General features: G+C 40.0%; 3 protein-coding genes, 1 long non-coding RNA gene and 2 pseudogenes across 5 annotated transcripts; 2 read left to right on the top strand and 4 right to left on the bottom strand.

Annotated features, from left to right (window-relative positions):
• The first annotated feature begins 23,084 nt into the window (after positions 1-23,084).
• Positions 23,085-26,824, top strand: LOC149816297 (heat stress transcription factor A-1-like). Its single transcript, XM_089986802.1, has 3 exons — positions 23,085-23,433; positions 24,323-24,556; positions 25,175-26,824. Exons 2-3 carry the CDS (start codon positions 24,341-24,343, stop codon positions 26,396-26,398), a joined length of 1,440 nt encoding a protein of 479 aa, XP_089842928.1. The 5' UTR covers positions 23,085-23,433; positions 24,323-24,340; the 3' UTR covers positions 26,399-26,824.
• A 17,031-nt stretch (positions 26,825-43,855) lies between these two features.
• Positions 43,856-45,171, bottom strand: LOC149816296 (mitogen-activated protein kinase kinase 9 pseudogene; annotated as a pseudogene). Its single transcript, XR_016427646.1, has one exon. The product of XR_016427646.1 is annotated as a mitogen-activated protein kinase kinase 9 pseudogene (transcript).
• Positions 45,172-53,589: 8,418 nt separating this feature from the next.
• LOC149816295 (tRNA threonylcarbamoyladenosine dehydratase-like) lies at positions 53,590-69,520 on the bottom strand. Its single transcript, XM_089986867.1, is given in 7 exon segments — positions 53,590-54,221; positions 59,226-59,350; positions 60,427-60,642; positions 60,901-61,035; positions 62,118-62,246; positions 63,094-63,203; positions 69,472-69,520. Coding segments are annotated over 7 exon segments (768 nt in total). The 3' UTR covers positions 53,590-54,217.
• A 1,261-nt stretch (positions 69,521-70,781) lies between these two features.
• LOC149816294 (protein ROOT HAIR DEFECTIVE 3 homolog 1 pseudogene) lies at positions 70,782-72,071 on the top strand (annotated as a pseudogene).
• A 7,259-nt stretch (positions 72,072-79,330) lies between these two features.
• Positions 79,331-80,795, bottom strand: LOC149816293 (uncharacterized). Its single transcript, XR_016427665.1, has 3 exons — positions 80,667-80,795; positions 80,325-80,401; positions 79,331-80,200 (listed from the first exon to the last, which is right to left on the bottom strand). It is a non-coding gene; the product is annotated as an uncharacterized LOC149816293 (long non-coding RNA).
• A 16,527-nt stretch (positions 80,796-97,322) lies between these two features.
• On the bottom strand, positions 97,323-131,282 carry LOC149816292 (potassium channel SKOR-like). The gene is made up of 15 exons (XM_089986866.1): positions 131,160-131,282; positions 124,159-124,354; positions 119,721-120,042; positions 107,662-107,886; positions 107,444-107,507; positions 105,951-106,290; positions 105,127-105,422; positions 104,469-104,549; positions 103,398-103,496; positions 102,703-102,924; positions 102,249-102,437; positions 100,543-100,618; positions 100,128-100,422; positions 99,442-99,563; positions 97,323-97,573 (listed from the first exon to the last, which is right to left on the bottom strand). The coding sequence occupies exons 1-15, from the start codon at positions 131,280-131,282 to the stop codon at positions 97,323-97,325; spliced, it is 2,901 nt and encodes a 966-aa protein (XP_089842992.1).
• Between the last annotated feature and the right edge of the window lie 7,949 nt (positions 131,283-139,231).

The raw sequence follows: 139,231 nt of genomic DNA, 5'->3' as shown, positions 1-139,231 counted from the left end.
GCTGTCTTTCTGTCATAAAGGCTTTCTAGTTTGGTCTAAAGACTATGCGCCAAAGTTTCTGTAGATACATGATGAAAGACGCTATCATCAATCCACTGTCGAATAAAACCGATCGCCTTTCGATATAGCTTTCTCCATTCAGCGTCTTTCATCTCTTCTGGTTTGTTGTTGATACTCTCTATGAGTCCATCCAGATATTTACAAACTAAGAGGTCTTCCATCTTAGTTTTTCATGTCATCCAGTTTGTGCCATTCAAACTGATCATACGCCCAACAATGTTGTTCTCCATGACTTCACACACAAATACAAGAACCAATGCTCTGATACCATATGTTGGGAATCAAGCGCGGAAACAAACAGACGAATCGAGTCTTCCCCACAAGTGTGAATCGATGGAAACAATGCAACGATGGCAGTGGAAGAAATAAAATTAAACCAACAGCGAAAACAAATGCAACACACAATGATTTACGTGGTTCCTTCTCAACTGAGGTACATCCACGACGACCGATAGGTCAGCACCTTCCACTATCTTGAACGAAGATTACAAAAGGCATAAGCCTTACAAACACACGAGGTGTAACAAATGAATATACCTCACTGAAGAACATGGAACAAAGTATCTAAAGAACCAGCTTGACGAAGTTGTCCTGAAAAAAGTGTAGCAGCACTTCTTACCCTTGCTCTCTTTGCACCCTTTTTGGTGCCCTAAAAGTGTTTCTCAGACTTTCTACCTTTTTTGCGCTCTGCAAAGCTCTCACTGAAAAGTCATATCTCATTTCTCATCCATCCTATATTTATAAGGGATAAAACCCGTATTAAATGCAAAAAGACTGAACGTCTTTCACAACTTACGAAGCGTCAGAGCGCTGATTGCTTTTCCAGCAATACCCGCGAATCACCATGCTACGATACCATAAATCGCTATCTAGCGATGACCACAAATCGCCATGTGGTGATGTCACGAACTGACTTTCTACAGAAGCCACAAATCACTATCCAGCGATGCTCACAAATCGTTGTCCTACTGACAACACAAATCGCTCTCCAGTGATAACCACAAGTCGTTGTCTTGCTGACAGCACAAATCGCTCTTCAGCGATAACTACAAATCACTATGCAACGAATACGAAGTTGACTTATGCAGTTCCAAGCGATAACCATAAATCGTTGATCCACAAACTTCTGAACAACTGAATCGTCATTCAGCTGATGAGGACTACTATAAATTATTGTCCAGCGAATACGAAAGACATCCTTGACAAGATCAGGCGACGTGCTTGGAGTTTTGCTGCGGCGGTGAATAAGGAGAGAAACCCAACACCTACCATTTATACAACTATACCATTGGGATTTGAACTTGTGACGTCCCAACACTAGGTGACCTGCACTAGCTGCTCTTGCCAGACAAGCGGAGCCTCCATTGGTTTGGTTAAAGTCTTTTTAATATCTTATTTCAGCATTTTTATTGGATAACCCCAAATAAATGGCCTTGCTCACAAAATTCATCGGAGTAAAAATGTATATTAAGCAAAGAATCAATAAAACACAAATAAAAAACAACAAGGAGAAGAGAGAAGACAAAAGAGAAGTGAGCAGCGAGAAGAGAGGAGAGAGAAGAACACATAGGGAGAAAAAGATTTACTTCATTCATAAAAATAAAGGAGCTATAGCAAAGGGCTTTATAGGCCCGACACTTGAGTGGTTCCCACAGATGGGGCACACTCAACAAAAAGCAAAAAGGAAGGATGGCCCTAACGGCCACCTTGGCAGACGTACCCCTGCAGGCCTCAGGGGTCGTGCACTGGCCCAGAGATCGTGCGCCAGTCCAGTAACTAACCTCTGCGGCATGCCTGCCGCAGGGAGGTGTTCTGACAAGAGTACGGGTGTGGCCTCTTGCCACGTCTAGAAGGTTCTTCATGCCGGTCGTGCATTGAGGTGCGCGACGTGGGAGTGCATCAGCCCACCATGCTTTCGCCATGTGCTTTCCCTCAGGACAAGAATCCCAGATAGTCCCTCCAAAGCTCATTCTCCCAGATCCAACTTGCTAACTTGGTGCCTCTGTTGTCCCATTCGATCAAGTGTTTCTTTACCAATATTCCTTCTTTGCATCGTAGCCTTCTAGTCTTGAGGATCTTTGTGGGTATGAGGGCGTCATCCTCTGGTGGAATCTTGATGGTTGATGGTGGTGTTTTGAAAAAAGGCTTCAACCTTGAGACATGAAAAACTGGGTAGATTTTAACCTCTAGAAGCAACTCAAGAAGGTAGGCCACCTTGCCAATTCTTCTTGCAATATGGAACGACCCATAATACCTGGGGAGCAACTTCATATAGGGATGACCGAAAATCGTTTTCTGATTTTTTTGAGCTCGTTTTAGCCAAACCAAATTCCCTTTGAATTTTTGATCGAGGCACCCTTTATTGTAGATCTTCTTCATCCGCTGCTGGGCTTGCGTGATGTTCCTCTTGAGGATGACTCTAATTTCATTATGGCTTTAGAGCTCGCGATCCACGTCTAGTGAATGGGCATTTCCATGCTCGTAGGAGATAATGGAAGGCGAGGGTACCCATACAACGCTTCGAATTGAGTGATGTCGATGGCGAACTGAAAACTTGTGTTGTATGCATATTCCGCCCAAGGTAGATAGGCGGCCCATTGCGATGGTTGGTCCCTAGTAAAACACCGCAAGTATGTGGCAAGGATCCAGTTTACCACCTTCGTTTGGGAGTGGTTGGACGTTATAAACCAAAGATAAGTCTTATTCCTTTGAAAATATTCCTCTCATAGTTGACTCAAGAAGAGCGGGTCTCGGTTGCTCACTATGCTCTTGGGCAGTCCATGTAATTTTACTATATTCTTAAAGAATGCATCTAACACCTTGTGTGTGGCATGGTCCTTTGGAAGAGCTACAAAATGTGAATACTTGGTGAACCGGTTCACAATGACAAAGATTGATCCTTTTTGAAGGAGGTAGGGCTTCAATGAAGTCCATGGAAATATCTTGTCACGCCCCCTCCGGGATCGACAATGGTTGAAGCAACCCGGGAGGTTTGATCCTCTCATACTTGTTGGTTTGGCGCATAGGGCTTTTCCTTACATGCATTTTGATTTCTTTTTTCATGCCCTTCCAAAAGAATAGCTTTTTGAGCTTTTGGTAGGTCTTGGAAACTCCCCCATGTCCCGCTTGAAGAGTGTCATGGCACTCTCGGATGAGCCCCTTTGTGAGTTCATCACCACTTGGGAGGTAGATCCTCCCTTTGTAGTAAAGAATGCCCCCTTTGACTTGGAAGTGGGGGTTGGCTTGGGGGTCCTCTTAGACCGCCTGAATTTTTCTTTGGGTTTTACTATCTCCTTCTTGAGACTTACATATTTTGCTTTTTGCATCATAAGGGAAAGTAGTGAGTGTGTGCAATACATGTGAGTCTTCTTCAAACCTTCTTGAGAGTGCATCTACCGTTTTGTTTTCCAGACCATTCTTGTATTCAATGCCAAAATCGTACCCCAACACTTTGGCTATCCATTTTTGATGATTTGGGGTAGTGATCCATTGTTCTAGTAAAAACTTCAAGCTCTGGCGGTCTGTTCTCACGCGGAACCTTCTTCCAAGGATATATGACCTCCACTTATCGATAACCAACATAATGGCCAGCATCTTCTTATCATGTGTGGATATGATCTTGCTTCAGTTTGGCATCGTCTTGCTCATGAACACTAGGGGATGGCCCTCTTGAGTCAGGACTGCTCCTACCCCAGAATCACATGCGTCTGTCTTCACCACAAATACTTTAGAAAAATCAGGAATCGCTAGGATTGGTGCTCGTGTCATAGTCATCTTCAACTTCTCAAAAGCTTCTGTGCTTTTGGCTACCCACTGAAAGTTGTCCTTCTTGAGAAGACTGGTAAGGGGCTCGGCAAGATACCCATAGCCTCTCACAAATCGTTGGTAGTAGTCGGTCAAGCCAAGAAAGCCACGGAGCCCGAATGGTGCAGAGTAGTGGCCAATCAACCATGGCTTGGATCTTCTCCAGGTCAGCTCGTATTCCATGTTTGGTCACGATGTGCCCTAAGTAACTGACTTCTTGCTGTCCAAATAGACATTTGGACATTTTTGCATGCAGGCGATTGCTTCTCAAGATGCCTGACACCTCTTTGATATGTTGCAAATGTTTTTTCCATGATTTACTGTAAATGAGTATGCCATCAAGAAAGACTATCACATACTTTCTTAGAGAGCCCCGAAATACATCATTCATGATGCCTTAGAAGGTGGCTGGGGCATTGGTGAGCCCAAAGGGCATAACCAGAAATTCATAGTGCCCTTCATGTGTTCAGAATACTATTTTGGAGATATCTTCTTCTTTTATTCGCACCTGGTGGTAACCGGACCTTAAGTCCAACTTTGTGAAGTACAGGGTGCCATGGAGCTCATCCAACAATTCATCGATGATGGGAATGAAGAATTTGTCTTTCATGGTGATGTCATTTAAGGTGCGGTAGTCTGTGCAAAATCGTCATCCATCATCTTTCTTCTTCACTAAGAGCACCGGTGATAACTAGGGGCTTGTACTCGGTCGAATGATCTTCTGATCCACCATCTCTTGCACCAGATGCTCTATCTCCCCCTCCTGAAAATGGGCATACCGGTAAGGTCTTACCGACACGGGCCCACTTTCTAACTTTAGAGGAATTCGATGGTCTTGGAACCTGGGGGAGGTAATCTGATATGATCTTCAAACACATTAGTGAAGTGCTTTAACACCCTCGCTAGCTCCGACAAGACTGTTGGGGATGGGGTTTTTCTCCTTCGTCGTGCTCATGGCCTGGGCAATGAGGAGGTAGGCAGTGTGACTACCTCGTAAGAGCTTGAGTGTCGTTGTGAATTCAATGGTGGTGGTCGTGGGAGCCTTGGCACCCGATAATTTGGCTTCCTTCCCTTCGTTTTTGAACTTCATCTCCATGGAAGATAAGTCTCAAGCGACTTGCTCGAGACCCTTTAGCCACTGCATTCCCAAAACTATGTTTGTCCCTTTCATGGAAATTACATAGAGGTCCACCACAAGCCCACTGTCTTGCAGTCTTAGTAGAACATCGATGCAGACCTCTCTGCATTTGAGGCGAAAGCCGTCTCCCACCATTACATCGAACGCTGAGTGTTCCTTGAACTTGCACCCTAAAGATAACACCAGGCGCTCACAGATGAAATTGTGCGTACTCCCAGTGTCGATCAGAACGTCCACTTTATGAGAGCACACATTTCTATGAATTCTCATGGACTGGGAACTAGGTAAGCCAGAGAGGGCATGGTAGGAGATCCCACACATAAGGTCTTTGTCATCTTCCTCCTCTTCTCCACCGCTCAACTCAATGGAGCTTAGTTCTTCTTCACTTCCATCTCTTACTAGGTAAACGTAGAACTTCTTGCACTGATGGTCTCTCGACCATTTCTCATTACAGTTGAATCAAAGTCCTTGATTCTTTCTTCTCTCTAAGCTTGTGCGATGAATTCTACCTTTGGGGTGGTTGGCGAGGCGACTCTAGCAAATCACATGATCAGTTTGCTCGGTTTTTCTTTTGCATGTGACTCGAATAGGCAGCGGGGTTTCTTCAAAGCCCACAATCATTTCTACTTTTCGTCATGCAAGTGGGTTACCTTGTAAGCCTCTTCGAGGGTCCTGACATTGGCGACCAACACCTCAATTTGAAGCTCTTCGCGCAGCCCACTCGTGTAGGAACCTAATAGGGTCTCTCTGTCCACGTATGGGAGCAATATGCAAAGCTCCTTAAACTCATTTTGATAGTCCTCTGGGCTGCCCTTTTGCCTTAAATTTTTTAAGTCCACATGGTAATAGACCAGGGTCGTAGGGCAAAAGTGCTACATGATCCCGATCATGAACTATTCCCATGTGGGCTTTCCCCGAATAGTGACCATCCACTGGTACCACCAAAGGGCGCTGCCCTTGAGGAGGGTGACGGCTTCGTCGACCTTGATGTCGTGGGGAGTGTCGTGATAAGTAAAAAAATGGGCCACCTTATACATCCATTTGCGGACATTTTCGCCAAAAAATGCAAGAATCTCAAATCTTACCTTGCGGCTATGCCTGGTCTCATAGCCATAGTGGGGTCTACCGTACACATGCCTCGACAGTTCGCCGATAAGGGATCCTACTGTATCATCCATTCTGTCGAACAAACTGGCTTGGTCGGCCATGCCAAGGCCAGTTGCACCCTAGTTGCGTGGGGGGTTGGTGCAACCACTGCCCGTGCCTTGCCCCGTGCGCACGGAGGTACTCAGCGCCTCAAGACATTCTGTCAACAGGGCCAACACCCGAAGGATACTCTGGAAATTCTCGACATTGGCTTGTTGATCCTTCACTAACTCTACTTGGGTTTGCTCGGCTAGGGACCGAGCCTGCTCGCTATGGCGGAGGGAATCGTTGGTGCATCTCTGTAAAGACTCAGAGATGTCCATGGGCAAAAATTCACTTTGATACCAATGTGATAACTCTGACTGTTCCGGGTTGTCAAAAACTTCAGACATGGTCGACTCGGCAAGTAGCGTTGGTGCTACGCTGGGGTGCACCAACTTTAGATTGAACGATCGCAGGTCTTGGATGGGATGCACTTCTGAACGACACCCTCTTGGAACAAAAGGGAAGCCCCAACCTCGCTGAGGAAAGCCTCCCTTGGGTGCAATATTTGCAAAAAAGAAGGTTTACCAGAAAAGGTCACTCGTGCGTTGATGCGCCCGACACCGATGAAATCAGGGCATGAAGAGTCCATGCATCGAGAAAGTAGTACGTCTGCGAGAGTTGCGCGAGTGAGCTTGCAAGAGTTGCATGAGCGAGCCTGCGAGATGAGTGTGTGGCGACAACTGCGAGATATCGGGGAAGGCCCGCACATGGCACCAGTTGGGGCGTACTGAGGTTCGAGATGGCAGAAGGAAGTTAGAGTGCAACGATCCTGCGCATTAAGGCACGGGGTACAAGAAGGGGCCAATACATGAGGCATGCAACGATGGCCTGCAGCTGCAGAGAGACTGGTGCGCTACGATGCGTGGAGGCATGCGGTGCGCAGAGGCAGTGCGAAGACAGGGAGGAGCATGCGAAGGACTCCTGCTTGAGCAGAGAGACCCCAGGGTGCACAGATGTGACTAAAGGCCAGAATGGGTTTTTGGTTGCTTGAGGGGGATGGAACGGGGGCACCTGAGCACGATGATGAGGTGCACAATTATGCTGAGGCTATCTAGGTTGAAGCCCATGGGCAGTCAAGCGAAGAACCATGTCGCTCGATGGTCTTCCTAGGGTAGGCGCCGGCTGGGCTTGCAGAACAGTGAAAAAGAGAGCAGAGAAGGCAAAAGGGGAGAGAGGACAAAAGAGAAGTGAGCAACGAAAAGAGAGCAGAGAGAAGAACACAGAGGGAGAAAAAGATTTACCTCATTCATAAAAACAAAGGAGCTATAGCAAAGGGCTTTATAGGCTTGACACTTAGTGGTTCCCACAGACGGGGCACACTCAACAAAAAGAAAAAAGGAAGGGTGACCCTAACGGCCACCCTGGCAGACATACCCCTACAGGCCTCAGGGGTGGTGCACTGGCGCAGAGATCATGCGCCAATCTAGTAACTAACCCATGCGGCCTGCCTGCCCCAGAGAGGTGTTCTGACAAGAGTATGTGTGTGGCCTCCTGCCACGCCTAGAAGGTTCTTTATGCTGGCCGCGCGCTGAGGTGCGCAGCATGGGAGTGTTTCACCTACAGAGGTCATGCACTGGCGCAGAGATCGTGCACCAATCCAGTAACTAACCCCTGCGGCATACCTGCCGCAAGGAGGTGAATAGACAAGAGTACGGGCATGACCTCCTGCCATGCCTAGAAGGTTCTTCATGTCGGCCGCACACTGAGGTGCGTGGCGTGGGAGTGTATCAGGTTACAAGCTCAAGCATGAAACAAATTCTCACAACATTCAAGCCTCAACATACTTCCCTATTATAAGAGAGGTTGCAATCAACTAGGCTACACACAACCCTTACACAAACACTGCCTCACATAGGCATATTACAAGTATGCAAATTAAGGAAGGTTTGCAGCTACATTGCGTTGCAGTTCTTCTGCAGGTGTAGATGATGCGGCAACAACATATTATATGCAGTTGCTTGCGCTGGGCGCACTCAGCAGAGGTGCGACTAGGAAGCTTGCTGTGGCGCAGAATAGGTGCGGCACTAAGGTGCATAGCAGAGAGTTGCGTTGAGGTGAACACTTGTTACAAGAGGTGCGTAGAGATGTGTGTGCACTATAAAGGTGATGCACGAGCGGGAGAGGATGTTGCACGTGCTACGGTATGAGGAGGTTGTGGCACATATGGAGAATGAGTGATGCAACGTGTGTGGTGCACTAAGCGATGTGCGTGCTATGATGCAGGATGCTGCAGTGCATGCAATGCAAAGAGGCTGCAGTGCGTGCCGTGCGCGGATGCTACAGCAAGATGCATCACTCTGTTGTTGCGCAATCAGTGAAGCGCAAGAGCGACGACAGATCGTTGCTCAACAAGGATGGTAGATGATGTTGCTTGAGCAATGAAGAGGTGTGGTGTTGCAGCTGTGCAGCTCAGCAGGAATTGCAGTTGCTATCGCGACACGAATGCTTGGATGCACAGTGATGCATCTGCATTTCATTCGAACCACCGTGGACTGCATCAGACGTCGCCACACACCCCTTCGAACTGGAGCAGCCCCTTCTTGTTGCGTCGGATTTAGATTCGCCACGTCGGGATCACTATCTACCCTTGCACGCGCCTATACTGCGATACTTAACACCGCAATGGACAACTGGAGCATAACCTCCAGAACAGACTGCACACGTGGTGCGACCACTGGGGGGGCAACTGACTGGACACCTCCAGCTCATGCCTGAAGCACCCACGTTGGCCTCGACTTGCCACGCGGGCATTGTGCGCAATAGCAGTTACGCAGCCACGCACACGCGGTGCACAGCAGTAGCACCACATGCACAAGCCGCGCGCGGCAGTGGTTACACCGCTGCACACGCGGGCCATGCGCGGCGACAGTTAGTGCGCATGTGCATGCAAACTTCGTGCAACAACGATTGCTGCGCTGCACGCATGAGCCATGTAGTGCGCACGGGCCTTGCGTGATAACCACGTGCATTTGAAATTCAAATGCAACGCCATGCGCAAAGGTTGCGCGCGGCAACGGTTATACCGCTGCACACGCGTGCCTTGTGTAGACACTGCGGCAATTCAAAATTTAAACGCAGCTCGCGTTTTGCACGATGTGATGCACCACGCGTCGCACATGGTGCGACAACGACGTCGCATGACCGCATGCGCCTCTGCTATGTGCAGCATGCGCCTCTGCTACGTGCAGCATGTGCCCCTATAGCGTGCGGCGACGATTGCCACATCAGTGGGGTGTGCTTTTCTAGTTGGCACCCATTTTCTGTTTTATGCATTTGATTTTCCCTAAGGCATATATATGCCAAGAATGTAATGTGTTAAGCACTTTTTGTCAAATATATGAATTTAGCCACTGGCTTTGGTCTTGCGAGACTTGTTTCTTTTCCCTTCCACTGAAAAGAGGTTTTCAGCACAAGGCCATGAGATCCTTCTCACTTTGCCATTTTGGCTCACGCAAGTGTTGCGAAACACTTGGGTCTGCTTGGGCTATCAGCGACGCGTGATCGGCGACGTTGGTGGAGTAGGCGCACACCCAACGAGCCACGGGATCGACCGACGGTCTAGGGGCTTTCTTCTTCCTCCTTCATCTAAGGAGGTTTCCAACAACGGGCTGATCAACTACGCGGTAGGAACTTCTGAAGCTCATCATTCAACCGTGCTCGAGTGCTTGCCTCCGGTAAGCATCTCTCTTCGTTGGGTTCGCATTTTTTCTTGGCTAGGTCTTCGCCTCCACGAAACCTACTTTGCAAGAACCCTGCGTTTTAAGTGCTTTGCACTAATTGACCTATTTCTTAGGTCACCCATTGAGTGCCTAAGTCCTTGGTGTGTTGTGGTTGTTCAAACAACTCACACACGGCTGCAGGTTGCATGAGCGTGCTGCTGCACTCCTGTGCGCACGCTCGTATGCCCGGGCCTCTGTTCCTGCATGCGCATCCCTATATGCGCATGCCTTTTCTTGCGTAAGCATCCTGCGCCACACCCTTGTGTCGCGCCCTATGCATGTGCCCCACGCATGCGCTTTTGTGCCGCACCCCTGTGTCGTGCCCTTTGCATATGCCCCGCGCACGCGCTCCTGCGCCGCACGCTTGTGCCTGGTGCACGTACCTCTGCAGCCACACTGCAGCTAGGCCACTATGCACAACAACCTCCCTTACTCTTGGCTGTTTTTGACAAACATCTGCATCTTTGAGTGTGCACCTGCGTGTGCTTTGGGTGGCTTATTAGAGCTTGTAATCCAGGTCTGCGTGCTTAAACCTGTAATCCTAGCTCCGACTAGACAAAGCCCATCCTCAAGCCTTTTCCCTCTTCTTGTGTGAGTACATTCCTGCATTGTGGTTTGGCCGTTGCACACACTCACACTGGCACCGACTACACGAGCCCAACGCCGCGAGTTGCGAGACTTGATCGACATTGAGTTGGAGTATCACTCTGTTGCCCGTCCAAACAAAATTTTTCTGAACCTCAATCATCGATCATTGGATCCTAGGAAAAGGGCTGCACCAATTGGTATCAGAGCGATGGATGATCTAGAGGTTCCTCATGAGAGTGAACGGGTCTCGACGAACCTGTTTGGTGCTTGTCAAGTAGACGTGATGGGTCATTTGGTTCGTTCGAACCAAGAAGTAAATGACCGCATCGATCGGCTTGAAGAATTAATTGCCAATCTTGCCACCAATCATTTAGATAATGAATCCGTGAGAGAGAGTCACCTCGATATCGTCAAACTCCTCATATGTGATCCCCTACACACGAATATGATAACGAATCCGTTATAAGCCAATCGTCGTGGGGGCGCACATGGGAAGATAGGCATGACACCTATAGGCGCAAAATCAAAGTAGACTTGCCTATGTTTGATGGACGAAATGCTAGGGAGTGGCTCTACAAAGCCAACCATTATTTTTTATGTGCCAACACTCCATGGAATGCACGTGTAGATGAGGCAATTTCTAAAATGGAAGGAAGTGCTCTATGTTGGTTCCATTGAGAGGAACTTACTCATGGACGCCCCGCTTGGGATCAACTCCAAAATGCTATCATTGAAAAGTTTGGTCCATCTTCCTTGGTTAATCATGCCGTTGCTCCTAAGCAACTACGGCAAAAAGGAACCTTGGAAGAGTTTCAAACCAAATTCAAAGATGTTTGTTCCTTGGTACCACACGCAGATCCTCACACCTTGTTCGGATCTTACGTAGGGGGGCTTAAGGATGAACTTCGTTTGGAGGTTTTAGCCTCAGGGGATCATTCAACATCCGAGGCATATCGGGTAACGAAGGTGTACGAGGGGAGACAAAAGTTGAGATGGTCGACCCCGAGACCTAACATCATGAAGGACACTTCCAAAGGTCCTAAGAATGTTACAAAGCCCATATCCCACAGGCCCAAGATCGAACAAATCTCACAAAAAGAGATTAATGATAGAAGGGAACGAGGATAATGCTTTAAATGTGGGAAGCCATGGACTCCGGGACATAAATGTCAAAGCCTTCGAACCCTCCAAATCATTGATGATGATGATGAGGAGCTAGGCCCTCAATTGAAGGAAGACGAGGGCGATAATGAAGAAAGCAGCCTGGTCAAGTATCATTCCTTGACAGGGGTTACAGGACCTCAGTCTATGAGACTTGAAGCTAAACTTGAAGGGCAGTTTGTGGATGTGCTCGTTGACATGGGTGCAAATCACAACTTCATCAAGGAAGAAGTAGCCCATAGATTGAATAAAGAGGTCTCAAAACACTCAGGCTTCGAGGTTACCATGGGCAATGGTGATAAATTGTTATGTACCTTGGTAATACATGATAGTCACCTTTGCATATAAGGCAAGGAATTTCGAGAATGTTTTTACTCCCTATAACCGGTTCAGACATTATCATGGGAATGGAGTGGTTAAAGTCACTCTAAACCATCACTTGGGACTTCACCAAAATGGTCATGTTCTTTAGTGATGATCAAAGAAACTTTATTTCCAAAAGTGGCGGGACTTTGTTAGACCCTATGACAGAACCAAGGGGGTCGAGCGTCCATACACTCACGACAATTTCATGCGAGTGGGGAAAAGAGGTGCTTGAAGCACAAGGAAGTGATCCTAATATCCGTGAGTTGCTTGAAGAGCTCCGCAAGGATCCCACATTCAAACAAGAGTATGAATTAAAAAGAGATGTCCTTTTTCATAAGGGTCGAGTGGTGATACCCATTGGGAGTGATCTCATTCCAAAGTTGCTTCATGAGTATCACGACTCTTTGGGAGCTGAACACATGGGGGTATCCAAAACTTATTAAAGGCTCAAGCGGCTGTTTTATTGGAAGGGACTAAAGAAGACAGTCCAAGAATACATTCACAAATGTCAGATGTGTCAGGAAAATAAATATGAAGCTATCAAAACACCTGGGCATTTAACACTACTCCCGATACCCGAAGACGTTTGGCAAGAGATAAGTATGGATTTTATTGAAGCCATGTCTCCTTCCAACTATATGGCAGTCATCTATGTGGTAGTAGATCGACTCTCGAAGTATGCACATTTCATGCCACTTCCACATAATTACACTACGATCCAAGTCGTTCAGAGCTTCCAAGATCATGTGGGTAAATTGCATAGATTGCCTAAATCCATAGTATGCGATAGGGATTTCATATTCCTAAGTACATTCTGGAAGACTTACTTTGAGATGAGTGGAACAAAGATGAAATACAATTCAACCTATCATCCACAAACTGACGGCCAAACCGAGGTAGTGAACCGCACAGTCGAAACATATCTAAGATGTTTTGCAAGATCCAAACCCAAAAGTTGGACTCAACACTTATCATGGGCGGAATACGCTTATAATACAAGTCACCACTCTTCCATTGAGATGACTCCATTCGAAGCACTATATGGCTATGCCCCGTCGGAGTTGATCACATATGAACATGAAAGTAGCCCTATTTTTGAGATTGATCATGCCTTGAAATCACGTGATGAAATCTTGCAGACTCTTAAGAGTAATATGGCCTGTGCCCAAGCGAGAATGAAGAATTAGTTTGATAAAGGGAGAATGGATCGTGTCTTTCAAGAAAATGATTGGGTATGGCTCAAAAAGACATGGGCTCATAAACAGCGCAACATGCATTCACAAAAACATTCTAAATTGGTGTCGTGTTATTATGGACCATTTCAAATTGAAGCAAAGATCGGGACAACAGCCTATCGGCTAAGGTTACCGAAATGATCAAAGATACACACCGTCTTTCATATATTTTAGCTAAAACAACATGTTGGGGATCTGCCCAAAGAGGTTGTACCTCTAGAAGAAGGAGCACAACCAATTCAAATCATTCGTCGAATGGTGAGAAGAAAAGGTGGACGATTGGCCAACCGACTCAAGATTGAATGGGACATCGATGGAGAAACCTCCATTTCGTGGATGAAAGAAGAAGAATTTCGGAACAAGCATCCAGACTTTCCCTTTGAGAACAAAGGATAGCGGAAGCATGTGTTACGACAATGAAGCCTTACATGATACTTCAAGTACAAGGTTTTGATGATGAGCAAGTGAAATCAACTGCATTTCAGCTAAGGCAATGAAGAAATTGAAGAATTCGATTAAGAATCTTTGAAGACTAGTGTGCAAATGTTAAATTCATTAAAAGTCTTAGATTCTTGTAAGAGCCTTACTTAGAGTGCATATTTAGGTTGCATTTTACCTAAAAAGTCTTTAGAAAAACTTTTCTAAAAGAACCCTTATTGAAAATCTTTTTAGAAAACTCTTTTCTTAAATTTTCGTGTTTATTAGTCAACCAATAGACTCACCAGTCGACTAATCCTTTTGCGCCATATTTTCTAAAAAGTCATTTTTGTCAAATTAGTCGACCGAAGGTTTTATCAGTCGACTGGACAGAACATGTGTTTTCTGAAAATTTAGCAGCAGTCGACTAATGCTTTTATCAGTCGACCGGACAAAATGTATGTTTTTCAGAAGATTTTAGCAGCAGTCGACTGAAAGGTTTTTCAGTCTACTGATGATATTATCAGTCGACTAATTTTATCTCTAGTCGACTAAGTTTCAAAAGTTTAGATTTTCAAATGGCTCAATTAGCAGATCAGTCGACCGACGATAACTGTCAGTCTACTAATAACTAATTATTAGTCAACTAACTATTGTTCCAATCGACTAATTTTGCCGTTTTTCCTGAAACTTCAAAAAGGCGTGTCTTTTCATTTTTCAAACATTTTGATCGTTCAAAATTGACTGTTTTGACACCCTTTCATACCCTCAACGTATGGAAACTTTCAACTATAAATATGAGTGCATTTTACACTCAAAATAAACTATAATTCAATCAATTTGAATCAATTACTCTTTACTTTTCACTCATATTCATTTTCTCACTCACGTGATATTTTTCACTTCAGTTTTTCACTCAAATTCCTTTGAACGATAGTGAATTCGTGAGTAGAGTATTTCAACAACCTCAAAAGTCAATTGCATCTCATTTGCATTCAAAAGAAGGGCTCATAGGTTGTATTGTAAGTTGTTACTTATTTTCTGTAAAAGAAAGGACTCCTTGGTTTAAAGGAGTTGTTTGCTTTCAGTAGGTGTGTTACTGAAAGTGTGACCGGATTTGGTCTGTATGATCTTGTAGTTACACAAGGTTGATAGTGGAAATCTCAAGCAGGTTTTGCTTGGGGACTGAATATAGGTCGGGAAAGACCGAACCAGGATAAATTATTGTGTTCTTTGTGTGTTTGCTTTATGTATTGCAAAATACGTCAATATTCCGCAGACAATTCTTAAAAGCACTATTCACCCCCCCTCTACTGCTCATTGCCTCGATCCTACTGCACTTTCAGCATGGTGGATTGATGCGTCCATAATTCATTCGGACCACCGCGGACTCCATCAGACGTCGCCACACCCCCCTTTAAACTGAGGCAACCCTTTCTTGTTGCGTCGAAATCGGATTCGCCATGTCGGGATCACTGTCTACCCTTGCGTGCGCCTATACTGCGGTACTTAACACCGCAATGGGCAACCGAAGCGTAACCTTCAGAACAAACTGCACACATGGTGCGACCACTGGGGGGCAACTGACTGGACACCTCCAGCTCACGCTTGAAGCATCCACGTTGGCCACGACTTGCCACACGCGCATTGTGCGCAATAGCAGTTACGCTGCCATGCACACACAATGCACAACAGTAGCGCCATGCACACAAGCTGCGCCCAACGACAGTTAGTGCACATGTGTGTGCAAACTTCGCACGACAACGGTTGTTGTGTTACGCGTGCGAGCCACGTAGTGCGCGCGGGCCTTGCGTGATAGCCGCATGCATTTGAAATTCAAATGCAGCGCCATGCACAAAGGTCGCGCGCGACAGCGGTTATACCACTGCATGTGCGTGCCTTGTGCAGACGTTGCGACAGTTTAAAATTTGAACGCAACGCGCATTTTGCGCGCTGCGATATGCCACGCGCCGCACATGGTGCGACAATGGCACCGCACGACCGCATGCGCCCCTGCAGCATGCGGTGGCGGTTGCCACATCAGTGGGGCGTGCTTTTCTAGTTGGCGCCCCATTTTCTGTTTTATGCATTTGATTTTCCCTAAGGCATATATATGCCAAGAATGTAATGTGTTAAGCACTTTTTGTCAAATATATGAATTTAGCCACTGGCTTTGGTCTTGTGAGGCTTGTTTCTTTTCCCTTTTGCTAAAAAAGAGGTTTTCAGCACAAGGTTGTAAGATCCTTCTCACTGTGACATTTCGGCTCACGCAAGTGTTGCGAAAAACTTGGGTCTGCTTGGGCTATCAGCGACGCATGATCGGCGATGTTGGTGGAGTAGGCGCACGCCCGACGAGCCACGGGATCGACCGACGGTCTAGGGGCTTTCTTCTTCCCCCTTCATTTAAGGAGGTTTCCAGCAACAGGCTGATCAACTACGCGGTAGGAACTTCCAATGCTTATCATTCAATCATGCTCGAGTGCTTGGCTTCGGTAAGCATCTCTCTTCGTTGGGTTCACATTTTTGCTTGGCTAGGTCTTCGCCTCCGCGAAACCCACTTTGCAAGAACCCTGCTTTTTGAGTGCTTTGCACTCATTGACCTATTTCTTAGGTTGCCCATTGGGTGCCTAAGTCCTTGGTGTGTTGCGACTGTTCAAACAGCTCACACACGGCCACAGGTTGCATGAGCGTGCTGCTGCACTCCTGTGCGCACACTCTTGTGCCCGCACCTCTGCTCCTGCATGCGCGTCCCTATACGCGCGTGCCTCTTCTTGCGCAAGTGTCTTGCGCCACACCCCTGTGCCGCACGCATGCACTTCTGCGCCACACCCCTGTGTCGCGCCCTGCGCCTGTGCCCCGCGCATATGCTTTTGCGTCGCACCCCTGTGTCGCGCCCTTCGCCTGTGCCCCACGCACGCTCTCCTGCGTCGCATGCCTGTGCACCGCCCTACGCCTGTGCCCTGCACATGTGCTTCTGCGCCGCACCCTTCGCCTGTGCCCCTCGCACGCTCTCCTGCATCGCACGTCTGTGCAGCGCCCTGCGCCTGTGCTTGGTGCATGTACCCCTGCAGCCACACTGCAGCTAGGCCACTATGCACAACAACCTCCCTTACTCTTGGCCATTTTTGACAAACATCCGCATCTTTGAGTGTGCACTTGCGTGTGCTTTGGGTGGCTCATTAGAGCTTGTAATCCAGGCCTGCGTGCATGCACATTTAAACTTGTAACCCTAGCTCCGGCTAGACGAAGCCCGTCCTCAAGTCTTTTCCCTCTTCTTGTGTGAGTACGTTCTTGCGTTGTGGTTTGGCCATTACACACACTCACACTGACACCGACTACACGAGCCCAATGCCGCGAGTTGCGAGACTTGATCAACATTGAGTTGGAGTATCACTCTGCTGCTTGTCCAAACAAATTTTTTTCGAACCTCAATCATTGATCATCGGATCCTAGGAAAAGGGTTGCACCAACAGGCAGAGTGCGCCAAATGAAAAAGGATCTCGTGATCCTGAGCCTGTGGATGAAGCCTCCACAGCTGCGACACTTTGACTCAGAGGTGATTAGTCTTCTCTGTTTCTGGCAGTAGGCATTCACTGGCCGGAAAGCCTTCATACGCCTGGAAGTGTTTATGAAAGGCCTTCTGCGGTGGCAGAAGTGTCCTCGCGTGTAGCAGTTGCAGTCGCTCGATCCGATAAATGCAGCACAAAAAAATGAACAAGTAGTGAATGCTCATGCCAGATCAAACTGAAAATTAAAGGAAGAAAGTCAAGCACTCACCGATTAATCAAAGTGAGAGCTGCCATCTTGACATCTTTGTTGCAACGTAATGATCCAAAAAAATCTGCAATATCGTAGAATGTGCAATGAATCCAATCTAAGCCCGAAGCACTGGATCAAGATCAATTCTAACTCCACTAGCTTAAAACCAGCGAGAATTGGCTCAAGAAATGATGCAATGCGTCACTCTCGAATTTTCCTATGCAAAGGGAACCAAATGCCCTAAGACACCAAAGAAAAGAACTCGTTTCTCAAGACCGAAGTCCAATTTTCATTCAATATTTCTCAAAAGATACAATATGTTGAACAATAGCCTTATTTATAGGCTGCGGAATACCAAAAACCGAGAAAGAAAACCACAACGGTATTCCAACTGCCCAAGTGATTCCAACCAATTCAAAGGCGCACATGCAATGAATCCAGACATGCTGAAGTGGCGCTCTCACAACCACACAATTGACTAGCTGAGTTGGCACAAAAGCTTTCATACACTGAATGTAGTTCGATTGAGGTGGCAATTCTGTTATGCGCACTGCCCAAGCCGTTTGCCGCTGCTGACTAAGGTGCTGCAGTGGCAAGGTGATGACATTCAAGTGCGGTGGCCACTTGCGCAGGTGGTCCCCCATACGCAATCCTACATTGCACCTGGTCCTCCCGCTTGACACATCCCGTTGGCAGACCAAGAGCTGAGCAAGAATGCTGCGCTGCATTAACCATCCTCTAAAAGTGTCTTGCCGCCTAGTGATCACGCGACACTTAGCTTCTGCAGATTTAAAAGTCTGTTTTGGTTGCGCCCGATGGTTGGTGCGTCTTTCGTCCAAGGCATTTCACTTTGGGTCGCAACAGAGTGTGCCGCATGAAGAACCCCTCTTGCACAGGCCCTGCCGTGCCTCGTCTCCCGCACCAGCAATGCCCTCTGCACGTGCATCGCGTAGAGAGCCTCCCTTGCGCAAGCCTCACGCCGTCCTCCTCGACATCGCCCATCCCTCTCAACGTCATGCCTTCCGCGCACGAGAGTTGCGTATTGCACGAGCCAACCCCACCTAACCACCTCTACCCTCTCTGCATCTACACCCGTCCCCGCAGCCACCCCAGCAAGCAGCAGGCGATTTTAAGGTCTGGAAAACCCAAGCCTTGTCACGCCAGTGTATGACCCCTGCATGCCTGCAAGGGTCCTTCTGTCAGGAATCCCTAAGGGTTTCCTGTTGGCGCCCCCAAGCTCTGGGGATTGCTGTAACGCTCCCCCCATCGTGGGGGGGTTACGGAAGGAGAAGGGGGCGACGCCCCTTCCTCTCCCATGAATCAGATCGTGGGAGAGGAAGCAGGCTACCCCCATTTATTTCAGAAGGTGGGAGGGGGTAACCGAGCAACCCCCCATGGCTATAAAAGCCATGGGGGGGGGGGGGGGCTCCTCTCATCTCCCCATTCTAAACGAGCAGAGAGAAAGCGTGAAGGGAGAAGAGAGATAGGAGCTTCGCTCGTCACCGACCATCAGGTAAGTTTTTCTCCCTGTCTTTTGATTTTCAACGCAGTGGTCATCGACAACGGAGGTGTCACCAGCGAGTTGCAGAGATGCAGGAGCAGGGAGAACCCTCTCTGTCTGGCTCTATTAGGGGGGGGGTCACAGAAGGGGGGGTTTCCCTCTGCTTTTGCCGTCATCAATGATTGAAAATGAGGAGGTCCGATCACTGCCCTCGTCATTTCAGGAAAAGAAGAAGAAGAAGAAGAAGAAGAAGAAGAAGAAGAAGAAGAAGAAGAAGAAGAAGGAAAGGAGTTTTCCTCTGCTACCGCTGTTGGGTCGGCAACCACTGACTATCAACGAGCGCTGACGGCGCTGCCCTGCTTGCAGGAAGCTGCAACGAGTCCGACGACAGTAAAAGTTGACTATTGCTTGTCGTGATGACAAGCTCGGTCTGCAGTTTCTGCAAGTTGAGTCGGTCATCAGGCAAGATGTGAACCAACCTCAGTTGGTCGACCAGACCAAGTAGGCTTAGGCTGGAAGTGTCCAGACCAAGCCAAACGAAAAAGAAAAGAAAAGAAATGATGTGTGTATATATGTGTTGTGACAGACCATAACAGTCTATACGGACCGAGTCGGGTCCAAAGTAGTTAGCAGACCGAGTCGGGTTTGTAATGGTGGACCGTTTCGGCCCAGACCGAAGGTGGACCCAATATGGGTTAGACCGACTAAGTCTAGACCGAGACAAACCGGATGCGGGTGCGATAGATTTATCGAGTGCGATGGAAAAATTGAAGTAACAAAGACTCAATTTTTCCATTACAAATTAGATTCGGGTTTGGATCTTAGTTTGGACCCAAAACTCAAGTTGGATTCAATTAGACGACCTGATTTAGATCGAGACAAACCCTTTTCAAGTAGGTTTGGATCAAGAATACCGAATCCATGATCCAAATCATAGTTGAGTTGATGACCTAAGTGGTCAAATTCTATTATGGATGTGGATCTTAATATAACATGATGTAAAGAGGACATAGGAGTCATTGAATGAGCAAAAAGACCATTTTGCCCTTGATACGTCTACACAAAATATACAAGGCATAGCTAAGTGCCCGAAGTCAGATCTATGTGATTCTTGAATCCATGGATTCTACTGCTTGGGTAGAGTCTATTAGTAGGGGATGTGTGAACGAACTCTGAAAGAATGGAGTCAGAGTCGACAATTAAGTTTAAGGGTGTTTTGGTAATTTTGATGATATGAGGTATTCGTTGTTTTCAGATCAAGGGTTGCGATTGGAATTTAAGCATTCCAGGTAAGTGAACATTTGCAAATTCCTCCTTAGTTAATTAAAACACATGCTAGCTAGTTTAGGCATTCTTTAATGTGATTCCAATGCTTCAAGTATGCGAGTTCTGTTATTGAGGATAGACACTGTTTTGCATGCTTAGGAATCTATAAAATTCAAGTGTGATGCTTAAACCTGATCATACATATTTTCTGAGTGATGAAATAAATGTGGCATGACATGATTGCATGTATGAGATTGATGTATTAAGTGAAAATTGAGGGTAGAGTTCCGAAGTCTCAAGGTAGGTATTACCTTGGGGATATGTCACGCTTATGCCTTGGGAGGGGCATTGTAAGGGTCGTGAATTAATCTATGGTGGGTTACCATCCTTAACAGTTCAGACATGTAAACATGGGTTAAAAAGTAATTAGTGGATATACATTGAGGATTGTATAACACACAAAATTCAAGGTGTGAATGTCGAGTAAAAGTTGTCTATAGGATGACCACCAAATGTATGATGGGAACTCTACTAGGAGGCATGGTCTGGGGAAATATTGAGGTGTGTACCTCTTAAGCAACCTGGGAATATCTCAGACGTTTCTAGGTAACCCTTAGGGGTTAAAACATTGCCCACTAGACACATGTAGAACGTAGCATGAACCACAAAACCTTGGGGGCAGGTATAGCTCCTTGAGACACCTTGGGGGCAGGTATAGCCACCCTGGCTCTTCGGCTAGCTACCGTTTGAGTCCCTTCGCTCCCGGCTTGCAACCGGCGAGGTGCTGCAGCACCTGTGTCCGTAGTCTGGGCCGGTTTGGACTACGTTGTTTATGAGTGGTTCATAAGTCTGGCCAACATTGTAGACTCTGAGTTGTCTACATGGGTTGCTACGCCCGAGGAGGCTATGTCCGGAATAGCCGATTAGAGTAGAAGAGTTGTCTGAAAATGATAATAGAGATGCGGTAAAGGGGGTAAAACTCATAACTAACATGTGTGCATAAGTAGCAAACTAAACTAAGACTAGGAGCTTAGAGCTCACTACAGTTGCAACGGTCGTGTCTATTTGTAAATGGAATCTTACTGGGTTGTAGACTCACCCCCCTTCTTTTGGTTGCAACTGTAGGTTCAGGGACTGCTGCCACCACTCTCAGGACTTAGTACGATTCTGCCACATCAGCCACATCAGAAGTATGGTTTTCCTTTACTTTTTATTCTGCTTTTGTCTTTAGATGGTTATGCTATTGTAAATGAATGTATGGACCATCAAGTATTGAATAAAAGAAAAAAAAAAAAATTTCTGACACGATTTTTGAGTTGTTTTTGAGATTATGGAGAAATTTCCCTCTGGAAACTAACGTCCACGAACCCGGGCAGTCTGCAATTTCTCCCTCTTTTCTTCTCCCCAACTCTGTTCTGCTCGAGCCCCCAGCCGGTGCCTGCCCTGGGAAGCGGTCGAGTGACGTGGTTCTTTGCCCGACCGACTGAGATGTTCGACCTGGACAGCCTCAGCACAATCTCTCCACCGTGCTAAGGCCCCCTCCGTTCCACTCCTCTCAAAGGAACCAGAGCCCCCTTCCGGCTTGCTGTCGCATCCGCACGCGAGGGATCTCCCTGCTCAAGCAGGAGTCCTCCGCGTGTTCCTCCTTGCCTTCTCACCGCTGTTGCCCGCCGCAAGCCTCCCTTGCTGCGTGTTCCCGACAGCGGTCATCCCCGTGCTCTGCACGACTGCTGCGCGCGGGCTCATCTCGGCACCCGCCTTCGCGCACCGCACCCCACAGCGCGCCAGCCTCCCTGCAGCTGCAGGCCATCGTCACCCGCCTCACGCGTTGGTTCCTTCTCGCACCCTGCGCTCTCAACCGCGTGCCTCAATGCGCAGATCCCTTCCTGAGTCTCGCGCACACGGTCGCGCTCCTCATTCTCACCGCCGCGCACCGCAGTGCGCTGCCCCACTGTGCCTCACGCGCGCGCCTGAAGCGTGGGCATGTTCCTGCATCCGTTTTCCCCCGGTGCCCGCACGTGCCTGGCGCACCAGAAACGCGTCAGTTCGTCATTGCAATCATAGCTCCCAGGAGAGGTTTTCCCCAGTCGTTCAGGGGCTTACCCACCGTTCCCAAGGGTCGTTGTTCAGAGGCTCAACCCATTCAACAGTTGCGCCGCATCGGGTTAGAAATGGTGCACCCCGTGGTGGGAGCTCCACTGCGTGTTGAACACAGTTCGGACGAAGAAGCGAGTGAGATTTTTAAAGACCCCGATCAGTTGGCTTTATCACCATTTTCCACCTCTCTCATAAAAGAGGGGGGAGGGTTGCTCATGGGTTTATATAACCCATGAGTCATCCGTGGGAGCTCTCCTCTTTTCCATTACTCAGGGAAGAGATAGAGGCCTCTCTTTCTCCTTCTCTCTCTCTCACCTAGTTAAGCTAGGTGACTAGAGCCCACCTAGCTAGGCTAGGTAATGGTTTTACATCAGGTTAAAATTTAATAAGTATATTAAAACTTTCACTGAAATATATACTTCTTCGGTAATAAAAAGTTTGGGTTTTCATTATTATTATTATTATTATAAACTCAGTAGCTAAATCAAACAAGAAGGAGTCAAATTATCGTCTAATGAGTGTAACTGTAAGAGGGGGGAGGTTGGGAGGAGAAGGCAGTATTCATTTTCAGTGGGGCTCTTTCCTAAACGTTCAAACCAGTTTGAAATTGATTGCAACTGGGCTGTCCGATCAAGTGAGATGGATGGTTCATTGTGGACTGGTCGGATCATTCCAAAAAGAGGGGACAGGCTGAACGGATTATATATATATATATATATATATATATATATATATATATATATATATATATATATATAGAGAGAGAGAGAGAGAGAGAGAGAGAGAGAGAGAGAGAGAGAGGATTTTTGCGGGGTTTTATTTTTTCTTCCATCGTTCCTGCTCCGTGTGGCAGAAGGGGAGAGGAAAAAAAAGGAAAAAAAATGCATTCGACCTCGTTAGGGCATCGAAGGACTTCCTCCGTTTAGTTGGGTGGCTGTCGATCGATCGGCTCGGTCCCCACTGCCGCGAAATTTTTCCAATCCCTTTTTCTAGCCGTTGCTGCTTCCGCCACCCACTTTCAAACCAGTCGGCGCCGGACCTCCCTCCACACCTCGACCGTTCGAAAATCGCCACCGCTTTGCCGACCAACGGTCTTCCTTCTTCTTCCCTCCTTGTCTTCAAACAGTGAAGGTATATTCCTCTCACACACAAAACCCTCACCGTCAATAATACCTTTTTTTTTCTTTTATTCGTTTCGGAATCCGTCGAAAATTTCGGTATCACGCATCGAATTATCGCTTTTGCACGTTCTCTTATCGCTTTTCGTTCGATGGAAGTGCTGGAAATTATTCTTCGGCCTCTTTTTCCGGCGTTCTTGCTAGGGTTTTACTCGAAACCCAACTCTAGCCCTGGGAAATCGGCGGCGGTCGTTTTCAGTTTTCGTGAACTTGCGATCTTGGATGTTTTTGGGGGCGTTTGGGTTTGAATTTTGGAGCTTTTGATTGGTTTCCGCTTGTCTTCTGTATGGGTTTGATGCTTAATTCGCGGAAACCCTAGCAGAAATCCGTAGGAATTTTCGCGATTTTGATGTGAGACTCATATGTATGTCCATCTTTTTACTTAAGGCTCTGAAATTCTGATTCAAGTCAAGCTCGGAGTCTTGCTTTCTTGCAATGCAAGTTTCAATCAAGATCATGCCCTTTAGAGATTGAGGTTTCTTCCTCTTTGTTTTCATATTTTTTAACATCATTGTTACTTGTATGTTGGATTGGCCTTATAATAAAACCTTGGAGGAATTAAGCATTCAGCTGGCATTCAGATCATGTTTTCTACTGACAATGTTTATGGCAAAATTGTCTTTGATACTATCATTGTCCATCAGATGTTTTTTTTGGTTTCTTGTTGAACACATTCATAGAACTCCGATGCATGCATTGTGCTGCTGCTTGATGTATTTCTTATTGTATTCTTGCTTGTTTAGTTTCTGGATTCATAGAACCAAGTACGGATGATGATGAATCTGGGTGGATGATTGCTAGACCTTTCTTACTAGTTGAGTAACTGTATAACTGGTTCACAGGGGTTCGGTACGTTGAGCATGGAAACTGTGGTTGAGAACAATAATTCTCTTCCTCCTTTTCTTAGCAAGAGTTATGACATGGTTGATGACCCGTCGACGGATTTAATTGTCTCATGGAGCCCTACTAACAACAGCTTTATAGTTTGGGATCAATCTGCATTTTCCCAGGATTTGTTGCCCAAGTACTTCAAACACAACAACTTCTCAAGCTTTGTAAGGCAGCTCAACACATATGTAAGTGAGGTTTGTTTGTTCTTGTTGATAGTTATATCTGTAGTTGTAGCTTGTGATGCTTAGAGTTTTGTTTTGACAGTCAGGAACCTCCTAACTTCTTGGGTTTCTTCATTTGCTTGTTTTGGCTCTATCATTTCATGTCTATGTGACATGGATATGTCTGTGGATACGGGATACAACCATTTTATGACACTTCCAATTTGACCAACACATAAGGAGATAAGGAACGGGAGTCAAAATGGAGAGTATCAGCGTTACATGGTTTTGTGGATTCTTAGCTTTGTTATATAATTGCCATTATAACCATTTTTCTGCTTGCATGCTGATGTGAAGGTTTTCCAATATAATATAACTTTCTTGTATCTTTCTGATGCGACTGTGGTTTCAATTACATGTATGCTTCTTTCACAATGTCCTCTGCAGCCAATGGTTTATGAATGGCTGTGGTTTCGTCTGTTTCTTTGGTATACTGTTAATTGGTAGTTATCCTCATCAAGATTCAACATTGTTATGAATCGAGTGATAATATGTTGCAGTTAAAGCATTGTATTAAATATATGCACAAAAACTAGCACGTTTTTTTTGGGGCCTGTAATCACACTGTTACTGTTGGAACAGGGTTTTCGGAAAATTGATCCTGGTCGCTGGGAATTTGCAAATGAAGGTTTCCTGAAGGGGCAAAAGCATTTGTTAAAGAGTATCAACCGGAGGAAACCAAGCCAAAATCTTGCCCCACCACAGCAACAACAAGCACAGCAGTCTCAAGGTCCAAACCAAACTGTGGGAGCATGCGTAGAGATTGGAAAGTTCGGTTTGGAAGAGGAAATTGAGAGGCTCAAGAGGGACAAGAATACACTCATGCAGGAGTTGGTAAGGCTGCGGCAGCAGCAACAAACTACAGAGCATAAGTTGGAGAACATGGGAAAGCGCCTTCAAGGAATGGAACAACGACAACAGCAGATGCTATCATTTCTGGCAAAGGCTATACAGAGTCCTGGGTTTTTGGCACAGTTTGTGCATCAGAGTGACAACAACAGGCACATGCCGGAAGTAAACAAGAAAAGGAGACTTCCTAAGCAGGGAAGGCACACAGAGAGTGAGCATGCCCAATCTGATGGGCAGATAGTGAAGTATCAGATACCTATGAACGAGGCAGCGAGAAATTTACTGATGCAAATATTGAATATTGATGCATCTCCAAAACTGGACTGTTCATCTCCCAATGGCGCTGACAACATATTTGTCGATTTTGAAGCAGTGGATGGAGGTGGTCGCCGAGCATCTGGACTCTCCACCCTTGTGAAAGTCCATGCAGGTTCAGGATCTTCATACTTGCCTGTTACATCAAATGGATCATTGGATATGGTTGCACTACCTGAGACTTCAAATTCTGTTGGTCTTTCTGGCTTTTCTGAGCATGTTTACTCCCTCCAGGATTGTTTGACTTCTGAGATAGCTCAAACTAGAGAATCGATAACAGAGAGCAGCAAGCCCATTGAGCATATTAATGGCAGCCATCCAGGGTTGGCAACAGGAATGGAACTTCTGGATTCTGTTTCGCTTGAAGTGAGCTCGCCCATGCCTATGGAAGAAGATGGAAGTAATTCATTAATTAATGAGATGCATAATTTGCCAAGCATCAGTGATCCATTCTGGGAACAATTTTTTGTGGCGAGTCCTTCATCTGAGGATGTTGAAGAGACACAGATAGATACACAGGAGATTATGGAGGATGGAAAGGATTTCATGTTGCCAGTACAGGGGTCTGGACTGGATATAGATAAAAAATTAGACAATCTCACAAAACAGATGGGACTTCTAATATCTGAAAGGAAAGGCTGAACTTTGGGTTCATGTATAGGGGTCATCTGAGTTCATATTGGTGAAAGAAGTCACTGCCAATACACCTGCAAGCAGAATGCATGTCTCATGTTACCCTTTATCAGTTCCAGGTGGATGATGCTGAATGGACTGTGCATGACTTCAGTTTTCCAATATATAAGCCTTCTTTGGTCTCTACTTTACTGCTTGTTTGATGTGGAATGCTATGAATAGTGCGTCACCACAAACAGGAGTTAAGTCACAATGACCAAAGAGCTTCGTTCTGTGGTTCTAATCGTATCTGATGATTGGTTATGACTCCATTCTGGAAGAGATCTCCAGTAGCATTTCTGCAAAAAAAGAGTGTAAGTAATGATCCTGTTTGAGTCGTTTATATAGCAAATGAGATTATTTGGATTAGGAATGAGCTCTTCTGAGATTCAGTCATACTTGGCACTTTTTTCCTCAAAACATCGACAATATTCTGCATTCTGTTTGACAGATACTATGGAATTGCTTTCCACGGTAGATATTGTAATGTGTGATAGCTGGATGAGTACATTCAACCGTCTGCACTGCAAGGTCTGGGCTTCAAATTCCGCGGGGCAGGGGGGGGGGGGGGCGCACCCCAAGCTTGTCTAACAAAAAGAAAAAAAAGAAGTGTTTTCTTTTCTAATTTTCTTCTTGATCTTTTATTTTTCTATCTGTCAACGTACAAAAGTTCGGAGGCAAATATGGTATATGATTTTCATTTGAGCTGCTCAAGTGGTTAACTTGATGTTACCTGGCATGAGATCCATTGGGATAATCTATGATGGTGCATACAGATGAAAAATCTTGTAGTCATCTTTGTATGTACGAAGGCTTTTCTTACTTGGCTAAGATGCAGACAGCTAAAAAGCTTGTAAAACCATCTAGCTTTCTGTATACGATGGGCTTCTCTGGGCTGATCTCCAGACTCAAGGTTGAAAACAAGCCTTTGATTATCCTCTTGAGGCATGCCGTGTATCGTCTCGTATCAACTTGTACATGTAAGCACTCAACAGTCTTTGATTACACCCAATTTTTTAGCTGCCTATATTATAATACTATCGGAAGCTCCTTTATGTTTTTCATGTGATGCATAATTAGCTTGCATGCAGCTGTTGATCATACATTTTTGAGTTTGATGTCACTACCACTATCTATAACACTTAGGAATTGTCGTTATTTTATGACCTTTTATATTTGCCTTTTTCTATGTATTTTGATCTTATCACAATCTTAACAGCTTTCTTTTCTTGTTAGATATTTTTCATATATTTCTTTATTTTGCTATACATTATTTCAACATTTTCAAATGTACCAAGATTTTCCTGTCATCTTTTGCCAGAATAAATTTCCTTTTTTTTTTAACCAATTGCAAGATTTCCCCCTGCCAAAAAATGGTCATTTGAAAAAAAAAAAGACGTGTTCTGGGTTTTTTGGTGATTAAAAAATCGCCTGTTGACAAAACTCAAGATTTTGTGATTTAAAAAATTATATATTTTTTGTCGAAAAAATACAATCCAAGGGTTTATTCTCATTAAATCGACCATGCTGAATCCATCGATAAGGTCAGGTTTGATGAAAAAACTTGCATTATAAGATTTAAGAGGGGTACGGAGATGGGTGATGACATAGGGGATGAGTGGGAATCGAACTAAAAAAAAAAGACATGCCTGTAAATTTTAAAAATGACAAATAATGAACCTAATTAATCTCTAAACATGAAATTAGAAAAGATGTGTAGTCTTGATTGGACTTTGAACTTCTGACATCAGGGAGCCGGGTGTGCAATGGGTCCGTTTGGATGGTAAAGAAATAAAAGAAAGAAAGAATATGTAATGGGTCTTCAAGTGTTTTATATAATCCGAGTTTGCTTAAATTTGGGGTAAAACTACCTCGCTCATCGAGTTCATTGGTAAGAAAAAAACTATTGGTGCCCTTTTTCACCTGAGAGTAGACTCAGCTTCGGCCTCATGGCAAATAACATGAATCTTTTTTTTTTATTTGTTATATGTAGAAATTGCCCTCAGGATCAGAGACCTAGTTGTGCTGGCTCTGCTTACCATACATACGGTCACTGTCCTGGTAGCGCAAAAACACAGAAGGCTTGCACCTCGACCCCAGGAAATCGCCAAGCTTCCGCTTATACAAGGGGATGATGCCCATGATATCCGAACCGAGAACACCTGTCTAGCGGCTTAGGCCCCATTCCACTAACCCAAACCCCTTGGGTTTCCCATCTGATGAAATCTTGACTGAAAATAAGGTGACTAAAACAAGCAGACGCTTGTACATGATACGTTCAAACCTTGTACCATCAGTTTTGGGCAGAAAAAGGATGGGGTGAACAGATTTACATGCTAGATCCATCACTGGTCATGGCTCCTCATGCTTGCACTAGCAAATGGGCTACTAGACCAACTTCAATCTGGCAATCACGTTCTCGGAAAATCTCGGTGAGGAAAATTTTATGACAAATCATCTTTTAAAAAATATCAAGCGACTATCGCTATACATATATGTAAAAGTATCAATAATACATAAAACAGTTGAACTGTTGTAAAAGGAATTTATTGTGTTAATATCAATATCACATTTTTTCAGGAATAGAAAATTTTGCGATGAAATCAGAATAATTTTAAAATATTGCTGATATTTGTGACATGGACCAACCTTGGAGACTTCCAAGCCCAGCCCATTGTGGACTATGTTGCGCAGGCCAGTTTTAGATACCGGTCCAAGGTCTTGTATGGGTTCCCTGACCCTAATCTAAGCCTGGATTGGCCTAGTAAAAGACTGTATAGAATCAGCAGACCTTCATCTATCTTGCCCTCAACAGGAAAGAAAAACCTCTTGCCGTGGCATGAATGACTGAGGGATTCTGTACGCCTGGCTAGGTGGGTCAACTTAAACTTTCAAGCTGAAGGATGTCCAGAGTTCGATATCCAGGGTGCACATTCCTTGCCGCAAGGCCGAAGCAGCAGGCTCAGTAGTGGGTGAGGGAAACAGCTGAGGGATTTTAACCACTTGGAGGTGGGTCATACGTCAGGACGTCATTTTCTCTGGGACTGGCCTCACGACCTGAATAGGAGTTTCTCCTTGTTAAATATCAAAAAAAGAAAAAACGAAAAGAGGATGGCTAAGCCAATAATGTGTCCATTGTTTGGCTCCACAATTTATTTTCTTCGTATGCACATGCTTCATGTGAATCAGACTTCATTTGTTCCCCGATTATGATAAAGAAATTCTTACAAGAATCTAGTAGAACCCCAAAAACTATGCCCATTAATTATGTATTATTTTTTTTTATAGGCAAGCTGGGGTCAAACCCTCACCACGTATCATCGGGATTTGAATTGATATTAATTCTTGTATTCATCTTTTTTTTTGGTTGTTGTTGAAGGTATTCATGATGTTTATGACATTTTAGGTAATATGTGGTAAGATGAGAACCGTGATGACTGTGGTTATGCCCATGTAGGGATGGCAGTGGATCGGGGGAAAGCGGGGCCCCGCCCCGCCTCGCCCCGTTTGGACCGGGGATGAAGGGTATGAAACGGGGATGGAAGCGGGGACGAAGGTTAAAATCCATCCCCGTCCGGGGGTGGAGGCGGGGATGAACATGCACTTTTCCCCGCCCTGCCCCGTCCCCGCCACGATCCCCGCCTCATCCCTGCCCCAACCCCGCCCCGACCACTTTTCCCCGCAATATCCCCGCCCCGCCTCATCCCCATTTGAACCGGGGATGGAGGACATGAAACGGGGATGAAGGCGGGGATGAAGGATAAAATCCATTCCCCACCGGGGATGGAGGCGGGGGTGGAGGATAAAATCTTGAGGCGGGGCGGGGGTGGAGACCTTGTCCCCCGCCCCACTGCCATCCCTATGCCCATGACAATACTCACAAGAAACTAAATTTGATTGCACAACATGAACTAATTATGTAACTACATATGAATAGGTATACAATACTTCATCGGGGAAGTTGGTAAGAAAAAAAAAAAGGCATGTGCATTGTCGTTCATCAACTTTTTCTTGTGCAAACACCCTAAGGTTAGGGTGATTAATTTGCCATTCTTGAACAGCATTAAAGATTCTTATAATTGTTTCGCATTGCTGCAGATGCGGTCGTGTCAATCGTGGTTGTGCTTTTACAAACTTGATAACCCAATCATTCATTCTCTTCGTCTAAGATTCTATCCATATGACAGTGAATACGTTGGATCTCAGATTTGGTGTGGTGCCCGAGGTCCAAGATAAACAAACTCTGGATCTGCTATTCACCCCAAAATACGGTTTTGGGATCAACATTTTACACTTTGTTTGGGAGCCTTGCATTGAGATGGAAACACCATTTTCATACGTTGCCCAAATATGGTTTTGTGAAAACTGATGTGTTGTGGATGGAATTGTCAAAAACATCCTATTAATGAATGATATTGAAATGTGGTGCTGGAGCTGCCAGTTCGATTCCCAATGCCTGTTTTGGCAATACCACTGCTCCAAAGCAGAATAGAGCAGAAAAGCACATTTGGAAAACCACAACACACCTCTGATTCAAGGCTCCCAAACAGAGTTAGTTAAAAAGCTTTCTCGATCTCCTATTTGAAGAGATCTAATATCCTAGTAATGGAGTTCAATGCATTTGGGGGTCATTTGAGGATCTCAGGACGAAGGATATGAGATCCTTTCTTTTCAAAACTGGTGATCTGGCATGGGTCCTATGCCAGATTTGACCCTCAGTTCTCAGAACCTAGGCAATCAAACGTGCCCTGCATGTGCCTTTAGCCTCGGTGATCAGCTTAAGTTTAGGGGTGGGCATCGGGCCAGCCTGGTCAATGGCCCGACCCATTTACTAACAGGCCGGATTTTATCGTGGTTCTTAACGGGCTTGATTTTTAAGAGAAACCCATGGTCTGGCCTAGGGCCAATGTGAAGTGCACCGGGTCTAGCCCGGCTCAATCTTAAAATGCATAAATGCTTAAATGTTTGACTGAAATTATGGGTTAATGAGAGAATAGCAAGTTCTCATGCAACTAATCTTTAATTAGTGCAACTAATTAGGTAAAAAGTAATAATTAACAAATATAAAGTTTTCAAGTAACTAATTAGGTAAATAATAATAGTTATCTAAGTTACTATGTAATAGTTAATTTTTAAAAAATTTATATTATTAAAAAAATTAATAAATAACTCAGGCCCATTGGGCTGGCCCGAACGTGGCCCACGTGTTGCCTTCAGCAAACCACTATGCAGTTTTGAGGTGTTCGTCAACAAATGTTGTTATTGTAAGGATTCAGTTTTCAAAAAATGTGGAGCCAACATAGGCAATTGTATCATGCAAGATTATTGTGTCGTGGGCTATTTCCTGTTTTCTCTAGATGGAGATATCGTCTATCTCGAGCAATTGCTATTATTATTGTTGTTAGTTTTCTATATATCGTGTAACCAACAATAGGTAAATAGGATCTGAGACAGAGTGACAGTTTTTTCTTGTGGATGTAGGCAGGACAGTCGAACCATGTTAACATGTGGTTTTCTTGTGTATGGTTATATTCTCTAACATGGTATCAGAGCATGATGTACTAAAGTGATCGATGATCTGATAGTATTCGTACTGAGCAGAGGATCAATGGCAGACAATGTTGTCAATACCATCGGAGGTTCCGCTGCCAAGAATAGTGGGAGTTTCTCCACTCAAGTTATCGATAATAAGGTTGGTTACTCTGAGCCGAATCATCTTCTTAAAATCACTAATACACAGTTCTCTAAGATCGATTATTTAAGCTGGGCAAAAGTCGTTAAGTTATTTCTCAGTGAAAGATCCAAACTTGGATATATCACTGGAAAAAAATAAAAAACCAGAACCCACTGATCTTACTTATGAAAAGTGGAAATCTGAAAATGACATGGTCATGAGTTGGACGTTAAACTCTATAGAACCGACTATTGCCAGAAGCTTTCTGTCTATGAACACAGCAAAGGAAAGCTGGGATGCAGTTAAAGAGATTTATGGTGAACAGTTCAATCTTGCAAGAGTCTACAAACTTCAATTAAAAATAACTAAATATACTCAGGATGACAAACCCTTTAGTACGTACATAGGTACACTTAGAGCGATGTGGGACGAATTGCTTCAATATCGTCCCCCTACCGGTGATATCCTTGAAAGTAAAAAAAGGTTTGAGGAAGACAAAGTATTTAAAGTTCTCGCAGGCCTCGGCCCAGATTATGAAAACCTTCGAAGCCAGATCTTGATGACAATATCATTTTCTTCATATAACACGGTATGCACAATGATTCAACGCGAAAAAAACTCGTCAAAAAGTTATGAATCCGAGCATGCAAATTAAAGAAGAACATGCCAAAAAAATGCATTTTAGGTTGATGTAAAACAAAGTTATTCAGCCATAGAGCCTCCAAAAAACTTTACTCAAGATCAGTCCCGACCAAGGTTGAAACTCAAATGCTCCTATTGTAAAAAGTTGGGTCACTTCAAAGATCGATGTTGGGATCTCGTGGGTTGACCTAGCCGTAACAAGGAAAATAATACTAAGCACGATGTTGCAATCTTTGTCACCAAAGATGATCTTACAAAATTTTTCCAGCAGATGGCCAAAATTAACTTGGCATCGTCATCTCCCATCAGTGATGCTCCTGCCATACCTCAAGGTAAGACTCATGCCCTTCTTTAATGTATTACAAACAATAAGTGGATTATAGATTCTGGAGCCTCGGACCACATGACAAACCAAGATGAAGGCTTGAGTAGCTCAAAAAAAACTGGTATATACCACCGACGGTTCTCTCATGATGGTTACCGACATGAAGAAGGTTAAATTTATGAATTGTGATTCGGATTCTAAAGTCCTCATTGTTTCTAAGCTTGCTGCCAATCTTATGCCCATAAGCCAGATTACTAAGTCTCGTGATTGTTTGGCTATTTTTTCTTCTAAGGAGGTTGTCTTTTAGGACAGAAGATTGAAGTGGATGATTGGTAGAAGAATCGAACGGAGCGGTCTATACATCTTCAGTCAACCAAAGACAACATATTTTAGTAGTACCCAATCAAGTAATAATTATAGCCTTTGGCACTCCCGCCTTGAACATGCTTTTGCTAAGACTATAAAATCTTTGCTACCTGATTTGAATAATAGTAGTCCATCATGTGATGCGTGTGAATTTGCTAAAGCCATCAGGCTTTTGTTTCAAAACGCCTCTATTAGAAGTTACAAGTTTTTGAATTATTGCATTCTGATGTATGGGGTTCAGCTCCCGTAGAATCTGTGTTCGCTTTTAGATACTATGTCATATTTATTGAAGATAGATCTCGGGTCACCTTGGTGTATTTCCTAAAACATAAACATGAAGTGACCAAAGTTTTTAAAAAAATTTATAATCTTGTGTGTACTCAATATGATTATAAGATCAAATGTCTGAGATCTGATAATGAAGGAGAGTATATTAATGAAGTTCTTGGTGATTTCATGTCTGAGAAAGGTATAATGCCTCAAACTACTTGTGCTGAAACTCTGTAACAAAACGAGATTGTCGTTATGTTCCATATAAACATTTTCTAACAATATTGGGTTGATGCCATAGCTACTGCTTGTTACATCATAAACCAAATTCCAAGTACCAGTCTGGAGAATGAGAACCCTATTGAAAATTTGAGAAATAAAAAAAAATTCATCAACCATTTGAAAGTTTTTGGATGTAAGTGTTTTGTGCATATACAAGACAAATTTCGCAACAAGCTTGAGAAAGAGTCATGAAATGCGTATTTGTTGGATATTCTTCAACAAAAAAGGGGTTAAAATGTTTTGATCCCATCTCAAAACGGCTTTATGTGTCAAGGGACGTGAATTTTTTTAGAAGGAACCCTATTTTTAGTATCCTACTAAGGGAGAGAACCAACCAGATATGTCCAACTCTTTTTTACCAATACCTGATCCATTTATTAGATCCAGACCTATCTCTCATAGTCCTAATGATCAAATTGGTCCACCAGACTATTATTTCGAGTCCTCACCCATGTCAGACTAAAATACTATACCTACGAATCCCGTCACTAGTATTAACTCAAGTCAGAACATACCTGAGACTCATATCGGTCAAGAGATCAATAATTTAAGAAAGTCATCTTGTCCCACTAGGCCTCCTGTCAAACTGAGAGATTATTACTCCTATTGTACTACCGAGATTCCTAAAACCCATTCAATAAAATATCAATTTGAACTCTCAAAACTGTCTGTGTCTTATCAAACTTACCTTGCCAAGACCTATGCCCATTATGAACCCTCAAGTCATAAAGATGCGCTTGAAGATCCCAAGTGGAAATCGGCTATAGATGAAGAACTAAAAGTGTTACTCAAAAACAATACTTTAACGTTAGTTGAATTGCCTGAAGGTAAGAAAATTGTGGGCTATCGATGGATATATAGAATTAAATTCAATAGTGATGGCTCCGTAGAAAGGTACAAGGCCAAACTGGTAGCAAAAGGATATACTCAAAAAAAGGGTATTGACTTAATAGAAACTTTTGCGCCCATTGCAAAAATGAGTTCAATCCTCATTCTTTTGTCTATTGCTACTAATAAGTAATGGGGCATCTTTCAACTGGATATAAAAAATGCTTTTCTACATAGAGAGTTGGAAGAAGTGTATATGGATCCTCACTCTGGGTATAAATGTGATCATGAAAAAGTATACAAACTTTAGAAATCTATTTACAGTTTGAAGCAATCTCCTCGAGCCTAGTTTGCTATGCTCAATGAGGTTATTATCAAAATTGGTTTTAAGCGAAGTACAACTGACTATACCATGTTTGCGCATAATTTTTTAGAGTATTGTTATCTTGCTTGTATATGTTGATGATATAATTGTGACATGAGATAATAAGGCTATGACATAGAAAACAAAAGAAATTCTCCATGCCAAATTTGAAATTAAAGACCTTGAAAAATTAAGGTACTTTCTTGGCATAGAAGTTGCGCATTCCAATAAAGGCTTTTTCCTGTGTTAGAGAAAATATACATTAGATCTTCTCAAAGATATTGGCTTGATTGGTGCTAAAGCTGCAGAAACACCCTTGGAAACTAACTACAAACTAAAGAAAAATTGAAGGAGAAACTGTTGCCAATATCGAGAGTTTTCAAAGGCTTGTAGGAAAGCTAATATATTTGACTATCACACGTCCTGATATTACATATATTGTGAGTGTGATCAGTCAGTTTATGCATCAACCTCGTTTTAGTCATGTTGAAGCTGCCCACAGAATTCTTCGTTATCTTAAAGGAACTCCTGACAAAGGAGTTTTTATGAAGAAAAATAACAGTCTTGACATAATTGGTTTTACTAATGCAGATTGGGCAGGAGACCCGAATAATAGAAGATAAACAAGCTTCTGTTCTTTTGTTGGTGGAAATCTGGTCAACTAAAGGAGCAAAAAGCAGTTTGTTGTTGTGAGATCCAGTGTTGAGGCTGAGTATCGAGCCATGGCAGCATCTACATGTGAGCGCATTTGGATCAAGGCTCTCATCCTTGATATGGGTATCAAAAACCCTCAATTGATGGAACTCAAGTGTGACAACATGGTTGCAATATACATTGGAGCAAATTCAGTTTTTCATGAGAGAACCAAACATATAGAAGTTGACTGTCATTTTGTTAGAGAGAATATTCAAGCTAAAGAAGTATTCACGTCATATGGCAGCAGTAAAGAGGAGTTAGCGGATATTTTTACTAAATCTCTAAGACATGAAAATTATCTCAAACTAAGTTCCAAGTTGGGCTTGATGGATATCTGCGCACCAACTTGAGGGGGAGATTGTTGCATTCAGCAAATCGCTACGCGATTTGAGGTGTCCTTCAGCAAATGTTGTTATGGTAAAGATTTAGTTTCTAAAAAATATAGAGCCGGCATAGGCAACTGTATCATGCAAGGTTATCGTGTCATAGGTTGTTTCTTGTTTTTCTCTAGATGGAGATATCGTCTATCTCGAGCAATTGCTATTATTGTTGTTGCTAGTTTTCTATATATGGTGTAACCAACAGTAGGTAAATAGGATTTGAGACAAAATGACTATTTTTTCCCGTGAATGTAGGTTGGATATATAACGGGTCAGGTTTCTGCCTGGTACCTAACAGGCTTGGGCCTAAAATCATGGCCCAAACCCGGCCTATGGCAGGCTGGGTTGGCTTAGCCCATCAGGCTACCGGGTCGGTTGCCCACCCCTACTTAAGATACATCTATCGTTAAACCTTAGATCTCAAATTCAAATTTGAGGCCTCAGCAATAAACCCTTGTTTGATTTTTTTCCTTTTTCTTGTGGATGTATTTCTAGTTTAAAATGATCATAGAGCACTGAGTGCACGTCACATTGTGTTGGGACATCGCAAGTTCCAATCCCAATGGTATAATTGTCAGGAAAAAAAATATCATAGACATTTGGGCCCACCTTAACGAGATATAGGTGGTCAAATTTATCCTTTGTTCATTAACTATTGATTAGGATGCAATCCCTTTAATTTATGACCTGTTTTTATAGTGTGCAAAACAGTGACTAGTTCCTTTAAGGGGTGCTTGGATGCAGCACTTATTAGGGATGTAAACTGTTTGGATTCAGGTTGGATGTGGCCAATAGCAGACTGGAGTCAGATTTAGCTGAAAAAAACAATAATAAATCTAATTAAATGCATATGATTGGATTTGGATATCCACTTAGTGGAATATCCATTGGATTCTGTTAAAAAATCCTAAACAGAATCAATGATTAATCAGATTTGGTTTCTCTTACCAAATCCAACTAATCCCAGTCGGATTTGGGACAAATGCTGGATAAAATTCCCTGCCACATGTAACAAACAACATTCTGGCTTATCCCTCATTCCTGGATTATATGGGGACAAGTGATTGATTCCACACACGTCTTTATTAGTGCTACAAATTCTGCAAAAAAAATCGCAAAGAGTACACCCAGCTTCAACCTTGCAGCAAGGGATACCACCCGTGGGTTTCGAACATGTCCTGTCAGCTTGGTGACATTCACAAGTCACCCCTACCACACAAGGCATCACAATTCCCTTCCATTTTTTATGCTAAAGAGGCATGTAATTGGTCCTTTTAAATGAAAAAAAATCATGTGATATGCCAAATCACCAGTCCCTTCATCATCAGCAGCCCAGTTGATAGATTGAATGGACGGTGACGATGCCAAAACATGGAATGCCGGTGACTTTTCGTATTACGATCTGCTCTCTTCTTTTCTTTTCTTTTTCTTTTTATGGACAGTTCACTGCATCATCCTTGATAACATAAAATTCTGTGAAGATATTAGATAAAAGTCATATATACGTCTTGGATAGAGATCTTTCATGTCTTCCTAGCCTCTTGCTTGACTGTCATATTGGATTAAGCCCTTAGCCAATCAAGAGTCAAGAATGATTTTGTGTTTATCAAGAATTTTTACCATGACTCCTTTGGCTCGGCCCTTCACGAGTTATCATATGACGCTGAAGTCTTTTTAAAATATAATATGCAGATGGACCATTGATTCACCCTGCCAAACGGGGATGGAGGACATGAAACGCGGATGGAGGCAGGGATGAAGGTTAAAATCAAAACCCGTGAGGATATGGACTTACGCTTTCCCCTGCCCTGCCCCGCCCCATCCACATCCCCATCCTCACCTTGTCCCTCCACGCCCCGTCCCCAATCCCTCTTTAGGGATGGCAATGAACCGAGGAAAAACAGGGCCCGGCCCCACCCCGCCTCGCCCCGTTTGGACCGAGGATAGAGGACATGAAATAGGGATGGAGGGCAAGATTTTGAGACAAGGCCGGGGTGGAGACCTTGTCTCCCACCCCCACCCTGGTCCAGGGCCATCCCTAATTCCTGGTTCAATCGAGATCTGAAAAAACACGCAACTTCCACAATAACATATTGCAAGATCATCTTTTCCCATTGCCCTAGGCATTACAGTAAAGGATGCTCACCCCGGGTATCGATCTCCTGACCTCCTACCAATGGGGTCTCCGCTTGTTTGGTAGGAGCTGTTAGTGCACGTCACCATGTGTTGGGACGTTGCGAGTTCAAAACTCAATGGTATGTTGTTGTACTGGTGGGGTCTGCCTAACCCCAACTGGACTTTAAAAAAAAAACTCCTTACCTCCGACTTAAAACCTTTAAATTCTCTTGTTTTTTTTTGTCTATAAAAAAATTGAAGATAGTCTTGTTAGTAGGATCCGACTAGTACTAAGGAGTCTGGTTCTCTAATTTCAAAAAGGACATATATTTGCTACAATGATTTGTATATAGAAATCCAGTTGAAAATGTCATTTTTTGGGACATTTTCAAATTTCTGTATCTAACCTTAGAGGTGAACTGTTTAGTAGAAAACAGGTTTTGAATCATGTGTTTGCAACATCTACTTAGGATTTCAAGTGCTGGCTCATAATGTTCAAAATTTTATGACTCAAAAAAAAATATTTTTACATGGAAAAAAATTTGATTTTAAATGTGATCCCTAACAAACAAGTCATGTTGAACACATCTGTGGGGTCATATTGAGTGGATACAACTTGTACCTATGATTTTCCAATAGATTGTACAAACCATCAATAGTAGCAAATATGCATCCTTTCAAGCATGTATCATACATGAATCTAATGTCCACACAAAGTATATAATGTCAAAATATCCAAAATCGATCCAAATCAAATTCCGTCTCGCTCCTGATTTGCTATTATGGCCAGACCCACTTTTAGGCCCAGGCCCAATCAGAACTGAACAATTCCAGGACCGAGCCACCGACGAGGGCTCCGCTCACTAGGAGTGACTTGTGGTCGTCAACAAGGAAGGGATGTTGCATTATGGAAACCCATGGCTATCTAGTGTATTGAATAACTTGTAAGGGTGTGCCTAGCCCCAAGGTGATTGTTGGCGTAGTAGGGTGGGGCCTTGGCCGCTAGATGGGCAGTCAAAGTTTGATTTCAATGGGCGTTCCCCCTTATGTGAAAGCCAATATCCAGCATAGGCCCCGAGGATGGAAGTTCTAGCCTTGAAGTTTTACGCAGCCAACACAACGACCATAGTTATAGCAGTTTTGAGCCAGCTCGACCAGGTCTTTGTGCTGGGTGCAGTTTTTATAAATCGAAAAAAAAAATAGCAAGGGTCTGCCTAACCCAGAGCTTAATTGCTCGTAAAAAAATAAATAAATAAATAAATAAATCAGGACTGAACCTTACACAGTTCCCATCTGTGGCCTTGTTTTTCTTCATGCTCAGTGAGCCCAAATTGGTCCAGTGAAACCCAGCCTACCCAAGATCCACCCACTCCTACTCATGCATAAACTATTCCTTTGAAGATTTTGGGACGTCGTAACCAAGATTGGTCATATCATCCAATGAGCATTTTGTGATAGCAATATATTCCTTGCATAAAGTTATGGAAATTCAACTTTTTTGGGGGAGATTTAGGAGTTAAGACTTAGCATAACATAACCATGTTCTACATGTTTACACCACCGAGGTGGTATCTCATGTGATAAGGGGTCCTGTGTCAAGCTGAACGCCAAGGATCGAATCCCTCTGCCACATGGGGCGGCCGTTGTTCTAGTAGGGGTCCATCTAACCCCAGCTAATCTTTAAAAAAAAAAAAAATGTTCAACATATTTACATGATGAATGCAATGGACACAAAAGTATGCAATGTGATTGCACCTGATTCGCGGTCGATCGAATCAGGTGCAATCACATTGCAGAAAAACAATGTGCCGCTGCACCTGATCACCGTTCATTTGCTGTTGGGCCCCACTCTGATAGTCTGTTCAACGGAAGATATGTGATGGGGACATTGCATTTGTGAAATGTGATTGCACCTGATCCTGCCTTTGGCATGGCGTTTAGGGGCATTCAATCAAGCATGCCGATTCGTGTAGTAGAGGCCAAGCTTATTCTGTTTATTTTTAAAAAAGGGTTTTAATATTTTTTAATATTATTATAATTTTTTGTGACACATGTCATCTGCTCGCTAAAAGTTGGGCGATTCAGTTCAGAATCAGAATTGGTCGATTCCCACAAATCGTTTTGAAAATGGATTCAGGGCTGATACCGATTCTGGGAACATTGCCTAAGGGTTTCGATTGACACCTTCAGATCTCAGATCCTCGGATCTGAGGTGGCACTGATATGGCATGGGCCCCACACCAAGATTTGAGGTCTGTCAAATGCTGGATCTCAGATCTGAGATCCTTATTTTGTAGATAACAATAATTGGGGGAGTCCAATCTTGAGATCCGAGGGTGTCTAATGCTTCCTAGAAGTGTGTTTGAATCCTTTGGATCTTGAGATCCGAGGGTGTCTAATGCTTCCTAGAAGTGTGTTTGAATCCTTTGGATCTTGAGATAGGAGGATCTTAAGTCCGACCCTCTTCCCTTCTTATCTCACAAAGGGATCTCAAATCCGAGCTACCTTTGGATCTGAGATCCGGTGTTTGATGGCACCATAGTGACAAGAGTTAAAAATGACAAAAATATCGGCAACCAAAAAATCATGAAAATTTGATTTTTTTTTTAAATCTCACATTTTTTTGGCAAAATATCGACAATAAAAAGTAAATATAAAATGTAATTTTTATAAGAAAATATAGATAAAAAATATTTAAAAATAAAAACCACACGAGGTTTTTCATGATAAATAGCCGATAAAAACATAAATTCCTCATTTAAAATGCAATATTTATGTTTTTGACAAAAAAAAAAACTAAAGATTTTCATAAATCAATCTCGCGAGATTTGTCACCATGGATGGCACCTCGGATTTTGGCATGGAGGAGCCCATGCTACATCAGCAACCTCATGCCACCTCGGATCCGAGGTCATCACTTATGACATGTTTGCATGTATGCATGACGTGGAATCACATAGTGAAGCATCTTAAATTTCCATGCCAACGGCGAAAATCTCGGAGAATTAGGATCTCAGACGCTAAAGATCTGTGACTTTGGATGCCCTTCTTTAAATCAGAAATTGCCAAGAGCTTTTGCGTGCCTTGTACTCGACGTAGGTTTGAAAATCATGATATCTGTAGAATCTAAACGTGTTCTTTGTAATTTTGGCCACTAAGAAGTTGGTGAGAAACTTTCCCTTTTGATATGAAGCACCTTTTATGGAGAGCAATGTCACCCCCACATGCAGCTTGTCCATTTGCATGCAACCAACCCACACAATCACCACTTTAAGATAAGCAGATAGCATTAAGACTAATTAAGTCATCTTCGCCTAATCATTCATTAAAACGCAATTGATCATGTAGCTTTACGACTAATCATTCATTAATTCACATCAGACTAGTCGGGGTCACAACCGGCACCTACTTCTTGTGTGGTTGGATGGAGTTAGCTTTAACCCGGTTCAAATTCATGAAGTTTGAGGGTTCATTTCGATTGTGTTGGATCTCTTTTTATTTTTTGAGGAAAAAAAAATTGTTTTTGAGTTGGGTCTCATATCCAAGGTGTTGTCAGATCTTAGGATTCGAGATTCCAAGTTTAAACACTCCAGATATGGCAATGTTCAAGTTGAGAGAGAAACCCTCAGGTCAAACCTAGGGATGGTAGTGGACCCCGGGGGTTGGACAAGGTCTCCACCCCCGCCCCATCTCAAAATCCTGCCCTCCATCCCACCTCCATCATTGCACTGGTTTTGATTGTATCCTTCATCCCCAGTTTCATGTCCTTCATCTCCAGTTTAAAAGGACGAGGTTGGTCTGGGCCCCATTTTCCCTCGATCCACTACCATCCCTAAAGAAAGATCAGAAATGGAGCAGGGCGGGGCAAGGCGGAGATTGGAGATGAGGACGGGGCGGAGAAAAACATAAGTCCATCCCCACACGGGTTTTGATTTTAACCTCCATCCCTGTTTCATGTCCTCCACTCCCTGTCCAAAACACGGGGTCCACTGCCATCCCTAGTCAAACCTTGGGTCAAGTCTGGTTCGACCATACACCGAGTCTATGGAGTTTTGCCACAGTTTTTTAACAGAGCTGCCACCAAGGGCACGTTAACGTTACCATCTTGCCTGGTAACAAGTCAAGTGGTGTTTTTTTTCACTCGAAGAAAGCTCCCCCGTGATCATAGACCTAGCCCCGCTAGCTCTTGTTGCCATACTTACGGTCGCTATCCTGCCAGCAAAACTCCCAGGGCTTACCCCATAAAGTCACCCAACCAAGCGGTGGTTGCATAATTAAATACACCGTAATTCCCCAATCTTTGTGGAAACTAGGGATGACAGTGGACCGGGGGAAAGCGGGGCCCCGCCTCACCCCGTTTGGACCGGGGATGAAGGGTATGAAACGGGGGACGAAGGTTAAAATCCATCTCCGTCCGGGGATGGAGGCGGGGATGGACGTGCACTTTTCCCCGCCCCGCCTCATCTCCGCCCCGACCACTTTTTCCCGCAATATTCCCGTCCTGCCTCATCCCCGTTTGAATCGGGGATGAAGGACATAAAACGGGGATGAAGGCGGGGGTGGAGGATAAAATTCATCCCCGCCGGGGATGGAGGCGGGGGTGGAGACCTTGTCCCCCGCCCCGCCCCACTGCCATCCATAGTGGAAACCATATTGGTTACGGCATCACATGGCCTACTCCTACATGGTGCCAATGCCATCACTCTCAACCAATGTTGTCAGTATCATTACGAATCAACAAGCTAAATCGGTTTATTTTATAAATAATTTTAAAATTTGTAAAATGCTTTTCAACACGTGTCATTTTCCGGTAAAAAAAATTGGCCGATTCAGAATTGGAATCGATCAATTTCCTCAATCTTTTTGAAAATCGATTCAGAATCCGATACAATTCTGACAACATTGCTCTCAATCTTAGCATTGAGTCACCCACGCAACTTCATGGTTCCATTTAGCCGAATGCACGTTGCTAAAACCTTCAAAATTCTTCTCACATCGAACAATACGCTAAACTCGGACCTTATGACAAAGAATACTCGCGTGTGTGTAGAGTCTGTAGCGTCGCTAGTATTTTTAGTATATTTATTTTTCACCTAATGCTACGATTTTGAGCAGCCCTTGCTGCTAATGCTCGTTTGTCACACTCCCTATCAAATTGCAAAAATTTTGTCCTGTAAAGTGAAGATATTGTCCAGCTTTTTAAGACTCTTGGAGAAAATTTTGGAAGATCGCTTTAACCCAAGCCACGATGGGGTCCCACCAATTGTCAGGGAGCTTGGCGGCAAACATCCCGTGCCACACGTCGGACCGACGTAAGGAATACGTAGCTTCGCGGGTACGCTACCCAAAGATGTGAACTGACGCCCACTGCCCCCACTCATAAGAAGCGTGATTAGTCCCCCAATACCCGACAAAAACAAACGCCAAACCCAGCACCGAAAGTGTATCACCGTAAATGCCACGAACCACTGTGGAAAAGCCAAAAGGAACTAAGCCGAATCCCGTGTCATTTACTACAAACCTCAAGGACAATATAAGAAATTTACACCAATAAATAAATTTCTTGACATTTTTTCCACTGACGATTTTACTATGAAAAAAGACAAAAACAAGAAATACGGTGACTATGTACACACGGTAGAAACCCGGTTCACGTCCTGCTCTCGGTGGAGGGGGTTCGCACGTGCGATGAGGGGTGCACGCGTGTCACGAAACTTTGAGTCTCTCGAAGGCGGAGGAGAGCAAGGAGGAGTCGGAAGAGGAGGAGGAGGGGGGGTTCTTCTTCTTCTTCTGGGCGAGGAACGGGTGGTTGAGGAGCTGCGCGGTCGTCCACCGCCTCCGGGGCTCCTTCTGGAGGCAGCAGGCGATGAAGCTCCGGAACTCCGGCGAGGCCGAAGGCCGGACCGACGGTGGATCGCCGAAGCAGATGGCGCACATGAGCGTGGGCCAGTCGGAGCGCTGTCCCGGCTGCAGGAAGGGGAAGTGGCCCAGGTGGAGCTCCAGAAGGGTCAGGCCGAGGCTCCAGACGTCTCCGGCGCACCCGTCGTAGTTTCCCCCGTAGCTGTCCGGGTCGAACCGCTCCGGGCTCATGTAGGCACACGTCCCGACGTACGATGCACACGGATCGAGCGTTCTCGCCATGATCTTGCTCACGCCGAAGTCGGCGATCTTCACCTCGCCCCTGGGATTGATGAGGAGATTGGAAGGCTTGATGTCTCGATGCACGATCCTCTGGCCGTGGAGGTAGCTGAGCCCCTCCAGCACCTGGCGAGCGATTCCGGCGATCGATCGCTCGGAAAAGGTTCCCTCCGTCTTCAGGAGGCCCTCGAGGGCGCCTCCGTCCATGTACTCCAGCACGAGGCACACGTCGCCGCCGGAGGCCTCGATGATTCCGTGGCACCGCACGACGTAGGGCGAGTCCGTCTTCTTGAGGATCTCCATCTCGCGGATCGTCTGCCGCCGGGCGGAGGCGTCACAGTCGCCGTGGACGACCTTCAGGGCGTAGATCCCGCCGGTCCGGCGGTGACGCGCCTTGTAGACGGTTCCCCCGTTGCCGCGGCCGAGCACCTGCAGGGTCTCCAGGTCGGAGAGGCGCTCCACCTCTTGGCCGCGCGTGGCGAGGTAAGCCGGGGGAAGCGGAAGCGGGAAGCGCGGCCGGAGATCGGAAATCTCCGGCACCGGGAGTTTCAGGTTGAGCTGCCTCCGCTCTCTTACCACCGCCATCTCTCTTTCTCTTTGCTCTCTTTCTTGGGTTCTTGCCTTTCTTTCCTCTTTGGCTGGCTGGCTCTCTGCTTTGATGACAAGGTAGGGAAACGTCTGGGAATGGGGGCTTTAATAGGGGGCCGACGGCTAGGAAGCAGCGACGATAGAGGAGCCGGAGCGTGGGTCCCACGGCTACAATGCATCATCCGTGGCGCATGCCCTTACATTTTCAAATTGTTTCGAGAATGCCCTTCTGACAAACTTCGCCTGCACCCTTCCCCGGCTTAACGGATCGGGTCTTCGTATGGGTCTCATATTCATGGACCATTACATGGTCTGGGACTCTGGACTAGATTTGAGCTCTCAGTCTGTAGGTTTCGGTTGGATGCCAAGTAGGCAGGGTCCAGATCAGAGTGGGCTTTGGGAGCGGTTCTTATGAAAAATTTCTCAAATTTTTCGTGAGATTTTTCAAACGCTAATTTAATGCCAAAAAACCTGATACTTCAAAATTTATCTCCTACTTTGGAGACGGCCCTTTCTTTATCACTGTAAGAACAGAAACATACATATATATATATATATATATATATATATATATATATATGTATTTAGGAAGAACATGATTTGTGACATTGGATAAAGGTAGGCACATGATCAGATGGATTTATTTGTAGGGATCTAATTAGATTCCCAAACACGATGGAAGTTGGGTCCAGAAGAGATACTACTGAGTAGGATATGTTTGGATACTGGTAAGCCGGTCTGAAACCAGCTATTGAATTGGGTCGGACCCAAATCTCAATCCACAACCCATTTACAACCTCTACTTGATGGCCAAGAAATGTTCCCCTCATGCTAGACTGGCCGATGGTGACAGTCCTTCAACTTAAGGTTTGTGGATAATATGCAAGGGGTTTACTACCCCTTTGTTTAATGCTATCTCTACCAATCATGAACAGTTTTGCCACCAGATGATCCAGCATGACTTAATAGATTCATGGGCCTCATATGTCATCTTTTATCTTATCCGTGGCTTAATTAATTATTAATTCTTGTTAGGTAAACTAATTCTCTTTTGTGTAGGTGCACAAACTCACTAACCACCATATACATATATAGTCAATTGTTGGTACAATCTAATTGGAAACTCGTGATACCAGATATTTTAAGTCAATGCATGCTCAATTTAGTGGAAAACGATCCTTATTATGTTTTTTAGTCAAGAAAAATTGGTGTACCTGTATATTGGTCAGATTTAAGCATTTTTTTTTGAACGGCAAGCTGGGGTTAGGCAGACCCCTACCAGATCTCTCTTAAGCCCCATGTGGCAGAGGGATTCGAACCTGAGCCTTCAGCTTGGCACAGAACCCTGATTACCACATGGGACACCACCTAGGTGGTATCAGATTTCAGCAATTCAAAAGCTGATTTCCATTAAAAACAACATATAGGTCACACCCATGGGGTCATTTGGACCAGACAAATAAAAACAAAAATTGAAATTTGCTAAGTCATTTGTACATACAAACTATTGTAGCAAGCTTTATATATATATATATATATATATATGGTGGTTCTATACCATGATACCGTACTAGCCACCAAATGGTAGATGATGTATTTAACATAGTTTATTTACTATATTAGAAGGTTTTATCATATCAAATACATCATAAAATCCTATTTTTGAGACAAAAAAAAATCAACAGCTCATAATTTATATAAATAATTATGGTCTAAAAACGGTATAAACATGATATTTCAATCAACTTTAACTTAAAATAATAAATAAAACATGATCCAAATGTCAGATTTTGTATTTAGAGATTACATCTACTTAAATTAAGTGTGCACCACCTTAAGTTAGGCATATATATATATATATATATATATATATATATATAGGGAGAGAGAGAGAGAGTTTATTAATGTCGGTAACGCTTTTTATCGGGCAAATCTTACATTATTATACCAACACCCCCTGAATTTAGAGTCCTGTGCAGTATGATTGCACAAATATTTGTGCATTTTTTCCTGGTTGCCCTCCATCAGGCCTTGGGCCCCACAACTGACAGGCCCTGTCCCCAAGATGGAGGGTGATCAGGTGCTTAATGCACAAGTATTTGTACAATCCTATTGCACCTGATCTTTTCACCTGAATTTCATATAGAAATTAATAGTTTAATACGGAAAAGGAGTATGTGCTGCTTTGTAGTGTGAATGGAACAACCCTGTTTCTTACTGCGTCATGAATGCCTTCATTCCCAAGAAAACTAGGAAACTTTTTCACAGTTTTTCCCGCAAGTCAAGGACAATGTTGGACGGACAGAGCACACCATCTTACCCGATCGGTCTAGTGTTTCGGATGATATTGCCCGCAATCCCGCAGCTTGCCTCATAGCAAACAAACGAGAGAAAAGCATTGAAAAATATTTTCCTAGAGACAGCCTCAAAAGATGTTAGAACTACTGTCAGACAAATTTGCAATAACTCGGAATTACACCGATCTTGTATAATAAACTATCTCTAGCGACTCTTCTCAGTTGCAACTTGACTCGGCCAAGCTATCGACTTGACAAGTGACTCCTTACCCACATGAGCACTAAGATCCAACTCATGCCCACATCATTTTTTTATCAACATATTTAATACTCTCTTTATTTTTACATTTGTTTTCTTCTATTTTAAAGTCATATGTATATATATATATATATATATATATATATATATATATATATATATATATATATATATATATATATATATATATATAGAGAGAGAGAGAGAGAGAGAGAGAGAGAGAGAGTAATGGGTAGCTCCTAAATAGTCTTATCTTTACACCTCCCTAAACAGTTTCAAAGGGACAAAGTTTTGTTAATTTGAACTCTTAGAGGTATTTTCTATAACTTATTTAGTGAAAATATGTATTAAATTAGAATGATGAAAAATCAATAGCTGATATTACACCAAAACTTGGTGACTCTTTGCAACAAAGCCCTTCTATGGTGTGTTTGGATCAGAGTTATCGAAAGCTTCTTAGATAAGAGGGAAGCTCGCTTCCTGAAATCTCGTTCTGGAAGTGCGATACTCTTCGCTTCCGAAATTTGATGAGAACCTTAATTCACCCATGCTTCTCTTATGCTTTTCACATACTTGAGTTATTTTTCTTATATGTTCTCTTACTCAACTTTTCATGTTTTCATGTGCTTTCTCTAAATTGGTAGTCATCATTTTTAGATTTTGTTAAAAATTTGATTCATACGCTAAAACATCATGAAATTTAATATTAGTCATTTTTATTTTAGTTTTTATTTGTGTTTTATTTTGATTCTCATTTAATTCTTTTTTTTTCACTTTCCTTTTCTTATACATTTTAAAATGCATCGCTTCTGCTTCCAGTATCGTTTCCAGATAAACAAGATAAGTTGAGAAATTTCACGGTGTTGTATCCCAACTTATTGCCTTTGTCGGTTCAATTGGCCATTTCCGAATACCTCCTTACGGTTAATCTCCTCATCATATTACTCTCAATGACTCGTCTGTTCTAAGGCAATGAATAGGGTTGCAAATGGGTCAGATCCTGACTGAATACTGAATCCATGTCAGTATTAGATTTGGATCCGACTCAGAATGCATGACAGAGTTTTGGATCTGTAAATGGGGTCTCAAAGCCTACTTGTTTAACCGATTCCGACCCAGTTCTGACCGAGACCAGCATTACTTGTTCCAAATCTGACCCATTTATAAAGCAAAACTTGTTCTAAAGATCCGCATGGTAGTACCTGCCTGAATTTCATCGGGTCAGGTCAAAACCTGATAATGATCCGATCCACTTGCACCACTAGGCCGAGGAATGGCATTGAGTAGAAAATATAAGGGGAAATCAGGTGTATTTTTGCAAACTAGGACTTACGTAGTTGCTGACGCCTCGTTAGCAGGCGAAGCTGACTAAATTATCATGTCATAAGCAAAGGGCATGGGCCCCACAAGGTAGTGGGTCCAGGATGGCCAAGGTAGGTTGGATCTTATCCATTGAGAGGTAGGGGGAAGCTTCCCCAGATGGGCTTCTACCAACCCACGTGCGTGGCGTCTACTTGGTGGGCCATACACGTGACAAGTCGTTGCCACGTCATTACTAACGATAAGGTTAGCTGCCTGACGTCCATTTGGTGGGGCCCTGGTGTATGAACGGTTTTGGATGTTGGGTTGTCACTGCTTAAATCCGGCACAATTGGGTATAGTAATGGGATTCGGATTCTCTGATGAATCCAGACCCGGTTTGGTTTTTGTATTGATCAGGCATGCTATTTGCATGTGAATTGGATTAGTCATTGTTGCTTCCTCTTAACCCATATTTGTATCATTGTATGTGAAGTCATTACACCCACTTAGAGGGGGTGGGGTAGTTGGATGGTTAGGTCCTACTATCATAACTAAGTGGTCTATATGGGTAGGGTCAGGGTTCGATAATAAAAAACATCTGATTATAATCTGAGTCTTGACTCAAAGGGTCCAATTAATATATGGGGATAGGCATGGTTTTTGAAATTTCATACCAGACTCAGGTCCGACCCGAGTTCCAATTAAGATCCATGATTTTTCAATGTAAAAAAGATTAAAAAAAAACATTATTTTGCTGGGTATGAACCAGGTCTGGTTCATGCAATCCTCGTAGGAACCGAGTTTGGCTTTCCTTACCGCCTGAATCCGAACCTGGTACCAGCACCTCAAAGTCAGATCCATGATCGTATCCACTGGGTCTGAAACAGATCCTACCCGTTGGCACTTATCTTCTTTCTTTTAATGTATGATGAGGAACCCACCAGAATCAAGCTCAAATTGGCCACACCCTATAGTGATAAACCCTGAGAGAGTGAACCTGCCCAAAAATCCCAGAGTTTACTACTATAAGGGTGACATAGAGTGAGTGAACCAGACCCAAAATCCCAGAGTTTACTACTATAAGTGTGGCATAGAGTGAGTGAACCAGCACCAAAATCCCAAGGCTTACCACTATAGAATGGGGCCAATTTGGGCTTGATCCAGGTCGGCTTGTTGTCATAAAAGGAAAAGTGTTATATTCACATCCAAGATGGATCCAGTTCACATCCGCTTCCCCAAGACCTGGGTCGAGATCCATTACATTTTTCGGAGACATTCCTACCATTAGTAGGAAAATCAATGGACCAGAAAAAAAAATTATATGCTATTTCGTACTTCGCATGCATACCGTAGGATCATCCAATGTTTCTTTTTTATCCTCTTGATCATGGTCACCAGATCCAGATCCAATGTTAGAGATTGTTGACACAAGCCTAGAGTTGTAAATGCGTTATATATTTATTAAACTAGGTGCATATGGACATCCATCTAGATTAATTCTTTAATCAGGTCCTGATCCAGATTTGAAAAGGTCAAGTACTTCAGAGTCCATACAACTAAGCCTGATAAATGTTATTTGGATCCCGCCATGTTATAAGTCTTCTTACATTTTGGAAGAAACAAATAAGAAAGGAATCCGGTCAGATCCATTCAACAGTTTTGAATCCGACCATTACCATATCATGCTGAGATCTACGGCACGGGCCCCATATAGTTCGAGATCCAATCCATTGATCAATTGATGTAGATGAAATTGAGATAAAAAGGGGAGACCCCAACAACGGCCAAACAAGGAAAGCAATACAGATTTACATGTAAACAAATAGAAAGCTAATGATCACGTGGAATGAATGCCTCATGCTTGCACGTGCACACTCACTGGCCCACACGTGTGTCCTCTCTGGGCTCCACCTTCTGTTTTGGATAAATCAAAGAAGAGAGAGGGTTCATTTTTAATGCCACTAGGCTGCACTAGTGATAGCTTTATGTGCACATGTGATTGAGCAAAAGATAAAGCACAAACATCACCCCTTGCCCATTGCAGCCTCTGTGGTCCAAATATCCATTGTACTTGTATAAGATTGGATAGTGATGAGTGGAGATCACAAAACATCAAAGGAAAGCTGCCCCACATTGCATTGAGTGCACCAATTTTCAATCACCAAAATAAAACTTATGTGCTTATCCTGTTCTTTGATTTTATGCAAGTGGGTCCATCCAAGCACCTCCACAAATTCCTAAAAGCAAAAAAAAAAAAAGTGTTATGAGTTTTAGGGTTCTTTTATAGGAAAAAAAATCGGCCACTTTTTTTAAAAATATTGTGAATTTACCATGAGAATTTTGAAAGACCAATATAATCCCAAAAAAATGTGCTATATTTAAAATATTGCCTATTTTCAAAATATAATGTTTTTAACATGATATTATCACATTATTGATGCAATTTTTTCTTTTCATAGTTTTACATTTTTTTCTTATATACTTCTTATGTATTTTTTAAATTTAAATATACTGATATTTTTCCAAAAACATTTTTTTTATTTATCATGAAATTTTCCTTGTAATAAGATTTGTGACAATGGTTGCAACTCACCTCCCTTAATGACATGAGAGAGAGAGAGAGTGTGTAGGGCTGAAAGCTATGTCACAGATATTAGGGATCGTGATTTTATCATGATATTTTGGAAGGCCAATACGTTCCCAAAAAAATATTATATTTTCAAAATATCTCATAATTGGTAAATATCTTGTTTTTACACTGAAATTATCATGATAAAATAGATTATTAATGTTTTAACATTTAATATTTTATTTACATTATATATATACTGATATTTTCCCTAGATATCCCAAAAATAATAATTTATTGGAAGATGTTCCTACCGAGACTGTCGTGAGCGAGCATATCATTGTTGTGGAAAACGTGGCAAAGAATCTTCTAGATGTTCATGCGATTAGCTAGAAAGTAAGAATGTTAAAGGGTCACTCTGAAAAGGGAGGATGATGAAGGTTCACTCATTTTGCAGATTCACACTGTGGACAAATCAATATCTACCCAAAATAATGTGAGATAGGACACCCGTTTGTAGACTTGTAAAAGCAACTTCATCTGTTTATGCCTAGTCCCCACTGGCGGATGCTGGATAAGATGACGAAGAGCCCCACTGGTATACAATAATAGCACATAAACCTACACCTAGTACAAAAGCTACAATCTGTTGATTCCAACTTGATCTAGGTAGAGCCATGGCAGCTTCTTTTTGGCATATAGATTCAATACAATCATCAAGATTGGAACAAAGTGCACAAAAAGGAGCCATGATCTACACCAACCAAATCTTGTGGGCACACCATTAGCCACCCACTAACCGGAGGCTCCAGCCGACTGAAAAAAGCATTGTCATTCATTGCGCAATTATATGGCTAAGTGGGTCGACTTAAAAGCATCCACTTCGCAAATTCGGTACGCCTGGTGGACCTCAGGGGTGTGATCGATGAAGGCCTGCACTAGAGCCAGCTCCGCTCATCTGATATGGGGACTTGTGAATGTCACCAAGTTTAAGGGATGTCGCAAGTTCAAAACCCACATAAGGCGTCCCTTGCCGCAAGGTTGAAACTGGGTGTACTCTCCAGTAGGCAAAGGGGACCTCAAGGGTTTTACCAACTGGAGGTCAGCCAATGGGAGGGGTTTTTCTCTTGAATTATCCAAAAAAAAAAAGTTGGCCTCAGGTTGGGCCTCTTAAACCTGGCCTGGAGTTGGCTCAGCCTCAAATGCACCAGGGCTTTTATTTCACGGGTCATCCTTCAATCCTTTTTCTCTCCAAAAAAAGGCCCAGAGAACTTCCTGGGTCATTCAAAGTTCTTATCATATACTTTTCATTCTGATAATTATTTCCTTGGAATTTTTTAAATCTCCACCACTAACATAACGGTGAAAATATGAAAATAGTGACCAACAGGGGCTCCGCTTGTCTGGTAGGAGCAGCAAGTGCACATCGCCTTGTATTGGGATGTTACAGATTCAAAACCCAATGGTATAGTTGTATAACTGGTAGGGGTCTGACTAACCCCACCTTGACTTTCAAAAAATTATATATATATGAAAATAGTGGGATTTTCAGAGAAATGAATGTGCATAATGGGAGTTTTATGCCCACATGGACATAGACCGTGAGTACGGCAAGCTGAGACAGTGTGGCTAGGTCTGCGTCTGGGGCAATTTCTCCGAGTAAAAAAAAAAAAGAATACGCATCATTGGACGCTAATGAAAAATACCACCACTGGATTTTGCCATCAAAATGGTATTGGCACATTCGAGGAAGGAAATTCCAGGATTTGTATTATCTATGGATGTAAATGGTTTGGATTCAGATCGGATGTAGCCGATACCATATTTGACTGATCAGATATTGACTAAATGGATTCAAATTCTGATGGTAAAAACTGCATACCATATATGTTTTTCCACATGCAAACGGATACAGATAACCATCAAATTTGAATATTTGTCGGATTCAGTAGCAAAAAACAAAAACCGTAACCACATCCAAATATAACTGGATATGAGTTTGGCTTACCAAATGCAACTAAACAGAATCAAATCGGATAAAATCCTATTCATTGACGTCCCTATTATTTAGCTTTTTATTTATTTTATTTCCATAAGCTCGCCAGGGCATTAACCTTCAGCACGGCCAGTAGAAGCCACCAGAACAGCAGTAAAAGAAAAGCACGACGTGATCATTGATAAGAAATACAAAAAAGTAAAACAAGTTTTGTATCTTTTCTTGTTTTACACTTCATCAAAAAGTATGTAGCTTCCCTTTGATAAACAATCCTCAAAATTCACCATCAGCTAGAAAAAATCGAGGCCTATCAATATGACAGTTTATAATATCTAAAAGGCAAAAAAAGAAACTTTAGATAATTATAAGAACAAACTGCAGCAGAGTTCTGATGATGAGAATATACTTGAAATGAAGGTAAAAGGCATCTTAGTTTAGCCCTAGTCGGTTGGAATTCAGAAACTCAGGCCTGCCACAACTCAGCACGCCCTGGGCCAGGCTCTGTCGTCAAGATAGAGTTGGAGTGTTAAGCATGCAACGCCTGCAAACTAACTGTAAGACCTTTAGCCGGTTGAGCTACAAAGCATTCAATTTTCTGTCTTCCTGGTCAAAGTCTATGGCCGCTCGCTTCAGCACATTTGTGACCATGGTAAAGAAAGCTGGCTCCTTTTCTTCGATTTCATCAATGCCCATCAATTTTATCTTGTGGAAACAAGAAAATACCCCAAGAAACAAATCCAAAAAAAATCAAACTGAATGTGTAAACAAACTTTGCTCTTGCTTTTCTTTTCTGAAAAACATACCTTGTTTCTGCTCTAGGCAAATAAATGTTTCGCCATCAGCAACATAGTCCAAAAACCCAACAGGTTGACCCAACAACTTACCCGTGGTCGGCCCTCTACTGGGTCAACCCAATTGGCTTACCCAGTCTGCATATTTTTACATTTATTTTTTCTGTTTACTAGGTTTTGTTTAATTACACATTAATGATGGTGTCTATAGGAATCATAAATATAGAGATGAATGTTTATTTGCAAACCAACCCATTCTCATGTCATCAATAAAGTACAAAATTCTAAGTTTCCTAGCTGCTATTGCTTACTATTTTAGATTCATGATATTGTTTTTCCATTCAAAATATTGACAATTTTATTAATATCAAAGCTGATAACTAAATTCTCATTTCATGACAGCTGATTGTGAAATTGGACAGCTTATGAATAGCATGTATTCGTTAATTATGATGTTTGATATGTTATTTAAGTCACTCACAAATATGAAAAATCTAAAATTAATATATTGATTTTTTAACTTATATAAAGTTAATCACTAAATGCAATTAAGCTTTACTTGAATATTAATATTTTGATTCCATTGCATAAAAACATGCCGGATCAAGAATGAACAAGTGAGTCGAGTCATTGCTTTTCAAACAGCGGTCAACATTAGCATAACTCTGGGCAACAACACAGCCAGATATCATATAGCTTGCACAGTTGCAACAAGGACAAGAACTAAAAGCCGTAAGCCAAGAAAGAGAATGAATCAGATAGCAAGGCTGTGGTTTCATTATGAGCTAGCAATTTCTTATGGAAAGACTCCCCAAGATGTTAAAGCAGGGTAACATAGAGTGGGCTCACCAAGCAGCCAAACCAATCCTTTATCCACCAGCCCATTTTGTTATGTATGTCAAACACTTTTAGTTTGACTTTTTCTCGTTTCATGTAGATGTAGGAAGCCTATTTCTGAAGCAGGAAGTGGTACTCTACCACCAAAAAGAGGCACTTTCTATCAGTGGAGTGTTGTAAAATTAGTAGGTCAAAAATACAATTAAACCCAAAAAATGGTTGGCTCAGTGGCATGAGTTAAACAAGTTATCTATAAAACAAAAGTTGCCCCACTTAGGATCAAATTATTGATACAAACGGGTTTCTATGCAACTTCGCTCCCATACAACCGTTGCCCCACTTAGGATCAAGTTGCATAACTCAGTGGCATGAGTTAAACAAGTTATCTATAAAACAAAAGTTGCCCCACTTAGGATCAAATTATTGATACAAACGGGTTTCTATGCAACTTCGCTCCCATACAACCGAAGTTCATATAAATGCAAATTCCAGTCCGCACCTTCGCACTAGGTGAGATCAAAAGCATCAAGACAATCACCTTGAATTGCATCTTCAAACTCAAAGAAGATTTGCACAACGCTAGAAAAATGTTAGAGACTATGTCACATGGGTGCGGGTACGGGTGCAGAGCAATTTCAAAAATTTTGGACACGGGGACACGGCTATGTATATGTTATATATATTTTTAAATATATATATATATATATATATATAACAATAATAAGACTCGGTCAAAGTTGTGCCCATTAGGGGGACACGGCTATATATATATATATATATATATATATATATATATATATATATATATATATATATATATATATATATATATATATATATATATATATATAAAGATCAATTTTTTTAGTTTAATACATCTTTTGCCCTAAAAAATGGACAGAAATAGACTCGGTCAAAGTTGACCGAGTCCAAAATGTGGACGGACTCGGCCCCGGTGCGTTGACCGAGTCCGACACTTGGTTGACCGTGTCTGAAGCCTCACCCGTGTCTGGGCGTGTTGGCACGCGGGTGCGTCGAACTTATACCCGAGTCTGTGTGACTTAGGTTAGAGAAGAGATGGCATGGGGAGAGAGAGAGAAAGAGAGAGAGAGAGAGAGAGAGAGAGAGAGAGAGAGATTGCTCGCTTGCTAAAGTAAAGCATTGAGCTCGGGCATATATATAGACAAAGCCCAAAAACCTAAACTATAAATATTGCCAAGCAAACTAGCTATGTTCATTCCAAAATTATATCATAAACTTGGTGGTCCACTTAGTTACAAATAAATGCATAAATTACTATCGGATTATATATAACAAAACTATTTTTGGTTTATATATATATATATATATATATATATATATGTATGTGTGTGTGTGTGTGTGTGTCCTATTTTTTAAAATTTTCATGAATCCATGTCACGTATCCGAATCTCGTATCTGTATCCTCCCATGCCTTTGTGACATAGGACTCAAGTAATTTGAATTTAGGACCAGCCAAAAGTCATTTGCTCAACACCACTTGGGATGCCAAGATATCTTACTCCTCTGGGTTCAGTATCACCAACCAATTGTACAGCTTGGTTAACCTCTACCAGATATCTCCAAGCATGTAGGAGGCATAATCACCCATGGAGCCAGCCAATAGTTTGGCTTCGGCTGGATCCAATTAGGTGTGGACCAGAACCAACCTTAAAACACCCATACTGGTTCAGTATGGGTCTGATCAAACTTTGCTTAGTCACTGCTACAGCTAGACAAGAACCATACCAGGATTAATTGTGAAACCCACTATTTTAAGAAAGGTTACTAAATCTTCTAAGGTGGGTCAAGGTGGTATCTGGTTTGGTTGGGCAGACCAGAGTTACCGGAAGCTTCTTAGGTAGGTGGGAAGCTCGCTTCGGAAGCGCGATACTCCTCGCTTTCAAAACTTCATGGGAAGCTCGATTCCCCCACGCTTCTCATACACATGGTCTATGCATACTATATACTTTTCTCATGTTTCTTTTCCTCTTTTTCATGTATTTTCTCTCACGCTTTCACTCACTTTCCATGTACTTTCTTTAAATTGGTAACCATCATTGTTAGATTTTAACAAAAATTTAACTCTTTTACAGAAAAATCATGAAATATAAGAATGATCAATTTTATTTTAGTTTTTATTTGTTTCTCGTTTGATTCCATATTGTTTCATTTTTATTCATATTTCATTTTTAAATTGAAACTTCGCTTCCCGCTTCGTATAAATTTTAAAATGCCTCGCTTCTCACTTTCGCTTCCCGTATCGTTTCCCGCTTTCGCTTCCTAGTTTGGCAACCTTGGAGCAGACCTCTTGACAGACCCTACACACTAGCATCCAACAGCCCATAGTTCAGTTCTCAAACACCACAACATACCATTATATCAACCAAAGAAAAGGATGTTCCACTGAAAAAAAACATATGATCCCTCCATGTAGTCTATGCTATGGATAGAAACTTTATACAACACACCATCTCCCTTTCCAAACTAGATCCTAGGGGTTCATTAATTTTCCACAACTTTAGTAAATGGCATTACCTCCTGATAAAGTGATGTATACTTCTGATCAGTGTTGTTAAAAGCGCCCCTTGAGGCGCAAAAGGCGCTCCTCAAGGCGCCAGCCTAAGGCGTGAAGAAGAAAAAGTAGAAGATATGTTATATATTTAATTCATTATATAAATCTGTGTATTTGTGTGGAAAACAGATATACATTAGGACATTATATTTGGTTGTTAATGCTATGTAGTTTTTTCAAAGCTATATAATTTGTTTCTAAGAAGAAGAAGAAGATATGTTATATATTTAATTCATTATATAAATCTGTGTGTATTTGTGTTTAGGACATTATATTTTGCTGTTAATCCTGTTATGCTATGTAGTCTTTTTCAAAGCTATATAATTTGTTTCTAAGAAGAAGAAGAAGATATGGTATATATTTAATTCATTATATAAATCTGTGTGTATTTGTGTGGAAAACAGATATATGTTAGGACATTATATTTTGCTGTTAATCCTGTTATGCTATGTAGCTTTTTTCAAAGCTATATAATTTGTTTCTAAGTTATATAATTAGTTTCTCAATATATAATTAGTTTTTCAGTTATATAATCAATTTTTTAATTTCTTTTACATGTTAATCTCATATTCTTTAGTATTTATTTTAGATTTTCTATTTCTTATTGGTTGTTGCTTCATCAATAAAGCATTTTTTTATTCATTTGTATTTTTAGATTTCTTTTATAGTTTTTTTTAAGTTTTCAAAAAAATTGAGGCTTACACTTTAAGCCTCGCCTCAGTTTTTGGTGGAGCGCCTCGCTACGCCTCAACGCTTTTCACAACATTGCTTCTGATGGACAAAGGCACCTAAGACAGATCCTCAGAATTTGCCACAGCTTGCAAATTCTCATATAGTTTGAAAAATATTTCATGATTCAAGTTTGGGAAAAAAACATTGCCTTTCTGCTGACAAACAAAAAGTAGTGATAGACTTTTTCTAAAAGCCCCCATTTTCATGTTAATTTCCCCGTGACCCCCAACATGGCACATATGGCAGTACCAGGCTGTTTTGCTTTTTGACAGCCAACATTTGTAGTCGCCATTCTGCAGCTCACCATGCTATGACTTGTTCCTATGTCTTTTCTTCTCTGGCTTTTCTACAGATTTTATAGTTACTAAATCATAAGCATAGTTATTTCCTCATGTTAAATTTTGTAGCACTGTTGGTATTCACTAATCACTACATAATAATGTCTCGACATGGGAGGATAAAATAAGTGAAAGATTATTAGAGTTGACAGTTTTATAGGGATGCTGTCTATACAATATTTAACTGTTCATGAAAGAAGAAGAGAAAACCAAGAAAAACAAGAAACACTCATGCAGATCATTAAGAAACATCAGAATCATTCCATTAAAAGTTTTTACGCATTAGTATAAACTTACTCATGCAATCAAGTTAAACCTTAAGAAGGCAGTAAATGCATATGCAAAAGTAGACTAATGAGAGCTTGCTAGATATGATGCAGAAAAAAACAAAATAGTTGCTTTAGTCAGTCTTTACCTCACCAACATCAACTCATTAACAGATCTCCACATCCCTCGCCCTACATCTCTTTGAGACTGATCTCGCGCACTACGCCCATGCCATAACTCTTTGACAACATACATCACTTCCTCAGTGTCTACCTTTAGAAGAAAAATACTGATCAGATGATTTACTATAGCTTATCAGTGTAACCCATTCTTGTGAATCAAATGTATGATAAAGGAATAAAAACTGGATATAAATAACTTAAATATGGTATAATCATAGTCACAAATATCGGCATCGGCTATATCTCGGTGAGGCTATTTCTCACGATATTATAGGTTTGGTGATAAATCTCGGGGCTTAAAAAATATATAAAAATAACAAAAATAAGTAATAAAATATCATGTTTAGATAATAAAATATATAAAATAATAAAAGAAATAAGTAAAAATGCAAAATAAAGAAGAAAAACACACACTTAAGATGTAAAAAATAAATAAAAAAGTAACAATAATTGATAATATTGTGATATTATCACAAGAGTATCTTGATATTATCATGAGAATATCGCAATATTCTCGTGATAATATCATGATATTATCAAATTTGCGATATTTTCAAAATATCGTGATATTTTACCTATAATATCGTTTTCTGAAAATGCAGCGATAATATTGCAATATTTTGAAAATATCACTGATATCTGTGACTTGACTATGGGTATAATAAATAAAGCTAGATCTCAATTATGGTGTGTTATTCATGCTTCTGAAGGAGAAAAAAGGACAAGGAGCTATGTCTCAAATATATTCCTTTCATGTTATCAACTGTACAAACTTGTACAGTTTTAAACTTTAAAGAAAATAAACAAGAAAAATGACTCATAGAAAGAGAACTGGTGCATAAAATGGCTAGATTAATGCACTTTCTCCTTCGATTGCAAATGACCAATAAATTTTAAAAGCTCAAGACAGAAAAAAATCTCTTCTCTAAATCTTTGAATTGAGTCAATAGCGAAAACTTAGATTTGCAGTATTAATTTGAATGCAAGAAACACTATACACACACACAGAGTTTAATGCCTTGAACAGCAATACATGATCTATCCAACTGTACAATAAGGAATGTAACCACCAGATCTTGATTATACAAACCAAACTGTCAGACTGAAAAGGCATAACAGTAAAAAACAGAGCAACATATGGATTGAATCAGCAATAAAATTACCCACCTGAATTTCCATGGAGTTACCATATAATAGTTCCTCATGTTCAATAAGACGTTGATGCAGGACAGGGTAATGATCTAGATCTAGATTAACAACTGGCTCCATCTGGACATGCACGTCAGCAAGTTGGGTAACCACATAAGATGCCATCACTTGTCCAAAAATGGCTGGAATGGTACCTAGAACAGGTATTATGCGTACTCTAAAACCTGGAACTATCTGTCATTAGAATTCAATAGTTAGAGGTTTGATGCTTAAATTATTTTCACAAAAAAATGACTTAAGCCAATAAATATTAGTTTGAAAAAGTGATCAGATTCGGATACAAGCACATGTAAAGCAGAAAATAATCAGTTTATTTATCCACCCTAATTTGTCAATGACTTCAGTACAATGAAGAGTTCATTTAAAAGATCTAAATCACAAGAAATTAATCAATAATATTACATGGAGGAAAACAGGATCTATTATCCAAACCTGATAATCAGAAGGATTTTCATCGTTCCCAGATGATCCTTTAAAAGGAAGCAGCTTTGCCATTGGTTTTTCCAGTGAAAAAATGACAGGTATTCTGCCACTGATACCATGTTCGTTCTTTAGACAGTGTCTCACCTGTAAATGAGTAGATTCCAAAGGTGAGGATAAACTGATGAAAACATGTCAGCAGGAAAAGGGAATTTCAGTTCAAAAAGGAAAAAATTAGATATGAAAGGATAATTGGTTAACGGATCACTGGAAAGATGACAAAAACCAATCCTAAAATGTACAGCCACCATTTCAAAAATCAGGTAGACTCCCAGTCCAAGACGACAGAAAAGAGGACTTCATCCTTAAATAAGTCCTGAAAAGTGTAATTATTGTGTTCTTTCCAAATATTCCATTTTGCTATATCTTATAGGGTAGGGCTTGTTTCAAATAAGAGATGGAGCTTTCTAACTTTCTACTAAATACAATCCAAGATCTCCAACTGGAAAAGCAAAGCAATGAGAAGGGAAAGTTCTGAGAAGACATTTCCCCACTCCTTGTCCAAGTTAACATCCAACCACAGAACAGTTACAAAGCTGCAGATCTTAGTTGTTAATTAACAATATTTAGCAACCAAATATGACAATATCTCAATTCTCAAACCATAGCAAAGGTCCTAGATCCCATGATCCTTTTAGTGAGCGAGCTGCATTGAAGTGTGGTCATGAGCATGTTACTACAGGTTAAGTGCAGCAATGAGCTTAACTTATATAGTGGCATCTCATTAGAGAGTCTCATTTCCCCTCCTTTCCCTTTTAAATAATTTGAAAAAAGGAATAGCTCAAGCTCAGCAACTGGACTTCAAAATTTTGATTTAGTGATGCATGAAGTGGTTGTTCAAGCTAAAGATCATCTTGTGCACGTACAAAGTGAACCATCCCACGCTCAGCCTCAGTTCAATGCAGTATTTGTGCCTTAATAGTAGGTTTGCAAAAGAGCCTCATAGATAACATCACATTGATTCTCCTTTTCTTCATTTTGTGTTATTTCATATAAAAGGTGTAAGGGGAGAAACAAGGTTAGAGTAATCACCGCTCAAGATAATGGGTCTATTCATGATTCACTCAAATCAACAACATGAAGATAACATCACATTGATTCTCCTTTTCTTCATTTTGTGTTATTTCATATAAAAGGTGTAAGGGGAGAAACAAGGTTAGAGTAATCACCGCTCAAGATAATGGGTCTATTCATGATTCACTCAAATCAACAACATGAATCCGTGTAGGGTCAGCTCGAGCACCAGTTGCAAAAAACACCTTCAAACCTCTTTGTACACATGCAGCAAGAAGTGCCACCTGCAATATATCGCCACTCATCTAACCATAATATAGTATTTGAAGAAATGTAATGCAAATCCCCTTTATTATCCTAACACCAAATACCTGAATAGCTTTTATATACCAAAACAGTCCCTAACTAATTCTTCAACAGTTTGTGAACTTCAACTGAAAGCATACTTTACAACAAAGCCACTAAAAGGACCCCATACTAAGCATGAAATTCAAATATAGATAATCAAATCCTCCTTCCTTTCACCGATAGATGCAGACATGCCACAAATAATGTAATTTGTTATGTTCTCGTGCATTGGTGTCACTTTGTCGTGTATTGGTTTGTGCACTTCTACATATTGTATCTTTTCTTGTTTCTTTGTTTGATCCATATGATTTAAAGTTTTAAACATCTTAAGGACATATTTCACTCACACACTGATTTCCAGTATCATGGACTAATATCGTTCTAAAATAGCCCCTGTGATGGATCAACACTAACATTAAACAGACTTGATTAGCAACTCCTAACAAATGACAAAGTTACTTAATAAAGCAAAGCGCCTCAGATATTATGGTGCCTTTAACAATGATAACCTTAAAAAAGAGGAGGGCAAAAAGCGGCATATAGAGATACAAAATCAATGCAATGATAGACCTCAAACTGGCAACAACATGGAAGATATTGCAATTTCATCTGACAGAATATTAGATCTTTCTAGTTAACTTAATAATAATCCATGAATCTGAAGTGCCAAAATATATTGAATAAACTTGAAAAAGTTTGTAATGGACTAAATAAATAACAAGGACATATTTAGTGACATAAAAGAACCATGGGCTCAGTTCGGATCTGAGGTGGAAAAATTACCTTTGTATCTATGTTATCTATGCAGTCCAAAACATAATCAGGCTGGCCACCAAGTATTTCCTCCTCAGATGATGCATCATACAATTGTAGTTGGGCATCTACTCGGCATTCTGGGAAGATTAATGAAAAATGCTTATTAAGACACAAAGGTTTTGGAGTTCCAACATCATCTCTAGTGGCTATGGCATGATGATTCAAATATGAAAGTGATACCTTCAGAAAATCAATATGTCATTTGATACAGTTGTAGAGAACAATGAGGACAAACCAATGTTGTTAAAAATGCGCCTCAAGGCACAAAAGGCATGCCTCGTGTAACGCCTCAAATTTCAAACTTGCGAACCTTTTCAGAAAAACAGGCAAGAGACTAGAAATATCTTTTTCCTTCAGAGTTTGTTTATGAAATTAGCGGAGGATTTTTCTTTTGTTAAATCAGAAGGCAAGCTGACAACTTTGGGCACGTTAGCTAAAAGAACCAAAACTCACAAAATTAGGGTACCTTAAGGAAAATCCGTTACAAACCCAAAGCGTCTAGAACACGAGCTAAGAGCAGGAAGAAGAAGTCTTGAAGCCATCTTGCAATCGCGTCATCGCCCGTAGTGTACCTAATCATCACTTGTACCCATAGAATGAGTTAGTTTTGCGAAAAACTAGTAGGTGCACAAGATAGACTACAAGAAACTGAATTAAGTACATTTAATTCAGTATGCTGAGCAGTTTAAAGCAGATATGCAGGTAAGCAGGTAAGCAGTACAACAAGATAAGCAGTGCAAACGCGTAAGTAGTGCAAGCGAGTCAGTAGTGCAAGCGCGTCAGTAGTGAAAATGCGCTAGTGCAAACAGTAAGCAGTTCAAAGCAAGTAAGCAGTATAACTGACAAACGCAGCATACGATTCAATTGATCGTAGGCTGTGAACCACCACGCAACTAGCTTATTCTCGTTCCTAGAACGGGGTTTCTGCATTTAATCATTATCAGGTCATCGTTTGTCGCCCTCACTACTTCTAACAAACGCTTTGTCCTGAACCACCTTAAACTATTCACATCTCTCAAGGCCTTACGCGGCCAACTGTCACCGGTTATGACTCACCGAGGCATCATACTTTCTCAGAAAAGTCCACCCTTCCGTAGAAGGTCCAAAATATGATCATGATATAAAATCGCTAAAGATTTGATTCTCACATCAGGAATCAGCATGTAATCATGCAAAAGCAGAAAGCCAAAACCCTAGATTCATAAGTGGCTATCTCAAACAATCTCAGAAGATCATCACAGCTCACCATAACTTTTTATGGTAAGCAAAAACACAAGATCCACGTCGGATCGCTCGGTCCGGGAGATATACGACCGGACAATGAATTACCGCCCTAGATGGTATACCTGATCTTGGACCATACACTTCCTCACAGGAGTTCACCGTCTTTGCGGCTACCCGTTCGTGGACAGTGTGCATCCTCACAAAGATTCTACCGCTCTAGCCGGATTACCCGATCTGGGAAATGTACAACCTCACAAGAAATTACCGCCCTAGATGGTATACCTGGTCTTGGACCATACACTTCCTCACAGGAGTTCACCGTCTTTGCGGCTACCCGTTCGTGGACAGTATACATCCTCACAGAGATTCTACCACTCTAGCCGGGTCACCTGGTCTTGATCATACATACCCTCACAGCGAGACATTTGGGAAGCCGATCTCCAACAAAAGCCATATCCAATGAAAATCATTGTGACACACACATCAACGCAAATGACCGCTCAGGGTCGATAGCCACTATTACAATCAACAAGATCAACATCGGATCACCTGGTCTGGGAAATGTATAACCTCACAAGGAATTCCGCCCTAGATGGTATACCTAGTCTTAGACCATACACTTCCTCATAAGAGTTCACCGTCTTTGCAGCTACCCGTTCGTGGACAGTGTACATCCTCACAGAGAATCTACCACTCTAGCCGGTTACCTGGTCTTGATCATACACGCCCTCGCAGATAATCCTTTGAAGATCAGGTCCTCAACAGATACCATACTCAGTAATACATGCATCAATACAATTGACCGCTCTGAACAATTGACCGCTCTTGGGGTCAGTAGCCACCAATATGGGCACAAGCATGAATATTAGCAATATGTAGCGTATCACTGCACATGGTAAAACAAAACACACGATCACCCATTCCTCCAATAAGGCTCCATGAACCATGAACATATTATCGCATACTTCCAACATTTCTTATCATGTGGCATATCAATCACATCACACAGAAACATATAATACTACGCATCGTGTTATTGCCATAAAGAATATTGCAATCCTCAAATAGGACCTCAAAGCATGCGTAAATGACACACGAGAACATGCAGATATGGCAATCCAGTTGATTCTATAGGCAAAGAGTAACTAACTCTATCCGACAGCCAAACAAAACAACTGAATAAGACAAGCACTCATAACAATGCTCGTAAGACATACAATTATTATAATATGGCTCAGTCCATCAGCAAGTAATTAAATTAATCGTAAGGCATAAACCATTGCATCGCAAACCATTCATAAGCTATACACGATAAGCAATCACACGGCAACAGTTATATCATAATATGTAAGCAGCTTATAAGACAAACGGCCACATCAATCCTAGTTGCCACCAGTTCGTAGATTACGAGCTGTATGCAATCACATCAATCATAAGAGATACAAGCCAACAAGTGCTACGTTACAACAAGCACCAAGCAGTTCGACCAAGGGGTAAAGCAAGTCACATGCTAATATATAGCAACTGGCATAATGTTATTATTATAAGCATTTAACTAGTATGAGAAGCTAGTTATTACTTAGCAAAGAACTACATAAGCAATTTAACAACTAGAGTAACGCTTCGACAGGCAGGTACAGCTCAACGAGTAGCATACTGAATCACCGAGCAAGCAAGCAAGCAATCGACCAGTGTGAACCGACTTTATGTTTTGATATTACTGGCCTGCGGGTACGAGCAGGCAAAACGTAGAAACAACTGAGACTAGTTCGGGCGTCTGTTATTCTATGTATTTTCAATAACCCGAATAGTTAGTTGAGTCCGCTCCTAAAGGGTCGGCTTTAGCTGAGAGAGGATTCCCCAAAGGAGGCAGTGTCACGGATGCATCCAACTTCTGCAGAAATGTTGAGCTAACTATTGTAGCCCCCTTTCCCCTTAACTCCAATGACTGGGGAGGCCGGATCATTGCCCGTGGGGTGGTTGTTAACAACCTATCCATTAGAGTTTTGTACCGCTTTGTCCTCTCCCTTGACAGAACAACCAGAAGCGAATGGATGCGTTAGGGGTTGCTTAACTAACGACTCATCCTATGTTGTGGTCTTTAAACCACTCGAGCATCTTGCCTGTGAAGGCGAATGTGAGGTCATTTATGTGATTACAACATTGTGCATTTAGCATTGTTCGAGGTCGCACGACTGTCTCATTCGATCATCGCAGTACTAGACGTGTCGTGCACGACTACAAGTACTCTAGGATGAAGGGGGTATAACTCCTCAACAGGAGTGTTTCACAAAGACGTAATGTTTATCTTTTGAAACAGCAATACCTTGTGCCAACATTATGCATGCGATTTTCTAGAATCCCATCCGCTATCGGGGTATCTACATGCCTCGCATGACTCGATACAGGCCTCGATAGACGGGATGCAGGTTTCTCAACAAAACCCCTGTTAAGTAGTTCGCTCGAACCCCAACTCGTCTGCAGAACTGCATACTCGAACAGTCAGGATCCTTGCAAGGTATCCCTCTCCTTAGACGAGGATGTAACGCCAGCTCCCAACTCAACTCTCGTCGCAAGAGAGAGAGTGGTAAATACCCCTTGCATCCTCCATAAGGATGCCTTTAAGGCATACACAAAGAGCAAGAACTTGGGCGTCATCTGCAATAACAAGGCAATACCAACACATATGCAAAAGCAAGAGCCTAGGCGCAGGGCGCGACGGAAAGGTAAAGGCGGTAAGCAGAAGTGCAATGCTAAACCTCGACGCGATGCGTGACGGCAAGTAAAAACTGTAAGCAGGAGTGCAATGGAAGATCTCGACGCGATGCGCGACGGCAAATAAAAACTGTAAGCAAGAGTGTAACGCAAGATCTCGACGCAATGCGCAACGACAAGTAAAAACTGTAAGCAGGAGTGCCACGCAAAATCTCGACGCGATGCGCGACGGCAAGTAAAAACTGTAAGCAAGAGTGTAACGCAAGATCTCGACTCGATGCGCGACGACAAGTAAAAACTGTAAGCAGGAGTGCAACGCAAGATCTCGACGCGATGCGCAACGGCAAGTAAAGACTGATAGAAGGTAAAGGGCAAGGATCGCGAAACCGCATCCTTGAGTGAAATGCATACTCGTATAAATATATATATATATATATATATATATATATATTCATTTAATGATCGTTTTTAGTTTAATTAAACTTAATTCAATTATCCAAGTCTTTCGTGTAATCTTTCCCTACCTTGAAGAGTTACGAGCTTGCTGGCGTCTGCAGATGTACACGATTGACGGCTCGGGTCGCGGAGCGCGAGTGGGATCCGTCGTAGCTGCAAATATGCGATATTAACATGCAAACCCAGACAAAAGCAAAAGCAAGGAGAAGACTCGACTTCTCTGATACATAGGATTGGGGCCAACCGTCCCAATTGACTCGAAAAAAGGATGGGATAGGGCCAAATGACCATTGCTGCCAAAAGAAGGATGTAGCCAAAGCGAGTTGATGACTTACGCTTACTAGGAATTCTTCGTTGAAGACCAACAATTACAATGATCTATCCCCATCACGATGTAGTTTCTGAAGATTACCCGGGCCTGTCTGCCAAGGGTATAGGCTCGTGCACAAAGGGCAGGGGGCCATCAGCCCCTGCTGACAAGCAAAATGAGTAGGGGCCGATGGCCCCTGCTAGAACAACTAAAAGGGCAGGGGCCGATGGTCCCTGCTAGAACAATAAAAAAGAGGCAGGGGCCTGTAGCCCCTGCTGAAATAAACAGGGCAAGGGCTGATGGCCCTTGCTGGAACAACAAAAAGGAGCAGAGAGGAGAAGCTCGACCCCTCCCCTGCCGTGACAGAAGCAGGGAGGGGGCTTAGCCCCTCCCCTGCAGTAACGGAAGCAGGGAGGGGGCTCAGCCCCTCCCCTGCAGCCAGAAGGGCACCAGGAGGGGAATCGGCCCCTGCCGTACCCTGCACGACACAACTCCCTCGCTAAAAGGGCTCGCAGGGAGGGGGCTTTACCCCTCCCCTGCAACCTAGGGCAGCAGGGAGGTGGCTCAGCCCTCCCCTCCCTGCATAACCGAAAAACGAGGGGGAAAGAGAGGGAGAGAGACGAAAGAGGAGAAGAAAAGGAAAAGAGGGGAGAAGAGGAGACGCCGGCATACCAGGGGGTTTCAGAGGAAGCTCGTCGAAGAGGAGCTTGCCAGAGAGGAGCTTGTCGTCGGTGGCCGCGGGTTGTCGGGGGTCGCCTGTGTCGGTGACAGTGGACGAGCGAGAGAGAGAAACGAAGAGACAAAGGGAGACGAGAGGGTCGGTAAGGGAGAGAGTCGGGGACGAGAGAGTGAGAGAGAGAGGGGGAAGGAGGTTTCGAGAACCTCCCCCCTTCGTCGCTGTGTGCTTTTAAAAGCACGCAGCCGACTTATCACCCGGTCGGATCCGGGTCCGGGTCCGGCCCGAATCCAAACAATTTTTTTTCGGGTTATTACACCTCGCCCCAAGGCAAGGCCCCTTGTGCCTTGAGGCTCAAGAGTAAAGCGTTAATTGCCTGAGGAGTTGTGAACACCCCAAATTTTCCAAAAAAACCAAAAATGACCTTTTTGCCCCTGACCTCCGTCCTCTGAATAATCGGGTAAATTTTTAACCAAAAAAAAATTCATTCATCCCTTGGATTCGTTAGAATTCGGACCCAATGTCTTAGCTCTGACCCAATTTTGATCCAAATCGGATCCGATCCCCTCTTTGAGAAAAATTTCAAAAATAAAAACCCGAATTCTCAGAAAACTCTCTTTTGTAAATATTTTTGCAAAACTACAAAAAAATCAGTTTTAAAATCTTTATTTCTCGTAAATCTTAGGATTTTTATACAAAAAAATAGAAAAATAAAACAAAGACCAAAAAAAAAATGGAAAATTTCAAAGAAAAATGAATGAGTTTAAATTTAAAATCGATTTTGCTAAAAAATCGTTTTTAAACCATTTTTTTATGAAATTTTTTGTTAAGGGAGCCTCTTTTTGGAAAAACCAAAAAAAAGTTTTCACAAATAAACCCTAATCTCCCCCCTCTCGTTCACGCTGGAAACCCTCATCGCCCAGTCGCCTTCGCCTTCTCCTTCTCTCGGCTCAGCCTTCACAACCAACCACCCTAAGCCCTCCATCTCTGAACCCATCTTCCTCCTCCACCATCGACGCCTAACGGCCTCCCCTTCTGGAGATCTCTCTTTCCCCTTTAAAAAGGGTCACGAAAGACCTCTTTTGATCACCGCTTCTTCACCCCACCATTGACACTTCTTCTTCCTCTATTTCTTCCCCTTTTGTCTTCTTCTTCTTCTTGGTATCACTGTAGGAAGATTGGCCTTGCAATAACACCAGCAGTCATCTACGCAGTAAAAAGGCCTCCAGGCTATTGAAGAAATCTTAGCTACCTCTCTTAAAATCCTCTCAAAATCACGAAGACCGACTCAGCAGTGGTGGCTTCCCCTCCTTCAAAGGATCAAATTCACGTATAGTATCATTTCATCTCCTCCGATCCGATGCTCATCATTCATCACCATTCTTAATCGATCAAGCCACTCATCCACTGCTCCGATCTTACCATTTTTCCCTTTTGATCGATGGAAGAAACTTCCATTCCCGCCACGACAGCGAAAGCTGAGTTTAAAGCATAAGGTCACGGTAAATGCCATCTGCCTTCTCTCTTTCAACTTGTTTTCCTTTCCCATTAAAGCACCCTGTAACATCGATTTGCTTATGGCTAAACCGGTTTACAGATGTGCGATAGCAAGGGAATGACCCCATTCCAACATCTTCTTCCTTTTTTTTTTTTCTTTATATTGTTTAGATTTAACACCCCTTTGCGTTTCATCTGGATCACAATTTATACCTGAGTTTATTTTAATTTTCCCCTTTTCAGTTTGATTTCTCTTTCGATTTTCAATTCCCTGTTTGTAGCCTAATTTCCCTTCTGATTTGCCTTTCATCGTGATGTTTGATTCCTTGTCTTCATTTTATTTTATTTTTTTGTTTTTTTTATTTTTTTTATTTGAGATTCATTTTTTACTTCTGTTCATGTTATATTTCCTGTTCATCGTATATGATTTTAGTCTGAGTTCTTTTCTTTTTATTTTATTTCTTCTTTTGCATAGGATTTGCTATTATATCGTAATAATCTGTTCATATCTTGAATTCATTTGATGACTCTCAGCATTTTGATCTGGATCATCTGTCTACAGTTTGATAATACATTTATTGTAATAAAGGGGTTAATTATATCATTTCCCCCCAATGCTCTCATCGATGTCAATCATACCGGATCAAGGCCAATCGTGCTTTGCGTATCAGATGTTATATATTGTATTTTGTATCATATAGATGTTTTTTTTTTTTTCGTTTGCTTGCATTTCTTCTTTTGATCATGAAATTCAGCATCGACTACCTGTGTAGATCGATGTTAGAGTTCTGGGTAAAATCATCTCTCGCTCCCTCTTCCTTCCCCTCCCACATCAAACTCTACCTCTCTCGATGGATCCCGGGGGTGAGTCACAGTGATTCTAACGGCGAGTCGCAATGGTTCCAGTGAGAAATCCAGTGAAGACTCTCAGGTTGTCACTCCTGTTGCACCATTGAGTCAGCAAAAATGGAGAAATTGCTCTATTCAGCTTATTGATGGAGATGTTTCATTTAATGTTTCTGGTATTAATGATTTCACCAAACTAATGAAGTTTGGTTAATGTGGACTTTCCTATGGAGTAGCTTCCATCATGGGTCCTCAAAGTAGTGGAAAAAGCACTCTTCTCAATCATCTTTTCCATACAAATTTCAGAGAAATGAATGCTTTCAAAGATGCTGATAGAAGAGAGAGAGGCAAGGATGATGCTGCATTTGAGGAGCAGAGCGCTCTTTTTGCCTCAGTTGTTTCAAACATAGCATTTATAAACATGTGGTGTCGTGACATTGGATGTGAACAAGCAGCAAATAAGCCTTTCTTAAGTTTGTTTTCCAGGTTATGATGCGATTGTTCAGCCCTCGGAAGACAACTTTGCTCTTTGTCATTCGTGATAAAGCAAAGACGCCTCTTGAAAACTTGGAACCAGTCTTGAAAGAAGACATACAGAAGATATGGGATACAGTTCGCAAGCCACAGGATCATAAAGACACTCCACTTAGTGATTTTCTTTTTAACGTGGAAGTTGTGGCCCTACAAGGAGAAGGAAGGGCAATTTAAGGAACAGGATTTGCTCTTAGTGCAGAACAGATCTGGAAAGTTATTAAACAGAACAGGGGCCTTGATCTTCCTGCACACAAGGGAATAGTGACAACTGTCCGCTGTGAAGAAATCGCTAATGAGAAATTATCTCATTTAACAACCGATGAAGATTGGTGTAAGCTGGAAGAGACTGCACGACTGGGCCCAGTTTCTGGGTTTGGAAAGAAGCTCACTACGATTCTGGATTCCTGTTTGTCAGGGTATGATATGGGAGCTATTTATTTTGACGAAGGTGTTAGAGTGGCAAAGCACCAACAGTTGGAATCCAAAGCACTCCATCTTGTCTTTCCTGTATATCAATCGGTGCTGGGACACCTAAGGACTAGAACTCTAGATAGTTTTAAAAAAATTATCTTTGATCGAGCTCTACAAAGTGAAGGATTTGCTATGGCTTCTCAGAATTATGCCATTTGTTGCATGTCAAAATTTGATCAAGGATGTGCTGATTCCTATCCATATTTTCTCAGTTGATCAGCATCATCCAAGGTTTCTTACAGAATGGTATAGTAGATACCTGAAAGCAAAGATGGAACCAACCAGTCACAAAAGAACCCTGTGCAGAAGGTGAACAACAAAAAAACCACCAAATTATATGAAGTCCACAAGCAGTTCAGATAAGAGGAAGGAGAGCATGCAGGTAAATACCCATGTACAATCCATCTCCATTACAACATCGTATATAGCACATCACAAGCTGCCACACTACATTTTCTGTGTTTATTTTTTTTATTTTTATTTTTATTCACAGCAATTTCCAGCCTCCCATCTTCATTTATGCACAGTATGTATGATGCACCCCTTTCTCCAGTTACACTTTTTGCTGCACATACTCCTTCGTTCCCTTTAGCATTACCCATATTGCTTCTCCACTATCATTACATTGGCACTCCCACTCTTCATTGCCCTGTTTCCATTCTCTGTCACCATTTCACAGCACTAGGTCCCTACTTCCCATCCATTTAGGACCATTGTCCTGTACATATTCCCTGGAAAATTGTTCCAACATACCTACCACCTTCAAATGTTAGCAGCAGCAACAACTTGCTACTGCTGTATCAACACCTTCAGCCCTTTCCACGCCACTATCACTCTCTTCGCTTCGTATTCATGCCCATTCCACCTTTGTTACTTACACTCCTGGAAAATAGACTAGCCACAATATCTTTCACATACTGGCTGTTGTCACCAATGCAATATACCCTCACAATTAACTGTTAGAACTATGTATATACTGTCATACCCATTTCATCACATCCTGCATGTGTCTCATTATACATTTGTTGGGATATTTCCAGAATAGTATGCTCCTTTTGAATGTAGGTACATTATGCTTATGTGAGTATCTTTCACCTGTATCAAGCATAACATTTTAAACAAGCATATAGGGGTTCATGTTTTACTCAAGGCATTTCATATCACTCACTTACATAGATATTCATATACATTCTAGCATTCATCTTTCTAATAGCCTTGGATATTACATACCTGTTTTCACTTATAATATGACATTTTCCATCTCTCTATATATTCGTAGTTTGCTGAATCAGTTTTGCAGGAATCAGGTAGAAAGTTTGTTTTCCCTTCTTAGTTTAGGGATTTTTAATTTCCATTCAAGATCAATATTGTAATAGCCAGGACTTAATGAGAATTTACATTTCCAGTTTTAGATAGAATGAATGAGCATTGTAAATTTCATGAATTCTTGGTTTTTCATATCATTTTCATCTCATTTCTCAAAAATCTCACAATGGTGAAACACGAATGGCACATGCACCATTTCGTAAGAGGTAATTAATCCTAAGTTGATGATTTACATCAATGGCCATAGTCAGGATGTAAACAAGACTTAAGATTTTTATCTTTTACGAAATAACACTGGATCCACACTGGATCCGTTTTCAAAATTCATCATATCTCCTCAAATATTTTCTTCTTTTATCAGAATTTAACTTAAAATTAATTCAAAATATATACCAATGGCCATAGTCAGGGTATATTGAGAATTAATTTCATTTTAAATTCCATAAAAGCACCAAATGTGCTTCATTCTTCACCTGAATTTAAATATAGATTATTATATAATACATTCAATGACCATAGTCAAGGGTGTATTATATCTTCAATCTTATTTTAAATTCATTTAAAGAATGAAATAGCTTTTCAAAATCCAATTTCAAAAAAATTTAAATACATTCATCATTTAGGATAGAATTGCATCATATTTCCGAAATTTCCTCTTCAAAAACTCCAAGTAATGTAAATACTTTCTTCAAATCTATCTTCAATCCTTATCATTCTTTCAATTTTCAAAATTTTATTTCACTTTTAAATCTCAAAGTTCAATCTAACTTTGAGATTTCAAATTCATTTTATATTCAAAATTCAAAATCAGATTTCAAAGTTCAATTTAACTTTGAAATTCCAAATTCATTTTATATTCAAAGCTCTAATCAAACTCCAAATTCAATTTTAACCTTAAGACTCTTGATTCATCTTCTAAATTCCAAATTCAAATACTCCAAATCAAACCCAAAGTTCAATTTAACTTTGAGATTCCCTTCATCTTCCAAATTTTAAATTCAAACTTCAAAAATCAAGGTCTAATTTGACTTTGAAATTCATTTGTATATTCAAGATTCAAATTCTAAATTTCATTTTTTTTAAAAAAGCTCTTGATTCATCTTCTGAATTTAAACAAACTCCAAATTCATGTTAGGATCCAGAATCCAAATTTCACTTTGGATCTCAGACTTCAGATCCAATTCCCCCTTAGGATGATCTAGAGTCCAATTCCACTTTGGATCTCATACTTTAGATCCAATTCCCCTTTTGGATCCAGAATCCAATTCCGCTTTTGGATCTCAGACTCCAGATCCAATTCCATTTTAGGGTCTAGAATCCAATTCTACTTTGGATCTCAGATTTCAGATCCACAATTCATTTAGGATCCAAAATCCATCTTAGGGTCCAGAACCCAATTCCACTTTTGGATCTCAGACTTCAGATCCGAAATCCATCTTAGGGTCCAGAGTCCAACTTCACTTTGGATCTCAGACTTCAGATCCAATCCCATCTTAGGATCCAGAACTCAATCCCACATCGGATCTCAGGTTTCCGATCCAATTTTAGGATCCAGAACCCAATTCTATATTAGATCGCTGATCGCAAATCCATTTTAAGATCCAATACCATTTCCAAATCTAAATTTCAAATTCAAATCCATTTTCAGATCTAATTTGAATCTCCTAAATCCATTTCTATTCTTAAATACCTTCTGGATTTCTCAGATCCCTTTTAAATCTCCAACTTCAAAAATCTAAATTCAATTCCATCTCAAGTATTCATTTCCTAAAATTCAAATTCAAATTCAAGGTCGATTTTTGACTTTGAAACTTCATTTCCTTTCATTTTAAAGCCTCAAGTCATTCTTTCTCATTTATTTCTCCCAACTCTGATTTATTTCAAAAACTTAGAACTTCTTTGATCTATCTCAAGTTCTAAAGTTAGATTCAAATCATTTTCTCCACTCCTTTACCAAGTTCATCTCAGAATACTTGAAAATTTCTAAATCAATTTTCGAAAGAGCATACATCCTTGCATTGCACAAGCATGATTCTTTGTGCATTTAGAGTTAGAATAAATTCTTAGATTATATTTAGGCAAAGCAAAAAGCATAGATTCGATCCTTGGTTCGATTACCCCTGGTAAAGGCGCTAGGAACGGTCGAACCTCGTACCGACGAGCGAATCCCGTCTCTCCCTTTTCCCGCAAATATTTTAAAAAACGGAGGCGAGTAATCTTTTAAATCTCTGCAAATCAAGGTCACGTGAGACCGCGCAAAATAGTTCCTCTTCTCTTTCTCTTTCTCTTTCCTTCTTTTCTCTTCTCTTTCTCTTTTCTATCTTTTTATTCTTCTCCCTTCAAAAAGGAGGAAAATAGAGGTTAAAAAAGGAAAAGAGAAGGAAGAGAGAAAAACCCCGAGAGAGGAAAAATTTTGCGATGATCACAGAAGTACGCCTCATACGCCTCAGGGCGAGGCATGCCCCCTGTTATTATCGGGTCAAATGAGGGTCAAAGCCCTCATTTGACCCAATTTTAGGAAAAAATAAAGGGAGGCCCCAACCCTAATTAGGGTCAGGGCCTCTCTCTCTCTCTCTCTTTCTCTCTTTCTCTCTGTCTCTCTCGTTCGCCTATCCCTATGTCTCTCTCTCGTTCGCCTCTCCCTCTCAGTCTCTCTCGCTCACTCTCTCCCTCTCTTTCTTAGTCTCTCTCGCTCTTCCTCTTCCTCTCCCTCTCCCTCTCCCTTGCACTCCCTCTCTTTCCCTTCTTTCTTTGTCTCCCTCTGTTGAAAGGAAGAAGAAGTTTGTTCTCGCCCTCTCCCTCTCTCTCTCTCTGTTGATAGGTAGTCTCTATTTTTTCCTATTTTTTTGCATTTTTATGTTAGTTATTTTTTTTAATATTAGTCACTATTTTTTTTTCTGCCAAGTGCCAACACAAGGAGTAAGAAGAAGAAGAGCGTTCTCTTCTTCTCCCTCCCCCTCTGCCGACAAGTAATATCTTTTTGTCTCTTGGTTCTATTTTTTTCATTATGTTTTTATGTTAGCCTTTTTTTATTTCTACTAAGTACCAACACTGATTATGTACTCTCTTTTATTTAGATAAGAACGCATTTTTTTGTCCCTATATACACATTTAAATGAAGGTAGTAATTCAGAAATACAAATTACAATAAAAATAAGAATTAAGAAATAATAGATTTTATATATTTTTGTTGAAAAATATAAACAATTAAAAACGATTTTTAAACTATAAAAGAAACAAAAACTGAAAACGTACTTAAAATATACAAAAAAGATGTTCATATTCTCTTCAACCTTTTCTGGCATGGTTTAGGTTATGGGTTCTGTTTAGTATTGAGATAGGGAATTTTATCATGCTTCTTTTTTTATTAGCTAGAATTTTAAATGCAATGCCATGTTATGTGTATGGTATTTTCAAGTTCAAAGTGTTATAAAAATCTGATATGATCACTTGTTTGTGTAATATATGGTGATTCTCATTGATTATGAATTTGGATTCATTGGATTATAATCATTATATAAAGCATTGGCTCAGTTTTTTTTTTGTTATCTACCTCCATATTTGTGTTTTTATATGTAATTAATTGATTTCTTGATTTCATAACTCTTTATTTATGCTTTATGATGATGACATGATATTAAAAAAAATTATTGTTAGAGATTTTATTACTTATTTTTTTATTGAATGCTCATATTGTATTTCTTAGATACTTACATAGATCAAGTTGTTGCATTAATGTTACTTTTACATGTTAATCTCACATTTTCGATATTTATTTAAGATTTTCTATTTTTTATTGGTTGTTGCTTCATCAATAAAGTGTTTATTCTATTTATTTGTATTTTTAGATATTTTTTTAAGTTAAAAAATTTAAAAAAAAATGAGGCTTACACTTTACGCCTTGCTTTGGTTTTTGGTGGAGCGCCTCGTTATGCCTCAACGCTTTTCACAGCATTGGGACAAACACATAAACAAATGCTGGACAACAAACAAAAGTCCCATCAATACAGGCCGTCTTATTGGGTTCACACTTTCATGGACAATTTCACATGAACAAACAGAAGTGCGATGTAACCACTTGCTCTACAGTCATAGGGAGAAATTCACAATCATACATGAACACAAACCCACAAGAAAGACAACTACGATAAGCTTAACGAAGCAATTTCCAGTGCATAACTCTGGTAACTGACGGCAAAGTAAAGGAAGCACCAGCTTTTGAGGGCATCAGGCAGGTATATCAACATCTTTCACAAGGAAGAATGTAAAACATTAAACATCACAATGGGACCTCCTACTATAGCGATATTGAAAAGAATGATTAGCAGGCTACCCTTCTGTTAACAATTGAGATTCTGCTCCTATTGACCATACATATATATTATATCCATATTCATATTTATATTTATATTTTCATTCAAGAATGTATATTTAAATATAAGGAAGAAGAAAGATGCAACAGATTGTCAAGCATCTATGATATCATTTGGTTGTATGAGCACTTTCAATCCAACAGCTCAGATTTAATCAATGTTATATTTAACCAAAAATGGTAATCCACAAATAGTGGTTACAAGTGGGTTGGATAGCAAGGGAGTAATCATAACTCACAACTGATGGCTGAGTGGGTTACCACTTCCAGAGTTTTGAATTTTAAAATTAAATTTAGTCGATCATATTGAATATGAACACATGTTCAATGCTCCACATACAGTTAGTTGCATCTACCTCATCCCATATATATGTATATACAGGCCTTTTGTCAATAGCTTGAATTATAAGCAGTATAAAATTATACACATACATACATATATATATATATATATATGTTGCTTATATTTGGTGATATTGATAAAAGGCCATTACCTGGTGCAATGGTGAAGTGCTTGACCAATCATCATGGAAACACAAGTTCAGGTCCTGAGGTCATAAGTTGGTAATGCAAAGTAGAAAAAAATTGCAGAAAAATTCTTGATAGTTAAAATACTACAGGCCACCCTTTGTTGTACCTTAAGTTTGGAGTACATGTATCACCAAATGACATAACTAATAATTAAGCTAACCTTGAAAATAATGTAAGCTGTTGAACTCTTTGATAAGGCTGTAAAATGTTTTAAGCTTGAAATTGATTACATGAATATAAAACTGAAGAACAAATAGAATAAGAGAAAATAAGGACAGACTTTATCATGCTAAACCTGTGATTTTCTTTTTGTGCTGATAGTTTTATTCTTTTAAACACCAAAGATTTTCCCAAGATGTATTAAAAAAACCAGTAATAATCCAAGATTCTGCTTTAAAAAAATCCACGCTTTCCACGCTTGTTTTATACTATTTACAACCAAGATCTTACAAATATTTCATAAGATTTATAAAGTCCTGTCACAAAAAATTGTCACCAAGATAATCACATGTCCTAACACACAAAAATTGCATCACCAAGATATTCACATGCACACATACACACACATACGGGAGCCTGCACATCCTGCAGATCATGACAAGATGATCTAGAGTTCAAAGAAATGAGAAGTGGAAACAACGTGAAAAACTGTCCAAAGAATACAGGTATGCCTGCAAGTATGTGTGTGTTGCTGTGTGCATGCATGTGAGTGAATCAGAGAAGAGAGAGAGAGAGGGAGTCAAACAATATGCTTCCTCGAAGACGGATATTGCAAAAGAAAGGACTGACCTGATCAAAATCCACAAGAAGAATCTTGCTGACTCCTGATCTTAAAAGAATACAAGCAGCATGACTCCCAACTCCTCCAAGACCAATGACTACAACAAATGATTTTGTCACTTTCCGTTGGAACACCATGACAAAGAATTGTATATTCCTAATAATAAGTAATAACAGAAGAAGTCATGCAATACTTTGAACACGCACAAGGGACAACTAAATATGCTTTACTACCCAACTGAAACATCAATACTCGTAAAACAATTTCAAATAAAAAAATTATAGCAAAGAAAAGCAACTCTCGTCCAATTAAAACAAATGTAGCTTACCTTGTAAGCTGCTCAGATACTATTTCATCTTGCATAAGATCGTGAAAGACCACTCCATCTACACCCTGATCATCCATCTTTCTGCTTGACTCAGATATATACTTCTTTTCTTCTGTCATAAGTAATTGGAACACGAATATACACACAAAGACCACAATGCACCTAAGATGTGAATGCTATCATCCGTATACAATTTTGTCAGTCATAATGATTATGTTAACAGTGACACAATGTATTGCATATGTTAATACTTGGAAAACAAGTTCGCAAGCAACATCACTCAGCCACATTGCAATTTACTTTTGTAGCTTGAGTACTTGCCAAATTGCAATCATGAATAACCAGAAGCTAAACAAATCATCCGAGCTTGAGCCCTGAATGCAAACCAAACTAGAAAGTAATTTTTTTCAAAATATGGAAAATGAATTACAACGAGAAACATGATAAAGCAACATGGTATCCACGCACGCACGTACATATGCACACGGGCACAAGCTCATGAAGAACACCACAAACACAGGCAGAAGCACATGCACAACACCACACACGCACAAGCAACATGGTATCCATGCACACACGCACACATACACGCACATGCATATACACACACGCACACAGGCACAAGCACATGTGGAACACCACACACACGGGCACAAGCACATGCACAACACCACACATGCACACGTGCGTGTGCACATGCACACACCACACATTGAGTTCAGATTTCGAATGCTTCAAAACAACACGCCTTTTCCACTGTAAAACATTATACACAGATCAATAAGTCCATCCATCTCTTTAGATAGCTAAGAATGAATAAAAGACCTAAGGAGTTCCGCTTACATGTACAGAAACCAATCCGACAAGACCGAATATTTCAGAAACACTACATCCCTTAATTCAAATATGAGAAGGCTGACAATCCACAAGGAACAAGGTTGCAAATAGAAGTAATCTTCAAATTGACAATGTATAGCAAGTAAACGCACGGTGGATCATATTCCTCCCTATAAGAAAAATTAACATAAAAACCTCGATAACATAACACGACTTTCTGGAGGTTGATAGACAAGCACAATTGCGGTAGTGAATACAAAAAATAACCGAAGGATAATACAAAGAAAAACTCACCGCCATCGGCATCTCCGATACTCGAAGAGCCGAACAAGCGCTTCGTAGCCTTAGAAATACTTGACGCATCGCCACTTCTGTAAAACAAAAATACGAAACCATTTTTCGTCACGAATTCCCGCAGCGACTTCGCGAACGAAGACGCGAATCGGCTTTCTGCTGGTACAGATCGAGCGAGCCTTTCGCATCTAATCCCTTGAATGGTGACGGAACATCTCATTCCGAAAGGGATCGTCGAGAACTCCCCTAGCTCTTCTCGGGTTGATTAATGCCCTAAATTGCTGAGGCGTGCCCTAGAAATAGAGTTGGAAAGAGGTGAAGAAGAAGAAGAGGGGAACTTACGCAGAGAGAAGCTTCAAGAGAGCCAGCGTAGCGCATGATCCCACAACAACGCCTGCGCCCACTAACACCAGACCCTTGCACCTCTCCATCGTTGTCTTCCACACGCTTTTCTCTCTACGTGACCCTTTTTAATAAGCGGACGCCCGCCATGGTCAGTTAATCACTATTTGGGGATGGTTTTAAACACGCGACGAGTTTTGTTTTTGAACAATGGTGGAGCCAGACTTTCACAGTATTATTTCAGACTCTTGAACAAGCTTTTCAATGAGTACAGGGCAGCTATCTGGTGTCACGAGAAGTTGTCTCGTCTAGCTAAAGATATCAAAGCTTGGCTCTATAATCAAGATGTGGCTAAATTTCAGCAAATGACTACTTGAGAATAAGAGATTTCAGTATTGTATCAAACTATGTCTTTTCCAGAGTCTCTATCTGATTCTCACCTACAAAGTTTGCAGGACAGATCTATTGAGTTATTAACGCTTTTGAAGAACTGGAGGGTCAAAGAGGAAATTAGATGGAAACAACGGGCAAGGGTGAAATGGCTTGCGGCCGAAGACGATAATACTAAATTTTTTCACTCATATGCTTCTCATCGTCATAGGAGGAATGTCGTCTCATCAATCACCATTAGGAGTGTTTTGTACTTAATCAACACGTTATTTCAGCTGTCACTCAGTATTTTAAAGATTTATACTTTGTTTCACTTACTGTGAATGGTGTCATTGGACATGTTTCTGTTGGTTCGATTCGTCAAGATCAAGCCAGAATTATGCAAATGAAGTTATCTGAAGATGAGATTTTTAGGACCATCAAAGGTTTGTCGGGGTGGAAAGCTCCAGGTGTTGATGGGTTTCATGTGGATTTCTTCAAAAAATTTTGGTCTTGTGTGAAACCTGATATTATTAACATGTTTGATGAGTTCTATCGCAACTCCAGATTGCCTATTCAAACCCACTTGACAATTATTTTTTTAATTTCGAAAGAGGATGTTGTCACTGATATCTCTAGGTTTCGACCGATCTCTGTTATGAGTGCCCTTTATCGGATGATTGCTAAGGTATTGGCTAATAGGTTGAAGGTCGTGGCTAACCAAATTTTTTTGAACTCTCAGTTCGCCTTTATCCACAATAAGAGGATTCACCATTCATTCATCTTGGCCTCTGAAGTCATTCACTCCTTACATCTTAGTGGTCAGCCCTATTTTTCTCTTAAATTAGATTTTCATAAAGCCTTTGATTCTGTGCATTGGCACTTCTTATTTCAAATGTTATCCAATTTTGGCATTGGTCGTCGTTTTTCTGGGTGGGTGAGAGAATTGGTCTCTAATGCTCATGCCATGATTAAGATTAACGGCACTAGAGGTGGTCGGATCAAATTGGGGCGTGGATTAAGGCAAGGTTGCCCTCTCTCGCCTTTATTGTTCAATGCCATTGTTGAGGGTCTCATCGTATTGCTCAAGCGTGTTGCGGAGAAACGCCTGTTAGATCCTCTAGATGTTCCGGATTTTTTGGACCATATTCTTATTTATGTTGATGATATGATTTTTTTGGGCGAGCAAACGTGCAGCAGATGCTTAGATTCAAGCTTATTCTCCAATTCTTTCTTTCTCTTTCTGGGCTTTCCCTAAATGATAGCAAATGCTCTCTTACTATGTTCAATGTTCAGTCTCTTATGCTTGCAGTGGGTCAACAAAATTTTAATTGTGCAATCTCTGAGTTGTCGATGACGTATTTGGGTCTGCCGTTACAAGTGAAGCGCCTCTCTTCTGTTGTTTGGGCTCCAACTATTCAAAAAGTGAAAAGCAAGCTTTTTTCGTGGCAGACGTCTTATCTCTCTATTGTTGGTCGTCTGACTTTAATCAGACATGTTCTTTCTTCTATCCCTGAATTCTTCATGTCAATGTTCGTGATGCCTGTGGGCGTGGAGAATCAAATTTGTCGTTTAATGACGGATTTTCTTTGGTCTGGGTGTCAACTTAAGAGTAAGCGCCATTTGGTTGGTTGGCGAACGGTGGTGTTACCTAGGCGTATGGATGACTTAGGTGTTTTTGCTCCAAGACAGAGGAGTATTGCTCTTGTGGCCAAGCAATGTTGGATGACCCATCAACCAGACTCTCCATGTGCTCGCTTGCTTCATGCTAAATATGGTTCTCCTTATTCATCTCACTCTCGCCATGGAACCCGGGGGTTGGCGATCTCGCACTTGCGAAGCATGTGGCTGAGAGCCTTATCGTCCTTCAAAGATCAAACTGGGGATGCTGAAAATTATGATCAGTGGTTGCAATGGGCGCTTGCACCAAATGGTGCGTTCCACACCCACAAAGTGTATAGACCGTTGCTCCCCCCAGGGACAGATTGGTTTCCTGAGTGTGCGTTATGGGTTAAGGGCCCTTTTCCAAGATCTCGGGTCTTGGCTTGGTTAATTTTGCATGATAGGGTTCAAATTCACAGTTATTTAAAGAAGTTGGGCTTTCAGTTTTCAAGTTGGTGTGTGTTGTGTCAAGCTGCTGAAGAAACTACTTTTCATTTATTTTGGTCCTGCCCAATCTTTGTGGCTCTATTTAATAGGACGTGGAGATCTCTGAACGTAATTGTCAAAGAGGAGTCTTTTGCGCTTGATCTGCTCCTGGGCCCTATTGAAATTAGACGATGCAAGCGGTGGAGACTGATCTGGAAGACATGGTTGCTTACTACTTGGTGGTTTGTTTGGATGGCTCGCAATGATGCTACTTTCCATCAAATTTCGGTCATCCTTAATCATCTTGTCCATAAAATCCTGGTTGACGTATATGCGATTTTACGTATGCATCTTAGAGATCTCTCCTTTCATCTAAACAACGTTCACTCAACGGTGGTTTCTTCTAATCCAGCGGATCCTGGTTGAGCTGGCTTTGTTGTTTGTTGCTAGTTGTCTGTAGTTTCTTTTTCTTTAGCTTTTGTTTTTTTCTATATTTTAGTTTTGTTTTCTATGTTGTTCGGTTCATGGGTTCAACATTTTGTTGGTCTTCATGAGTATTAATGTTGATCCTCTTTTGTCTCTCTCTCTCTCTCTCTCTCTCTCTCTCTCTCTCTCTTTCTCTCTCTCTTTCTCTCTCTCTCTCTCTCCGTGGGTTCGGCTCGGGCCTCGCCGCCTCGGGTTACTTATAAGGGGTTGTGAACGGTCGGACCCGAACCGTCTGGTGAACCTGCTCACCTAGGGGTGCAAACGAGTCAGATTCAGTCCGTATTTTACTACATCCAAAAATAAATCCAAAATATAAACAGTAGATCCGGATCCAGATCCGAATCAGATTCAAGGATGCAAGGTTGAATCCGAATCCGAAATACGTATGGAAATAATAAATCCAAAAAATATAAAACAAAAACAAGCTATTTACCTATAAGAAAATGCAATCAGTCAGATTTTGATTCGGATCAACTCCAGATCCAATTTAAAATGCTTATTTGAACCCGGCCTAAATCCAAAAGTAATCAGATTGAACAGATTTTAAATCGGTCCAAATGCATATTCAGGTTTTACTCAAAGGATCCATATCTGAAAATATCATGTCAAACTCAGATAAGATATCCGATCATATCTGGTCCGTTTGCAGCCCTAGGTGCATCGGACCCAATCTGAATCTGAAGTGATGGATCCAACCCCAATCTGATGGGACCTAGGATAGGTAGCAGCAGACTTTGATTGAGATAGAACGAGCAAGGTTGCGGAGTCTGGATCGGGTGCAATCACATGGCATAAAACTTGTGCATTAAGCACCTGACACAAACATTTGTGCAATCATATTGCACGTAATCTTTTCAGCCCGTAGTCACTCTAGGCTCTATGGGTTGAAAAGATTAGGTGAAATATGATTGCACAAATATTTGTGCATTAATCCCCTCATCACCCTTCATCTTAAGGACAAAACTGTCAATTGTGGGGCTCTAAGCCTGATGGAGGGTAATTAGGTGCTTAATGCACAATTTTTGGGTCATGTGATTGCACTTGATTCAGACTCGACTATGAGAGAATCTGAGACAGGAGTGGTGAGCAACAACCCTTAATCGGACCTGTTTCACTATGTCAGAATCCATGCCACACTGATTTCAACTTGAGTTGGAACTAGGTCATACCCAACCAGCTTTTTTTGTCGTTTTTTCAATTTGTGACTCAAAAAAAAAATGCATCTCGAATTAAAGACCTAATCGTATTGGCTTAGCTTGCCATGCCTACAATTGTCATCCCATAACCATGAAATTCTGAGGCTAAGACCCTCACCCTGAAGGTCTATATAGGAATCTAACCTCGACCACCACCTAATAGCCAAAGGCTCAACCCCACCATGCCAAAGGTCATACTCAACCAGTTGTCAAGTCTACATGTAAGTAGAAAATCAAACAGATCAAAGAAGAGCAATTATTAGTCTTTCACCTAATAATTTCTCCACTTAAGATCAAGTCCTTGGTGCAATGGTATTTGTGCAACTATACTTTGCTTTGGGTGAGATTGAGTAACTCGACGTAGAATACCTTGAAAACTCTTTTGTCTAAGTATGGTTGATGTATGATCAACTATAAGCTAGACTCTAAGCTCAACTTAGGTAAGAACCCCATACTCAACTTAGGCAAAGCCTTGACTAAGTCAAGGTCTAAGTCTACTAGAGAAAGCACTTGAGAAAGAGAGAGCTATAGTGAGCTAGGGACCTCGAGATAATATAGAGAGAGGAGAGGAAAGTTGTGTGTGAGTAATGAGAATGAAAGAGAGTTAAGGTTTATATAAGCCCATACCAACGGCTAGAAATAAAGGTTTATAAAAAAGCATTAAAAGGGTCAGACAACCAGCCATAAAGGGCTTAGACTGACCAAATGGCCCAAACAGTTAGAAGAAAGCGTAAGTCTGGAGCCAAGAATTTAAGCTAAGGTAGGCACAAATGCACAGTAAAAAAAGAAAAATAATTTCTATGAAAATAAATTATATTAGCAAGTACCAAAAAAATGGAGGAACTAAAAAATGTCATATTCATAATTATGAGCCTTTTTGAAGCTAAACATGTTTTCAGTAATAAAATTTTTTATTTAAGAACCACATAGTACCACAATAACATGTTTATATACTTTAATATTTAGCTTTATTTGATATAAAGATTAAAAAAAGTATCTTCCATGAATAATGGAGTGTAACTAAGCTCAAGTTTTGATCTTTAAATGCATTCAACAAGACGTGACAAAGGAATACAAACAACTTACTAATAAATAGTCAATTAATTAGTTAATCTTCTAAAAAATATACAAAGAACATCATAAATGTTTTATATATAATTAGAAAAAATGTAAGTCACTCAAAATGAAGAGAAACATCAAACACATTTAATGAATTTTATGCTTTCACCAATTTACCTTTAGCATACCATCAATAAATGAAAGCACCAATACAATAAACAAAAGATAATAAAACTAATTAAATTCTCTTAAAAAAAACACAAAAACTCTAAAACCTAATTAAATACTCATGCTATTAAAAAAAACTAAATGTAATCCTCAGTCCTACCAAACATGATTCATAGTTTTCATACATAAGCTAATTGAAACAAAAAATAACAAAACTCTCAATTTTCTAACTGGAGGATATATCTGGATAGTGGTCCATGGTGATGGGCATGTGGTTGTGGGCCATCGACGGGAAGGGCCATACAAAAATTCGAGAGAGAGGTGGGGTCGAGGGAGGTTGGGAGGGAATCAAGAGAGAGATAGAGGGGCCAGAGGCAGATCTGCGAAGGGCGAGAGAGAGGGGGTGGCACAGGTGGGGTTGCGGGGGAGGGCGCGAGGGAATAGAGAGAGGAGGGAAGAGAAAGAGAATGGGGGCTCAGTTTGCCATTGTGGCATGTGGGCTCGTGGGCAGGGGCAAAGTTGTTTAGGGCAAGAGAGTGAGGGGGGGCACACTCCACAGGTGGGGTCATGGGGAGATCGGAGGGTCAGAGAGTGAGAGAGTTAGGGATTTAGGCTTAGAGTATTTGGGGGGGGGTGGATTTGGGAATGAAAGGATAAGATCAGTTTGAGCCATCCTCGGACGAGCATCAATGCTCACTCTAACCCAGTCAGGGTGGGCACTGCCCACATTTCATGCAGGCAAGGGTGGACACGTGCCCACCCTCCCTATAACATGGCTTGCCCCTAGGTAATGGTCCTAGTCAATAGGACGAAACATGGCCTTTTGAGGTAAAAAAAAGTCCAAAAATTGGGTTATGGTCAACGATCAACAGGAGTGGGGTCGCTAATGGACTGTTTAATAATAAATTTATCATGCAAAAGATATCGGACATGTCCTGATCAAGGTCCAAAATGGTTTCTATGAGTATAAAGACTATGTCAAGGTTCATAAATGGGTCAGTCAACAATCGGTCTTAGACTTGAGGAACAAATTTGTTGCGAGTACTAAAAAAATTGGTAAAAAACGAAATTAAAATGGACCTAGTCGGACTAGACTGAAACCCAACTCAAATCCAAATCTAAGATCCAAGATTCAAAGTTCAAGATCTATGATTCAAGATTCAATATCAAGGGTCCAAAGTTAAAGGTTTAATGTTCAAGGTTCAATTTGATATGCACTCATTGGGCCTTGCCCAATAAGGCAACACCCCACTATATAAGGTCAAGTGAAGTCCTAACACTCTTCAATGTAGGACTAAAGTTGTAAGAATAAATGAACACCCACTAACTTAGGTAAATATCGGATAATGTGTATGAAACCTAGATAGTTGAGTCAAAACCAAAACAATCTCCCATGTGGATAAAAACTATGGAAAGGACTCAAGAGGTTATTCGTGAAGGTCCAGTGCATAAATGAAGATATATTTTGGGTTTGAACCTCTACATTAGTGTTACTTAGTCTCAGGCAGTCTGGGACTCTAATAGTTTTAATTTTGATTTGAAAATCCTAATTGACTTTTCAAACATTGTAATACACACTTTCACTTCAGATGGTCATAGTGTGTTAACTAATATATACAAGCCACATAATAGGGGTCATGTGTTTTATTCCAGTTTCATGAGTGCTCTAGAGAGAAAGTTTAACTCTCATAGAAGGTGACTCCCACCTTCACACTCACATAGATAAGTCTATTAAGGGTGTAAACCTATTTGAAACACCTGAACTATAAAGTCTATGGATCTTATTAAGAGTTTAATTTAAACTCAATCTTTGTACATAAGTTTTGAGCACTTGACATCTAGAATAAAAAATATTAAGTATTTAATCCAATCACTCAGTGACTTATTCTTCCCATTGAACCACTAGATTTGGTCTGACCCTTATTATGTGGTTGAATTTTCATTAATGGTGATTGTTTTTATAGATTTTAACCTCATTCCCCTCAATGTCTGAAATACAATTTATTGAGAAACTCTTTTTGTCAATGGATCAGCTAAGTTTTGACAAGATTTCACATACCCAATCGAGATTACTCTTTGCTCGAATAACTATTCACATAATTGTGTTTTATACTAATATGTTTAATTTCTTCACTATAAATATTATTTTTTACTTTATATATAGTTGTTTGACTATCACAATGCATAGCTACAGAGGTACCAATTATCTCTTAATAATATCTCCATTAAGAGATTCTTTAGTCATTCAACTTTCATACTAGTTGAAGCCAGTATTATCAACTCTGTTTTCATTGTATAATGGGTTATCACAATTTGTTTTTTTTATCCCCAAGCAACTACTTTAGATCCAAGGATAAGTATCCAACTACTTGTGGATAATGACTCGTTGAAGTCAGAATTATAGTTTACATCATTATACCTTTCAAATACAAGTTCCTTCATAGAATATCTCATATTATATAGTTTCTCTCAAGTATAACATAACTCAATAGATGACATCCAAATGCTTTTTTGTTGGATTATTAGTATATCGATTCAACTTGCTCATACAACAGGCTATGTCTGGTCTAGTTTCATTCATTGTATATATGAGACTGTCAATAATACTTGCATACTTCAACTAAGATATACTTCTTTCAGTGTTAATCAATAACTTAACACTTAAATCAAGCAATGTAGCAGTAGACTTATAATCACAATTATGAGAACTATATAGAGGCTAAAGTTAGGAAGACCCAACATCTTCTATTTAAGAGGGGGCCTAGCCTCCTATCTTTCTTTTCTATTTCATGATTTTAGAGAGAGAGAAGAGGCACACATTTTGGAGAGAAAGTGAGCTAAGGAAGAAGAAGTCTGACTAAACCCTAGATGAGTTTTCTTTCATTGCTTTTGTGATGATCGTTCGTATGAGCCAATCCTGCTTGCTTTTCTTTTTGTTTTTAAGTGTTTGATTTGATACAAGGTTTGTACCTTGTTATTGGACAACAACCACTTAAGTTGGGAAGAAATCTATAAACTCTTTCATGTTTTGATGGTATTTTGGGAGAGTTTTGTCACATTTTGATCTTCGCTCGAGTGTGCAGTATTTTATTCATTCGTGTTTGCATCAAGGTATAATATTTTTCATTGTTCAGCATGTTAAGAATTTAGTATAGGTTGATCAAGCATGAAATCATGTTCCTACAGTCCAATTTAGGTCGTATTAATATTTACAACCTTATTTAACTTTTGTAATATTTATTTTAATTTGTAAGACTGATTCAACCCATTTTCTAAAGAAAATGATTTATATTTAGGTTTAAATTCATGTTATATGTTAGATTTGATGTTTATAGCGTGCTGGATATGTTTATGCATAGATTTAATATGGTTTTGATGGATTAAAAATTTGTTTGGTGATTTTCTTGAATTTTGTGATGAGTTATTGATATTCTTGATTATTTTCTTTTCTTGAATTAATATTTTGACATATGTAGTTTAAAAGAAAAAAAAATCTGGTTCTCCAAAATCATGAGCCTAGAAATCCTAAAAATTAAGGAGATGTTTCAAATATATGAAAACAATCTCCAAAAAAATGCAGGTTCAGAAGAGTTGTGATTTGGGAGATATACCCTCTGCAAGTTGACATAGAAATACTATCCTCACATGGGTCTATATGGACTGCACATTTTCTTAAAAATCATATCTCCCAAAATACTTAGAATTCATGGATAAATTTTTTATGTATGTTAGTTCATATATAGGAGAACATACAAAAAAATCTTTGAGGCTGATCTCTCATGGTTTAAAAATTAAAAATCATAGAAGTTTAATCTAAAACCTGAAATTTCTATAAAATGGTCCGTTAAATAACAAAAATAGATTGTATTACGGGATTTTTAATTCTTTGTTGAGGCAAATTTAAGACTGGGCTTTTTAAAACTTGTGTCAGATGTATCAAGCCAACCACAGTAAAAATTCCAAAATTTATTTCGTTTTACATAATTCTTGGCTGTTATTTCTTTAGAAAGATAGAACCAATCATGAATGTTTTGTGAACAAAAAAGTATGTGTTCCCAAAATTGTTATTTTTTGATCCAGAATGAGTTTAGGTTTGAATTTTTTTACCGTGCATTTGTAATGTGTTGGTGAATCTATAATAAAAAACACAGGATCTAAATCATTTTATATGATTTATGCAAAATTTATACTGACAGGTAAATTCTTTCCTAATAGTCTCAAATTGAGAACTTTTATTTGAATACATGTCATGGTTTCAAAAGTGAACCATATGAACATGGTTTAGTTTTAAAAGTGGACCAGATGGATACACAACCTGTTAATGTACAATATGTGGGCCTATTGAGGTTGTGTGATTGTGCCATCACTTGTGAACATATTTTAAATGTTATATAATAAATTTCTACCATAATATTATAATGTGAAACATGATGTGTTAATATGTAACATGATGTGATGATATGCAACACAATGAGATTATATGAAGCATGGTGTTATGATATGCAACATGTTGTTATGGTATGTGGCGTGTGAGTATGATATGCAACATAATGTGAAATACTTACTTGAATACATGAGACAGTTCGAGAGGTGAATCAAATTGTATTGTGGCTTATAGTTGAACTACATGTAGGCATATTAAGGTTGTATGCTAGTGTAGTATTATTATAATAATCATATGAATACATTATTTATATTATTTTGTTATATATGATTAATTGCACTTATTGACACACAATGATACATTGTTTATGACCAAGCGAAGTGGTAGCCCTATCAGATAATGCATGGTGAGGTGCATATTGAGGATGTATATAATTGTGTTCCTGTGAAAAAAACTATGATAATTTAAAGAGGTATAAAAGATCTGAGCAACGTACTAATAATTTGATTAATTAGTTGCCCTCTGATGAGGGTGAGATCCTTGTATGGTAGTCACAGGGGACCGTGAGGATACTGAATACCGTGGGCATTAATTTTCTAAAGAACTCGATATAGAGGTTTGTGTTCCTAGCCACAGTTGTAGGAAATTTTTCATCATTTTGCTTGGAAATGCTGATATTGGTTCAACTTTAGTGTATTAGTATACCAAGAAAAGTGGTGTCAGAGGGTGTGAATGCTATTCTCGTCCCGACATTGGGTAAGGATGCCTAATATTTTAGCCTTAGGTGAGGATGTCCAACATCGGTCGAGGGACATGTGTGAGATCTCAGTGAATAATAAAATACAATTGTATGTGATTAAGATATAATTGAGATCCACCTTGGACCTCGGGTTTTGTCAATGCTAGTATCCGCGGAGGAGTCAGGAGAATAACTTAAATTAGTTTGTATTAAACATGTACATGCATTCAAAAGCAAATGTTTATAAAGAGATAAAAGTTATTCATGTAATTTGCATTGATTCATGCATCATATATGCATTGGTACATACATATTATGCACATTTATTCTTATATCATGTGATATTGCAAGTATGTTTGAATTGATTTATGTTGCAAGAATATTTGAATTGTTATGTGTGCATATTTTCTAAACTTGATGTTGGGTAAATTTATGTTTTACTCTTTACTGTTAGATAATGTAAGATTTCGTACAAGAACTGTTAGTTATTACCCATCATTTAACATTTTTAAGATGTTGAAGCTCAGGCTTAACTGAAAAAGTGATGACGAGACTGACTTGCTGGAGATGACAGAATTTATGATGGTTGCTGGGTTTTTAAACGTTATGGAATTGATTATACTTTTGTGAACTTAAAGTTAAAGTTTATTAAGTTTAATTATGGTATGAACTAGTTCATTTTAAATTGTGGTTTGAAATGGATGGTTGGTACGTTGAAATGTGAATCTGTGATGTGCCCCAGATTCGTGAAATATTTTTTGCATTAAAAAAAGTTGTATTTTATCTTTTTTACAAAAAAATAATCTTTGGTGTCTCTTTCGTGAACATAGTTCTAGTGAGCTAATATACACTAGCACTTGCGCACAAGCAGACCTCTTAGTGCTTAGTCTGGTTGGAGCAGGACCATAAATCACTCTTGGTGTCATTCACTTCCTTTAAAAAAAATTTATTTTTGTGTATTTTCAGAGGTGAATTTGGGGTCGTTATAAAATCTTTTGGTTTTCTCAATCTTTTTTTTTTTTGAATTTCAAGATTATCAAGCTCACAAAATTTTTTCCTTGGTTTATTTTCAATGTTTTTTAAACTTTAAGTGATTTTAAAGTTAAATCTTCTCTAAATTCAACTTGGATAGATTCTAAAATTACATCACTTTTAATATTCATAAATCTATAGGTTTTGCTATTTTGGAAATATTCAATGAAGACACATTCAGGTTTTTGAACAAAGTTTGATTAATTTTGATTCAAGAAGCTTTACATAATTAATTCAACTCTAAACTTTTAAATATCTTGAATTATGTTTTCTACCTTTTCAAAGTTTATAAGGTTACAATGTTTGAATCAAAATATAAAACTCTATTCAAGATATGACATGAATTAAGCAAAGCATCACCTCATAGATTATGTTTTATTTCAGAACTTATAAGCATTGCATTAACCATATATGTCAGGGTCATATTCTTACGTAATGTTACACCATTATGTTAAACAATATATGAACCAATATTTTTGTCTATATATACCATGGATTTCATAAAATTTACCGCCTCTATCAGTCCTAATAGATTTTATTTTAAAATTATGAAAATTTTTAACCTTTGCTTTGAAAATATTTATTTTTTTAGAAGATTCATCATTTGTTTTCATGAGGTATATATAAACATATTTTAAAAAATCATCAATAAAAGTTATAAAGTAGTTGTTACCCCCATGAGTTGGAGTATTTTTCAAATCACACACATCACTATGTATCAAACTGAGTAATTTAGAATTTCTTTCAACACTTTGTAAAGTTTTTTTTTGTAAATTTTGTTTGAATACAAATGTCACATTTTCTAACATGCTCAAGTTGACATTTAGGAATGTCTTAGGTTCCTAGGTTACCCATGCTTCTTACAAATTTATAATTAACACATTATAATCTAGCATGTCATAAATCATAATAATGTCAAAGTTTATTACAACTTTAAAATCATAAGTTGTAAGCAGGTAGACAGAGACAAGATTTTTTGTATGAGTAGGTACGTGATACACATTTTGGAGGGTTAAATACTTTCCAGAGTTAAAGTGAAGCTCCATACTTCCTTTTCCATGAACCTCATGTGAATCTTCCATGTAGATCCTATAGTCTTATCTCATGGTTTCGTATGTTGAACGTACTTCTATCATTATATGCATGGATCGTTGATTCGTAATCCATGTACCACCCTTTATCTAAATTCGTCACAAATATCTCACTTTCTACAACCACCACATTGTCACCAAGTTTACTAGCCTTGTTGCCTTGATTTTTTTTCATATTCTAGCACTCTCTCGCATAGTAACACATTTTACCACAAGTATAACATAAAATAGAATTTCTCTTCTTAGCAATGGTCTTAGATTTCTTATTATTGTTCATGAGCCTGAGTTTGAACCTTGGTTTGTGCACAACCATGTTCAACTTTGCATAAACTTCATTTACTTTATCTTTTTTATCTCAAAATTGAGCTTTATCGATTTTAGAATGTTAAAGAAGTTATTCTAAGATAAACTCTTCATTTTTATGTTTTAATTCATTTATATAATATTTTCAAGATGAAGGCAATCTACCAATTATTACGGCTACCAGGAATGATTCATCAAGGTACATACCCTCATACTTGATCTAATTAGTCAAATTTTGCATCCCATGGACTTGAGGTAGCAGTGACTTATTATCAAAGAATTTGAAATTCATAAACTTATTAACAAAAAACTTACGATTTTCTGCATCAATTGTCTTGTATTTGCTTTCGAGAGCAAGCCATAACTCTGTTATACCAACTTTCAAGTAAATGTTGAATAGGGTGCCTGAAAGTGCATTCAGTATGTGATCGTGATACACAAAGTCTTCCTCTTTCCATTTTTTGTCTCTTTTGGTTCTCAGTGATGGTCTTATTCTCCTATTATTCTGGACATTCCTCCATGATTACATACATCATTTTCGTGATTGTGAGAAAAATGAGAACCATGTGTTGTCACTTTTTAAAATTTGTGCCATTGAATTGAGACAACTTGAGTAGCTCTTAGTTTTTAACCTTCACAGTTGTTATTTTGCAGTACTATCTCTTGAAAATTATAATTTTTTTTTTCACTTAGTGGGTAAGGCAATTGAGCTTGAACCAGGTGCTCTCGGAGGGATGCTTTAAACACACTATCTTTCAAGTGATAGTTGCTCCACTTAGGATCAAGTCTTTGGTATAACAAGTATTTGTGCAACTATTCTCTCAAGATACAACAAAGCTTTTGCCTTCTTGCAAAAATCGAGCCATGCCCGACATTAGGTGTGACCAAATAACTCAGCACAGACCACTTTGAAAAGTCTATTAACTAGGTAAGGTTGACTTGTGATCGATTATAGTCTAGACCCTATGCTCAACTTGGGTAGGGACCCTAGGCTCGACTTAGGCGAAGCCTTAACTAAGTCAAGGTTTGAGCCGTCTAAAGTAAGCAAGAGAGAGAGAGAGAGAGAGAGAGAGAGAGAGAGAGAGAGAGAGAGAGAGAGAGAGAGAGAGTTGGGGTTTATATAGGCCCCAACCTAATAACTAGAAATAAAAGCCCATAAAAGGGAGTTAAGAGGTCCAAACAACCAACAATAAAGGTCCTGGGCTGGCCAAACAACCAGCCTTGATGGCCCAAACGATCAAGAAAATCTAAGGGTAAACAACCTTGGTCAACGGGACAAAACATGACATTTTGAGGTTAAAAAGTCCAAAAACTGGGTTGAGATTAATGGTCCAAGAGGAAAGGGCGACTAATGGACCATTCGACCATCAATGCTCCATGCAAAAGATGTTGGGCAGTTCCGGGTCAAGGTCCAATATGGTTACTGCAAGTATAAAAAATGGGTCAAGGTTCATAAATGAGTCAGTCAACAGTCAATCTTAAACTTGAGGATCAAATTAATCTCAAGTAATAAAAAACGAAAACTGTAAAAAAATCCAAAGTCCAAGGTTCAAGGTTCAAGGTTCAAGGTTCAAGGTTCAAGGTTCAAATTGATATGCTTCAATGAGCCTTTCTCGTTAAGACAACGCCCCCACTGTCAAGTGAAGACTAAACTTGTAGGAATAAATGAACACCCACTCACTTAGATAAATGTAACATAAAGTGCAGGAAACCTAGATAGTTTTGAGCCAAAACCCCAACAAAACTACCTTGACGGTGGACGCTTGAAAACTGGTAGCTGGGATGTGTGTTCATGCATTTGAGATGGGAAATGACGTCCTCTCTCCTTTGCATTTACACTAAAGGATGAAATTGATAGGTGCCGCCTCCTGAAGGTGGTAGCTGCTGCCACTTTTTCAAATGCATAATTTTCTACTGATGTAGCATTTGGTAATTACGACCTTACCTTGACGAAGGCTCAAGTGAGGAATTGGAACTGACAAAGGTCATGTAATTTCCTACTTTTTATCTATTTTCTTCACTTTCAAACAGTTTTGCAAGCGAGGATTCCACACTTGCCACTTCAGTGACCTCAGCAGTCACTTTCCAAACAGAGCCTAACTGTGGCGGCGACGTCGCCAAGATGCAGTTCTCAATCTTTTGTTAAATTGATATGTGACATGCTTTTGATTTCATTATAAACACCCTGTATTTTATGCAGAAATTGTTTTAAAATCTTGATGCAGAACAATGTAATGTCCACTCCATTCTCTTGGAAGTTGGATCCTCTTGGAAGTTGGATTTCTAAAATATTCAGTACATGGCTGAACTGCAAAGTGACCAAAATTTGTAGTTGGAAAAATAATTTTTGCAACACTCTTGGAAGTAGGGATGTAAATAGTTTGGATTCCGATCGGATGTGGCCAATACCAAATTTGACTAATTGGATGTTGGCATTCAGATGGTGAAAAGCTCATACTCTATCTGTTTTTTTTTTTACATGTAATCAAAATCAGATATCCATCAAATCCAGATATTTGTTAGATTCAATGGCTAAAACTCAAAATCATATCTGCATCTCATAACAATGGGATATCATTTTGGTTTACCAAATCGTACTAAACAGAGACAGATTTGGTCAGATATCTAGTAAAATCCGATCCATTAACATCCCAACTTGAAAGTTGCATTTAGGGAAATTGCTTGCCGTACAGAAGAAGAACCATAACGTTTGCTCTGTTATTACGTTCCCATTCACATGACATTCTACATTTTGCAAGTCAAACATAGCACTTAACCGGATTGCCTGTTGTGCACTTGTCCTGGCTTCACATTTTTGGGACTAGGGGTGACAACAATTTGGTTTTGGGCAGGACCAGATGTGTCCGGACAGGTCCGTCTCTGGATGATATTACGTAATATAAAATTTCTTTCTTTCTTTTCTCAGGAGGTAGGTCTGTGAAACGAGAAGAGGTACTCATTGCTCAGCTTGCAAAGAGCTTGTTCAAACACATTAAATAGGGGCGGCAAACTGAACATGGACAGTGAGTACTCAACTTATATACGCTCGTTAACTACTAATAATTATACTTTACATCCATTTTATATCATAGAGTGTAGATGGTTAATAAGTCGAGTTCAAAGTCTAATTATACTAATTTTCATATCGAAAAGTGTTTTTTTTTTTTGTAAATAAGTCAGCTAGAGCTCGGCTTGTTTAACTCAGGCTCACCATGAGCTTGAGCTAGGCTCAGATCACAAAAAGAACAAGACAAACTTGAACACCCTCTGTTTGGTTTGTTCGGACCGTCTACCAACCCTACCAGGAGGGTCGAAATCTTGGCAAGGAAATTGTTACAACTTTTTTGTGCAAGAAAACCAAACAGTGCCTTTTTCGCAGATTGATCAGAGCCAACCTTGTTGACAATCAGATCCGATCCAGGAAATTTTTAATTTCAATGAATGGTTGACACTGCTACTGCTCATATTGGAAGTCACTATTGCAAGTTCCAGGAAAGTATATGAATTTTCTTTTAAATCTCATATCCTGACAAAGAAGTAGGCACTGCAAACTGATTTTGATATTTACAAATTAATGGAATTTAATGATACAATTGTACCTTTATCCATATCAGTTTAAGCAGCAGTGGCAGCAACTGCTCACTAACTCATGTACAGGATGAGCCAATGCAGTTTCATTATTCAAAAAATTAATACAAGCCTGCACTGCTGAAGATATGGCACATCTTGCCATGGTTATGGTCACCATACATGATAGGCATCATTATTAACCAAATATAACCTCTGACCATCTGAAATCATTTCCAAATCAAGGATTTTACCTGCATCTTCAGATAAGAGACTGGAAGCGGAACAGTTGAGCTTCTCTGCAGAAGACTTGATCAGTTCACCAAGTGTATCTGGTATCCACATCACAATTCCTTCCCTCCTCTTCTCCTTTGGAGCCCATGGATGGAAGGGCAGGACAGTGCATTTTTTCCGCCGATGTTTCTCTATTGTTGACAAGATTGTAATGGTAAAGGCACTTGTCAACGAAGGGCCAAGGATACAATTTTTTGTTAAGCAAATTACCATGTTATGGAAGTAAAGAAAGACCGGTGAAATTGCACAAAATGTTGCAAAATTTTATCATCAAACCACAACACTATATTTCTTAGATGAAATTATCTCCATCGCAAGGAAAAATGATTTCCATAACCAAAATATTCAAGAACGGTCCAAGGAGACATTTCAGAGTGTGTTTGACTGCTTGCTCAAGCTTGGACATAGTACACTGTCCAGCGCAGACAAGGCAGTGTTCTTGTCCAGGACACAATGTCCTGCAGGCCATTTTTTTTTTTTGAATACCATCGAGGCATCCCGCGTTTGACTGCACCAGCATCCCATGCGATGTATGGGACACACATTCAAATGCACCCTCAAGGTACATTTTGAACAGAAGATGCCCCACGTAAAGATCTATTCCGAACAAAATACAAAGAAGTCAATTTCCATCCTCTTTAGGCTCTTGCCTCGGAAGACATGCCTGAATAATTTGTTACTTGGGATACTTCTAAACAGCTTGTATTGGATTGAATCTCAAGTATATGAGATGCAGACATTCCATCAGCAGGACCCAACTCAATTTAAGACCTATCACAGACCCGAGACATGGATGCACATCCATGCCCAACACCAACAGGAAATCTAGACAGGCGAACACATTTTTGGCCAGAGAAAAGTTACAGATGTATACATTCCAGGGAAAGAACAGAGGAATTCCCACTTAGAACTCGAAAAATTGAAAGGATTACCCTCAACTTTTACAAGTACTTTTGCAAATCAACATCTTCAGGAATCCACTTACAGAAGGAAGCTCCAGAATTAACAGAAACAATCATCCATTTAAACATGTTTTTTCTCAACTCAATGCCTCCAGATGAATTTGACAGAGGCATGCTATTTGAACCTAGGCTACAAAGAAGTTTCAACATTGCAAGAACTTTAACTGGTTTTTGATTGGCTTATGGCAATGTTGTAAGTATAGTACCATATCGTACGATACAGTACGATATGTATCATATCTATGTGGTTTTCCGATATGATACATACCCGTATCTCGATATGGGTGTGTATCTTACGATACACTCCGATACATGGCGTATCTTAAAATACACTATAAATGCAGTTTAAGTGCACTCATTTCAATGTTTTTTTTCAAAAACATATAAGACCCCTTTGGCCTAGTTCATATTCATCCCTAAAGAGATTAAGAGTGATTTAGGAAGATTTTTTGCAAAAAAAGGAAGAGAATGATGATGATGATGATACTCATGATTGACATTATCTATTTCATTTTTGTTTAAATTTTGAATAAATTTGGCTATGTAAAATTTTTAAGTAATGAAAAAAACAATTTATGCTTTTTTTTTTGTTTATGTAAAAACACATTATTATGAATGTTGTGACTTATTAGCTTGGATTCATTATTTAATATGCATATTATTTCATAGTTTGCATTTTTCTTGTGAGAGATGCATGCCATTCATTATTTAATATACAATATGATACATTACGTATCTTTTTCTGGGCCTGACCGATACGGGTAATGATACAATAGTTACAACCTTGGTTTATGGTTCTAGTTGAGCTGAACGGCAGATTAAACCTGGGTAGGGCTTTGAAAAACATGGGTAAAAAGGTGAACAAACCCTATCTTTCAAACAAGACACTATTAACTGCTGATTTTTGAAGTTATGATGATGAATCAACTCATCAAGAATGCAGTATTCAGTGCTGCGCGGATGGCTTGATTAGTTTGTTGTGAGTTGTGACCGTTTCAAAAGGTTTTGTTGAAGAAACAAAAGCTATCTGCATTTACCTTGGATTTCTTTAAAGCAGTCTGGGAACTGCAACAACTGGGAAGACTTGGCTGCTTCAAGTAAATCCACTATTTGTTTACTTCCACATCTGTGAGCTTCATCAACAGGGGTGTTTCCCCACCTAGAAAAAAAAAGCAACCATCAGTTAACAAAAGACTCTCTCTCTCCCTCTCTCTCTCTATATGTGTGTGCACTTGTGTGTGCTAATATTTGTCACCTTCGTGGGTAAGGAACCCCTAGTAAAAAACTGTAATATTTTTAAATTTTAATGTTTTTTGCACATCTGACACTTCAGATGTGATCCACACATTTGGGTTAGTAGAAATTGGTGCTTGAATCATGTTATTCCAACATGCCCGTAAGAGTTTGCAGGGTTGAAAAATCAACAGCCTATAATGTACCAAAATTTCAACCCTCATAAAATCGTATTTTTATGTCCCACCCAAGAGTCGATTCTTACTATTTTGACCATACTGAACACATTCATGAGGTTAGATTTGGTCAAAACAACCTCCTACTATGAGTTCCAACTAGGGGGTCCTTTGCCCACGAGGGTTAAAAATACTGTCCCTATATATATATATATATATATATATATATATATATATATATATATATATATATATATATATATATATATATATATATAACTTAAAGGATGAAATGCAAAAATGTCAAATAGTACCTGTCCTTCAGAAACACATTTGCTCCAGCCTCCAACAGAATCTTCACCAACAAATACTGCCCCAGTGCAGCAGCAACGTGAAGAGGTGTTCTATAATCATAATCTTTGGCATTTGGGTCTATACCATACAACAAAAGACGTCTTAAGAAATCTGAATTTCCTCTAGCAACAGCTTTACAGAGACAGCTTCCTGCATCATCAATGTTTAAGGATCCACCACGTTCAAGCAGTAAAGAAGCAACTCGATCATGTCCATATTTGATGGCTTCCAGCAGTGGTGTGTTTCCAAAATTATCTGATAATGAAAAAATATTGCTCAACTGTAAGGTCCACAAATCATAACAAGATTTAAGATTTTAAATCTTCTATTAAAAGATGGAAACTGAAGCAACATCAATGCAGCAAACAAGGTTACCTTTCAAGTTAATGTTAACTCCTTCCTGAATGAGGAAAGCAATGATGTCATCATAGCCTTTTGATGCTGACAAATGCTGTAAAATATTAAGGAACTTGGAGTGAAGTTAAGATAATGATCTCCATGGTACAAGCATGATCAACATAACAATTAAAACACTGCTTAACATCAGATATCAAATTATAAGATTGCAGATATATGTTTGCTATAGTTTCCTCCACTACAATTATCAAATGGACAACATGGAAAAGAGAAAATACAAACAACACAACCAGTTGTAATAGTTAAAGATGCTGAAAGATCACTATAGTAAAACTGGAATTTTCATACAGATGAGATCATCATGATCTGTACATGTTTGATTCTGAGAGCTACAATCATTTGTTGCATCATTTGAATTATTCATGAACAATATCTCAATATCTTCAAGGGCATTATTAAAAAAAAAAACATTCTCTTCAATGTGAATAACTGGAAAAAATGGTGTGTTTGCATATTCATTTGTGTCTTTTACATTCTCATGCATGTCTCACTCAACTCATGCATGTACGTTCATCTAGTGTGTACACATCATTCAGTTCATATTAGAAAGTTTTTCAAGGTGTGATGTGATATGTCCCACTTGTGCTAATTCTGAGGGTAGCATAAGCACAAAACAGTAGAGGAAAGTAAAAATGATGATATTAGAACAGGCACACAACTTCGGAGGTGAGTTTAGTTACTTTATATCATCACTAAAATCAAAAGTAAAGCACAAACTGATAATAGAAGGTTAAAACTTTAGGGTAATAAAAGTGCAAGAAAATTGTGCACCAATTCATCTGTTTTTCAACCTGTGCTGTTTTGCACATAAAGATACAGAAAGAAAACATAGTGAAGGCGAACATAAGCATGCTCCTTGATGCATGTAACAGTATTATTTAATGCATAGGTGTAGTACAACAATTGAAAAGGTGAAGGTGAAATACTGAGAACAACAGAAATAACGTGTAGGAATTCAAACTGAAAAGCGAAACTCTTTGAATCACAGATAAACCCGAATAATAGCATACCGATGTTCATCACTCCTGCAATTTTGACTGATTATGTACAATTTATTCAAGAGAAAAGTTTTCTTGCATGCACATTCTTCTAATTAGGTCTCAGGTCCACTTACCTCTGTCACTCTCAAATATTTTGAAACTATCCCCATTTTTTAGAGAAATTATGTAAACCAAGAAATCAGAAATACCTTGACCATTTGGGAATAAAATCCATTTTTTTATGTATATATTACAAGGTACCTGAATATTTTCCCTAAACTCAAAGAGAGTCGACGAATAAATTAAATTTTCCTTAAATTTACTTAGTTTTTCCACAAAAGTGAACCTTTAGAATTTCCAGACATGCACTATTGACAAGAAATCCCAGATGATAGAAGTTACAGCACAGCTATTTGCTTGCCTCAGATACTCCTAAAGATTGCAAACTATCCCTCCTAACAACCTTAGTCTATATTTTCTGACAAGAAAAATCTCAGTTCAGAATGTGCCTTATATGGAATCTTGAGACACATCTTGAAAAAGTATAAAAGAACAGCAGCTCTAAAACTTTTATGCAGCTAACTTTAACAAGACTAATAAGTAACATCTGAAGATTCTGAACACGGCAAAGTTGATTAAGTGTTGATCTAAAGAGATGACATAACATAGTAATTAGTAAATTACCAAAGCTGAGCGTCCATCATAGTCTGTCTTATTGGGATCTGCTCCAGCTCGAATTAACCCCTTCAAGTGATACAGGTCTCCATGGAAGGCAGCACTGTTTACTCTCAGAGCAAGATCAGCTTCTTTTTTGCCAATATGAAATGTGATGTCTGATTCCAATTGCTTGATCCGAATACTTGACTCTTTCACCTGTCAGAATACAAACTGTCTTTTGCCTAATTCAAGTTTCAAACATGTACAATTAACAGAATAAAGAGACATTTGCATCCACAGGCCAAGAAGCACAAGACCAAGATAAAAGAAAAACTTGTCCTGAAGAAACAAAGTAGACCCATGAAGAAAACAAAAATCAGAAACAAAACCAAGAAAAATAAAATAAAATGTGTGGCCTATATATGGAGATGAGATATCTCTTGTCTTAGTTAATAAGGCAACATGTGAGAAAAATATCTACCTCGAGAAGGTTACTCAGGATTGTCCGCCCATCTATAAAATAAACTTGCAGGATATTTGTGAAAGACTGTTTATCAAGCCGCAAAAGTCTACATAATTCCAAGACACGGACAGTGTAAGGTTGAGGGATATTGCAGAGGATAGCAACTTCACCAATCGAACAATTAGGTTCAAGCTGCAAAATTGTTTCCTCTGATCCATCTTCCCCTATGCCTACTTCCTCCTGTACAAGAAAATCATGTCAACCTTGTAAAGTGATACAAGTAAGCTTTCAAACCCAAAAACTAAATACAGTGGAAGACAAAGAGCTTTCCAAATAACTGCTATCAAACAAAAAAATAATTCAACATTAATCAACTCGTGCTAACTGTTCTCCAAATAAAAGTAATACAAAATATTGTCTGAGAGTGCAAGAAGCTTCATAAGTTGAGAAGGATAAGCTGGAAAAATGCAATGATAGCACAAAATGACTCCAAGTAAAATGCACTGACCCAAGAATGCGCATTAGTCAGGATGTATGATGAAATACAAATATAAAATCTACTAGCAAAACATTTCTATATGTCAATAGCCACATGGAATCATATTATCTCCCAAATATATAAAGAAGAAACATGAAACCGAATTTCATTGAATAAGGACATTTCATGGACCCTGAAAATTAAAAATAAAAGGATGATAAGTTTAAACTTTTACCAGCACGCCATGGCAAACAAAATAGAGTTGGTCAACTGCATTCCCCTGTTCCATAATAACTTCCCCGGGAAGGAAAAATTCCTCATGCAGGCGGGTTACCTGATACATTAAAAAAAATGGTATAAAAAAATTCTTCTCATTTAAAGAACCTTACCAATAATTTGACAAATAGTACTTCACAAAAACAGATTAGGCAAGCAAATGAACTCTACATGAAACAAATTGGTATAAATATCTCTTAGACTTATAAGAGGAAAGGAGGTTTTATAGTTTGAGGATAACATCAATATCACTCATGATAAAACCTGAACCATGAAACAGACTGGACATTTTAACTCAAGTGCTACTAGGAGATAAGAATAATTGCATAGGAAAATATTGATATGATGTCTGTGTGTGCATGCCTGTGTGTGTGTTTTAATGAAACTACAAAGACAATTGCACAATACAAAAGCCACTAAGGGCAAGACAATAACAAAGATGTGCACAATCACAAGGCCACTAAGGGCAATACAAATAAGCCACCAAAGGCAAGAACAAGAGCATACACTAACACAAGCCACCGAAGGGCTAAAGACAACAGTATAAAAAAATATTAATTTTAATAATCCTCAAATTCTCAAGAGAAGCATAAAGAACAAGGGAGTAATCCCCCCACTCTCTCCCTATATATATACACACACAAGAGAGGAGTGAGAGAGAGAGATAGCTAGCTGTTAGAGCTCTAAGTCCACTGGCTAGCTAGCCATTAGACCTAGCCCAACGGCTAGCTAGCCAATGCCCTTAAAGGGCATTTGAAATACAAAAAATAGAAAATAAAAGTACATTAAAAAACCTAAATACAAATTAAAAGATATGTATATATATGTACATAAAGAGAATATATATATATATATATATATATATATATATATATATATATATATATATATATATATATATATATATATATATATATATATATATAACATGTGTGTGTGGATAGGTGAGTACATATAGACGGCATTCCCAACCTAATCAAACCAATAGATCTCCATGGCTCACATGAAACAGAACAAAACTGCTACTTACAATTTGATTAACAAACTCAGAGCTGCATCCTTTAAAGAGCGGAACATTTTCAATCGGTTCCTTGTATAGAGATTGTGAGATCTGCAAGAGAATAATCTCATGAATCATAAATGATACCATTGTGTAAATCAAAAGGTATGCAGAAGCAATAAAGGATGAAAAAGCATGAAGACTAAGCCTTAGAGACTAGGTCATTATTAATGTATAAGTATAACCAAAGCAACCTGTACAAAGATAATAAGCAACAGAAGCACAAGTTGTCAAGATTCCAGTAGAGGTCATTGCTATTTAATCAAGAGAAAATTCCTCAGATTAGTGGTGCAGTTTTAGACCAAGTAAAGCATTGCCATTTAATGTTATTGACAAGGTCTTTTGTTGAGATCTTGAAAACAAGCTCCATCAAGTATATTATGAAGCATTAGACCCTCGCTCTATAACTCATTATGGTTTTCCAGAAACAACAGTTACAACATCCAGCGTATCCTGATGACTATAACTTGAAATAGAAACATAGAAGCATACATGTATTTGTGCCATATCATCCTACAAATCAAACCTAATTTTAAGTGGAAACATGAAGTTGTATATGTTAAGTTTTATAGTGAGAAGCTCATCTAATTTTTCTAATTAAAAGCTCATCAAACTTAATTCATAATACCTCAGCACGAATAGAGACTGGAATATCCTGAAGAACAGCAGCCTCAGTATAACTACTCTCATACTGTAACCGCACGTGCCCTTTGATCTGGTCGCGGATCTCCTTTCCGAGTTTATTTCGGTTCATGTATTGGATCAGGTCTGTCATTTTATCTCTAAACCTTTCTGTCTTTGAACCCTTTACAATCAATGCGGTCATGTTACCAATTAGATAAGCACCAAGGATCATGTCGAAAGAAACAAATATCATGACGAAAATCATTTCTCTTGTATTAACTGCATGTATATCTCCATATCCTGCACCAAGTAATGTGTATGAGTCAAAAGGTATATTTCATATTCAACAACAAGATACTGGATGCACAAATGAAGCCAAGAAAAGGTTAGTACAGAACTTGAGGTTCAGTAATAGCAGGTTTCACTCTGACCAAAATAACCACATCAATGTCAAAGTATCTGGATGCTGATAGATTCACCTTAAAAAAGGAAATCAGTGAAAGATAACATGTCAATGTCAAAGTATCTGGGTGTAGATAGATTCACCTTAAAAAAGGAAATCAGTGAAAGATAGTGTGACCTCAAAAAAGGAAATCAGACCACTATTAAATGATAAACACCAGGTTATATTTGTGATGTAAAATATTCATGGACAAGGTTTCAAACTATGATTGGAAAGCCTATGTTGTGGAATACATGGAGTTAATCTCCTTTGTGAATCATATTTTGGTTGGTTTTGTAACACAAGATAAGAATCATATAAGAAGTTGAGGATTATGAGTAGATCAACCAAGTTTACAGGGGAAATTAGAGGCAAGAAAGTATTACCAACAGTTGCCATGGTCACCATGGCAAAGTAAAGTGATGTCAAGTAGCGTCTTTGTAGATCTATTTCTCGAAAATTCTCATAGCTATAATTTCCCAATGTTAAGCTTCCTATCCATGTATAACCCTCTTCTGATGCTGGTAGAGTTGTCGCTAGATAGTAAAAGATGCAGGCAGCTGTATGTGTGCAGTAAAGCTCCACAACGATAAGCTTCACTATCCTTGTGAACAAGTAGTTGATACGTATATCCTTCTCTAACTTCTGGAAGAAATCTGTCACTTTCTGCACTCGACTTAGCCGAACCCACAAAAGATACCTTACTTCCTCTCTTCTCCCACAGGCCTAGATAAAACACATTACTTAGTGTAATTACCAATGGGTTTTGTCATGAAATGCTTGAAAAAGGCATACTAAATGAAGAGTTCACAGAAAACAAACATCTTTGTGGTAGATTTGAAGGTTGAGCAGTAAAATTTGTAAGTTTTTAAGAGGAATAAGAAGAAAATAAATAAGCTAAATTGCATCAAAAGGTGCACGATCCATATTCCACAAATACTTTGTGTTTATCTTTATTGGGGTGAAAAATTGACTGATACCTTCTTCCTAACAAATTTTAAGGCAGTTAAATAGTTGTTGGACAAATCTCTCGAGATCAGAGGAGACTGTATACAACTTTGTCTACCCTTGGTTTTATTTTTCATTAATTTTTAAGAGAAATATATAAATTCATACCTTTACATGTAGCCTTTAGCAACTATCAAAAGTAGAATCCGGTGAAACTATAAATATGTGGCATATTGGCTTGTAGCCAAATACGAAGAAGGCCAATGAACACCAAGGCCAAATCCACATCTTAGAAGTTAGAACCATATTTACATAAAGACAGAAAAAACAAAGCATCATCAAAGCTTTAGAAAACATATTCAAGAATCTGTATGTTTACTTCAATTAGCTTTTCTACACTTGAATCCTACCACATTTACTATCTCTGTTATCAAAATATACGAAGGAAAACCAGCAAAACTACCTACATGCTCACAGAAAGTACATCTTGTGACCACCACAGATAGCTCAACAAAAAATGGATGCAGTTCCAGATTCCTATAAAGCACCACAATGATCCATTTGAAGTGCTTGAAAAAAGAAGCGTAAAACCCATGTCACCTAAGGGACCAAAAGGTCAAGTTAGAACCCTTGAACACCGGACTCAACTGAATCACAAATTGCAGGAGATAATTCCAAAGCAATTCAAAAATGAATAACACCAATGTTACATGGCAGAAACAATAGATACAAGAATGTCAGCCATGCTGGTCCATGAAACATGGTAACGCCAATTTTCTTCTAGTGAAACAGAGCACAAACAATAGCATCCTTAACTTGATTAAACAGTCGCATTATGCAGCAGCTTCAAACAACCAGTAAAATATCTCACCCAGTACAATCCAAAAATCATTGTGAAAAGAGAAAAGAAATAGTTGGTGGAGGATATTACCTTGTAGATAGCATCCCACGGCATGCATCCAAGAATATCCAATAGGAATCCGGATTTCAGGTACCTAATTGATGCATTTCAAACGCACTAGAGAAAATCAGCTTTTCTGAGAAAACCAATCATTACCAACATATCATACTCCTCACTAGTTCAATAGAAAAGGAGAAAACACAGAGATAGTAACTCCATAGTAAGGAAAGAAAAAAGGGAATACCCACCTCACAGCAATATTCCTACGCTTGTACACCATCTTATATGTTTGGGCATCTTTGTAAGCCACGAAAAAGTGTATGACAACGTCGATGAGGAATGTGGCTTGGCCAGCAACGTCGAGGAAGAACATGTTCTTGGGCAGCCCCCGGAAGAACCCAAACTCCAAAGGCGTGAAGAAGGAAGAATAGATGGCCCACACGAGTATGAACTGCGTCCATGCTTGATACCACCTGCCTCACACAAGAAGGGAGCCACAGTGAGACCCAGCTTCTACGATGCAGGTCGAGTCGGCTAGTTCAGAAGTTGGGAGGAGTCGGAAAGAAGCCGGTGACTCGGATAAGTTATCCGATTCCTTCTAATCTACTCGACAAATACACAAAATAGAGACGTGACTCGTGAGACGTGAGACTGGGACTGGGTTGAGAGCTGATCAGGTCCAAGGAGCCTTGGACGGAGGCACCAGGATGCCATTCATCATTTAGATGAACGGCATTCAAAACCCATCGAAAATGTAGTTTTGACCTTAGATGGGCCCACAAAAAATCTGATGGCTTTCACTTTCTGGATGAATAACATCAATGAGATAAGTGGACGATTGAGAATCGACCAAAACAAAGTGCTTTTTTGGTATCCCTGGGGCAAGGGTAAGCTCACGGAATTTTATGCTGCCAGGACAATGTTTATAAGGACGCTGGTAGAGCCAGCGTCGCTTGGTCTCTGATTCCGGGGGCAGTTTTTCTATATAAATATAAAAAAATTAGCCTTGAGTAAGTGTTGAGTGCAATTCATTTCTAAGATGAACGGCATCCAGATGCTTTGGACGGTTATTATGTTCAAGGCTCCTTGGATCTGATCCTCTTTCGACTGGGTTGTGTTGTATAAGTCAGGTTCCTCTGGGCGTTAGTTGACCTAGTCTCCTGTTTTTGGACCGCATTCAAAGAACTGTCAAAGCACACTCTGACGGTATTACCACCAGAGCACAATATGAGTTGATTCCTTCTCATAATTTTTACTAGGCCAAAGTAAAACCCATCATCACTAACTCATGTGGTAAGCGGGGTCCTGTGTCAAGCTGAGGGCCCAGGATCGAATCCCTCTGCCACATGGGACACCTAACCCCAGCTTGCCTTTCAAAAAAAAAAGCCCTTAGGATCCCCCCTTACTGTCGAGAAGTAACCCAGCTTCAACCTTGCAGAAAGGGACGCCTCCATGAGTTTCAAACTCGTGATTTCAATCAGCTTAGTGACATTCACGAGTCCCCCTACAAGATGAACCGAGTCCTCGTGGTCTTGGTAAAGAATAGTTAAGATCGCACAACTCTATCTTACTATTAGTTTACTACCACTTAGTGCATGAGGTTTCATTCATTTGTTAGGGATGGCTCATAAGGGGGCGTTTGATTCTGAGCCAGGAGAGGACAAGGAGGCCATGCTGTCCTGTCCTCTCCTATTCCAAGGGAGAGGGCGAAACACTTTGGGACAACAAAATGTATTTCAAATGGTTGCACAGGACGAGTTGCCTTGCCTGTCCGTGGATCCCGTATTTGCGTGGGTGTGCAAGTGGGAGTGGGCTCCATGCTTTTTGTGCATACTTTTTTTTTTTTGAATTTTTACTCGAAGAAACTGCCTCAGGTGCAGAGACCTAGCCGCGCTAGCTCAGCCAGACGTACTACAATCTCTGTCCATGTGTAAAACTCTGAGGTCTTACCCCTCGACCCTAGGGAGTCACCAAGCTTCGGCTTACGCAAGGGAGTGACGTCCATGGGATTTGAACCTAGACTGCCCGTCTAACAGTCTAGGCCTCTCCCACTCCGAGGGCTCCACGCTTTCCATGTGTATCCTAGTAGGCGAGGGGGTGTGTACTTCCTAGTAGACAAAAGGGGGCTATGGGTTTTATGCAAAGCAGGTTATATGTTCCCCCCGCGAACAGGGCAGTTAGCTACATCTCATGATTGGGGGTCCCAAAGAGCACCACGTATGTAAGCATGTGCGTCTCGTATCCCCATGTTTGTCAGCATTAATTAGCGTTGGAGTTTGATAAGATTGCAAAGACTTAAGTACCCTCTCCTCCATTGGTGCAAAAAAAAATGACGGTTCTTGAAAAAGGAGTGGTTGTAAAGACTTAAGTGCCCCGAAGATGATTATTTAAGACCCAGTCTCTGCACTGTAGGATTATCCGAGAAAGAAATCTCCCCTAGAGGAGGCCATGAACATCAACCCTCTCACTCTCTCTCTCCCTTCTATTTCTGCTTCTGTGCACATCCATTAGAAGATCATACATTGCTCCATCAAGCACCGACTGACCTATACATTGACTCTTGTGAAGCCTGATTCAGAGTTTTTACCCTTACAAGAGAGGGGTAAAACCTCATCCCACTCTCTCTCCCTTCTCTCTCTACTTCTGTGCACATCCAACAAACGATCCAACATTTCTCCATCAAACACCGACTGACCTGCACACTAACTGTAGCATCGTTCAACTTGATGAGTTGTGGAACCTGATTTAGAGTTTTTGCCCTTACAGGAGGGGGGTTTGGGGGCTCCTCCCAGCGTGGGTAGCATCATTCAACTTGAAGAGTTGTGGAGTCTGATTCAAAGTTTTTATCCATTCATATTTTAAGGCATTAGATCTCATTTTTGAACATCCACGCATGTGCAGTTTGCTTTCATCATGTTCAGTTGCTTTCTAGATTATACTTTGAATTCTTGTGCATTTTAGATCTATCGATTTGTATATAACCAGAGCTCATTTTAACTTGAATTTTTTACTGCAACTTTATGCATATGTCTTCATGCTCTCCACCAAAAATTAGATCATTCTGAGTTTGTTTGACTCACTTTAAAAATCGAGATTCAAAACCTGTTATTTTGCACCGTCGGGATTTTAGCAGAATCAGGACCAACTTGCGGAAGTGATTTCTCCCTAACCAGAGATGATCTTTCCGATCCGTAAAAAAGGTTGTTTTCTAAATTGAATCTAGTTTGTTTATACCAAATTTCAGCGATTTCTATGGTGTTTTCGTACCAGTTTCGGGTCAAAAACCATAACCTTGTCACCCTGTGTTATTTTAACGGTTCAGATTTTGATCCATTTTGTTTGAATTTTATATTCCTAATGGAAGATCATTTTTCAATTCTGTAAAACGGGTTCTCTTCGTTTATGTGTCTAATTCATCCCTGTAAATTTTCAGAATTTTTCATGGTCAATTATTATTTTATTTTGATTAAATACCAGAACCTTGTATCCAAATTTTATAAATGTTCTGATTTTGGCCCCCATATCATGACTGTTGTAACACTTCTTCAACAAATCGTTATTTGATTGGCAATATTCTTCAACAAATTATTGTTATGATTTTTTTGAGTCTCTAATGAGTCTCTACTATGATTTATAGTATTTTTGGGTCTCCAACGAGCCTCACAATGATTTATAGTGTTGTTCGATCTTTTAACTATGATTTATAGTGCTTTGTGGTCTCCAACGAGCCCCACAACGATTTGTAGTATTTTTCGGTCTTTTAACTATGATTTATAGTGTTTTCGGGTCTCTAACGAGACCCACAGCGATTTATAGTGTTGTTGGACCTCGCTATAGCGATTTGTAGTGTTTCTCGCTAAACACTACAGCGATTTGTGATACAAATCGCTATCCGAATCAGGACCAACTTGTCAGGGTCATATCTCCATAACCAGAGATTGGATTTCAAATCCGTAAAAAGTGGTGTCTTCGTTATAAAGTTTAGTTTATTCTTGTAAATTTTCAGCGATTTCTATGGTCATTTGATACCCCATTTAGATCTAAAACTAGACCACTATCAGTCTGCCTTATTTGAGTGACATAGGTTTTTATTTCATTTTGTAAGAGTCATATCTCCCTAACGGAAGATCATTTTTCAAATCCGTAAAAAGGGTTTTCTTCCTCTATATGTCTAGTTTATATCTGGAAAGTTTTATAACTTTTTATGCTCATTTGATATTTCGAACCTGTTAAAAACCGAGACATGTTATAAAATGTTATAAAACTTAAAAAGTTTGAAACTTCCTCTATGTGTCTCGATTTTTAACAGGTTCGAAATATCAAATGAGCATAAAAAGTTATAAATCTTTCCAGATATTAACTAGACACATAGAGAAAAAAAACCCTTTTTACGGATTTGAAAAATGATCTTCCGTTGGGGAGATATGACTCTTACAAAATGAAATAAAAACCTATGTCACTCAAATAAGGCAGACTGATAGGGGTCTGGTTTTAGATTCAAATGGGGTATCAAATAACCATAAAAATCGCTGAAAATTTACAGGAATAAACTAGACTTTATAACGAAGACACCACTTTTTACGGATTTGAAATCCCATCTCTGGTTAGGGAGATATGACCCTGACAAGTTGGTTCTGATTCGGATAGCGATTTGTATCACAAATCGCTGTAGTGTTTAGCGAGAAACACTACAAATCGCTAAACACTACAGCGATTTGTGATACAAATCGCTATCCAAATCAAGACCAACTTGTCAGGGCCATATCTCCCTAACCAGAGATGGGATTTCAAATCCGTAAAAAATGGTGTTTTCGTTATAAAGTCTAGTTTATTCCTGTAAATTTTCAGCGATTTTTATGGTTATTTGATACCCCATTTGAATCTAAAACCAGACCCCTATCAGTCTGCCTTATTTGAGTGACATAGGTTTTTATTTCATTTTGTAAGAGTCATATCTCCCCAACGGAAGATCATTTTTCAAATCCGTAAAAAGGGTTTTCTTTCTCTATGTGTCTAGTTTATATCTGGAAAGTTTTATAACTTTTTATGCTCATTTGATATTTCAAACCTGTTAAAAATCGAGACACATAGAGGAAGTTTCAAACTTTTTAAGTTTTATAACATTTTATAACATGTCTCGGTTTTTAACAAGTTCGAAATATCAAATGAGCATAAAAAGTTATAAAACTTTCCAGATATAAACTAAACACATAGAGAAAGAAAACACTTTTTACGGATTTGAAAAATGATCTTTCGTTAGGGAGATATGACTCTTACAAAATGAAATAAAAACCTATGTCATTCAAATAAGGCAGACTGATAGGGGTCTGGTTTTAGATCCAAATGGGGTATCAAATGACCATAGAAATCGCTGAAAATTTACAAGAACAAACTAAACTTCATAACGAAGACACCACTTTTTACGGATTTGAAATCTGATCTCTGGTTAGGGAGATATGACCCTGACAAGTTGGTCCTGATTTGGATAGCGATTTGTATCACAAATCGCTGTAGTGTTTAGCGAGAAACACTACAAATCGCTATAGCGAGGTCCAACAACACTATAAATTGTTGTGGGTCTCGTTAGAGACCCGAAAACACTATAAATCATAGTTAAAAGACCGAAAAACACTACAAATCGTTGTGGGGCTCGTTGAAGACCCCAAAGCACTATAAATCATAGTTAAAAGATCGAACAACACTATAAATCATTGTGAGGCTCGTTGGAGACCCAAAAATACTACAAATCATAGTAGAGACTCATTAGAGACTCAAAAAAATCATAACAATAATTTGCTGAAGAATATTGCCAATCAAATAACGATTTGTTGAAGAAGTGCTACAACAGTCATGATATGGGGGCCAAAATCAGAACATTTATAAAATTTGGATACAAGGTTCTGGTATTTAATCAAAATAAAATAATAATTGACCATGAAAAATTCTAAAAATTTACAGGGATGAACTAGACACATAAACAAAGAGAACCCGTTTTACAGAATTGAAAAATGATCTTCCATTAGGAAAATAAAATTCAAACAAAATGGATCAAAATCTGAGCCGTTAAAATGACACAGGGTGACAGGGTTATGGTTTTTGACCCGAAACTGGTACGAAAACACCATAAAAATCGCTGAAATTTGGTATGAACAAACTAGATTCAATTTAAAAAACAACCCTTTTTACGGATCGGAAAGATCATCTCTAGTTAGGGAGAAATCACTTCCGCAAGTTGGTCCTGATTCTGCTAAAATCCTGACGGTGCAAAATAACAGGTTTTGAATCTCGATTTTTAAAGTGGGCCAAACAAACTCAGAATGATCTGATTTTTGGTGGAAAGCATGAAGACATATGCATGAAGTTGCAGTAAAAAATTCAAGTTAAAATGAGCTTTGGTTACATACAAATCGATAGATCTAAAATGCACAAGAATTCAAAGTATAATCTAGAAAGCAACTGAACATGATGAAAGCAAACTGCACATGCGTGGATGTTCAAAAATGAGATCTAATGGCTTAAAATATGAATGGATAAAAACTTTGAATCAGACTCCACAACTCTTCAAGTTCAATGATGCTACCCACGCTGGGAGGAGCCCCCAAACCCCCCTCCTGTAAGGGCAAAAACTCTAAATCAGGTTCCACAACTCATTTAGTTGAATGATGCTACCCATGCTGGGATGAACCCCCGGACCCTCCTCCTGTAAGGGCAAAAACTCTAAATCAGGCACATAAGTAGAGAGACAAGGGAGAGAGAGTGAGAGGGTTGGTGTTCATGGCCTTCTCCAGGAGGAACCCTTTACCTCCCTTGATTTCTTCTCTAGAGAGAGAGAGAGAGGGTTTTACAGTGTTTTACGAAGAAGGAAGAAGAAGAAGATGACGATGGAGCAATATAGGATCGTCTGTTGGATGTGCACAGAAGTAGAGAGAGAAGAGAGAGAGAGTGAGAGGGTTGATGTTCATGGCCTTCTCCAGGAAGAACTCTTTGTTTCCCTTGATTTCTTCTCTAGAGAGAGAGAGGGTTTTACAGTGTTTTACGGAGAAAGAAGAAGAAGACATGTTTGTCCTTTTTTTGAACAGAAAAAGAAGAAGACTTTGAAGAGTCAACATCATCCTCGACTTTCTGGATGGAGGACATGTTTGTCCTTTTTTTGAACTGTTTGTTTTTTCTTTTTTGAATAAAGGGCATTTTTGTCATTTTCTCAAACCATCACTTTATGAGAAGAATAGCAAGAAAGGGTACTTAAGTCTTTGCAACAACACCAGAGTCCGATGCAAAGTTATGTCAACATACACGGGAATACGAGCCCCATGTGCTTGTATACGTGGTGCTCATTCAAAGCCCCGAACACAGACGTGGGATTCAGTGAATCATCGGGGGCGAACATACACCACCCTCTCGGTTTTATGCAATGAGCTCTAATATTGTAGAGCGAGGTGATTTCTCCCCCATTTAGCAAAAAGAAATAAAAAAGTCAGATCCAAAATGCCAAGTCGTCATGTGTTGATGCCATGTAATTATAAAATCTGGCGGTTGGATTTATTAAAAACAGATGATTCCCATAGCCCTTAGAAGTAATTTTCACACCCACATTTGGTAAATCAATATATATATATATATATATATATATATATATATATATATATATATATATATATATATATATATATATATATATATATATATATATATATATATATATATATATATATATATATATATATATATATATATATTTGAAAGGCAAACTGGGGTTAGGCATACCTCCCCCACCAGGTATTATTCAACGTACCACTGGGTTTTGAACATGCAAAGTCCCACCACAAGGATGCAAAGTCTCGCGACAAGGATACCTGCACTAACAGCTCCTACCAACCATGCGGAACCGCTGTTGGTGAGGAAATCAAATTTTTGTTTTTAAAAGGCAAGGTGGGGTTAGGCAGACCCCTACCAGTTATACAACGATATCATTGCGATTTGAACTTGCAACGTCCCAACACAAGGTGACGTGCACTAGCTGCTCCTACCAACCAAGCGGAGCCCTATTGGTGGGAAAATCAATATTTACCAAAATAATTCCTGCAAAAAACAGGGTCTCATTATAACAATAAGTTGTTGGGCATCACTTTTAAAATTCTCGATCAAGGTTTCTAATTCTATCTGGTGCGGTTTATTTCATGGATTCTCGATGTTTTTATCGACCTTTAAAATCTTTTTTTAGGGAAAAATAACAAATTGACCTTTAAAATCTTAATTAAAATGATTAAAAAAGTATAGTAAGATTGTCATGGACTGAACAGCTTAAACATAAAAAAAAAATCTAATTACTAATGCTTTCTGGTTAGTCAAAAACCTGATGTCCCCTTCTTTCGTCGTGAACCAATAAGCATACGCGGTTCACTGCTATTATTTATCATCTTTAAATCACAAGACTTTTCGTCTTGTCTCCCATCAATGCTTAAATCACAGCACAAAATTTGCATTCATACGAATGTATGTCGTCATTTTCGTTATCATGCAAAGCTGTGAAGTGTAGGCCTCACACAAACAAAAGGAGTTCTCATCGATGGGTCTCTTCTAAGAGACTGTCATGAGCACTCCTGTCCGATATCTCGCGTTATCACGTGACACTTTCATCATGGTTAATAGGTTTTAAGCATGTTTTGATCATCATCAACTAAACAATTCTTCCATGCTCAGATGGTGCAAAGAGTTTATCAAAATGCTATTTTTTTTCTCAATTAAAAAATATCTAGTCGCATTCAAAATAATACTTCAAATTAGGTGTAATGTTATCTATGCTCAGCTATCAAACATCATCCCCTATCTACCCTTATTAAATTTTATGATGCAATCTGACCCTATAGATGGATTCGACATAGACGATTTAATAAGAAATGATCCATGGATCATATTTCTTTAACAAAAAATATGATTTTTAAATCACAAATTTTGTATTTTGTCAACCATTGATTTTTGATTGCGTAGAAAATCCTGCCCAAAAGTTGCATTTCGGCGACTTAAATGTTGATCTTCACTAAATGAATGATGTAAATCACATCTCAGTGTTAAGGCACACTGAACCAGGACAGAAGAAGGATTGACCAGGAGGAGATAAGTGATAAACCAGATAAACCAAGTCTCAAGACTTGTGATGGTTCATGACTCTCTCAAAAGGATCGGCCAAAAAAAGAAGTTTCTAATGTAGAACTCTCTCAAAAAGATCAGCTAGAGTCCAAATCAACACTCAGGAGACCCAAAATAATGATAAGATTGAATCCCATTGTAGAGAAGTCCAATGTAATTAAATAGCTCAAAGATGAGAGTTAGAGAGAGAAGGCTCCTCAAATACTATCTTGTACACTGTAAATAAAAAATAAAGAAGATCCATGGCTCTCACATTGAGTGTGAGAGTCAGAGCCTTTTACCTGTGGACTTAGGCACTTCAAAGTGACCGAACTTATATTTTGTGTCTTGTGTTTTTTTTAACTGTGGAGTCTGATTTGATCAAAACAACTTGAAATCTCAAAGAAGGGTACGTGTGAAGATAAAGATGGCATAAGGGATGGGTGAAACCGATTTGAGGTTAGAGAGGCTATTACTGGTTTAGAGTGACGGATGAATCTGCTCTTAAGTTGCACTTACAAACATGGGTTATTGCGCCTCCATATGCACATGAAGATGTGCATCCATAAATATTGGCTGAAACATGTGATATTGTGTTGTTTCTAACTATTTGGGGGATTGAAAAATATATTAACGGATTGTTGGTTACATTCGATTCCCAACGGGCATCTCACTTGGGAGCGTGAGTGGGGAGAATGCATCCCATCAAGTAATGAAATCCCTTGTATATCAATCCTAGCCATCCAACTAACAACTGGGATTAATCCACATCTTCACCTAGATTTGGAGCCGTCTAGATGTATCAGCTGGAACACTGGGACAGTTCCTTTGATAGGATCCTTTTTGGAGAGTAGGGCCTACTAACATCTCCATCAAGTGAGATATGCGGTGCGATAAAGATCAAGATTCTTTCACCCAACAAAAAACATGGAAACCAATACCATTAGCTGTGTGATCAAGTCCTTGCGACACCGTAACCTTGCAATCATCCGGCCATTGCCAACCTCTTAAAAGATAAAAGGAATGGCTTCACAGTTACCCGAAGACCCAATGTTAATTTACTGGGTTCTCTAGCCTTTAATTTAACACCTGCGGCCCACAACTGATGACACCGTACACACGGTCGACTGTACTTCTCATGGGCTGACCATAGATCAGCTCAATCGAACCATAGATTAACCTCCATCCTGAACTAGGGGAGTAGATTGGTCTCATCCCATCTATGTGAACATGGAGCTAAGCAAGCTTCTATTTTTTTTTAATGACCAGGAACCCTCGACAAGAATCGGGTCACTTAACAGACCTGCCTCCAGCGAGGCAAACACCGAGTAGGGCCCATGACCACTCTACCTTAAGCAGCTACGGATAAACTCGTGTGCCAGCAGGGTTTGATCTGGCGTCTTCATATCATCCCGCTGACCGTGCAGGCGATCCCCCACTGTGGTGCAAGCTTCCATATTACTACCAAACTGATTGTCTATTGTATGATCACCATGTATGCAAGATGAGGCTATTGTCAGGATCATATATCATTAGTAGCCAACCATCTTAAAGATATATCGGAGGCGTGATCCAATGCTCGGGGCGAACACTTTGCAAGTGTTCTACCCTTTTGAGAGGCGAGGGAGGAGTTGGGCTCCCTTTTATGCCTTGTTTGGAAACTGCCAGTTGATGGCAGCTAATGATGCAAATATGGAATCCATAGTTCTCATGGTTTTGACAAATATCCAAGTGCATGTTTGGGGCTATTGGTATAACTCTAATGGAGATTTAGTACTTCCAACTGGTTACCTGTTTGGAATGCCACTTTAAAGCTGCATTAAAAAGTTGGAAGGGTATCGAAAGAGGAACTGGAGCAGCCGGAAGCTCCGTCGGTGTGGGAACCAGGGTAATAGTTGGCAACTACCACCTCATTAAGGTGATAGCTGAAACGAGGAACTTGATGTGGCAAATGTCACCCCAGATCCCTCTTTTTTTCCGTCCTCCCCAAACAGTCAGTGGCGCTGAATTTTCCCCAGATCCACTCCGGCTGCCTCCAGTTTCCAAACAAGGCTTTAAAGGAGGGTGACAGATGTGGAACGTGGCAGCCAGTGATTGGGCAGAACACTTTGTTCTGAGTCAGATCACTAAAGATCGTGTTAAGATGAAAAGACTCAAAGAGGCACTGATCTAAGCCATCCATTCATTAGTACCAGTCTCATTTTTCTCTCCTATGCATCTCGATACGTAATGGTCGGAGGAAACTCTCACGGCCATCGTCATCACGATTATAAAAGAGAGGTGACTGCCTATTGCTTCCAAAACAGGTGACGTCCAACACGCCACCGGTATGGCCTCCATGATGACTGAGGCGATGAGTAAAATGTTCCTTAAGAAATCACCAAGGGAATCTCAAGTCAAGCAAGTGGAGGCCCACTCTTTACCTGAGTTGAGATCGGAGCGGTTAAGTGACATGGCTAAGTGTCATAACCAATCACATGACAGCATTGTATGGAGCCCACAGTTACAGAGTGCAGGCCCCCACATAACATGCTGGCCATGGCACATAGCCGCTCCCTGAATCCCCTACTCTTTACCGTGCCGACTGGTCCAGCCAATTTTAATTACTAGAATCATACACACCGTACGTGCGCTAAACTGAACGGCGGCAGCATATCAAGTGCAATCACATCAATATACGAGCCTCGACGAGCTATGGATGAGCCAAGCCACAACTTTCGTATGGGTGTTCAGCCTACTCATGGAAATCGGGGCAGAGATTTAAAGAGTGCAGATAGGGTGTTATTGTATACTACCAATGGTCGATTACATTTAACCTCCACCGCACGTCTCACTTGGGATATGTGAAAGTGGGGCCCACACACACCTCCCCCATCAACTGTTACGTGCATTGGGTGACCCGACATAACCAGTAACCTGGTTACACGACCATAACAGATCGGGAGATTCAATGGTGGTACATGTCATTCAAGGCTCTCATAACAGTGTGTACGTCATCTTTAATGAAAAAACTATGCAATATTCGAGTGCCTCGCACCTTTTTAACCGTATCCCGGTGGCGTACGACTATGGTACCCAGCCCACAGAACTATTGATGTGTGTGTGTATGTATGCACGTGCGTGCGTGCGCAGGCCTGTGTGTGTGTGTGAGAGAGAGAGAGAGAGAGAGAGAGAGAGTTACGGGTTATCCGGGCGAATGACGAAGCTGGCGAACCCTGTGAGGCCCTTGATGACGCTCCGCCGGCTCCCGAGTGGGCGGCCCCCATCCAGACCCAACTCGACAGACAGCAACGCGAACCGGCTTCCCCGAGACGAATTGATTGTCTCCCTCACCTCCTCCACCTCGAACTCTTCAAGCAACTCCTCACGCCCACCCCGAGAAGCCATGCCGATGGATATTTTCGTTCGTGGAGAATCAAGAGACGCCGGGCACACTGCCTCCAAGGATCCAAATATTCCTACACGAGTGATCAAGACAAGCGACTCGGAATCACAAACCGTTTCTGAACCGAAGATTCTAGATGAATTAAATAAATAGCAAATAGACAACAACAAGAATCAAAATCACGTTGCAGTAAGAAAAAAAAAAGTGATACATTTTTGGAAACCCTCAAAATCAGGATCCGGAATATGCATTTCAAACCAGGAAGGATTCTTCCTTAAAAAAAAATTCATTCAGCTGACCTTCAGAAACAAAAGAGGGAGGGAAAAACTCAATTTTTTCTTAGAAATAAAAAAGTATCCGAGTTTGCATGTGATCACTAGGATCGAAGCTTCAAACTGACAAATCTGAGAAAACTTCCTGAGATTTGAGGATTAGTTTCTTTTTATCCCGAACTTCGATCGGGAGAAAACTCGAGAAAGTACGAAAAACCATGTGAATTCCATCCTTCATTGATCAAAATCGAGTTCGGACTTAAATTTCAAGATTCACGCTCAGATTTTTTAGTTCATTATCCAAATCCCGCACACCTCAATTGTTCAAGAAAAGAAAAATCAAGAAATATTGATATTTCGAAACTTCAAATGGAATTAAATAATGAAAATCGGATCTATAATGATCTTCCTGTGATAGTTCCATTTGAATCCCGATAATTACATAAAAAATGCTACAAAAGATCGCAGAATTACCACAACAATCGGAAATCTCCAAGTCTGCAGAAGCAAAAGCAAGAAAAGTGAATTAGAACTCGAGATAACCCGAGAACGGTGAAGATCAAACACGCACATTTATGCAAACGAAAAAGAGAAAAGAAGAAGGAACGGAAAGACGTTCACTTCCGTTCATCTCTTTTGCAATTATCCTTCAGTTTAACCGATAACAAAGAAAATGACATAAAACGATCCGTCACTCACCACAAACTCTTTTTCTTTTCTTTTTTTCTGTTTCTACTAAAGCTTCACGATCGCCTTGTTGCTGTGACGCCTAAAGGCATCCGATATTTTGCACTTTAAATGGTTAAAGGCGAGCATCAGCAGAGATCGTCGTTGTGCTCCTCCTTTCTCCTTTCTCCTTTCTCTTTTCTCTTTCCGATTGGCTCTCCGCCACTGGTAGCTCCACAGCGCTATAGGGTTTTCAGAGTCGTAGCCAGTCCGTCTACTCTCGGTGGAAGAGAATATTTATAGAGCGCAGGGAGGGAGAAGGAGGCGACCATAATAGAAAATTTGAAGAATGACGGAGACGGAAGTAACGCGTGGAGGATGAGAGTCCGGACACAGGCAGTGAACGTGACGTTTATTTAGTGACAAACGTTAAAAAACGGCAAAATATCGGCAGCAAAAAACTTGCGAGAAATTGTTTGTTTTAATCTTGTATTTTTTTTCGATAAAAAATAAATAAAAATATTAAAATTAATTTGTTATAATAAAATATATATAAAAAGTTGTTTTAAAATAAAAACAACAAGATTTTTTATGATAAATAGCCAATAAAACATAAATATCACGTTTAAAATGCGATATTTTTATTTTTTTGACCAAAAACTCACAAGAAATTGAAAATATAGTGAGACATTACTGTTTTTAACTTTCGAGTAATTTCTCACGATATTTTCTCGAGATTGTCATAAAGCTTTCCAGATTTGTCATTATGTTTGGGAACCTCTTTCTCATGATCAAGCTGAAGGACTAAGGTCCCCCTCTTTTTTAAGTAGACAAGCTTACAACCAGGCAGTTATTCAGCCACTCATGTACCAATGCTGTTCAAACTTGCAACATCCCATAGAAGGGTGACTTGTACAAACTGTTCCTATCAAACGGTCGGATCTCCTGTTGGTTTTCCTTAGTGTCTGTTCGGAATCTCGGCACTGGGATGGGCGTTTATGCATTTGGTGTTTTTGAAGCAAAATCTTGGTCAAACGCTCACGACGGTTCCGTTTGGAATCTCGGCGCAAGGATGGGCGTTTATACATTTGGAATGAGAAGTGAGGCCCTTAATTTCTCCTTTGTATTTGCGCTAAAAGATGGATTTGGCAGCTGCCACCACAGTGACAAATATCGCAAGATTTATGAAAATATTGAGATAATATCGTGAGAAATTGCCTGAAAGTTTAAAACGGCAATTTCTCGCAAGTTTTTCAAAATCTTGCGAGATTTATGAAAAACATAAATACCATGATTTAAACACGATATTTATGTTTTAAATGACTATTTATCCCCCCAAAACATGTATTTTTATTTTTAAATAATTTTTATTAAAAGAGATAATGGGAAATGGGAAATTATATTAGTCAAAAGAGGTCGGGTAGGCCTAGGAAGACATGGATGGAGGTGATAGGAAAGGATATGAATGCTTTGAACCTCACCGAGGACATGGCATTGGATAAAAATGATTGGAGGAGAAGGATTCATGTGGAAGACCCAGAATGATTTTCTTTTTTGGTTCATATCGCCGACCCCAATTGTTTTGGGATGAAGGCGTAGTTGTTGTTGTTGTTGTATTTTCTTATAAAAAATAAATGTATATTTTTTAATTTATTTATTTATTGCCGAGATTTTTTTTCAAAAAAAAAAGTGAGATTTTATAAAAAAATTCAATCTCTCACAAGTTTTTGAGAAACGAGAAATTGCCCTTTAAAACGTTTGTCACTGTGGCTGCCAACTTTCTCAAATGCATAAACCCCATAAACGCCCATCCCAGCTATCCCAAACAGGAGGGAACTATTGGATGAGTATCGCAGGTTCAATTTTTTTTTGAAAAATATGATACGTGAAAATGAAATTTTTTAATTTGTAATAAATAAAAGCTATTTTTTATATTTTAATAATAAAAATATATTTGATTGTTATAAGTATTTTTAAACATTAAAATATATTTAATTTAAATATTAAAATATTATTCATACGTGTTAGTGTTGATGTCCACGTGCCCGAGCAGGACATGCCACCAAAATGGCGTATCCCTGTGACCCAAAATGAACTAAAGAGCAACTGGTGCGGGCGCTCCGTGCTTATGTAACTTGGACCGAGGATCAAGTGCAATTCAGTTGCACAAAAAAGAAAAGCTGCTTCCATTGACCGATAACCATGTGTCTAGTTCTGAATGTGGGACCCCAAAAGGGGGTCGTTCGACAAGTGTCATGCAAAAGGATTGGTGGCACACTTATTTCGGTGCAACTACGTAATTGCACCAGATCATGCGAATGTCGAGAGATCGTGCCAATGATTAACAGATATGGTTCGGTTCGATTGGTTCTATTTTGCTTAATTGGATTTGGATAATTAAGAATAAATAGGGCTCAGAAACAAGATGAGCAACTCAAGGCTCGGCTCATAAGGAGCTCATCGAACTCTTGAAACAGGCTTAGCAAGGCGAACACAAATAGCTATTATAAATATATTTTACGTATATATCATATAATTTAGGTATAAGAACTATTTTTACATATATATCATATAATTTAGCTATAATTAAGAACTGTTTGTCTTGCAAATGATATGTTTAGAATGACTTATAGTTTTGAAACAATATATTTATTTTGTAATTTGTTAAAACAACGTCACAATAGCTTTATTTGAAAAAATGTTGAGGAAAAGTCGGGCGATATTTTAAAATTCTGGTATTTTTTTTTATAAAAAAAATATATCAGCATTAGTTGAGCCCTTCATCTGCACGTATGTGAACATAATTCTTAGAAAGAGAGAGAGAGAGATACCACGAGATGCTCTTACCTTTCTTGAATTATTTTTTTCAATTTATAACCCGAAGAAAATGCACCGGACACAAAAACCTGATCGCACTTACTCAGCCTGCCATACCTATGATCATGCCGGCAACAAAAAGCTCTGAGGCTAGGACCCTGTCCCGAGAGCCTATGCTGGACATTGGCTTGGGCAGAAGGGTATCACTCATGAGAATCAGATCTTGACAGATCATCTGGCAAGGCCCCACCCCACTACGCCAACCCAGATCTTTCTTGGAACTTATTAAAGAAAAGTGTCCAAAGTTCAAGTAAATTGAGTACTCTCATAGAATGTTTGATGCGCTGTCCAAGGTTGGATGAAATGAACAAAAAGAACAAAACAAAACATTAGTTTTGTTCATTCTGATCTTTTTGTTCTAAGCCCAACAAATGTCCTTTGTTTGATGGGGAAAGAATGAAGAAGAAGAAAGGGGGCACCATCTTCACCCGCACCGTCCTCAAAGTCAGGGGCACCATCTTCTTCACCGGTGTCGACAAGTCCGGCTTCGTCGACGCCCAAAAGATCTCGTAGACCCTCATCTCCCTTAGTGTCAAGTCTGGGTTCCTCTTGTTGGATCAGTATGGAGGTTTTTCGGCGACGGCAACCAATCGGCCTCTTTGTATGGGGTTGGCCCTGCAAAGATACAGAAAAAAACAGACAGCGTACCTGAGGCTGCCATTGACGGAGGGCAGAGGTCGCGGGAGTTGGTCGCCGGAATTTTTCTGCTCAGCCGGACTGCAGCCCTTCACGAGCCCAGGCTACCAGATGCAGTGGGTGAGTAGACCTTCGATTTTCTTCACCCAGGGTCGCTCATGATACCCTGTTCTTATACGCATAGGGTGGGAACGGTTTGCATAACCGTTCCCCTTCATCCTATGCTGATTTATCGGCAGGATCACCCCTCAATGGGGATGTATCCACATTGTGGATAACCACCACGTTAATCGTGGTGGTTAATCCAACATTCTCCCACTTGATCCGACGATAAATCTTTTTAACCAGAAAACCTTATGGAAATAACTTGATGAATAGATTGGCCTTTATAATCTATTCTAAAGGTCCTTAGTTGAATCTCTAATCCTTAGGAGATTGACAACAACCATGATGAGAATCAAAAAACTAAAAGTGATCACTTTATTTATATGCATATGTCAAAAAGAGTTTAACAATCCCATCCTCATTACATGTTCGGAATATAATTCCGGTGCTAGCCCTTTAGTAAGAGGATCATCGATCATCTCTTTGGTACCAATATTGACAATATGCACTAAATGATTCTCCGTCCTTTCTTTAACAACAAAATACTTCAATTCGATATGCTTGCATGACGTAGTACTTTTGTTGTTGTTCGAAAAGGACACTGCAGCTTCATTATCACAATAGACCTTCAGTGGCTTCCCAATAGAATCGACCACCTTTAACTGTGATATGAAGTTCTTTAACCATATAGCCTGCAAAGTAGTCTCGTATAATGCAATGAATTCTGCCTCCATGGTGTGGGCAGCAATGGTCGTCTGCTTTCCACTCCTCCAAGAGATCGCTCCCCCAGCAAGTAAGAAGACGTACCCAGTAGTAGACTTTCTACTATCAAGGCATCCTCCTAAATCCGCATCTGAGTAGCCAATGACCTCGAGGAGATCAACTTTATGATACGTTAACATATAGTCTTTTGTCCCTTGCAAATACCGCAAGACTTTCTTGGCAGCCTTCCAATGGGGTAAACCTGGGTTAGACTGAAATCTGCCAAGTACCCCTACTGCAAAAGAAATATCTGGTCGAGAACATGTCTGCGCGTACTGCAAGCTGCCAACAACTGATGCATATGGATAAGCACTCATCTGTGCTTTGTCAATATCGTTTTGTGGACAATCCTTTAGGCTCAGCTTGTCACCTTTTGATATGGGTGTAGAAGTAGGAGAACAATTCTCCATCTCATGTCGCTTTAACACATTTTCTATATAGGATCTTTGGGAGAGGCCTAGAAACCCTTTTGCTCGGTCTCGACGAATCTCAATGCCAAGAACATAAGCAGCCTCACCCATATCTTTCATATCAAAATGTGATGCAAGAAACTGTTTTGTCTCTGAAAGCAACTTTATATCGTTGGTTGCAAGTAAGATGTCATCCACATACAACATCAATATAATGAACTTACTCCCACTTTCCTTAAGGTATATACATTGATCAATAATATTTTCTGTAAACCCGAAAGTCACAATGACTTGGGAAAATTTAATATACCACTGTCGGGAGGCCTGTTTAAGTCCATATATTGATTTGTTAAGCTTACAAACAAAACGATCATTTTCAGAGAAACCAAGAGGTTGTTCCATGTATACCTCTTCATTCAGATCCCCGTTGAGGAACGTTGTTTTCACATCCATCTGATGTAGCTCTAAGTCATAATGAGCTACGAGGGCCAGAATAATCTTCATTGACTCCTTAGTTGAGACAGGAGAAAATGTCTCATTATAGTCAATGCCCTCCATCTGGGTGAATCCTTTAGCAACCAATCTTGCTTTATGTCTCTCTATGTTACCTTTGGAGTCCTTCTTGGTCTTAAACACCCATTTACACCATACGGGCTTTACTCCTTTAGGTAACATGACAAGATCCTACACTTGTTTTTTAGTCATAGAGACTAACTCTTCTTTCATGGCTTCAATCCAGTGCGAAGATTGTTTGCTTTCAACAGCTTCCATAAAAGTCAACGGGTCATCATCCATATCTATGAAATCACCAGGCTCCTGAAGGTACACCACATAATCAGGATGTATGACAGATCTCCTAATTCTTGTGGATCTCCAAACAGGTCGTTCCTCAGGCTCAGATTGAACCTGATCATCCTGTTCGTGCTCTTCTGTATTGTCCACAATAGGTTCATTTTGGATTTGTGCATTAACAATCGAATGATCAACCACACCATCATTAGAAATAACAATGTGGTATCTTTCGATGTTTTCCTTAACAGGTGATGAAATTGGATCCTGTATTTCTTCAAAACCAATGCTTTGAAGTGCACTTAATCCTACTGAACCATCTTCTAGGAATTTGGCCTTATCCGTTTTAACAATCTGTGGTGAGTGAGATGGGCAATAAAACCTGTATCCTTTTGATCTTTCTGGATAACCAATGAAATATTCATTGGTTGTTCTTGGATCAATGGCTTTAATGTGGGGGTTATATAGTTTAGCCTCTGCAGGACATCCCCATATGTACATATAAGACAGTGATGGTTTCCTACCTGTCCACAGCTCGTAAGTAGTTTTAGGCACAGATTTCGTAGGAACCTTATTCAAAATATGCACAACTGTCCTTAAGGCTTCACCCCACAACTTTATGGGAAGTGTTGAATAATTCAACATGGCTCTGACCATTTCTTTAAGCGTACGATTTCTCCTTTCAGCTACACCATTCTGATAGGCACTACCAGGCATGGTATATTGAGGCACAATGCCTTCCTCTTTAAGAAATCGCGCTAATGGTCCTTCCCTTTGCCCCATCTTAGTAAATCTACCATAATATTCGCCACCTCTATCAGACCTGACTATTTTAATAACCTTATTGGTTTGTTTCTCTACTTCTTTCTTAAATTCTTTAAACATCTGAAAAATATCAGATTTTTCGAAAATCAAGTAGAGATACATATACCGAGAATAGTCATCAATAAAGGTGACGAAATATTTTTCGCCTGTGTAACAGGGAGAAAACGGTCCACATACATCCATATGGACTATTTCTAATATCTCACTACTGCGTTTGGCACCCTCTTTATATGTGTTTGTATGCTTAGCCTTTATGCAATCAACACATGGGTCATTGTCAGTAAAATCTAGAGATTGCAAGATCCCTTCATTTACCAGTCTCTTTATTCTCTTTTCAGAGATATGACCTAACCTTCGATACCAAAGCATGTAAGACTTATCATCTGTCATGCTACGTTTATTTCCAACCAATGGGTATTCAGAAGTCAAAGACTCCTGAGTTTGGATCTTCACATTCAATCTATATAAACCATCATAAACTGATGCGGAACCAATTTCAATTGAATTTCTGAATATGAACAATTTGGAATTTTCAAACTTAAAACAATATCCAAATTTATCCAACTTTGAAATTGAAATTAAGTTTCTACTATACGATGGAATATAAAAGGCATTATGAAGATCTAAAACTACGCCCGTATCCAGAGTAATCCTGCAGGTTCCAACACTCTTCACATGTGAACACATCTTGTTTTTCGAATAGATGCTTTTCTCATGCATTGTTGGTTCCCTTCTCCTCAGGAACAACTGTAGACAGTTTAAAATATGAACAGTAGCACCAGAATCAATCCACCAGCTATTTTCAGGAATTTGTAATAAATTACATTCATGAGAAACAAATAACAAATTACCTCTCTTTTCCAACCACTTCTTGTACTTTATGCAATCTGCCTTTATGTGTCCCTTCTTCTTGCAAAAGAAGCACTTTATGGGAGCAGAGTTGGATTGCTTATCTTGGGATGACTTATCCCCAGTTGGCTTCTTCCTAGCATTTCTCTTAAATGCATTCTTCCTTGGTCCTACTTTGGATGTATGAGAAGTCATATGTGCACTCTGCACATTCTCACCTTTCATCCTCTCTTCTTTTTCAACACACTTGGACATGAGTTCATTAAATGTCCATTCATCATTATGTGTGTTGTACGAGATTTTTAAAGGTCCGTATTCCAAAGGTAAGAACGTTAGAACTAAATGCACTAGGAAAGAATCAGAGATGGTGAGCTTCATGTCATTCAGCTGAGACGCTATGTTTCTCATCTCCAAAATGTGCTGGCGAATGTTTCCCCCTTCAGTATATTTTATAGATATCAGTTTTGACATAAGGGTACTGGCTCTGGCCTTGTTTGAACTCACAAACTGTGCCTCAATGACATTCATGAATTCCCTCACTGTTCTGCATTGTGGGATAACACTTTGAATGTTCTTAGCTACTTTAGATTGCAAAAGCAACAAGCTAAGCCTATTCGAGCGCTCCCACTTCTCAAAAGCAATCTTTTGATCAGCAGTACTCTGATCAGTGAGGGCAGCAGGTTCATTTATCCTTAGGGCCAGATCTAGATCCATATACCCTAATGCAAATAAAACAGTTTCTTTTCAATCACTAAAATTAGATTCATATAGAAAAAGTATAGAGCTAGAGCCATCTAAAATCACAGAACTAGAAACTGCATGACAAAAGACACTTATCAGGAAGCATTCATACGAGACTAAAACTTTAGTGGAAAAAACAAAATAATAAAGGCCCTTGATATGCTTCTTTCCAGGCGAGTGAAAGGGGTCATCAGAGTCCTACTTTGGTAAGAGCTCTGACACGCGAAACCACTTCGCCTACTGACCATATTCGGTAAAACTAAGGTTCTTGTGAAGATAGACCATCAACACAAGGTACCTTTGGATACTCATGTGTGATGTATCTCGACACATTTACCTTATTCTACCCTACTTAAATTCCAAACACGATAAAACTACCTTTGGGTCGTCTATCGTTTCATGAATCTAAGTACAATGTGCATATTGGCTTAGGAACTGTATGATAGTATAAAATTCATTTATGACTCACGTGTATTCAGTCACTTTGGTGACATGAAAACACTGATTCATCTAACTATCCTTAATGCTAATATGCAAAATTATATCTTAAAATGGTCCGTAAACCAAATGGACCAGACATATGACTCTTGAAATGGTTCTAAAACTGAATAAACCTGTCATATGTTTCATGAACCGGTCTTAAAGCACTCTGAACTGGTCTGAAACAGCCCCGAACCGGTCATCCAAGGGTCTGAACCGGTTCTGAACCTTATGAACCGGGTCAAGTATGAACAAAAAGTTCATAAAACCCTATAACCGTATGCCAAAATCTTTGTATTTTCTTATATTTAAGAAAACAGGGTTTTAGCATCTCGGAACCGGTGAAAAACTGGAAGGAACTGACCAAAAACGACTCTGAACCGGTCCCGGAAAGGGGATGAGTCAGTCCCTGATCCGGTTCAGGCCAAATAGTGCCTGGACCCTCCTGGATCTGGGTCAGACCCGACTGCAAACTGGATCCGGGTCAGACCCGGGATTATCCGGATCTGGGTCAGACCCGGTACAGGCCGGACTCGGGTCAGACCCGGTATGGTCTGGATCCGGGTCTGACCCGGTTGCAACTAGATTTGGGTCGGACCCGGTACTGACCGAATCCGGGTTGGACCCGGTATGGTCTGGATCCGGGTCTGACCTGGTTGCAACTAGATCCGGGTCGGACCCGGTACTGATCGGATCCGGGTTGGACCCAGTATGGTCTGGATCCGGGTCGGGCCCGATACAAACTGGATCCGGGTCAGACCCAGTACAAACCGGATCTGGGTCAAACCCGGGGTCATCCGTATCCGGGTCGGACCCGGTTAATACATGGATCCGGGTCGGACCCGGTATGGTCTGGATCCGGGTCAGACCCGATAAAGACTGAATCCGGGTCTGACCCGGGGTTTACCTTGATCTGGGTCGGACCCGGGGGTCTTAGATCCGGGTCGGACCCAGTTCATACCGGATCCGATAAAGGATCCCGATGTTAAACCGTGAAACATGAAATAGGGTTTTCAAAAAACCCTATTTCGCAGTTTCACTCACCGCCGCCGCCTGTCAGCGACCAACGCCGCGGCCTGCCGGCGATCAACACCGACGCCTGCCGGCGACCAATGCCGCCTCTTCTCCGGCGAAAGCAGCCATCCACCTGCCAAAACCGATGCCGCAGAGGCCTTTAGAAATCTGGCGACTCAATAGTCGCCGGCGACGGCTCCTGCAACCTTCTAATGGCGGATGAAGAAGTAGACGCCGGCGGGGTCCTCGCCGACAGGAAACCCCCCAAAAAACAGAGGTAAGCTTTTTTTTTTTTAATCAGTCTGTCGCCCAACGGCGACAGGCGGCGGTGACCAGCAGCAGTGTCACCCCACGGTGACCTGCTTTGTTGGTCGACCCAGAGCACACCCCGCAGCGGAAGCGGGTTGTGGGCCCATAACCCAATGTTCGGTCCGTATGGAGGTTTTCTGGCGACGGCAACCAATCGGCCTCTCTATATGGGGTTGGCTTTGCAAAGATACAGAAAAAAAAACAGACAGCGTACCTGAGGCTGCCATTGACGGAGGGCGGAGGTCGCCAAAATTTTTCTGCTCAGCCGAACTGCAGTCCTTCACGAGCCCAGGCTACCAGATGCAGTCGGTGAGTAGACCTTCGATTTTCTTCACCCAGGGTCGCTCATGATACCCTGTTCTTATACGTATAGGGTGGGAACGGTTTGCATAACCGTTCCCCTTTATCCTATGCTGATTTATCAGCAGGATCACCCCTCAATGGGGATGTATCCACATTGTGGATAACCACCACGTTAATCGTGGTGGTTAATCCAACACCTCTCCCCCACTGACGTCCTCCACGGCGACATCGGTGCCCTCACCACCCATGACCTCCTCGTCTTCTTCAATAAGAGCGGCAACATCGACGAGGGGGTAGTACGCCGGGAACCACCCAACCATGGCTGAATCTAGATGTTGTTCAGCGACATGGTGGCCATCGCGCTCATGAGTGCTAGAACCTTGACGAGGGAGGAGTACATCGAGAACCACCCAGCCGGCCAGATCGAGAAGAGTCTGATCTACCGCGGCGTCGCTGACCTCGCATCGCCTCGATGGCGGCTTCATCTCTTGAGTTGGTGACCCCTTGGAGAGAGAGAGTCGGGGACCCTTACCTTCAATTTTTTTTAACGTGTTCCTTTCGTCCTGTTCTTTTTGTAACAGGGGGAGATGTTAAAAAAGAATTGAGTTTTTAAGGACACGGCGGATGCTATTTCGAGCATCCATCGCATTCAACATTTGTTAATATCACCATCCCCACGTTCATTTTGTCTTATTTGGGGCGGGAGACAATGATTCAAACATTTTCTCACGGAGCAAGTACCTAACTATGTTACATACACATTGAAGACTGATATAGTGGGGGCAATAAAGAGGCACACTAGTGGCAAAGAGTGAGATCCGTGCAAGTACGAAATAAATTTATTGTCCCCACTTAAAATTTAATAAATTTATTGTTGAGGTTGCAGATCATTAGGATAGTTTAGTACTCATGGGTAATGTGGATTGGGATGTAAACAGGTGAGACTCAAGTTGGATCAGATGAGATTATCGGATTAGTGGCCAGATTCAGACCTAGATGCATAGAGCTTATATACTAAACCCGAATCCAATCATAGTATATGCCTTAATAGATCCGAAATATAAAGGTCAGATCTTGTAGGGTTTCAAGTCGAACTAGCTCGGATGTGAGAATGTTGCATCCCAATCTGACTCGAACACAGTTCTGCTTATGGAATCTAATTAATGGATTTGGATTCGGTTGGATATACAACCCCAATACCATTACATCCCTAAGGAGGTGTTTGTTACACTCACACTGAAGGGAAGCCTCTTTCTTTTGAAATGAACACTTTGAAGAGAAAGTGATTCTCTTAATGGATCATTTGACATGAAATCTGCTTTTTTGCATTTATTATGTGCGCCCTCCAGTCGATGGAAATGAGATGAAATTTTGATTATGTATCAAAACCATAGCTTTTTTTTTTTAAGAAAACGCAAAATTTCGTTGAGTGGGATGAGGATGATGAGGCATTAACCATACAACAAAATGAAGAGATTGAGATTCATTCACCTAGATTCATTTGTTCCACTTGGTTAATCATGTTGACCTAGAGATGGCATTGCTATTTCACTGACTCATAAGGGTTCAGCACCAAACTAATAGAAGGTAGTAATCTGAAAAACATATTGATCAGAATTACTTTAATGGCTCAATTGCACGCCACAAACGAGTATGTGTGAATCAGGACAATAATAATTATGATTTGCTTGTTCTTGAAATGAACAACTTGTAAAAATCTCATAAGGTAGAGACTATTTTGTAAATCATCAATAAGGCCGCAGCTATTTTGCTAAAAACTCATATTATATTAGGACTACAAGTTCGGTTGGCAACATGACCACTGTAATTTGGCCTGGGCAAAACTTGAGAAATCCAAACATTACCTCAATTGTAGCAATTTTCCACTGATGCAACTTTCACAAATGATGCCATTAGATTTTGTCATAATGATCGTGTTGATCCATGTTAAAGGTGCCAACTTTGGTAACGTGTATGAAGATTGTACGTTAAAGATGTGATTTCATTGTTTCACATGTCAACCAAGTAGCATAATGCATATTTACAATGTGCCATATAAATTGTTTAGTATTAAGGTGAGAACAAAGTCATCGAAATGATTCGCCAACAGTGTGTTGTTTCCTTAGCTTGGCTGGTAATCCATTGTTACGGTTATAACTTGTCTCAACTGGTCAACTGGTCATACTGATGGTGATATGGTTGTTAACAGGTGCATCCTAACTATTGAGGAGAAGATCAAATGCGCTATCTTTATATAAAATAAGAAAGAAGTACTTGCATTTTATTTTTTTTGTATCTTGAACAACTGGTATAAATTCGACACCCAAAACATTTTTGAGGAATCCTTCCTGTAGTTAATGCAGAATCAAGTAAAATCTGGGTCACCGTAAAAGATAAGATACACTTATAGATAGAAACTTACCAAATGCATAATGTCACGTTGTACACCACTGTAAGAGTCCAATGAGTTGTAGCACCATAATTGTTTTTTTCGTAAATTCATCACATATAAGACCCAATGCTCAGTAGTTTGCCAGAGTGTAAGAATCAATGTCTGCAAATCAATAATACAAATCATGTTAGGACTGTTTGGCCTAAACCTTGGACAAGACGTTTCTTCACTTACCTTTTCACTTGACCAAAAGTCTTCGCAGTGATCATCGTTACCCCAACATGATAGTGCATCTTGAAATCCAATGGAGTATGGCTTTCGACAGGCATAAGTCTGTTGAACGAAACAATGATAATAGTATGGTTAAAACACTAAGCAACAATAATAAATAAAAAATAAAATAAAAATAAATAAGAGAATCAATATACCATGAAATAAGGGGTGACGATGCGTCTAGTATTGCTTGTTGCGTTACTTTTAATATACAAGACGAAATCGGATATAGTTTGTTTGCAACAAATATGAACTTGTTAACACACATATATACCTATGACATACATAAATATATAACTGATAGTGGATTCATACATACAAAATTACTGATAGTGTTACCTTTTACAAATTCATCTTGCAGCCGATTGATGTTCTCTTAGAGCTCTTTGCAGAGTTTTCAGGCACCTTTTTTGTGAATGTTTCACTGACATGAGCAAAATATTCAATAAACGATATTGAAATTGCTTTCTATAGTACACAACACAAATTGAATATACGCCATAAAAGAGGCAAATATTGAAAAAACTATTCACAAGGTTTAGATAATATACGCCTAAATCGCCATCGTTGGTCGTGTAGCTGTGGTTGTCTCCTTCACCGCCATCGATGGTCGTGTAGTTGTCGTCGTCTCCTTCTTCGACATCGCTGGTCGTGTAGCTGTGGTTGTCTCCTTCACCGCCATCGTTGGCCGTGTAGTTGTCGTCGTCTCCTTCTTCGACATCGTTGGTCGTGTAGTTGTCGTCGTCTCCTTCCTCGACATCGATACCTCCTTTGCGATGAAGCAGGTTATATGTCTGTTTCACGAACACTTCATTTCTAAAGGAAATGTCGGTTTGTCTGTTTCTTAATCATGAAACAAAGCAAAGCGATACTCTCTTGTACTTGTGCGACATGTCATTCTTATATAAAAGAAACGCCATTTCACCTACCACCCATTTTAAAAAACCGTGTGCAAATTAATTATATTGCACATTAATTAAATAAAAAATGTTGTTTCATCTGCCTTTTACAAAACTAGTCAATGTTGTTTCCTCTGTCTTTTCTGCGGTCAACTTCCTCTTTTTCTTTTTTCTCCTCCGCCTTTGTCTTCTTCTTCTTCTTTTCCTTCTTCTTCTTCCTTGTATTTTTCTTTCTTCTTTGTTCTTCTGTGCTCCTTCTATCTGTGCTTGATGGATGAGGTTTGATGCTGATACCGTAGTTGTTTCATGCCGTGATGAAAGATTTGTATAATCTTTGATGATGATTATAGTGGTTATCTTCTGTGGATACATCGATATATTCATGACACATACGAGTGTGACGTATTTGTCATAAAGTATAACGAAGCTTACGCAGAATACAATGACCATAATCATCCTTAATCTTTGCCGTCATACCGGAGCAAGCACAAATATTCTGCATGATTGACAGGTGGGTGCTGATGACCATCTATTTGATCTATTCCTACTGCTGGACTCTTAATCGTTCGCAAACCATACTTTTCATTTAAAAAAACATTTGCCTAATCTTCGATATACTTCATGACAAATATGCTAGTCGTGTGGGTTGCATCTTCTCTGCCTGTTGGGATCCATACCTTTATCTGTTGCCAATATACTTTATGAAAAAAAACTTGCAAACAGATAAGGGCCTCCATTGGTAGATAGATTTGCCTTCAATCGTTACTAGTGACTAGCGAAGGCCACTCAGTAAACTGAAGGTGCTGATGCTGATGCTGATGTTGATGATGTTTGTTTCGAAGCACATCACTATTTGGATGTGGGTTGATGCTGATGATGATGCTTGTTTTCTTTGATGATGATGGTCATGTATTGTATCTAATTCAAACCATTGGTCATTATGTATTGTAACTAAATACTCATGTAAATGAATATGGTTGTAATGTATCATTGAAGTTAACTCAATTTTTACTTATCAAGTTACCTAGATTTGGACTTTACCAATAAACATCGTGTCAATTTATTTTTTTGTTCTACCTTTCGCTTTTTATCAGTCATTGTGGAAATCACGATAAGACAAATCATTGTACATATATTGTATCTGAATCATTATACCAGATATTATCCCAGAGCAATTTACACAATGACGTCTGTATCGTTGAAGTTAACTTGATTTGTTCCTTACTAAGTCTAAACATCGTGTCGATTTGTTTATTTTTCTTTTCTACCATTTTTTTATGTTATTGTGTAAATCGCGAAAGAACGTATCGTTCGCTAGGACAAAGCTCGTAAAGGAAAATCACAATAGGATATTCTAACAGATTTTGTTCGATTATTTGATGAGTTTAGGTAGGATGTCTCGCAACCTCAGCAACAACCTCTTGGTCCTCGTCCTCGCCATCTCCATACGGTCTCCACACAACCTGTACATTGGAGATTATGGTTTAGGTATAGACAATTATTCATGCTAATGAATGTTAAATATTAAAATTATTTATAATAACGAGTGCTAAATATCTTACAACGACTATTACTAAGAATGCTAACAATGACTTACACTAAAGAAAGTTAAACACTCAAAGGATAACGATTTGTGCTAAGGAATACAAAATCTTGCAACGATCATTACTTAAGAATGCAAATGATTAAAATGATTTACACTAATAAAAGTTAAATGCTAAAGCGATAACGATTTGTACTAAGGAATACAAAATCCTGCAACAATCATTACCTATGAATGCAAATGATTACAACGATTTACAATACTGAAAGTTAAATGCTAAAGCGATAATGATTTGTACTGAGGAATACAAAATCCTGCAATGATCATTACTTAAGAATGAAAATGATTACAACAATTTACAGTACTGAAAGTTAAATGCTTAAGCGATAACGATTTATACTAAGGAATACAAAATCCTGCAACAATCATTACTTAAAAATGCAAACGATTACAATGATTTAGAGTACTGAAAGTTAAATGTTAAAGCGATAACAATTTGTACTAACGAGGACAAAATTCTGCAACAATGATTACTTAAGAATGCTAAACATTTCAACGATTTATACTAGTGAATGATAAATATTGAAACGATTATAAACAATTTTAAATAATTTACCTCATTTGATTGCAGACCATCTAAAATGAACTTAGCAGTATCTTGCTTTACATTAATTCTAGCCCACCTGCCGATCTTTGGAAAACCACAAATCGCAGGGCCACACTGAGGTCGTAACGCGACAACATGCTCCCATACCTAGGCCTACAAAATTAATATATTAGTAAGACTATAACCTTCAATAATTTTTTCTTTCTACTTTTTATTTTTTATCAGTCATTGTGTAATTCGCGATAAGACAAATCATTGTACATGTATTGTATCTGAATCATTATACCAGATATTGTCCCAGAGCGATATACACAATGACGTCTGTATCAGTGAAGTTAACTTGATTTGTTCTTTACTAAGTCTAAACATCGTGTCAATTTGTTTATTTTTTCTTCTCTGCCATTTTTGAATGTCATTGTGTAAATCATGATGGAACGTATCGTTTCTTAGGACAGAGCTCGTGAAGGAAAATCACAATAGGATATTCAAACAGATTTGGTTCAATTATTTGATGGGTTTAGGTGGGATGGTTGTACAGATCGTGATAGAACACCTTCTATAACAAACAAATCGTGATCTCTTATATACAACTGGTTGCAAGCCAATCGCGATCTCTTATAAAAAACAAATGCGATCACTTTTATTTATGAAGGCCGAACATTACAACGATCTGTTCAGTGACACTTGTGTGTTACACTTATTAAAAAAAATAATAATAATTAAAGAATATCATGTTACAAAAAATAATTATAGAATTACAACAAAGAATTATAGAATTACAATAAATAATTATCGGGATAAAAAGAATCGTTATCGTTTATTCAGTGGCACTTGATGACTCAGATGGACAATGACAACATACAAATCATCTCTTTCTTTTTCTTGGTGGACTCTCTATCCTCGGTGGCCTCTTGGTTCCCTCAATCTTATTATAAACATTGGTTATCATCTCTACCAGTGGCCACATTTGTCTCCCCAAATTGCTCACCTCCTTCTGTAAGTCCTTATTCTCCCTCTCCAATATCTCGAACCTTGTGCCAGAGACTACGTTCTCTTTTATGAGTTGTGTTCACTCCTCATCTTGTACTGTTACTAAAGTAATCGTTGTTGTAGTCGGAGCTTGACAATGGCCGTGTTTTTTATTCTGAGATACGACATGAGGGGGGACATAAGGGAGACATGGGTTCCCAATATTCTCATTCTCCAGATTTTGATGCATGGGTTTCCAATATTTTTGAAAATAGTTAAGATCATATTGTTGTTCTTTATAATTATACGCTATGTCACAAACACCTTCTTTATTTCAGCTATCCAATTGTTCCCTGTAGCATTCGTGCCAATTCACGTTCATGGCCCCACCATTATTCATCTTTTTTCTGACTTCCACAAGCTTCTTTGGGATAGATTGTCTCAAGCCAGATTGTAGGAGAACTCGACTACCATGCTGCAACTCAGCTTCATAATTGCTAAACAACCAAATATCGCAGTCAGACAGTCTCACACCCTCAGCAACAAGCACTTGGTCCTCGTCCTCCCCATCTCCATACGGTCTCCACACAACCTGTACATTAAAGATTATGGTTTAGGTATAGACAATTATTCATGCTAATGAATGCTAAATATTAAAATTATTTATAATAACGAGTGCTAAATATATTACAATGACTGTTACTAATAATGTAAATAATTACAATGATTTATAGTACTGAAAGTTAAATGCTAAAACGATAACGATTTGTACTAACAAAGACAAAATCCTACAGTGATGATTACTTAAGAATGTTAAATATTTCAATGATTTATGCTACTGAATGATACATGCTGAAATGATTGTAAATGATTTTAAACCATTTATCTCATTTAGTTACAGACCATCTAAAATGAACTTAGCATTATTCTCCTTGATATTTACTCTAGCCCACTGATCGATATTTGGAAAACCATAAATCACAGAGCCATACTGAGGACGCAACGCGACAATATGTTTCTCCGCCCAGGCCTACAAAAATAATATATTAGTAACACTACAACCTTCAACAAGCTTAGTCTACAAGTACTAAATATATACTAAACAAATAACTAAACAAATGGCCAAAATGCCCAGTTGTCAACTTTATCTAAGTCTTCCAGAAACTACAGCTACAAGTAACTTATTCCTGAACCAGAACAATCGAAAAATAAAGTAAGTCCAAAAAATAAAGAAGAAAGTCGTGCAACTCTTGGTCAGCTCTTTTAGATGCACATGTAGCGGACCGACCTTCCCATTTATTATGGAAAGAAGGAACTTTTATTGATGTGGAATTGCTTCCACCAGAAATACAATGACTCCAGTAGTCCATCGACATTTCTAGAAGGGTCATGCACTTTTCTCTTGCGTTATAGTTTGAATTCCGTAATAGGATAACACTTTCATGGCACTTAATGCCAGTAATCCGTGCTACATCTTCTAGGGTCATGGTGATCTCAAAAGAATCAAACTTGAATGTGTTTGTCTGATGATTCTACTTATTTACCAGGTGGGTCATGGTGTTCCAACACGTTTCAAAATAACGCTG

The sequence above is a fragment of the Nuphar pumila genome, chromosome 14, assembly GCF_984573655.1.
Source record: "Nuphar pumila chromosome 14, dmNupPumi1.hap1.1, whole genome shotgun sequence".
Classification (NCBI taxonomy): Eukaryota; Viridiplantae; Streptophyta; class Magnoliopsida; order Nymphaeales; family Nymphaeaceae; genus Nuphar; species Nuphar pumila.
Note: the sequence above shows the minus strand (reverse complement) of the source record. Positions and strands in the feature narration are given on the sequence as shown.

What these genes read in the sequence shown, in the direction of transcription:
- LOC149816292 (XM_089986866.1), bottom strand. Translation starts at nt 131,282, where the DNA reads ATGGTTGGGTGGTTCCCGGCGTACTACCCCCTCGTCGATGTTGCCGCT. An exon ending in CTGAGTTTGTTAATCAAATT is followed by an intron (nt 103,497 to 104,468) that starts GTAAGTAGCAGT and finishes TTAATGTATCAG; the next exon opens with GTAACCCGCCTGCATGAGGA. An exon ending in TTGTTTGCCATGGCGTGCTG is followed by an intron (nt 102,925 to 103,397) that starts GTAAAAGTTTAA and finishes TTTCTTGTACAG; the next exon opens with GAGGAAGTAGGCATAGGGGA.
- LOC149816297 (XM_089986802.1), top strand. Translation starts at nt 24,341, where the DNA reads ATGGAAACTGTGGTTGAGAACAATAATTCTCTTCCTCCTTTTCTTAGC. An exon ending in TAAGGCAGCTCAACACATAT is followed by an intron (nt 24,557 to 25,174) that starts GTAAGTGAGGTT and finishes CTGTTGGAACAG; the next exon opens with GGTTTTCGGAAAATTGATCC.